The sequence below is a fragment of the Bombyx mandarina genome, chromosome 23 (genome assembly GCF_030267445.1).
Source record: "Bombyx mandarina strain Sakado chromosome 23, ASM3026744v2".
NCBI classification, from domain to species: domain Eukaryota; kingdom Metazoa; phylum Arthropoda; class Insecta; order Lepidoptera; family Bombycidae; genus Bombyx; species Bombyx mandarina.
The window spans coordinates 3,091,080-3,235,258 of record NC_143229.1 but is presented as its reverse complement, the minus strand read 5'-3'; the positions used below and the strand labels follow the sequence as shown (position 1 = coordinate 3,235,258).

Genomic DNA, 144,179 nt, shown 5'->3' with positions numbered 1-144,179 from the left:
AGTGATTATGCAGGAAGGAAAACTTATGGGAGTACGGAAAGCTTAATAATTGTAAAGCGAAAGGAATTTGGCTATGGAATGAGCTCCTCTCCACGGTGTTTCCCGAGCGCTATGACATGTCCTTCTTTAAAAGAGGCTTGTGGAGAGTATTAAGCGGTAGGCAGCGGCTTGGCTCTGCCCCTGGCATTGCTGAAGTCCATGGGCGACGGTAACCACTCACCATCAGGTGGGCCGTATGCTCGTCTGCCTACAAGGGCAATAAAAATAAAAATAAAAAACATTGATGACATGGCGATATAGTACGGCCGAATCACCATCATTAAAATTAACAAATTTGAGAGAGTACGCTGTATAAACACAACGTCACTGAAGAAATGTACGTTACATGTTCCCATTTTATCCGAAAAGATAACAGAACTAAATGCACGGCAATTATAGCAAAACTCACGGTAGCGCTAGATTTTGTGAGGCCATGAAAAAAAAAGACCTTTTAATTTTGGAACGTTAAATGTTCAAAGAGCTTAGAAGGGCGAACGAAATTGACGAAGGTTATATGAGTTCCGTTACGGTCCCTCTCGGTGGGCTCGCCGTGTTGCGGTAAGGGATTTAGTGACCTCGACTAATCCAACGGCGAACCCGGCTTCGTGTTGTCTCATTATGTTTCATTTTTAGATTCATAGATAATTTGCTTTGTTTTATTTACCTAGAAGGGTCGTCCCACAAAGACTTGGATGGGCTCTGTATAAGATGACTTATGCTATTCCTGAATTGAGAAAGAGGACATACTGCGTCAACGCCACAATGACATAGTGGGATAAAGGCAGGAATAATTAAAAGAAAATTTACCTTGTCCGTATATTAGAAGTGATTTTCCTCAATAATAAAATTATATCTGATTGCTAATCACTACATACGAACGACTAACTCGGACCATCTTAATAAATTTCCCTAGACTAATAGATAGTATGGCCCGTTGTCTCATATCGCGTGATGTGATTAATGCGGTAATTCAAAACTTTGAGAAAAACTTAAATCATGTTATTATAATCAAAATAAGATCTTTTTATTTTTTTTTGCATAGGTGTGTGGACGAGCTCACCGCCCACCTGGTGTTAAGTGGTCACCGGAGCGCATAGACATCATAATGTAAATGCCGCCACCCACCTTGAAATATGAGTTCTAAGGTCTCAGTATAGTTACAGCGGCTGCCCCACCCTTCAAACCGAAACGTATTACTGCTTCACGGCAGAAATAGGCAGGGTGGTGGTACCTACCCGTGCTGACTCATAAAAGGTCCTAGCACCAGTAAAACATTGACCCATTCTATTTGAATTCGCTTACTACTTCTGTATCTATGTTAATGGTTCGGGCATCGTAATCTACACGACTTTTCATTCATAACACAGAAGAATATATTAGCTTTAGAAAGAAGACATGGGTAGTTGAAGAATCATGTCATCAGTTGAAGAATCACTTTTTGAAGTTATACTTCTTTAGGCGCGTTATGAAAAATTGATGAGAGTGAAATTTTACGATGCGCGCGCACCGTGACACAAAATTAACAGAATGAAGTTGCCCACTAAATCGCTCATTACAATACAACCGACGTAACTTGGCGAGTCTGAATATAGCCGCAGATGAACTTTCGCGCATGTACACTCGTAAAAAAAAGTGTTATTAGCATTCATTTTTTAGTAATATAAATGCCAAAATTATTATTTAATATAATTCATACTAAATATTATTACATTATTTACGTTAAATATTTATTATTAACTATTTAATTTAAAAAAAAAAAATTATAATAAAAATAAAGTATAACTTCTTACGCGCGTACATAAGTACACGCACCCTTTTATTTTGTAGTACCTGTTGACTTTTTAGTAAAATATTTTTAAAAACGTTAATCGAATTCGTTTTAAATGACCGAAAATCACATCCAGGTGAGCTTAGCTCTAATGACCCAGTTGAGTTGTAAGCGAAGTTAGGTCACTAATTCCGTTCTCGGTTGCTTTGGTAAAGTTTAGAAGCTGGTCACCAGACATTTAGAGATTTTAGTTCAAGAAACGTTTACAATTTGATTCCAGGAGTCGACAAAAGATAATTCAGTTTGTCAGGGATTTGAACGCAACATTGGGACGATTTTGTTTCAAACGAAAATTAAATGAGTTTTACTGTTTTGTTTGGTATTAAATTTTGAGACTGCCTTTTTGTTTGCTAATCTTGCAGATAATCCAATTTCATATTCAGGTCCTGCGGAACTACCTGTCGGATGCGGTTACTTCAATTCAGATGATACTAGATAAGTTTATGTGAGTGAAATACAATTGTTACAATGTCTCGTGCTGGAGATGGAAATCACGTTGTGGTATCTAAACAATACCGTAACCAGTTAATACGACATTTCGACGGTCAAACTCGCAAATTTGTAATTTGCATAATTACTGGTGGTAGGATCTCTTGTGAGATTACCCGCACGGGCAAATACCACCGCCCTGCCTATTTCTGCCATGAAGCAGTTATGCGTTTCGATTTGAAGGGCGGGGTAGCTGTTGTAACTATACTGAGACCTTAGAACTTATGTCTCAAGTATTATAGTAGATGTCTATGGGCTCCAGTAACCACTTAACATCAGGTGGGCTGTGAGCTTGTCGACCCATTTAAGTAATAAAAAAAAATTCTAAATCCAAAAGAATTTTATTACAAAATTCTATTTCTGAATTCTATTTTCAAATGCAGTCGATCGTTGATTGATTAGTGTCTTGTTTTTAGTACATTACATTACCTTAAAACTTTGTATATTTTTCATCTAAAATGGATGAAACGAATTGGACGATAAAGTGACATGGACATGTCACTCGAAAACTAAAGTCGACTACGACTATAGTTTGTTTTTAATCGGACATTCGATCGCATTGTTTATTATACTCACTAAGCCAAACAACAATAAATCTAAATTTAGATCATCATTTAAATTCCTTATGTTTTAAATCACGTGACCCATTAATCTGTTTGAACTCATGCTCGGTGAAACCGCGAACCTTTCAACGTAATCTTGGTAATGTTAAGTAAATTACGTCTTGAAATGTTACTTAGTGAGATAAATTACTGTGAAATTACAGCGGTCTCCTTACTCTATTAGTTGGGCTGAAGAACAATCGTTGGAATTTTCTTACATTTAAATACTTTCCTGTTCTTTTGGGAGATGTTGCTGAGGGTTTTTTCAGTGCTAATTAGTTGCTAATTGGGTTCGAAATCTCAGTTATATTTAATAGTCTTTTGAATCCGACTTCAAGATTGTTTCGCAGCAGAAAAAGGTGGAATGGTCGTACCTACTCATGCGAGCTCACTTGCCCTACAAACAGTAAAAAATGTAGGTACTTATGTTGTATTTATAAAGAGTTCTAAAAATTTTTAGGCATTGTGAGATGTCAAACTTAGTATATTTGAGATTTTTGTGGATATTCGACAACACGCTTCAACATTCATAACCGAGAAAAATTTGCAAGCGAAATGGAGCTCTCGATAAATAATTTGACTTTCGATTTTACTGCAAACATCCAATGGATCAGAAAGTGCATGAAATAACTAAAACATACCGTTTTCTTATATCATTCAAATCCCATTATTTTTCATTTCAACTTGCAGATTTGTCGTCTCTAATCTCATAAGTTACATCTAGAATTTCCAAAAAACAATATACCTTAATGTCAAACAGTTCAATGTACAGACAGTTTTGTTCGTTAATTTTCTATTCACAGTAATTTTCTATTCATAAATGATTCACAGCTTAGTTCAGTTAGTTTATTGATGCGATGCGATTATATTTGATGGGATATCATAGCACCGAGATATTCCATCCATTAACAAGTCCAGTGTATATAACCTTTAAAATAATCACTCTGGTCACACAAGACCAGTATTTTTTTGCGATCTCTCAAATCTAATTTACCAGTTTTCGAAGCACTGTTGACTAATTTTGACTTCAGTTCGTAAAAAATTAACAAAAAATAGTTTACTAACTAGTATTTAAATGACCGTTTTTCTTTTTAATTCTTCATCATAGATTCTGTGTCTTTAGCCTTAGTTGACTTGAAACTTCGAGAAGTTGCTTTGGACTTTTTAGACGAAGTATTTATCGTGATGCATGCCACTATTAACGTTAGCTAGACGGCATTTGGATATTTTTCACAAACTTGTCGTTACTCATACATTAGACGATAGTCAAAGAACTTCGAGTGTCAATAGTCCTTAAATAAATATTTTTACTGCTTAGATAAGCTCTGTTTTACTGCCGGCTCAGTAAAGAAGACGAACTACTTGTCTATGATTGGTCAAGTTTCGTGGATATTCGGTAAAGGTCGTTAAATGTTATCGCGCTAATATAGTTCTTCAAAAATACAATTCGGTCTGTTTATTTTTAGACTGATGAGATGAGATTATTTTGAGAGTTTTGTTTACTAAATATCTCATGGTAACAAAGCTAGCCGTTTGCTTCGACCCTTCTGTGATGTGTTTTATTGCATCTCATTATAGCTTGTTTAGTATAGCTTGACAGGTGGGACCCTTGACAAAGAGAACCTAGGCTATAAATTCCTTTAAATATTGACAGCAAAAAAGGATCTAAGGTTATTATTGTTATAAGGCTGTTTGCTATTTTTTCATTGCACCTCCGAATCAGGGACTCGAGGAATTTTGCCAAAACTCTTGAAAGTGCTTCCACAGTCTCAGTTCCGGAAACGGCAAAGAGATCCATGAACATAGCAATTTTTTTTTTTTTCGCTTATATGGTTGGACGAGCTCACAGCCCACCTGGTGTTATGTGGTTACTGGAGCCCATAAACATCCACAACGTATGCGCCACCCACCTTGAGATATAAGTTCTAAGGTCTCAAGTATAGTTACAACAGCTGCCCCACGCTTCAAACCGAAAGGCATTACTGCTTCACGGCAGAAATAAGTAGGGTGATGGTACCTACCTGCGCAGACTCACAAGAGGTCCTACCACCAGTAATTACGCAAATTATAATTTTGCAGCTTTCATTTTTATTACACGACGTTATTCCTTCACCGTGGAAGTCAATCGTGAACATTTGTTAAGTACGTATTTCATTAGATTTTTTTTTATTACTTTAAGTATTATACTTTAATTAATATAAATTTAAAAAAATTATTACTTTAGGCGTCATAATTAAGATAAAATAACCGAGCGGCGGACGGATGCGTCCTCGACCTACGCTTACTGTGACCCATTTGCATTCTGACTCATGGGCATTCCGGGGATACATGTGGCTCAGTCTAATTGGGCTTGAAAGCGTCTACTAACCGAGAGCCGCCACTACAACGTCCCATGAGAGAGCGGAAGTATTTGCGCGAACCCATTACCCGCTCTATAAGTCATTTCGTATTTTTGTCTCGGCATGATAAGTAAATCGCCGAATGAAAAGCTACGTATAGATTGTTTCACTTGCAAATTACTAACAGCTCCAACACGCGGCTGACAGGCTATTGGAGGAAATCACAGTCGTATATTAATATCTTTAAGGGCATTAACTATAAGAGCTTCTGAAAGTTTTTTTTATTGCTTAGATGGGTGGACGAGCTCACAGCCCGCCTGATATTAAGTGGTTACTGGAGCCCATAGACATCTACAACGTAAATGCGCCACCCACCTTGAGATATAAGTTCTAAGGTCTCAGTATAGTTATAACGGTTACCTCACCCTTCAAACCGAAATGCATTACTGATTCACGGCAGAAGTAGGTAGGGCGGTGATACCTTCCCGTGCGGACTTAAAAAAGGTCCTACCATTAGTAAAAAGTCTCTCTCTCTTCTTCTCTTCTCAATAGGTTGTTCTACATCAAATAGATTACGTTCATCAATACTGACTTCAGGCTTTCTAATCTGACTTAGTAAGTGAAAAAGAGAAAAACCTTGAAAGGGTGCAGCATTAACATTTAACACTCGTTCTAGTAGAGTTGTGATGGATCGAGGGTATAGTTCTCGAGGGATGCGGCTCATTACTCTCCCGCAAGAGTAACGCGTATCTCAACTCTTTTTGATGGTACGCACTTAAGATAAAGAACCTTCCAGATCTTAGGTATAATTTACCTATTTCGTTTCACTTCGGTATGGTAAACGCGTTTTTTGATGACCTCAAATGCTTGTAATTCCGTTCATTAATCAAGTATGATAAATACGAGATAGCGTACTCAAGAGGGTAATTCTCAATTGAAGAGCCATATCAGATGGAAAACAGTATGTATATCTCTAAATGTGTCGGTGAATTCTTTTGTTTTTGAATTCAAATAATAAGTGATTGTACTTATTAGTGTACAGATAACGGATTCACTGTCCACTTGCTTTCGAAAAATTATTTACGAAAGACTCAAACAACAATACAACATAATCTGTTATTAGCCCTAGCATTAAAATATGTACATTTTAGCGCTATAAATCTAGTCCAAGATTTCTTATCTCCAAACACGTGTTGGGTATGGGCTTTTTGGAAATACGGAATAGGACAGAGAAATGAAACAATGAATTGTCAGGCTATTCTTCCTATAAATGAGGCAGCGGCTTGGCTCTGCCCCTGGCATTGCTGAAGTCCATGGGCGACGGTAACCACTCACCATCAGGTGGGCCGTATGCTCGTCTGCCTACAAGGGCAATAAAAAATAAATAAATAAAATGAATTATGGCGGTGTTTCTTTGTGTATAATAGTGAAGTTTTTATGTGTACAACACCTGCCCATCCTTGAAAGCGAAACGCATTACTGCTTCACGACTGAAATAGGCAGGGTAGCACCATTCAGTACCATGAGGGAGTAAATGCATTAATACTGGTCGTACTTAATTCAGTAATCACAGTGAATACATTTTTCAATGCACTTTCCGCGTGATATCGCTTTGATTAAGCCTTCTTTAGCACGTGATGAACAATCTGTATCTTCTAGGTCGAGATGATATTTTTAAATACTTGAACCACTTTTATCTCACAAAGATTTACGTCCGTGATAATTCTTCAAAAGATAATTTATTTCTCCGAATCCTTAATGGACCTTCACCAATACCCAAAGAGGTGGTGCTATTCTAGACCGACACTAAATTGTCCTATCTTAAAATCTTAAATTCTTTACTTAAACTTCAAGAATAAATTAATCAATGCCCAGCCTCCTCAATAAGTCGCTCCAGAGATTAGTTTCCAATTTGAACTCGCGTAATTGAGTTTTAAACATATTTTTTATTGCTTAGGTGGTTGGACGAGCTCACAGCCCACCTGGTGTTAAGTGGTTACTGGAGCCCATAGACAGCTACAACGTAAATGCGCCACCCACCTTGATATATAGGTTCTAAGGTCTCAAGTATAGTTACAACGGCTGCCCCGCCCTTCAAACCAAAACGCATTAGTGCTTCACGGCAGAACTACGCAAGGTGGTGGTACCTACCCGCGCGGACTCAACAGAGGTCCTACCACCAGTAACAAAAGCGAGATAAAAATATCAGCTGAGTGACGTATCGCCAGTCGCGCGCCGTGAGATAAATTACTTAATCTCGACTCCCTTGTGCCTTATCTAAAGATGAAATTAACACACAAGGCTCTAATTTCGGGTCGCGAAATTATAACTGCCTCATGATACTGGAAGCTATTATATGTGTAGCGGCAATAGATACGGCCGTCTGGTGTAGTGGTAAGTGACATGGTCACAACACAAGGGGGTCGCGGGTTCGAATCCCGCCAAGGGAAGATATTTGTATGGTAAATATAAATGTCTTTTCCAGGGTTATGGATGTATATTAAATATATGTATGTGTATAATAAAAAATCTTACATTTATTTCCGTTATCTGGTACCTGCAACACAAGTTCTTTGCGAACTTATCACAGGACCAGTTAACGTGGCGTGATTGAAAAAAAAAAAAAAAAGATATGCCGTACTTGACTTTTTGTTTTTCCTTTGGACTTGAGGACTGTATTCGGTTAAATCAAAAGTTTTTTTTTTAAGATACCAGTTGACGTGTGTATTCTGAATTAGCAACCGCGCACGTTTCTAACGTCACACACAGCTCGATTATAATTGGTCGCGAAAATTTATACAATAATACCAATATAATAATGGTAATACCAAAATACAGATACAATAATTTCACGGATCGACATCCTCATCATTGCAAATGCGTGAACAATATGTATGTCGTGGTTAACGACTTTTAGTAATATTAAAACGTTGTTTTGACTATGATTTTAAATGATGAAATGTTGTTTTGATCAATATCACAAAATGTAGGGTAGACTCCGTAACGCCACAGTATAAAATGGCGGTACGTGGACAGAGTCGTGGCATTCCGTGTCAGACAGTCATTCAGTCCGTATCAGACGGTCCGTCCGTCTCAGTCAGTGAGTCTCTGGCAGTCAGTCAGTCAGTCGGTCTGTCGGTTTACCCTGTCATTGTGAAAGTTGTGTGTGTTGAGTTTCAATAATTATTATTGAAAAGGTTTCATTGACTTTTTATAAACTGAGTTCAACCAAATACGAGTGATGACGGAAACTACCGCTTAGCCATCCCTGGCGCGCGCCGACATGTATATGTTAAAAACGAATTATTTTATGATTTTATCGCGTAAACTATGTACCCAACAGTAAATATGTAAAAAATATTAATTTGGCATGAAAATAATAAATGAGATTTCTTGTAAGGCTAAGACTAAGAACTAAGATTTTGCAGAAGACATAAACTAGTAAAAGTCCAAAATTAGTTTTCGTCCACAAAATATATATCTCTCTCTCTCTCTCTTCCTAGATAATCACGTTAATTAATTTAATTTTATCTGCGATTAGCGTAATCCGAATAAAATGTTTCAAAAAATGTATTCATTTTTTTTTATTGCCTTTGTAGGCAGACGGGCATACGGCCCACCTGATGGTGAGTGGTTACCGTCGCCCATGGACTTCAGCAATGCCAGGGGCAGAGCCAAGCCGCTGCCTACCGCAAATTTTGGCTTAAAAATTTGGCTGATCTTCCTCATTCCTTGCCAATTTATTTAGTGAAATGTAATTATTTAAGATACACTAATTAATCTAACGTTTATATTTTTTATTTAATAATTTTTAGTCGTCTTGGGTTGAATTATAATGTCTTTGCAAACACAAAAGTACACAAAGAAAGTTTTTATTTAAGACGAACACAACATATAGAAAGAAGGAGAAAGTAAACAAGAAATAGATAGTCCAAGCAACACAAGCAGGTACACGAAACAAAAAGCAAAAATTATAAAAGGCGTAGAACATAAAAGATAATACGGGATGCGCGCTCGCAAGTCAGATTTCGACTGGTGGCGGTGGATCGATAAAAATGCGACCGATGTACTAGCGAAATATATCGCCGCCGCTATACGGCAGTTATCGCCTGACTTTGCTTGTGAATTTTATTTTGTTTAGTGTAAATAATGTTTTGTATGATTGTGTGATAAATGAATGTGTTGATATAAAATAAAGTATGTATGTGTTGTTGTGTAGTGTAATTATAATAAAATATTATAAAATAAATAAATACATGTGAGTCACCCACAAATTTATTGTCAGCCATCAGTCGCTATGTTAATGTATCATTTAAAGAGATGTTATAAAACTTTTTTTAAAATAAATATTAAATCTACTTTTACGTTTTAATATCGCATTTTCATTCTCGTTATTATTATAAATAATAACACTTTACAGTTTTCGTGGTCGCAAACGACTAAGGTGTTGTAAGTCGAATTTTGAAGTAAGTGACCATTTCCCATAAAATATATTAATATAGCTAAAGTTCCGAAACAGGTATGTATTAAGGTAAGTATTTTATTTGATTTAATATTTAAATATCTGAATTCAAACAGAAGAAAACATGAGACTCGTAGAAAAAGTCAACAACAAACTAAATAATGTTAGTCTTTCAACAAAGATTTAGGCCGAAAACTATCTCGTACTTTGAGAATTTAATCAAGAAGTCTATATATATTATATACAGTAGTATTGAATTTGTAGCTAATATATAAATATGACTATACTGTCGTCGATGATCGTAAATTTTCTGAGACTAGACTACATATAATGCTAGATTTAGGCCTTCCTACTGGTTTGTTACTCACGAGCTGCCTGTAGTGGATTCCTACGACGTTCAGCTGATGTACCTTGTAATGGGGGATTACAATGCGCATTCCGATATGTCACCACTCCAGGATTATCTGACCACTTTGGTTCTACGGGTAATGTGCCATGTATATTGAAACCTCAGCTACTGAAGTAAAATTTCATCTCTTAAACAGTTTTCCCTGGCTTTACAGACACAAGTTTAGACAATATATTTTATCAAATAAATTGTACATCAAAGTCTCAGTATCCTTAGCTGCGTAATAAATAAGACGTTGTTTTCATAAAACTAACAGATTTACAACACAGCAGAGAGCTTCCTTAAAATCTATCCTCGTAAATAATAGGAAAACGTTTCTCATTTTCGCTGTCGGCAAAACACTAAACTAAAAGCTGGCAAAGTTATTCTCTGGCTTCCTGTGGCGAAGGAACTTTAATAAAATTCGCGTGAAATCGTTTTGCTGTTAAGCGTATTTCCGTAGAACTTTTAGATAGTGTAGAGAAGGCGAATCTTTGACTATTCGGACTTAAAATGTTCATAGACGTGATTGGTATGTAATTGGGATTGTAGATGTAGAAATTGTATTCAATAAGACTGTCCGAATCAGGTTCGATGCCAGCTCTACCAGCCAGGTCTTGTGATTAGAAAAACATCGCCACAGTTCATCATCACGCGGGTGTCTCAAGAAGCCACCGAGGAATTTCCAGTGCAATAAATAGCATTCTTTGCAGGTAGACTAATATTTAGTATACGACGGCCAACCGCAATTTACTTGTGGTTGTACAGAATGTGAACTCATTTAAGTAGTTACCGGAGCCCATAGACATCTACAACGTAAATGCCGCCACCCACCTTGAGACATGATTTGTTAGGTCTCACTTTTAACAGTACAACGGCTGCCCCACCCTTCAAACCGAAACGCATTACTGCTTCACGGCAGAAATAGGCAGGGTGGTGGTACCTACCCGAGTGGACTCACAAGACGTCCTACCATCAGTAAAAACGTCTCACGTCATTGACCACTTTTCATTCAAAATTTTCCGGTAGTGCAGGATATTATGAGCACACATGGGTAGGTAAAGCCTTCCTAGACTTCGCCATTAAGTATCGATTTGATTGCGACATTCACGGTGCAATGTATATGGGATCGGATAATCACTTTACATAAGATATGCCGTGATCTAATTCACCCGTCTACGTAATCTATATTCTTGAATTATTCGTGGAAGTCCAGGGAAGGTTTAAAAGGTGAGAAAATATAAAAAAGCTCGGAATTATATAAAAACAAACAATTTTGTTTTTCCTCTGATGTGTCCCCTTGATGTGTCTTTTATTAATCGATTGAGGCACTACGAAGTCTGCCGGGTCAGCTAGTTCGCAAATAAAAAATCAACTATAATAGTTGGTAATCAATTTAAATCGTTCGATATGCAATTTATAACAGAAATGCTGAGCTAATTAACGATCCTATCATTCCATTCGGAATAAGGTGGCTTTAATACCGTACATTTTATATGCTATGTCGTAGCATAGGCATTGCGTATTTAACTAACACTAAATTAGGAATACACGTAATCGTTCTTCAATTGAAATCCTGTTTATCATGTGCTCTTTGAATACAATATTTTAAATTCATAATTATTATAGTTACTGTTATATTTTTGATAAAAAAAATCTTCTTGTCCTATTTGTTAGTATGCACCTATTTAAATAGTTTATGATAAGAATTTTGGGCGGGAACGCGAGGAGTGAAGTTGTGTGATTTGTTTTATTTTGTCTATTTAGTGTTTCTTCAGGCTTAAATGTGTAATAACGGCGGTTTATTAACTATTTAGTATCTGTGAAAGTGCACAAATGTGGGAAAATGAAACAAAGCCGCTGAACGTAACTTCTCGGGATCCTCCAAAAAGTCTACTGAAAAAGTGGTGTGTTAGTAAATGACCACAATTTTACTGAGATTATATCACATATCATCTCATCCCATTTCATTTAATTTCATCCCAGTTGATTAATGTCTCAAATTAATCATCTTCATTTCATTTCACTCCATTTTTCATGAAAATAAGAATTAAAATTAAAATAAGACATGACTTAAAGGTCTTAGTTACCAGGTCATAAAATCCCTTAAAAATTTTTTTTATTAAATCTCTTTATATCTAAACTGTAACTACTTCTCATATATTTTCATAGATGTTCTTATCTCACTCGATTGTCTGGAATTTATCGATCACTCTTAGGAAAAAATAAATACCTATATATATAAAAAGCCCTTTTATGTCGAACGTTTTTAATGGTACGCAGCAATAAATGAATAAAGTTTTTATTTATTTAACTTGGTTCACAATAAAGCACACTCAATCGATCGATCCTTTGCATGTATAATAAATGAGCAACTTGCGTGATTAATTCAAAAAGCATTTACAGTTCATTACGATTATAAGACACCTGTGTATTCACAGTCAGAGGATTGTGCCGTGGACAATTCTGTTCCTATTTCGCATAGTCCGGTATCGTTTGAAATCTGCGAAGCAACCGTGCTTTAGAACATGGGTTGTAGTAATAAAATATATAGAATATTATAAAGCTGAACAGTTTGTTTGTTTGAACGCGCTAATCTCAGGAAGTACTGGTCCGATTTGAAAAAGTGTTTCAGTGTTAGATAGTCCATTTATTGAGGAAGGTTATAGGCTATATAACATTATGCTAAAAATAAGATAGAATAAGATATATATTTTTAAATAGATACCTCAATCTGACGTTTCAAGGCCACTCATTGGACCATGGCTGCTCATTTGCAAAAATGCAAACTAGTTCTGCCTGTTTCTGGTCTACGTAGGTTAGAGCCAGTTCCGTCGTAACGTCGGAGAACTCTTTGTACTGTTGACAGCGACACACTAACAGTCCTGGCTGTATCGTGCTGACCCCGGCCGGTTTCCAGCCCTGTGAAGATTCTGGTGCATTCTTCAGTTGTAAGCGACATGATTACAGGTTGAATAATAAACATTGAATACTATCAATCTTATACCTTTAAACGAGCAATTCTTGTATATTAATATATATGTATATAATCTGAATCTCGGAAACGGCTCCAACGATTTTCATAAAATTTAGTGTACAGGGGATTTCGGGGGCGATAAATCGATCTAGCTACGATTTATTTTCAGAAAATGTTGTTTTATTCGTGTTTTCAATAATCGATAATCAACTTTATGACTCTTCCCGACATCTATTGGCGAATAATAATACTATTTTTCTTAATTGAGGGCAACTAACCGCTTTAAAGACACAACAAGATGGCGTTATAAAAAAAAAAACCGAGCAAAGCTCGGTCATCATCTAATATATACCCATTTAAATGACAGATTAGAAACAAAAGCAAAATGACCAGTACTTTCGGAGTTCCATCTTCGAAAGTCTCCATTTTTCAAATTTGATTTTTTGTATGAGTTATGTCAAAAGTAACTAAGAAATTTTGCAGTAACTAAGAAGTTTTAATATCTTCATTTAAGGAATATTTAATTGTCTGCTAAACACAAGGTAACTATTTCATTAAGCTAGCATTCTTAGTTTCCGAGATTTATAGGTTTTTTTTAAATGACCCTGATTCATTGCTCTCGAGGTTATCTATACACTAGCAACCCGCCCTCGCTTCGCTTCGGAAACATTAAAACACACATGAAACCAAAAAAAATATATAAAAAAAAAATAAAAAAAAGTTGCATATGTTCATCAGTGATAATGTTTTTTTTTTTTTTTTATTGCTTAGATGGGTGGACGAGCTCACAGCCCACCTGGTGTTAAGTGGTTACTGGAGCCCATAGACATCCACAACGTAAATGCGGCACCCACCTTGAGATACAAGTTCTAAGGTCTCAAGTATAGTTACATGTCGGCTTCTAATGGAAAAATAATTTTTCAAATCGGTCCAGTAGTTTCGGAGCCTAATCGAAACAAACAAACAAACAAATCTTTCCTCTTTATAATATTAGTATAGATATAAAAATGAATTGCTGTTCGTTAGTCTCGCTAAAAGTCGAGAACGGCTGGACCAATTTGACTAATTTTGGTCTTGAATTATTTGTGGCAGTACAGAGAAGGTTTAAAAGGTAGATAAATATGAAAATGCTGGGAATTAAATAAAAATAACAATTTTGTTTTTCCTTTTTGTTTGTTTTAAGTATATTTTATATATATAACTTTAGGTCTTTTATTTATCGATTGAGGCACTACGAAGTCTGCCGGGTCAGCTAGTTAGCCAATCAAATTTTCTCAAGGTGTTTCGTCACATTCACGCTAAGAAATCTAAGACAATTTCACCCTTCTAGGGCACTAAAATTACAGCTATATAAATAGATTATTTTGAATTACAATTCATGTGTCCATGAACCAGGATTACGCGACCCTCCTTTACACGGATTTATTTAATTACCAACGTACAGGAACTTGCGGTTCGGGTCGAACCATTATTCCGCTGTATATTGTGCATTATTTAAGCCCAGCTTAGTCCTTAAGGCTTGGTCTATTCACAGAACGAACAAAACAGTCTTTTAGAGGGCCAACGTGATGAAATAACATTCTTTTTTATTTGCTTACTAATGATTAATATACACTATGGTCTACCAATGATAATGGCCGAAATATCGGAATCTAATTTAATGTGAACATCATGATATATCATTATCGTGCTCTTCTCTCAGTCACCTGGGGTCGGCGCAACATGTTTTCTCCTTCCATACTCCTGTCATATACCATTTCTTCGATCACTCCCCTCTTACACATATCGTCTTTCACGCAATCCATCCATTTTTTCTTAGGTCTTTCTCTTCTTCTAAAGCCTTCCACATTCATAGTTAAGACTGTCTTGATATCTTGATCTTGATGTGAAAATCATGATAATAATTAAATAATAGTGTTTGTAATGTACAAGGCCAAATTTTGAAAATCTTAAAAGCATACAAAAAATGCCGTGTGGGTACTAAGTCTTCGTGAGCATTAATCACTATTCACCTATCTACTTCTGTCGCAAAATGTTGAGTTCTGATTTCAAGGGTGTAGTTATAAAATACGTACATTTAATACTTCGGAGTCTTGTTTTAATGTAGGCAGCGATATTAACTTTAGGATATCTGTGTAGATTACGACGAGCGAACTAGCCCATAGACATGTAACTATAATGAGATCTTAGAACTTATATCTCAAGGTGAGTGGCGCATTTACGTTGTAGATGTCCATGGGCTCCAGTAACCACTTTACACCAGGTGGGCTGTGAGCTCGTCCACCGACCTAAGGAATAAAAAAAAAAAAGAAAAAAAAAAAGACAGTCCACTGAGTTCATGTCATTCAAAAAAATATTTTGCTCAAAATTTAAGTAATTTAACTTAGCCTTACATTTAAATATTAAATTTCATTCCTGAACTGTAATCAGTTTCATTCAGTTTAATTTATGCTTTAATAAACGAAAATGCGTTTTAACTTTCATAAAATAATATAATATCGAAACGAATATCAGATAATTGATCCAATTTACGAACTACAAACGAATGAAATGGAATTACATAAATCGAGAGATTGGTAAATTAATGAGAACTTACTTAACGAATATTGACGTTGAACATAATATGATTCACTTATCTTGAATATAATGAGATATAACATATTAAAGTGCTTATGTTGATAACGATTTTCATAAAGTCGGTTCTTGAGTTGCAACTTCAATTTAGTACAAAGACTTGAAAAATGCAAAAAAAACTATGGATTAAGATCATTAATACAAAGAGAGGGGGGGTATGTTTGAAATGTCTCTGCCACTTTCTGTTGGACTTTTTGACGGGAACGCGAGGAGTGAAGTTTGTTTTATTTTGTCTATTTAGTGTTTTGTTTCAGGTTTAAATGTGTAATAACGACGGCTTATTAACTGTTTAGTATCTGTGAAAGTGCACAAATGTGGGAAAATTAAACAAAGCCGCTGAACGTAACTTCTCGGTCCTGCAAAAAGTCCATTGAAAAAGTCTGTAAATGACCACCATTTTACTGAGATTATATTTCATACCATATCACCTCATATCATTTCATTTTATTTCACTTCATATTACCATTTTTCATAAAAATAAAAATTAAAATTAAAATAAGACTTGACCTAAAGGTCTTAGTTACCAGGTAATTAAATTTCTTAACAAAATTACTTTCTGTTTACACGAAACCACCCAATATCACAAAATATGCAAATATGCACAAAATATATAAGTTTTAAACTATACTATACTATATATTTATATACTAACTATACATAAAATATACTACAAAACATTTCATTTATAGTGTACCATACTAAAAATTATTTTTGTGTTCTACCGTCACTATCAGAAATGAACCCCCTTCAAGGTGTTTCCTAAATGTCACTTCCTTCTTCAAACGAGGCTCCAAATTAAACCTTATTAATCAACAGCCTTGGCTGTAAACCTGCTTTGGTCCCATTAATGAAACAGTTAAAATGTAACTATCAGGGGCGATTTAGGCTAGTCTGCTTTCGATCGCAATAGTATATGAATTTACATCTCGTCTAATTCTAGCTCTTAATAGTGTATTCACCGGCACAATCATTAGTCCAACCCTATAATTTAGAAATACGAGGGCGGCACTGAAAATTTCGGGAATTAACGAAGTGACACAACATTACTATTTAAAAATGTATTTATTGCTTTTCGAAGTATTCTCCGCGAAATTTGACACATTTTTCCATACGATGGAACCAATCATTGAAGCAATCATTCCATTCGGAAGTTGGGGTCTCCAAAATGGCCGTTTTGTAGGCGTCCACAGCTTCTTCAGGTGATGAAAATCTCTGTCCACGCAATTTATTCTTTATTTTAGGGAAAGTATAGAAATCATTAGAGCTTAGGTTGGGGCTGTACGGCGGATGGTCTAATAATTCTATGTTTTCTTGCTCTAAAAACTCTTTTGTTCTGTGCGCGGTGTGAGAACTCGCATTGTCGTGATGGAGGATGATGCGGCGGTTGCAGTTCTCTTTACGGAGTTCAGAAACGACCTGTGGCAAACAAATGCTAGCATACCATTCTGCATTAACCGTTCTTTGTCCCTCAAGAGGAATAGTCGTAACATGGCCGGTTTTGGAGACAAACGTGGCCACCATTTTTTTTGCAACACTCCGTGAACGAACAATTTTTGTTGGCTTTAACTCATTTTCGAACACCCAAACTCGTGACTGGTTTTTTGTTTCGGGTTCGTACGCGTATATCCAGGATTCGTCACCTGATACCATGTTGTATACAGCATTTGAGGATCCTGCGTGGAATCTTTCGAGAGTTCTGACGCACCAAGTAACGCGAGCCGCTTTTTGCTCTTCACAGAGCGAATGCGGTATCCATCGGGAAAACAACTTTTTTACACCTAATTGTTCATGCAAGATTATTTGTATTTGACTCATGCCAATGTCTAAAGTTGCCTGAATTTCGCGGTATGTCACATGTCGATCTTCCTCAATCAGCTTACGCACAGCATCAACGTTTTCTTGGGTGACTGCAGTTTTTGGACGACCTTGACGGGGATCATCACTGAGCTTGACACGCCCACATTGAAACTCAGCAAACCAGCGATAAATTGTGGTTTTGGATGGGGCTTCATCACCAAATGCAGAAATCATCCGGTCAACACACTGTTTTTGTGTTAAACCACTTCGAAAGTCATAATAAATCATCGCTCTTGAATTTTTTCGAGTCGATTCCATTTTCTCAACGACTAAACAAGTTTGACAAAACCTCGTGACAAGACCGAGAATCTTTTTTTAAATAAATAAATGGTATTCGATTTTTAAAACCAAGGAGTTTTCAATTAAAAAGATTTTAATATGACAGGAACAGTGGAAATATTCCATTCCCGATACTTTTAGTGGAGCCTAGTACTTTTACGGTTTTATGACGTATTTTTGATTATTTTTGGTTTTTGTGATCATTGTTAACCAAAATATCGGAAATAATTTAGTATAATGACAATAAAAAACGCTCAATCCAACCGTAAAAGTAGTTTTCAATTATGTCTACGACTTGCAAACATCGAATAAAGTACCTATTACATATCGTGAGTCTCCCACTCTAAACCTGATCAGGGTTTAGCTATCCACAGCATCCTAAAGAGAGTTAGTTTCTGATAAATCCCCGACGTTCGCCACAGAGTATTCTTTCGGATATTTTATTTACGTCCTTAAACATAATAAAAAACGATATTTAACGAAAACATTTTAGTCAAACATTGTAAACAGGCCAACTTCTAAAGCACAGAGAAATGAAACAAGCTCGAGCGAAATTAATTTACTCTGTGGTCAAACCAAAAACACGGCTCCAGAAACATTGTTTATGTTTGTTCTCGTGGTTGTAAACTGTATCTCATTCGATTGTACTGGGTAAACTTTGCTTTAGTGCGGAATGACGAAAAAGAAATATCAAAGTAACTACATAAAACCAAACTCATTATTTTTTTTAGTAGTCCTGGTGGTAGAACCTCTTGAGTCCGCAAGGCACCACTGCCACGCCTATTTCTGCCGTGAAGCAGTAATGCTTTTCGGTTTGAAGTGCGGAGCAGCCGTTGTAACTGTACTGAGACCTTAGAATTTATATCTCAAGGTGGGTGGCGCATTTACGTTGTAGATGTCTATGGGTTCCAGTAACCACTTAACACCAGGTGGGCTGTGAGCTCGTCCACACACCTAGGCAATAAAAATAAAATAAAAAAAAGATGTCTATTGGCTCTAGTGACCTCTTAACACCAGGTGGGCTACGAGCTCATCCACCCATTTAATCAAAAAAAAAAAAATACGACCGCTTTTAAGTGGTATTTAGGCGCCTGAGCAAAACGGTCAAACAGAATAATAATTTGTTCGGTAATAGCAAGTCCCAGAGATAATCAAATTACTTTTATGCTCAATCCTTCCGAAGTTTCAAATAGTTTACAATTTTCATGGCTACAGAGATAAAACAGTTAACATAGTTTTAATTAAATATAAATCTTGCGCTAAACTAAGCATTAGAAGAAATTAATTTCATTATAATAAGAAAAAGAACGTTGATAATCTATATATTAATACGTGAAGCAAAAACTTTGTATTCCTTTTTACGAAAATTGCGCGGACGGAGGAGTATGAAATTTTCCACACTTATAGAGAGTATAGAGAAGAAGTGCACAATGCCAATATTTTTTTAAAATAATGCATAAAAGATACATTAAATCAATAAAGAAAACATTACACACACTGCATACCGTGTATTTGACGCACACACGCATGCATACTATTTATTGTCAAACTTTTGTTCTTGACATCTGTTGTCAAATTGAGAATATAATATGGTTTGTCTTTGTTAATATTTTTTATAGTGTAGTCTTGGCGAAATTTGTGATTATAGAAGTATAAAATACAATCATAATAGTGTGTAAACTTACAATTCCAATTAATTATAGTCGAATTTCGACTAATGCGGGACCTCTAGTTCCATTTAACGTGTGATGTCGATAAATATATTTGATTACAAATTTCAAGTTCACTAAATAAGATTCAGTAATATCCGGTGCCACCACATCAGTTTCCTTCGAACGAACGACCTTCATGGTAATTAATCTAAAACAGAACGTTACCTAAACCCTTCAATATTACAACAGTTCATGTAAACTCGTGATAAGGGTTTTACATTACGAACTTGAATGGCAGTTTGAGGCACTAACATCTAAGACTCTTGAGCTAAATTAGTTTATGTAAGATCTAAGGTTGCTTGATTGTTATGAGGTTCAGCAATGCACTTAGCAAAAGTCACTGCCCAAAAACTGAAAAATTAAAGCCTTCAACCTAAGCACGAGTAGTGGCTGGTAACGATCGATAAGCGCTCAAGAGAAATTGAGTTCTGGGTATTTATCTAACAATAAAAATAAAAATGAATTGCTGTTCGTTACTCTCGCTAAAACTCGAGAACGGCTGGACTGATTAGGCTAATTTTGGTCTTGAATTATTTGTGGAAGTCCAGAAAAGGTTTAAAAGGTAGATAAATATGAAATTACTCGGAATTAAATAAAAATAACACTTTTGTTTTTACTTTGATGTGTCCCCCGTCGGACAGATTCCTTTTGTTTGTTTTAAGTTTATTTTATACAAAAGCTTAGGTCTTTTATTTATCGATTGAGGCTCTACGAAGTATGCCGGATCAGCTAGTCTAACAATAAAAACAATTCAAAATATATCTAGCTCTTCAATGGTTACGTTCGTCCTCTATTTCATTCTTTCGTATTAAAATTTTTGTCACGTCATTACTATCTGAAAGAGCACTTTATGAACAATTTAAAACGTTTAAAACTTCAACCAGAAACGCCTCAATGAGGAGGACACACTTACCGAACTTAAAAACTTGCCGTTCAGATAATAAAATGCACTGAGTTAGGACAAGTTTCGCGAGATACTGGAAGTTTCCTGTTAATAAAACCTCGATTTAACTGTCCGACCTCAGAGTAAAATTTCTTCAGCGATAAAACGGCCTTTGGGACTACAATATAAAAATGTTTATGCAATTTGAACAATCAGTAAGTATAATTCGTTCGTGTTAACATTTAAGTATAAGTTAACGCTAATTATTTAAAAAAACTAGTGATTGAATTATATTTGTCTTTGTTGGAACATTTATCGTAGCCAGATACCCTATCTGCATTTAACAGTGTTAACTTATTGGTCGCGTACTCGTACCTACTTATGACGTCACAAATACTATTTGAGCGGGACTTTAAAAATATATAAATAATTTAAAAAAATTAAATAATGCATTAAATGCGTTCATTTAAAGAGGACTTACCTTAGGAATACGGCGAGTACTTATTTTGTAATATTTACATTTTTTTATCAAAAAGATTCGAATTAAAATTCCATAAAACAGACGAGTATATATTTTAAAAAAGTAAACATATTTATAATTTGTTTACGGCTATTGGTTACTCGACCTATTAGCCAAATTATTTTTATTAAAATGTTCATTAATTATTTGGATTAAAAAACACAATTTACTGAAACTTCAACGAGAATTAAAACAAAACACTAATCATTGAATAGGTATCAATAATACATTGATAGAACCGAAAAAAAATAATGGCAAAAAATATAATTATACACTCTACACGTCAGCCAATAACTGGGCGAACATTGGTATAAATGAATGTTCTTATAAAATAATTTCGCAAGTCGCCGATGTAATGTTGGCTAGATGTGGAATTGGAATTTGAATAAAGTTGATACATTATGTCAGATGAGGATCGACGTACAAACGTCGAAAGCCAAGTATCCATGTCTCTGTAATTTCCTGAATTTACCCTTGGATATTAGTATTCATTCCTTGTACTCGCTCGGATATTAAGGGTTTTCCTCAAGGCGTAGCACTGAGTTAGAGACGTAAATTCTTTTCATTTTTTATATCTATAATGCTTCTGAGCCTCCTGACTGAGCCTCCATGGTTAGATCAGGATTTTGTCTTATTAAATCAGTTTCAAAGTTAGGGAAGCGATATTAATTCAAGTGACACTTCCATCTCACATATCAAGGCGAAAACGGCATTCAAGGCGTGATTTCAAGGAATTCAGTAAGCTCTAACATGAGAGGGAGAGAGAGACAGAATACACTTTATTGAACACCAAAACTCAATTTACATTCAAAAAAACAATCAAAAAAGCAGATACATTTGTACAATAGGCGGTCTTATCGCTAAAAGCGATCTCTTCCAGACAACCGTTTAATTTACAGAAATTCTGCAAAATATAACAATATTGCAGGTATGTTGCGGTGTACTATAAATAATACATTATTAGGAGATCGATCGCAAAGTCGTTCACTCATCTAGTTCAACAAAAAAATGCATAAAGTAAAATTGATCTTTATTCAAAATAGTACATAGTTTGCTGTTTCACAGTATATACCACTATCACGATGACTATGAATATTAATGTCATCAGAAAATAATTTTAATACATACGAATTCATTTATTATAAAATCCTTTTTTACGTTTAAATTTTCCAATAAAATTTCCCAATTTGCAAATTTTCATGATGGCAACTTTTTTTTTTTGCAATTCCGAACATTTTAAGGCTGCTATTTTAAATTGATGGGGTTCTATAAGTTAATTAACAGAAACTAGTAAGATAATATTATATTTTTCGATAGATAAGACTTTATTCAATGTTTTAATTTATTATTATTTTTTCGGTTTTCGCGTATCATAGACATAACTAAAATTAAATTTAATCACACGTTTCTTTATATAACTTACAGTTTTCCTGCCTAATAGCGGACAAATATCAGAACCACAAAACTGTAAAGTATTCCAAACGTCGGAAATAATATAATAAAAATAAAAAACGCGATATTAAACCGTAAAAGTGGCTTTATTTATGTTGGAATTCATTTCTTTATCTTCGATGCTTCATTAATGTCACTACCTGAATTTAGTTTGATTGGCGCTTAGTTTAACATCTTATATTATCTAATGTAATCTAATGTAGTTTTTACGGATGTGTAGTTAAAACTCAGAAGGGTATTTACGAACAACCTTCCTATTTCTGTTTCGAAACCATAATATGTTTCAATTTGAAGAGGAGGACAGCCCCTATACAATTCGATTGGGGCTTTGACTTTATATTATCCACAGAAGGCTACCGGATTCGCAATGTAATATAGTGAGTATGAACTCCGTTAGCATCTTCAAACTGACTAGTCGATGAGCTCATTGACCTTTTTTTTTTTCTTAGATGGGTGGACGAGCTCACAGCCCACCTGATGTTAAGTGGTTACTGGAGCCCATAGACATCTACAACGTAAATGCGCCACCCACCTTGAGATATAAGTTCTAAGGTCTCAAGTATAGTTACAACGGCTGCCCCACCCTTCAAACCGAAACGCGTTACTGCTTCACGGCAGAAATAGGCAGGGTGGTGGTACCCACCCGCGCGGACTCACAAGAGGTCCTACCACCAGTAATTACGCAAATTATAATTTTGCGGGTTTCATTTTTATTACACGATGTTATTCCTTCACCGTGGAAATCAATCGTAAACTTATTCCTTCAAACCTTATCTGAAAACAATAAAAAACAAAAAGGCAGTTTGTTCTAATGCTGGAGACTGGCCGATATTTAGTTTCTGGCCGTCGTCGTGGCCTAAAGGATAGGACGTCCCGTGCATTCGTATGCCGTGAAGCAGTAATGCGTTTCGGTTTGAAGGGTGGGGCAGCCGTTGTAACTATACTGAGAATTTAGAACTTATATCTCAAGGTGGATGACGTATTTACGTTGTAATGATGTCTATGGGCTCCAGTAACCACTTAACACCAGGTGGGCTGCGAACTCGTTCACACATATTCTAAGTAATAAAAAAAGTAGTCTATGAGCTCATTGACTCTTGTATGAAAATAATCTAAGACAAAAAGGCACTTTGTTCTAATGCTAAAGACGGGCTGATGTTCAGTTTCTGAACGTCAAAATGTCAGCGAGCGACGTCCGCCATGACACTTTTTCTCTTTCAAATCCAGCCGCCAAAAGCAACGCATTAATTTTATATTTATCTTAAATTAAGTCTTTAATTTGTTTGACATATAAGGACAAAATCTCAAAACAATAAATACAGTCCACGCTCAATTACCACAAAGCAACAACTGACGATCTCATAATCTATCTGGTAGTAAGTGGCTACCTGAGTCCACATCATCATCAGGTTGTTCCATATTTCAAATCGGAACGCTTATGAACTTACAATACCCTTAAAACCCAGTAAGGATGGCAGTCTGAGAAATAGTCTGCAGATAGAAGTCTCTAACGTCCTTTGGGATCAAGACGTACCTAATAAAAATAAATATTTAATTTTATATTCCGCTGTAAGTAGTTTTATTTTGTCGTGAAATACGTGCATCGGTTTACCGGCTCACCTCCGTGGTTTTCCATTAGGTTCCTTGCTGTTATTGTAGGCTTGCGGTTGAAACTAATCTAGGACGTGTTGTATATAGTTTATTTTTTTGTTTTTTATTACCTACATGTGTATTTTTATTTTTTTATTGCTTAGATGGGTGGACGAGCTCACAACCCATCGGCTGTTAAGTGGTTACTGGAGCCCATAGACATCTACATCGTAAATGCGCCACCCACCTTGAGATATAAGTTATAAGGTCTCAGTATAGTTACAGCGGCTGGCTCACCCTTCAAACCGAAACGCATTACTGTTTTACGGCAGAAATAGGAGGGGCGGTGGTATCTATCCTTGCGGACTCACAAGAGGTCCTACCACCAGTAGGATTTGAGGTACAAATGTCAATAAATTGTCGATAATCCTACTCACATGATCCATTTAGATTCTCTGGGTCAGCGGAGGGACTACGGTTCTCCTTGTATTTTATACCGTATGTTACATGAGGTTTCTAAAGAATTGTTCGAGATGATACCTCCCTTTTTACTATCGGACCACCCGCCACTGTTTATCCAAACTATGTGAAACTGTGTTCATAAGTTGCCAGAGATATTTTATGCCACATACCATCTGTTCTGGAATTAACTCTTTTCCACGGTGTTTTCTGAGCGCTATGACATATCCTTTCCCAAATGAGCGTAGTCAGCGGTAGGCAGCGATATGGCTATAACTCGGCATTGCTAACGTTCCTGAGCAACGGTGAGCACTCATCATCAGGTGAGCCCTAAGCTCAACCCTAAGTTCACCTTCAAAGGCAATAAAATATACGCCATAAACTCCGAAGTCTTCCCTAAAAAATATTGAAAATCTCAATTACAGCAGTGCAACTTCGGTTCGACCAATGAGGAACGCGTGGTTCATTTAAAACCTTAAACTTTTAATTCACTTTGCACTGGTCTTACAATTAATTATACCGAGAGTCAAATTAAACTGTTGCTGTCAAGTTTGCATCTCCACAGAAAACTGCTGCAAACAATGTTACAGTTTACATCTTTGTTTATCCTCGGGATCAAAGTTACAAACTAATTGCATATTTTCCTTAAGAATAAACGGTAAGTTTCTTGTAGCTCGGCGGCTAGTAGTGGCTTATAAGTTTATGCTAGACATCGAGCCAGTTTAAAATATGATTTCCAAATTTTAACAAAAAACATACAAAGGGGAAAAAATCATGAAAATTTATTATGTAAGTCAATCCTATGGAACAACAAGTCTATTACTTCGCTAGGAGTAAAAATTGTTTTCCCATTACGCAAGCGAATCGGTTACGCATCTTGAACGGTTTATTGTTCAAAATTTTCTGCAATGTCCCAAATTACTCTTATTTGAAAATCATAAACAACTACCCATCACCCTGTTCTTTTCTAGAGCCACAAAACAATTTCACTTTAAAAATAAAAAGGTACCTAAATTACGAACGTAAATTCAAACACAAACCCTATTTTCATCTTCCTAAGACCCTATAAACAGGTCCTAGGGACCAAAGAATAAGCCGAAAAAACCTTTTTTGTGTCCTCAGAAAAATAAAGCAGAACAGTGAGGCAGTTTAAGTTGTTTAGTGAGCTACGCTAAGACTTGCCTATTCAAAGAGTTATTCAATTACAGCCGAAGTGCGGAGAACTTTCCTTACTGTCAGTTTATTATACTTGGTTTATTATTTGTTGTCTGTTCCGTGTATAGCTCTGAGTTTTGTTTACTGTATTTGATTAGTTTATTTATTCAGTTATAAAGTTTGTGTGTATTTTTATAAGTTGAATAAGTACTTATGTAATATTGAATCAGAATTTCTCATGTTCTAGATTAATTCATTTCTGTTATAATATAAATTATTAAGAAATAATATATTATAAGCTAATCGTAACTTACTAGAATAGAATCTGCAAGCAAAACCAACTTTCATCATAGAATTTGATTTTAATGTAGCATTCCTATTTTTTTCGCGTTTTTAATGAAATCATACTAAACTATGTCCTCTTTGATATAAATTAAACTAAGAGATTTTCTCTGTCTTGACAGCTTAGAGCTTTTGCGCTCTATAATTGAATAAATACGAAAATAGTGTACAATACCGTAATCTGTGACAATACTTTTTAGCACTGAACGCCTAAAACGACTTCAATAAACATCACAAAACAGCACATAAATATAGAAACCCGACAATAAATATACAGCGAAATGACCATCTAATCTGGCTAATAAGATTTAGTTTCACTATCACAAACTACATCTTCACAATAACCTTTAAAGCCATCGAATAAGGTTTTGTATTCGTTAAATATTCGTAACGATAGAGCTGCTAGACTAATCGCGGCTAATAAAGAAGATAAGTTGACTGGTACGAAATTGCTAACTAGAACTAATGTCAAATTATCTTATGTACCACCATATTATAGGTACGCCATAATAACCAATTTATTTTTCTGAAAGATTGACTGTATATCAATGATGTTATAGATAACATCATTGCTGTATATTCTGATTTATAACAGTACTAGCCACCCAACCTGACTTCGCTTCAGGAACATGAAATTTATTATTAATCTTATTGTCCAAATGATGTAATATAAAGGACAATATTTTTTTATTGCTTAGATGGATGAACGAGCTTACAGCCCACCTGGTATTAATTGGTTACTGGCCCATAGACGTAAATGCGCCACCCACCTTGAGGTATAAGTTTTAAGGTCTCAAGTATAGTTAAAACGGCTGTCCTACCCTTCAAACCGAAACGCATTACTCACAAGAGACGGACTCACAAGAGGTCCTACCCACAAGAGGTATTGTAACGGTACGCAGCGGCTGGCTCTGCCCCTGGCATTGATGAAGTCCATGGGCGACGGTAACCACTCACAATCAGGTGGGCCGTATGATCGAAATGAACGATCGAAATGATGCCTTTGTAGTCAGATCCGAGGGCTGCTGCGGCTGTCGGTCAGTCGAAGTTCATGTCGATGTATGACGCCATGATCTCTCAGTACAATGTTAAAATTGCACAGGTAATATATGTCTGCTTACAAGGGCAGTAAAAAGAAAAAAGAAAAAAAAGGAGTATGGTCCATCAAAACTACAGAATACATACACAAAGACGACATTCCGGACGTGTAGCTGCGTAACGTAACGTAACTAAAATCAATCAAGGTTTCTAAAATACTTGTTTTTGTATATAAAAGTCATAGTGTGTATAGCTCCCTATAGACTCCAAAAAGTTGAACTGATATCGTTGATATTTCCACTGAATAATGTCTTCTTCAATTAAAAATCATATTTCTTTGTAAATAAATATATTCCCTATAACAAGAAATGTTAATCTTACATATTATCAAATTATTCGCATCTTCTTCTTTTCACGTCGAACAAAACATCCCAAAACATCCACATCTGTGTAATTTGTATGTGTTATACAAATTCTATTGAAAGGAAGTATGATAGTATGACATATTAACGTATAGCTAGCTAGCTAACTAGATTGTATTCAACAAAGTTTCGAATGATACAACACGCAACACGTGTACCATTTAGAAGCCACTGAGCGGATAAAACACAGAGTAACAAAACCGGCTCTTCTCTAATATTTTAAAAGGCATTTTTGTAAACCACGGATCTGTTGATCAACAAATAGCGTTACATAATCCGTCAATGATTCGCGCTAGAAATAGGTAGAAATATGTTACCGACACAGACAGACTCATGACTATTTTCAATTGAGAATTTGAATTTATCATGGTGTCGAGGTAAAGGTGTGGAGAGGAGAGGAGTCCATTCCAGAGCCTATGTAGCAAATTTATTTCTCCAAAAACATGTACGGATCTTCCCGTTGATTCCAAGTAGTAGGAATGTAGATGAACTATACCCTGGTGTTACAGTAAATGGAAACGGAACAACCTTCATGCTCCTCGGAGCAATCCCCTCTGAAAATAAGATACAAACGCAGGGATAATCAAAGTATACTTAATACGTGTCTATTAATCAAGAGTCTACGTGACATGAATCTACTAGGGACCAAAGGTTACAAACATTGCCAGACTTAATTCGAAAATAAAGCAATTCCGCTTATGCTTTTCATACCATAAATAACAAGTAAGCGAAAAACAAACGTTATTCTATAAAATTTTATCTCTGTTTTCTGAACTATAAAGCCATTATTGTTCCAAGTATTTGAAGTCTAAACTAGCAATGTAGATAGCAGTTACAGCTTACAACTTCCCCTGATACCATTTGTGTTAAATGAAACATATTTGCGCACGATAATTTGTTCTCGGTCTTTACACTTAAGGTCTAAATTAGCTCGACATTTTTTATGAGAATTGCTATAATAGTTTTATTTGAATAACTTTAAAATCCGTACTTAAAATAAACTTATCTGTGGTACTGTACAAATTGTAATGGAATTCATAATAAAAAAGCAAAAAGGTTAGTCGACATCACAGGTCACCGAAGAGTTGGCAGTTACCATGGACAAAGAATTAGTCTAGCTATTCAAAGGGGGCACGTTGCCAATGTTTTCGGAACCTTGCCTAAAGAGACTCCTTTTAATAATACTAGTGATCCCCGGGTAGTCGAAATTCGACTATAATTAATTGTATTTATAAGTTTGTACACTATTAAGATTCTATTTTCAAAGACTATTATACTTCTATAATCACAAATTTCGCCAAGACTACACTATAGAAAAATATTAATAAAGCCAAACAATATTTAATCTATTCTCAATTTGACAACAGACGTCAAGAACAAAAGTTTGACAATAAATAAATAGTATGCGTGCGTGTGTGCGTCAAATACATGGTAGTGTGTGTAATGTTTTTTTTTTATTGATTTAATGTATATTTTAGGCATAATTAAAAAAAAAATTAGCAATCTGCACTCCTTCTCTATATTCTCTAAAAGTGTGGGAACATGCTCCTCCGTCCGCGCAATTTTCGTAAAAAGGGATACAAAGTTTTTGCTTCGCGTATTAATATATAGATATTTTAGGTATTATAGTAATAATCTTTTTTAAAGATTTTTGGGTTTATGTATGTTGTTAGAGTTGATTGTCGCATATATAATTATAATATGCGTATTAATACTATATATTATGCAATTCATTGTCATTGATCATCATTACATCAATAGTGATGATGTAAGCAATAATAGTAATGTTGACATAAATTACTAATTCCGGAATGTTATAATATATGTTATCCTCACTAGTATTGATAGGCAAACGAACTTATCTGAAGTTAAATTGCCGAATGTTACGGATGCCATAATAATAACGGCACCATCAGACTTATAATTGAAGTTTCAGTTACATTGGAACGTGGTCGCTTTCGCCAGGATATAATAATATGTGAAGGATCCGCAGTATCAGAATAGGCATGATGACTAATTTTCAAAATCTATTCTATGATATTCAGAAGTATCTATTAAATCAAAAATATATCATATTTCTGCAGAAAATAAAGGTTTTCATGCAATAAAATGAAATTTAAATTTAAAGTTTCTATTTCGCGCAAAAACGCTGTTCAGTGTCATGGCGTAAAGAAATAAATAAAAAAAATAAAAATAAAAATAAAAAATAAAATAAAAATAATAATACAAAGAATAAATTAGATATTTTTGAATATTTTTTATGTTACGATGGACGGCAGCATTTACATTGTAGATGTCTATGGGCTCCGGTAACCACTTAACACCAGGTGAGCTGTGACCCGTCCACACATAAGCAATAAATAAAAATAAAGCTTACAGTGATGATAAGGGGTCACCGGAGCCTATAGACATCAAAGACACATTGAGACATGAGTTCTAAGATCTTAGTTTTTACACTACAACGGTTTCTCCAACCATCGAACCAAAACGCATTACTGTTACACGGCAGAAATAAGCAACGCGGAGTAACGTTTCCGTGCAGGCTCACAAGACGCCCTACCACCAGTAAAATGATAGATAGATCAATGAGAAATTGAGATAATGATACAAGGTAATCTGTAACTGGAATTCAGCATTTTTTATCAAATCAGAACCTGTCGACGCTAGATATGAAATTAAAAGGCAATTTGAGTCGGTTTCGATGTTGAAGAGTGTATTTTATTTCCAAATGGTTTATTATATTAGCTGTTTTTTTTTATAATAAACTATTTTTTTATATTATATTTATATATTTATATATTTATATATATTTTTTAACTATTATATTATTTTTTTTTTATAATAGACTTATTACTATTAAATGGTCTGATTAACATTTTTTTAATGCTTGCTATGGTTGGACGAGCTCATAGTCCACCTGGTGTTATGTGGTTACTGGAGCCCATAGACAAATACAACGTAAATGCGCCACTTACCTCGAGATATCAGTTCTAAGGCCTCAGTATAGTTACACCGGCTGCCCCATCTTTCAAACCGACACGCATTACTGCTTCACAGCAGAAATGGGTAAGGCGGTGATACCTGACCGTGCGGACTCACAAGAGGTCCTACCACCAGTAATTACGCAAATTAAAATTTTGCGGATTTGCTTTTTATTACACGACGTTATTCCTTCCCCAAGGAAGTCAATCATGAACATTTGTTAAGTACGTATTTCATTAGAAAAATTGGTACCCGCCTGCGGAATTTGAACACCGTTGCATCGATACGGTAGATAATGCACCGGACGTCTTATCCTTTAAGCCACGACGACTCTTACGAATAAGCTGACGTACAATCATTTCATCATTACGTCTCTTAAATATTGAATGTATTATCTACGATTACGTCTTTGGTAATTATTGATAATAATAAAAAAATAGCTACAATAATACCTGAAGCCACGCAAAAGTATTTAGTTGAACTATTTTAAGAATCACAGAACAAAGAAAGAATTTAATGCGTTTCAGAAATAAGATTTCAATCAAGCACTGCCAGTTTGTTTGCGAGAACAAAAAATAAACCTCAATAAATCAGTCCCCCTTTCGTCGAAATCTCATCAAACTTTGCAAAAGTGCTTTCGGAATTTACATAAAACAAAGCGAAGCTATGTCTTATCATGAATACTTAGAATCGTTCACATTGTTTAGAACAATATGCTAAAATTTATACAGTAGCTGTCTGAATTCTTGAATGTTCAAGTTTTTGTCGAATCAAAATATCTCGGTAGCAAAAAAATAAAGTTGGAGTTTTCAGTATAAAAGACGGCTAAAAATGCATAGTGATACAGTAGTAAAACTATAGTTTTATATCGGCGCACTGCGATCACCGACTGCATTTTCTGTTACGATATTTTAAACCATTTTATCTATTTCTGCCGCATGACCCCCCACAGATATACAACCAACAGAGTTTTTCGACGGGTTTTCTCAATACGTCGCCATTCCGATCCAGTGATAGACTCTGCGAAGCACTGCTCAGCTACGACTAGTGTTAGCAAATTCTCTCAGGTTGAGCCCGTGAACTCACCTGCCCCTCCGTGCGAAACTGGAATAACCGCTTAGGCTACCAGTGAATAGGTAGAAAAAAAAAGCCGCATGTTACCTTTAGATTTGAAAAGTGGGACATCTGTAATACAATACAGCTGTGACTTAGACTTTAATTCTTAGGGTTGACTCTTCTAACAGGTGCGCCGCAAACTCGCATCCATTTCTACATCATAAATGAAGCTAGGTTTTTTTTAAATTTGGAAGAAAGCCTATGGAGGTATTATAATTGCCTACATTTAGTATGTATCAATTGAAGCGTATATCTATGTGTTTTGTGCTCATATTTAGTGTCCTGTAATGTGTGTGAGTATCTGCGTTTTTTTTAAATTTATTACTTAGATAGTTGGACGAGCTCATGGCCCAGCTGGTGTTAAGTGGATACCGGGGCCCATAGACGTTTACAACGTAAATGCCACCACCAACCTTGAGACGTGAGTGTAAAGTCCTTCAAACCGAAGCGTATTACTGCTTCACGGCAGAAATAGGCAGTGTGGTGGTACCTACCCGTGCGGACTCACAAGGCGTCCTACCACCAGCACGACCTGCGTGTGTGTATTTGGATATGTGTTCAACTTATTTTGACTAGCTGTAACTTTTTGCCTGCCTTACCTTTAAATTTGACTATCATAGAGAATGCCTAAGTCTTCTAATGCACTAGAACAATTACATTAAAGACACATATCAGCACGAGGTGATTCCTCATCGAAAAACGAGTAATAAAATCAAATGAAAACACTATGTTTGAAAATTAACCGTTTTATTACATTTTTATTTCTTTTTTAAATATTTAGTTAACATAATACGTTTCTTTGATACCAATGATTTGGCACAACAATTGCTTTAACACAATGCATACGTAAATACTAAGGTTATCTTGCTTATTGTCATAAATCGTAACAAGGAACATAAGAATTGTACAGTACCAGGCAATAAATATTGCACATCGATATTTAGAAAGAGACAGTCGTCTAATTTTGTTTTTGTTGTAGGGCGTTACCTGTGTGCGACGAAACGGTATCTTAGGAGACTAAATGTCAATTAGGTAATGTGCGACAGGAATAACGCTCTACGAAGCAACAATTAACATTCTCTTTCGCACGGCCGATGTGCAATATTTATCGCCGGGTACTGTAGTTGATAGTTTAGATATAGGTAACAACTTGGCTGTGTCCTCGATATTACTGACATCTATGAGCGACTCTAACCACTCACTATTAGATAGGCCTCGTCTGGCAATACTGGTAGTAAAATATATAATTTACAAAAACCTTCCACTACTTGTTTTGAAAGAAACGCACATACTTATATTAAGTTAGTATATTGTCCCGTTCAGGCGTAGCTAGAATAGCCCCTTAGACTACTAGCAAATACGTAGGAAAAAAGTATATTGTGGGGCATTTAAAACCTTCCACTTTGACAACCACTGTCCAATACGACTGACGCTGTATCACGTCTGTAGAGCTGAGGCACTTTATGTCTCTGGTATCCAATAACCATATCTTAATTTCCCCTACGAATTTGTCACAATATATAATATCTAAAAGACACTATAATATATTAATTTGCTACCAGCAATACGTAGGAATAAAGTATATTGTGGGGCATTTAAAACCTTCCAGTTTGACAGCCACTGTCCAATATGACTGACGCTGTATCACGTCTGTAGAGCTGAGGCACTTTATGTCTCTGGTATCCAATAACCATATCTTAATTTCCCTTACGAATTTGTCACAATACATAATATTTAAAAGACACTATAATATAGTATTTTGGTCAATTGTCGCGAGTCGTAGATATCTGAGAATAACTGAGAAATCGCGTACGGTGATCCGGCCCCAAATTAGGATTCCCTGTGTTATAGGTATCAGAGACCAACATACATACTTTTATAGGTTTACATTTATATATATCTAGATAATTAACACCCAGACACAGAGCAACCAAACCTGTCCATCACACAAATGTTTTCCCAAAGCGGGACTCGAACCCACGACCCTCGGCACAAAACTCAGGACCCTTAACTATTGCACCACCGTGTCAGTAGAGTAGATATAATGGAAAATACTTTTACGACTTAATTTCGCTCTTATTATACTCATTTTCGTCGTCCGTGAGGGAACACGAAACAATATTATTTATTGAACAATATTATTATTAAAAATGAGAAATTAAATCGTAAAAGTACTTTTTAATTATATTACTTTACGTAATGCTCTTTCATTGTTATATATGAAGCGTTAGATATTGTCAGAGCTGGAGTACCATAATATACAAAGCTATAACAGTTGTGGCCCATTGAATCGTAGCTTGAAGGCATCAAGCTGAATCCACTTGAATTCACAAGAAGTGGGTAGTTTAGATCAATGTTGTCGTCACCTGCTCAATCGCTTGGCGGCTCAAGGTCAGATAGACAATTGTTCTTTTTGTTTTGTACCATATAGAGTGCTCTGAGAAGTTGAATTCACAGTTCATTTCTAAAAATCACTGCTCCACATACAGTCTGGCTATGAAATGAACTCGTATCCATTGTGTTTCCACACACTGACGCGATCTTCTTCGCACGAGGTTCAAAACGATACCTCAGTGGTGGACCTTGGTCTTTACCTGACCAGACCTGATGTTCTTAAGCGCCGATGATCACTTAAAATTAAACGGGCGGTCAGCTCGTCTTTTATTTGTTTATTTTGTAGATGGACGATCGAGATCAAGGTCGAAGCTCACAAAAATCACAATGTGAATGTCGCGTAGCTTGAGACAACAGGCTAAGTTCAATTATGTAGTGTAAATACTCGGGGTACGCATGAATGTTTCCCCATAGAAGTAGGCTGGATTATTTTATTTACTTATTGCATAGACGAGCTCACAGCCCGCCTGGTGTTAAGTGGTTACTGGAGCCCATAGACATCTACAACGTAAATGCGCCACCCATCTTGAGATATGAGTTCTAAGGTCTCAGTATAGTTACAGTGGCTGCCCCACCCTTCAAACCGAAACGCATTACTCCTTCACGGCAGAAATAGGCAGGGTGGTGGTACCTACCCGCGCGGACTCACTAGAGGTCTTACCACCAATAAACAGAACTAATAGTAGCAAGAGTATTGTAGATATACAATACACATAAAAAATTATTGGATTTGATTTTATTTACATGTCGTTCTTCAATATTCATTAAGTTCGTATTGCATTAGAACCATTGGTAGGTACTTCTACCTGCGAGATTGAAACATCGGCATAGTAGCATCTATACAAGTACATCGGGCCTCATATGCGTTAGGCCACGACTATTATTAGAGCTAGATTTCGAAAAGAGCAATAAAAAATCTCATACACAAAAAAAACAGTGTAATTTTACACAAAAAAAAAATTACAATGAAAATTGTACGCGAATCAAAATCTCAATCAAATCCCTAAGAGATCTATATGAAAAATAGTATTCCAAAATGCATAATTTAAAAAACGTTTTTTTTCTTCTATTATGCACTAAATACAAAAATAAATAATATCATCGAAACAAAACAAAAAAATATATAAACATACTAAATAATACCTACAAAAATGAGTTTCGTTTATAAAATACTCACTCATTCACTTCCGCACCTAATATCCATCTTTGGTTAGACTTAATCTAAATTATTCTAATTTCCATATTTCTCGACAATATTCTATTGAAGTAATACAGTTTCATCTAAACGTTGCTTCGGAAGGTTCATGCGACTGGCATTTTCTCGTGTATCCAGTTTCGTTTGCCCTCATTGAACTCGGCTGCGGTGTGATCAGTTCCCTCCAATATCCATTTCGTTGTTAACAGACCTTCTACACCGACTGGACCTGATCGGGCGTACGGTTTACCATTAGTTTTTGCTCACTTAGACCTTATGATTATCGATGTACTTATGACTTGAAGGGGTCTCATGATACCTTTAGAATTGAAGTGGCTTAGTCCAAAATTCTGTTTTTTTTTTTGGTAAACGGCAAAAATGTATATTTCGATTTTAATTTAATAATTTAAGCTGTTATGAGCCTTAAACAAATACGTTAACGTTTAAAGTATGCGCTTCATTTAAAAGAAACGGAAAGTGTACTTTGACTTTTCTAACTAAAATTTAAATTTATTTTATTTTTATGATTGAAGGATTACCGGTGACCCGGAGACCTTTCCAGCTTCACCAGGACAGGCGAACGGGCAAAGGCTCAGCCCGGAGGGGTCGGATTTGCTAACAGCTGCCCGAGCGCCTCCGAAGGCGACCTAACAACTCAAGAGCAGCTGCTTCGCGAATGAATCTACTGCCAGATAGGAATCGCAATCCGCTGAGAAAATCCGGCGAAAACTCAGCGGACTGATGTTTAGGTTAGGTCGTTTTTTTAATTTTATAAACTGATAGAACACATCTTTATAAGCCTTCAAAGTATAAAAGTATTTTATTAGTTAAGCCATTTCAATTCTAAACTTGTGATATTACCCGGTAATCATTGGAAGCATACATAGAATAAAATGATTTATTTTATACAGCCGTCCTATACAGCTGTTTTATACAGCAGCGACAAAGAAAATTGTATTTCAAACGTCAAAAACAATACAAAAGCGATAAAAAAGTCGAGATTAAGCCATGAAAGTTGTTTTAATTTCGTCTAACGCTTCATCAAATCTGCTCTCAAATACATATGAGGCCGAATGTGCAAAAGTGGCCTAAGCTTACTGTGGTTATTATGGAGCAATGAGGTTTAAGTTTTCATGAATCTGAATTTGAGTAGTTAAAAAAACAATACGCGCAAAAATAATGTTTACAAAGCCATCTGTTATTAATGGGTGAAATTATGGATAGGCCGGTTTTGCATCAAAATTTATTATATTTTAAATAAATTGCAATATACATAATTATAACCATGATTATGAACAAATATGGGTTAGGCCACTTTTGCGCTGACGGCCTCATAATATATGAAATTAAATCCGTTGTGTTCCTAGTGTCGACTTCAGCTAAGCCTCGTGAATAGTTGGTAGCGTTCAGTTTGTGACGTCTATAAGCTTCGGTTACAACTTAATAGCAGACGGGCCGTGAGCTCGACCATCCGAATACAGGAATAACAAAATGATAAACTAGGCTCAAGTGAAACCTTTCGATAATCATCTATTGTGCAAAATATATCTTTCGATATAAAGTTACATTCCAAAAGCTTAATGAAACGGCAAGTGATTGATTATTGTCTAGATAATCTAGATATTTCTCTTAATTCAAGAAATCGCCTACACAGCGTAAAACGCTAGTTTCTGAAGCCTCAACAAATGACACGTGAAAGGCAAAAGAAATCAGAAGTGTACTATTTTCAACGCGGTGACATTTCTATCGCCAAGCAACAATTAAACAAACAAGATTATCAATCTTAAGCATCCTGTTAAAACTTATTTTATTCCTGTTAATAGACAGACGAGCTCACGCCCCATCTGATTTAAAGTTGCTATCGGAACGCTTAAACATCACATTGTTAGCCACCACCAGTCTTGAGACATGAGTTTGAAGCTTCAATAATTTACAACAGCTGTCTCACCGTTCAAACTGTAACGTTAGATTGAAATACATATCCAGTAAATTCAATCGAACTATATCAGCAAAATATTCAGAGAACGCTGGTATCTATACTCCTGCTCAGAATCTCTCAGTTGGCTTTTACGACACGTGCGGATAGAGGGGGCAGTGTGGTTCTATGCCTATGTAAATATAAAAATGGTAATGTGTAATCTCTCACCTCTTGCATGTATCCTTGCAGTCGATATTCCGACTTCAGCCCCCAAACCAAATCTGAAGCCATCAGCGAATCTAGACGACACGTTGTGGAAAACACAAGCGCTATCCACTGCCGTCAAGAACCGTTTTGCTGCGTTTTCTAAAAATATATATAACATAAACATAAAAATGTATTTTACTGTAATTTTTTTGAGTAGCATCCCATGCTATATTCTGAATTATGGAAAGATTTTTTTGTATTAAATATATCGAAATTTATCTAATGAACGAGTCGAGACATCATGTCGATTATTCCATAATAAGTCCTATTGAAATAAACATTTTGTGAAATACTAATTTAGGTTGACTGATGTTCCAATTCGAAGTCTGTTATATAAAACCCTTCAGAAAACCTTTCAATTATTTTTACTCTTGCAAACTAAACGTGTCACACACGCCCTTGACTTAAAATGTACGTTGCTTAATGAATATAATTATCAACCTTTAGTTTTTCATCAACTTTACTAATGATTAAGATTAAAAACAATATCTTAGCTTAGATTTTTTTCTCGAACCGTAGTTATTCAGTTCTCTCAAGATTATTTACAAGTAGTTTTTTTTTCTCGGAAAACATTATTGATTCAGTTTCTCCAACCTAGGTTCAATAAGCTATCGGCTATATCACATGAACAACTCGATTAACAAAGCAAAAAGAAAAACCTAATTGTTTCCGCCTATTCAAATCACTAACAACGTCACAGACAACAAAAATAAATTATTTATCTCATTCATTTGTTTGTATCCGTATCGTTAGCTTATCTCAACTTCCTTGTTCGAAACATATCGAATTGTTATGAACACAAAATTATTCATAAATTTCTATTTTAATCAGTCATAGTTCAACACAGACGGTCAATATTGAAATAGTTTATTGGAACACAAAAGTATACATATTATTTTAGGTACTTTGTTTTTTTTAATTAACTATTGTTCTCTCATTAATAACCATTAACAATTGAAAATTGATGCCATTCCTCAAGGTGATGGCAATCATGTTTTTATGTTATGACTATGGATTCCGGTAATCATCTCATTAATCAGGCGCACTAGATTACCTATCTAAAATAAACCAAAAAATTTATCGCTCTGCGAATAAAATCTTCAAAACTTCATCAATCCATGAAACTCTATGTTAACGGCAAGCTATTTGGAATTTCTTACCGTTTTCCGTGACAATAACGTCAGTGTGCGAACTGCCAAATTTGTGGACATGATCAACAGCTTCATCCAGATCCTTGACGACTTCAATACAACACTCCAAGGCTCCGTACTCATGACGCATGGTCCTTGCCGGCGCAGGACCGAAGGTTAACTGTCTGGCTAGTTTCGGACCGGCGTGGATTATCACACCTTCGTTCTTCAACATATTACAAACGTCAGTGAACAATGATCCTGAGATATGGTCCTCGTGCACAAGTAAGGTTTCCATAGCATTACAAGCGGCCGGATAATCGCATTTCGCATCGCGTACTATCTTCAAAGCTTTAGTTGTGTCGGCGTCTTTATCTAAATACACGTGACATATTCCTTCAGCGTGTCCCAATACGGGAATGTGCTGCGACTGTTTCTGGATACTTTGAACAAGTTCCGACGATCCTCTCGGTATTATCAAATCAATGTGTTTGTCCATAGCTAACAAATCACTTATTTCTTCCCGTGTCGAAATCAAAGAAATAGCATCTTCGGCTCCGACCGTTTTAAGAGATTCCTTAACTAGCCCCATTAATGCTTTATTCGAGTACGCTGCTTCCTTTCCGCCTTTGAGTAAAAGACCGTTAGCTGATGCCATAGCCAAGGCTGCGACTTGTGGTAACGAATCAGGCCTAGATTCAAATATAACTAGCAATACGCCTATAGGTACAGTAACTTGTCTTAGAATGAGATTCTCAGCCAATTTGGTCTTCCTAAGCACCCTGCCGACGTTTTCGTAACTTGAATCAGCTATTTGTTTCAATCCCACCGATAAAGTTTTCAATTTACTTTGGCTGAGCGACAGTCTGTTTAGCAATGGTTTCGCTACACCATTTTTGGTAGCTTCCTCCAAATCTTTGTTGTTTGCTTCTAATATCTGATCTTGTCTGCTCAATAGTAAATCTGCTAACGAGTGAATAGCAGATGCTCTGTCTAGAGGAGTCAGTTGCTGAAGAGCTCGACCACCGGTACGAGCTACGAAAAGAAGTCATTGTTAATTCAATTAAAATAAAAATAAAAAAAATCTAGTGTTCTGTATAAGTCTTGGTAGTATCCAAATTATGATCAAAATTATTAAAGCCTAGTCAAAACTAAAAATAAAAATAAAAGTTATTCATTAATGATTTAATTGAAATAGTTATGCTGAATAATTTTGAAACTACAAACTTACCATTCTCAGCCAATTCATCGACAGAAGTGGTGGAGCTAGTAACATAGTCCGTGAAAAATGTTCCCACTTTTCTACCGCTAATAATGGTTTTTATCGCCTTCTCTTGCATACCGTTACAGATGACCACACTGACTCCACGTGCCATGGCCCAAGTGGCGGCATTGACTTTGGAATCCATACCACCTGTTCCCACCTGTATTCAAGCAATGTATTTCTGTTTTATTAATTGAGCAGGATAAAAAACTTCGAGAAAAATGCTTAAATAAAGTTATTGATAAAAAAAATTTCTTTGTTATTGATTGAGTTATTGATAAAAAAAATCTTCACTGGTGGTAGGACCTCTTGTGAGTCCGCACGGGTAGGTACCACCACCCCGCCTATTTCCGCCGTGAAGCAGTAATGCGTTTCGGTTCGAAGGGTGGGGTAGCCGTTGTAACTATACTGAGACCTTAGAACTTATATCTCGAGGTGGGTGGCGCATTTACGTTGTAGATGTCTATGGGCTCCAGTAACCACTTAACACCAGGTGGGCTGTAAGCTAGTCCATCCACTTAAGCAATAAAAAAAAAAAAAAAAGTGAGTAAATTTTCTATTAGTTTGGTGTAATTGAGCTATAGAGAAAATATTACATTATTGGTGGCGTATGGAGATGAAAACCATCGAAAACACTGATTTATAGACTTAATTTGATAAAGTGCATCGGGAAGTTTCATTGTTTCATCAACGTTCAAACGTATGCAGTATCGTGACCAATGAAAAAAAAATGCATGACCGAAAATATTTATAAAAAAAATCAATAAATCAAAATCAGTATGAGTATACTGAAGTATGAGGGTTCAATGGCTAGAGTTAGCCGTTGAACCCTCACCGCAGACGCGCTTACGGTAACCGAACAACAAATTTGAATATCAAATTTGATCACGAAAATACTTGAAATTTGAAATTTGAATACAATTGTCTTTTAATAGAAATGTCTTTCATTAAATTGAATATTTTCGTTTCGTCTAAATTACTTTTACACGAAGCTTTTTTATTTGAATAGGGCTGCCATCGCCTATTTGACGTGGAACTAAAAGTTCACGTGGAAACCAATTAAACAAATAACAGTACTAATTTTGTTAACTGGCAACTCACTGAAATTCGGAAAAATATGTAGTAGCTTTTCCGTCATCAAAGGGAACGTTTTGAGCATTGCTTTCTGCACGGAAAACTTTGACCGAGCTTAAAGCCAATTTAAGTTTACTTAAACGTGACTGCCTCCCGTGCTATTAACTATGATAATAGATTGTGTTAAAGAGCCTATTGTGAGTCCATTGTCATGTCCAATTTTGATACCTATTCTTACAATACAAATACAAAACAATCGTCCATGAGCGACGGTAACCACTTACCATCAGTTGGGCCGTATGCTATATGGCATACAAAGGCAATAAAAAAAAAATTAATGGACCTCTGAAAGTCAGCAGTAATCACTTAAGGCGGTGACCACATCTAAACATACACAGTAATAAAAATACAAAGATTGGTAATCTCAAAGCGAGTCGTGTTCAACCCTATTTTGAATAAATACAGATTACATTCGAGTCTTGATTTCGTTTCGTCTGCTATTTGTATAGTTTTATTAAATTTTATTATCTTGAAGCTATTTCTACAATTGATTTCGATCTGATAACAATGAAAATGTATTTCACAGCTTTTTGATACAATATTACCATCCTACTTGAATTACTTATTAAAATTCGAACTGTTTTTCTTTTTTCTAATTACCATATTAAAATGTTGTATAAAGTTTTTTTATAAAATAAATGCGGTGTAAACAAATAAATGTGCTTTAGAGAATTCAATTTATCAGCACGATTTGCTTAATAATCTACTAAGTACAACATACATTTTTTTATTACTTAGATGGATGGACGAGCTCACAGCCCACCTGGTGTTAAGTGGTTACTGAAACAACGTAAATGCGCCACCCACCTTGAGATATAAGTTCTAAGGTCTCAGTATAGTTACAACGGCTGCCCCACCCTTCAAACCGAAACGCATTACTGCTTCACGGCAGAAATAGGCAGGGTAGTGGTACCTATCTGCGCGTACTCACAAGAGGTCCTACCACCACAAATTTAATATTAAATTAAATCAAATTAATTTTTTACGGCTACTTACATTACACACACTAATAACATATAACAGATTCTTACCACGGCTTTCACATTTCATGAGATTACGATTTTTCGGCGCTTTTACAGGAGGGTAGTGTACCAGTGAAAATCGTAGTAATAACTCTTAACATTATAGTGTTTACATGTTGATGTAGTTTCCATTCGCATAGTAAAACATTCTACGGTTCAGACATTAGGTCATTTTTTTTATTGCCTTTGTAGGCAGACAAGCATACGACCCACCTGACGGTGAGTGGTTACAGTCGCCCATGGATAGCAATGCCAGGGGCAGAGCCAAGCCGCTACCTACCGCTTAATACGTTCCACAAGACTCGTTTGAAAAAGGACATATCATAGTGGTCGGGAAACACCGTGGAGGGGAGCTCATTCCATAGTCGCATGATAAGTGGCAAAAAACCTCTGGAAACGCACTGTGGATGACCGCAGTGGCTCCAAGTAGTATGGATGAACTCTACTCTGGTGGCGGGCGGTGGGTGGGATAGTGAAAACGAGATGATGGTATAATACTCTAACTGAAATGATTATGTCAATAATCGAAGTTCGATTTCATTAAATGGCTACCTTAGATTTCTTCCCAAACTGAACCTGGTCCATCTCATTGGAAGTGAATGTGTGCATCATCCGCGCGCCGTCTTCCCAGGGCGGTTTGTTGTAAATACCATCGACATCCGACATCATGATGAGAAGATCTGATTGGATTTCTGCAGCCAGAAGCGCCGAGAGGCTGTCGTTGTCTTTAATACCGATACCCTATTTACAACAGAAATTTATTAAAAACTAGCGACCCGCCCTCGCTTCGCTTCGGAAACTGTAATTCATTATTGATTTCTCCACTATTTAATGGACGTTATTACACATAAACCTTCTTCTTCAATCACTCTATCTATTAAAAAAAAACACATCAAAATCCGTTGCGTAGTTTTAAAGATTTAAGCATACATAGGGACAGACAGATATAGGGACAGAGAAAGCGACTTTGTTTTATACTATGTAGTGATGCCAAAGTTAATTTATAAGTTACATCGCGATAATAACAACAGGGCTCGGATTTCATTGCCAGTCAGAGTCAATATCCTTTCAAAATATATTTTGTATTCGAGATTTTATTCTTTACTCATAACAAAAGAGAAAATTCTAAGTGGCACGCGTAAAAAGACCGGCTCTATATTTAAACGTTTTAAATTTACGTATTTTATGTTAACTCAATAGTCCCGACTGTTGGATTACTTGCTTATCGACACACGATTATTTTCAAACATGTCGATGTCGGACGAAAATCACAGAAAATACTAGGTACTATAATTATCATTTATATGGCATTAATGTTTTCTGATTTAAATGGTGTATAGTTAAGACTTCCGCCTTATGAGAAAACCCAAAGGTTGAAAAGGTTTAAGAACCCAGTTTCCCTTCAGGATCAACTCAGGAATGAGAAGATTTGCAGAAGAATCCTGATAGCCCATATAACCCGATAATTACGAAGTTTACGCGACGGTGGTCAGGGTATATAGGATGAAGTACACATGGGCGATGGGGCCAAAAAGCTTTAAAGTAGCAATGCGGATAGCACAGGACCAGATGATGATAGTTGAGACCTAGACCTTATGCTTGGAGGTGATGGTGTATTCTTGAATGTCAATAGGCCTCGATAATCAATAAGGGAAGTCTCAGCTCCCGAAGCAAAATTAACAAATAAAGTTAAACATTTAAAATTACATACTGGAATTTAGCACTGTCACTTAATGGCGAAATTATACCGGATTATATCGAAGTTACTATTTATTTATTTATTTGGGAAACCAACAGTACAATACAAGCGTATAATATTTAAAAAAATTGCTTAAACAATAACCAAACCTGTTTCCATCAAAATCAGATATAAGTAGAAAGTGAACAAGGGAAGAAAGAAAAGAGAAATTTAGAAATTTAGATTAACACAAAAAAAAAACACAAGTAACACAATACGCACATATTATTATGTACATCAACATACACTATAAAACTAAATAATACTCATTGGAGTAAATCACCTTATAAATATTCAAAAATAGCATTTCATTCATATAAATAAATCATCATTCTAGACATACCTTTTTTCCAGTTCCAGGTACAACGGTGTCGTCGTGAATGTACATAGGAGGGCTGACGGCATCATTGGTATTCACGATCGGTACAATGTTGAGAGAGATCAGCTCTGATAGCGTGCAGAAGAGATTTTTCCTGGTCTCCTCATTGTAGAAGTCTGGTTTCGTCACTAATACCTTCAGGGATTTCGACAATTATCATTTTATTATTATTATTAAGAGGCGAGTTTATGTTTCGTTGAAATCCATTAGTTTTAATAAAATTTTAATTATTAATTTAAGTTTTAATTAAATTTTAAGTTTGAATATTTAAAAATAGAACAGATGACGAAATTCACTGAAAAATAGGCGGAATGATTGTATCGATCCGTGTGAGCTATTAAAATTCCCTATTTTCAAAACTACTTTCCTAAATTGCCTAATTAACTAATCCAAACTTTGATATCCGTCTCTAGCTAAATCAAAGCTAATTTAGGTAAACAAGCATTCATTCGCATAATTAATTACATGGGTCTATCACAAATTACGGAACTACATATACTTAAATATACATATCGACGCTTGAAAGGCAAACGTGACTAAGCGACAATGCGTGAACTTTACAGTAGACTAATTTAAAGTTGAAACACCTGAAAACAAAATTTATTTTAACGAATCCAGCTATAGTAGAATCTAGCTAGTAGCTGTAGGATTGAAATGATTTTAACAGACCTAGAAATATATATTTTTTGCGCATCGAATATGGTTATTGCCTATCATTTATGTACAAAGCAGTTATTGTCGCTTAGTCATGTTTGCCTTTCAAGCGTCGATATGTACGTTAATGCAAATCACGAACTTTATTGTAATTTTTAATATTAATATGGAATACAAAGTAAAAAACCCCATTTATTTCGACTGATTTCTGATGAAAGATATTTATCAACAATTATTATAGAGGAACTGTTGCTGTTAGGATTTCGATAAAAAAATTTATTGCTTATATGGATGGACGAGCTCACAGCCCATCAGATGTTAAATGGTTACTGGAGCCCATAGACATCCACAACATACATGTATCACCCACCTTGAGATATAAGTTCTAAGTTCTCAGTGTAGTTACAACGGCTGCCCCGCCCTTCAAACCAAAACGTATTACTGCTTCACGGCAGAAATAGGCGGGGTGGTGGTACCTACCCGTGCGGTCCCACAAGAGGTCCTACCACCAGTAATTACGCCAAATTATAATTTTGCAGGCTTTGAGCGAACCGAGAATGCTGCTGCCTATTCTACAATGAATCCTTTAGTCACAGCACCCACCGGAAGAAGACGCGGTGATACTATGCTATTTCAGACCACACAGTTACAATCGTGTAATTTTTTTTAAAGAAGAGTTTTAAGAATTTATATTGGCCCGGAGGCCTTTCCAGTTTCACCAGGATAGGTGAACGAATAGAGACTCTGCCAAGAGGGACGGAATTTGCTAACAGCTGCCCGAGCGCCTCCGACAGAGACCTAACAACTCAAGGGCAAATCAAATAATATTAACTGCTATTGTAGCGAAATTTAGACCGCATACTATACTCCTGCTGTAATTACAGAGAAAGGTTTTTTTTCCTGAATTCAATCTTTATACATAAATCGGTTGAGATTTAATGAACAGTTTTGGAAGTGAGGGAAATTTTCTGCAATACAGACACTTTTGTGTCATCAAAATAGAATGTAAGCTTCAATTCTATTGTTGTTATGCGATACGATTCACCACCTCTGGCGCCTGCTCCGATAATAATCTGAAAATGTCTTTGTGATTTCGGCTACAGTCTAATCCAAGCTCCCCACAACTTTAATTAACGAAAATTTCTTTGAAGACATTGTTCTAAAATTTAAGTTCGAATCACGAAACACCTTCTTCAGAAGTTTCAACTTATATTTTTTTTTAGGATAATGCTTGTCGAAATTTATTGTTTTACTTTTTGCAATAATGAAAATGAAATTCATGCTTAACGGGCAAAGCGTTGAAATTTTTTGAAACACTAATTTTAAATTTAAAGTTCAACCAAGTCATCTAATGAGAAAATTTCTCATTAAATGACTTTTACGTACTGAATTTTTTTTTAATTCAAATACTTATTCGACATGTGACTGTGTTTTATAACAAAGGTAACCTGAATCTTATGTTTAGTTCGATTAATCTTCCGAAACTAACATTGCTCACAAATGAAAGCTATGCGAAAATATAAACTATATTATCTGTGATTGGATGGATAAGTAACTATACGGGTCCGATATGCTGTTAGCTAGGGTAGTAAAGAACAGTGAACTGTTCGATACATATGACCCAGTAGTGAATTTAGGTTTTCACTTACTTTATATTCAACTTAGCTAAATTTGATAACAGATTCAGCTACAGATATAATTTGTAGAAAAGAACTAATTTGTTCTTGATTGATCAAGATATTTTGTCAAATTTAAATTCTTGATAAATTATTGCCAGAAATTTAACCGGTACAGTTCACTGCATTTTTTACTATAACAAATCCTGGTCATCTCGAACTAATTCGTCTCAACCCTATTTGGCAGCAGTGGTTATGCCAATTCAAAGCAAAGTTGACACAAGATAGATTCTCAATCAACATCATGAATATGTCATATGCTTTAAATTATTATATATAGGCATTTACAAAAATCATGCATATAAAATTTTTCCTCCCAAAAATACTATTACGTATTTTGTTGTTCATTTTATTTCAAAAATACAGACGGAATCAAATTAAATCTTGCGGAAAATTATGTCCACCGTGTTTCCTGAGCGCTATGACATGTCCTTCTTTAAAAGAAGCTTGTGGAGAGTATTAAGCGGTAGGCAGCGGCTTGGCTCTGCCCCTGGCATTGCTGAAGTCCATGGGCGACGGTAACCACTCACCATCAGGTGGGCCGTATACTCGTCTGCCTACAAGGGCAATAAAAAAATATCTGTAATAGATTAACAAAAAATATTTGAAATGGTTATACACGTATTTGTATCAAGCCAATTCACTTGTAAAAATACGTGGTCGAACGATGGTATAAAAATAATAATGATACAAAATTATAAATACACCGTATACCGTATAAAAATATGTGTATATGTACCCAACCATATGCACAGAGAAATTTATATAGAAATGAGAAAATTTTCACATCAAAATATGGTTAACTCATAAATTAAATTTGAAATGCAAATTTTTCATGGGATTAACATAACAGCGACGTGTTTTTAAATTAAACGTGTAACATTCTACATGCTATGCATATGTTTCGATTATGCAGATTACGATTTCGGAAAAGCCCTGTGATCTGTGTGCATAGTGCGAGTTTTTTAACGGTCTCGATAGCGTAAACGTTAACTCAAATTTGTATGGAGTTGGAACGGTTAACTACGTTTGCCGCAAAAAAAAATTATTGCTTAGATGGGTGGACGAGTTCACAGCCCATCTGGTGTTAAGTGGTTACTGGAGCCCATAGACATTTACAACATAAAAGCCGCCACCCACCGTGAGACATGAGTTCTTAGATCTCAGTATAGTTACAAAGGCTACCCCGTTCTTCAAACCGAAACGCATTACTGCTTGGCGGCAGAAATATGCAGTCGAACTGTTCCAACTGCATACAAATTTGAGTTAACTTTTACGGTATCGAGAACGTTAACTCTCTCGCACAAAGCATACTGAACGTGTTTCTGAATGATATGAAGAGAATATCTATGAAGGATATATTACCTGTGCAATTTTGACATTGTACTGAGAGAACATGGCATCATACATCGACATGAGCTCCGACTGACCGACCGCCGCAGCGGCCCTCGGATCCAAAATGCTGCCTGCGTCCTAAAAAAAAAAAACAAAAAATTCTAACTATTCCAAGATTAAATAAATAATAGTTTAAAAAAACTAACAAAATACGCTTTTATAGAAAATCCAACTAAAAAATAGAAAATAAATTTTAATTAATTTGATTTAAAAAATAGTGTAAGAAAAATGATTGTATTGTAAAAATGCGTGGGGTGCTTTTCAGGATATTATCAAAATAACCCTTCTACTCATATCTGTTCCTAAAATATTTATAACTATATATTTGTTCCTAAAATATTGGTACCATGCACCCCATTTATATTTATTTTTCATTTTTTAGTTGAATTTCAATTTTTTCAACTTTTTTTTTCAATTTTATTTTAATATTGAATTGTCATCCATCCTTAATAAGTATACACAAATTTCGAGTTAATCCGACGTTTTGAAGAGGGTCAAAATCATGTTCAAAGATTCCGTTACAAACATACGTCTGAAGCTAATAAAAGCGTATTAAAATATTAGTTGTGAATACTAAAGTCATGAGTTAGACGAACCTCTCTAGTGTGATCGCTTGGTGACAAAGTCTCCCGCATGGATAAAGACATGAGCAGCTCCTGCGTCAGTTTCTGCCGCCCGAACGCTACGGCGCCGCTCGTCACCATTATGCATTCGCGTCCTTCGTGATGACATTCGGCAACCTGAAAATTTCTCACTGTGATCACGTAATCGGAAAGCGTATAAAAATTTTACTTCCAACTTTCTCATTTATTAAATATATGTATGTTATATATATGTATTTATTAAATATATGTATGTGTATAATAAAAATCTTACATTTATTTCCGTTATCTGGTACCTGTAACACAAGTTCTTTACGAACTTATCACGGGATCAGTTACCGTGGCGTGATTTTTAGTAAATATTTATTTATTTATTTATTTCATAACAATTTTTTTTAAATTTATTGATGCACATAACAAATTACAATCATTGCAGTACATATTACCTAAATCGTAAAAGTAGTACCTAGATCTAATCTGGATTGTAATCTAAATAGTATGTGCACTCAGCAAAACCATATTAATGTGCATAGCTTTGGCTATTGAAAACGCAATTGAAATTACAAATATTGATAACTAGCCATTGTTAAATAGAATATCCTTCACACATCTGACAAATCCTCTGAGTCAAAGATATCAAGATTACCGTGACATTACATAATGCAAAAAACGTGACCTAATCCTATTAATAATTCTAATCTTATTGACTGACTCGGTGGTGCGGTGGTCAGCGTCTATTGCACGGAGGGTCGTGGGTTCGTATCCCACACCGGGCTAACATTCGTGTGATGAACTGGTATGTTTTGCTCTTGGTTTGGGTGTATGCTATCTATATACATAAACTTATATAAGTATATGAGTCTCTAGTACCCATAATCCTAAATTAACGGCGAATGACCGTGCGTGAGTTGTTAACAATTTATTTTATTTTTCAACGCGGTTACTTTGTATTGCTTACAAAAATTCAAGGTTTTGTAGATAATGGCAAAATCAGTGCTTCTATTAATACGGAATCGTGTACAGAGTCGGACGCTTCCCCAGAAAAATATATACTTGGTTTTTAGTTTAAATTACTTTAAAGATTCGCTTCTCGGAGGACAGAATCATTATTTATGAACTCAATTTTAAGCCTGCTACCGAAGTTTGTCATTTGAATTACGAATTATAAATTTAATAAGGTCCGATATAAGAATTTGGAATAAAGCCATAATGAAGTTTATTCGCTTATGTAATAAGGTTGTTTTGGTAGGGAAATGAATGCATTTTACGACCTTATGAGTTTAAGTGAACAGAATTATAAAGCCGCTAATCGCCAACCCCTGCGTTGAATTATTCTTAGATTAAAATAAGCAGGCTATCGTATACTTTTCTTTGTTATTTTTTAACAGACGCGAGCTGATAACAATTGAATATGCAATTTCGAAAAGGGCACATCTCTGAAAATATAAAATGTTCAGGAAATAAAAAAAAACTGATTATTTTCTAAAGCAGTGTAAAATTTAAAATATTAACTTTTGAGATATATTTTAGTGTTAATTAGCAATTGAAAATTACTAGAATTATTATAAAATGGGTGTAGGTAAGCCTCAAAACTACAGGTATATGAAAAAACGTATTTGACAAAATATGATACTGGTGGTAGGACCTCTTGTGAGTCCGCGTGGGTAGGTACCACCGCCCTGCCTATTTCTGCCGTGAAGCAGTAATGCGTTTCGGTTTGAAGGGTTGGGCAGCCGTTGTAACCATACTGAGATCTTAGAACTTATATCTCAAGGTGGGTGGCGCATTTACGTTGTAGATGTCCATGGGCTCCAGTAACCACTTAACACCAGGTGGGCTGTGAGCTCGTCCAACCATCTAAGCAATAAAAAAAAAAATGCGACATGTGCCCTTTCGAAATTGCATATTCAATTAGTTTTAAGGTACCCATTTTAAGTAGTTGTTCAATCTTCGTCATAATTGAAGAATTATACAAACGGTTTTCAAACGCCCTTTACAACAATACAGTACAAACGCAAATTGACATTAAAAAGATAGATTGCAAAGTAATCGAGCACCTAACACAATAACTATTAAAAAAGTCTCTCTCTTTTAAAGAACAAAGAACAGTTTTTGTCGTCCAGTTCGAACATTAAGCTGCGAACTAAGATAATTACAGACAGATGCGCTTTGAATATAAAACGAAACGCTTAACCCGTTTCCAGAGTTCATAGCTAACTTAAAAAGAGCATAGAGCTTTAAAAATTCCGGATTAATGGTACCAATTTTTATAGGCCGAGAGCCGAACTTTCTACGAGGTCCCCGCACCTAAAGGGCGCGCGGGGTATGTGGGACTGACCGGCCTACAGATGTTGGGAGCAGACTGCAGGCCCAGGGATGGTATTTAGAAACCTACCTACTAAACGACTCCCCTGTACCCTCGCCCAAGCGTCCGATGCCCCGGTCAGAACCCGGACGGAGTATGGGTGGTTACCGTAATCAACACTGTAACTAGACGCAGTGTCACTCCAAGGACGTCCATCTGACGGAGCCTCCGGGGCGCGACCAATCGGTATCGGTACCCCTTTTTTTAACGCAATATATTATTATGATCAGTTGAGCGAGTAAATTAAAGAGCGGATGGTTAGCGTGGTTGGACATGTGACGCGTAGAGAGAAAATGCATGTGACTAGAAGATGTATGGAAATGCTAGTGCAAGGTAAAGGGGGAAGAGGTCGACCGAAAAGGACATGGATGGAGAGTGTGAATGACGATATGAGAGAGAGAGAGAGGAGTGAGTGTTGAGATGACGGCTGATAGAAGAGAATCGAAGAGAAAAAGGCTGTGCCGACCCCACCTAATTGAATAAGATGGAGAAAAAGAAGAAGAGTTGAATAATTAAAATTTCTGATTGTTACAAACAAACTCATTTTCTTATTTATTAGTATTATAAATTAGAAATAGGATAATACGAAACACCGTAAAAGGATACCAATTATTTGAAGTCCGAGACAGCGTTTATCATTTCGAGGCTCTATTCAAGTTTTAGGGATATAACTTCAACATAAGTGTTTGATCTATTGTAATATTTTTTTTATTTGTTTCCACAGGAGAAAATCACCGGGTCCCGTGCGGCAGATGGGGTATGTGGGAGTTGAACCTCACTAAAAACTCCTGCCGCTCACAGCTGGCGCCCTACCCTGGACCGGGCGGGAACCCAGTCAGGGCTATTGAGATGGCGGGACAGGGTTGACGCAGAGCACATTACATCCATCTATTAGATAAAATTAGCTAATTTACCAATCGTGTATTGGTAAAATTATTATATAACTAGCAGACCCGGCCACACGTTATCGTGGCTAAGGTTTTTGTTTCTAAATAACACGTGGCCGGCTATACTAATACCAAATATTGACAAAGTAAGAACAATTGGATTTCACTGTATTGCGTTTATACGAAATAAATTTCACTGATACTTTAGCCTCAGCAGCACGTGGTGTTTATGCCATTAAATTGTAGCTTATGTGAAACGTTGGTATTTTAACACAGCGCCATCTATGAGATATTAATGTCAGACAGTATTACAATTGTCTGTAAGAACTGATTTAAAGTGCCATCTGTTTTAAACTTATGAAACTTACAATTAATAACAAAAATCAACATAAGAAATCATTTTATTGTTAATTAATAAATATTATGAACATTAATCGAAATAAAAACCATCCTATCTTTCAAGTTGGATCAAACTGCACACGGTGTGGAAATTTAATTTAAAATCGGTTAAGTAGTTTATGAGTCCATCGCGGACAAACAGCGTGACCCATGATTTACATATATTATGATAGTAATTTTACCTGTTCTATAATAGAAGCGAGTCGACCGAGAGCCAGTCCGTTTCCATCTTCTCTCGTAATCACAGCACTACCTAACTTCACAACCAATCTTCTGGCGTACTTTAGCTGCGATCTGTCAGTGAAGGTTCTCTGTTTCCTTTCAGCGCTAGCCAATGCTCTCTTGTCTACGCTCAAGCCCTGTGAACAATGAAACATCGTTAAGGTTTACACGGTTCCAAATAAAGTTCATTGGATCTTTATTTTTTAACGTTCCTCTCTAACCAGATCCGCACAACCCTAGATTCCACCGTCTACAATGCTCTCAGAGTACATACAGAGAGCCGAAAACAGGACGAATTGGCACAATCGCGATCACGAAAGTCATGACTATTGTTGATCACGACCCTAAAACATGAAATGCACGACTGGATGAGGAGAAAATCCTTCATCACTTGAACTTCAAACACATCTATGTGTTCGAAGCCCATGCACTTATGCAGCAGCCTGTACATATATTTGGATATTAACACCTGTCCTTGTGAAACTGGAAAGGCCTCCGGGCCACCAGTAAGCCCTCAATCATAAAAAAATAAAATAAAAAAACCTTCATAATTCAAAAAATATTTTTTATTTAATAAAATTTTAAAGTAAACGATGCGCATCTAAAACTTTAACATCCAGGTTATTCCGATAAAGTCACGTACTTACAACGCCGCAGCATAGTTAATCCCAGAGCTTAATTCCTGCAGCGCTTGCAGTATACGAAAACTGCTATGAGATATTTTCTAGTACACAATTTTGGCTTAATTAAAAACACAACTTAGCCAGTTGCAGTCGTAATAAATACACCGTTATTTAATTCTATCTGATGTGAGTTTTAAATATGAGCCGAATGAATAGGTTTTGAATGTTGCCGAATGAATAATTTTAAGGGATTTTTAACCTTTTCTGCTTAGGTAACAATCATTATCGTGATGCGTATGAGCTCAAGCTAAGCTTGATAAACAGAATATTGACCTCGTCGTCTGCGTGTAATTTCACAATTTGGACTTTGATTACTACTATGTTAGAAAAAACTCGAAATTTTCAAAAACAGTGTCAATCGAAAATCAAAATTGCATTTATTACTTTGATGAGTGGACCAGCTCAGCCCCACCTGGTGTTAAATGGTTACCGCAGCCTATAGACATAATCTACAATCTACAACGTAAATGCGCCTCCTTAAGATATGAGTTCTAAGGTCTCAGTATAGTTACAACGGCTGCCCCACCCTTCAACCTGAAACGCGTTACTGCTTCACGGCAGAAATAGGCGGGGTGGTGGTACCTACCCGTGCGGACTCACAAGAGGTTCTACCACCAGTAATTACGCAAATTATAGTATAATTTTTGCGGCTTTGACTTTTATTACACGATGTTCTTCCTTCACCGTGGAAGTCAATCGTGAACATTTGTTAAGTACGTATTTTATTAGAAAAATTGGTACCCGCCTGCGGGATTCGAACACCGGTGCATCGCTATATACGAATGCACCGGACATCTTATCCTTTAGGCCACGGCGACTTAAAACCAGCGTTCTCTTAGTAAATTTAAACGCAAGATTAAATCGCAAAAATATTTTCATATTTGCGACTTGCGAGCACTGAATACAACACTACCACAAAATTTTTGTTTTAGTAAATTTCACAGTCAAAAATAAATATCTCACCACGTGAGAAAAATATGACACCCGAACAAGCGTAACTCTAATATAAATATTAAAACTAGTTATATAATCTGACAAGAATCAAAATCCATTAAAAACATTATTCAGCATTAGACTTTCGGCCCGTCTAAAAATAAAACCCAGATTTGTCATTACAATAATTGACGTATCATTGAAGTCAATTTAAAGGGTAGACAATGAAACGTCGTCGCTCTATCATTATCATTATGACCTCGTTGCAATAAAACCGAGTTCAAATCAATTGCCTGCCTTTGATTTGTTGGACTTCAGCATCGCATTGTTGCCGAAGCTATCAACTATTTGGACACAAACACGCAGAGCATGTTATAAACATAACAATAACCTTATAAGATAGGACGCAATAGAGTGTATACTTTTTTCGTTGTTGTTGGACATTGGATATTATCAGTGGCTCTCTTAACTTATATCTATTGTAGTATTTCATTGCGCAGCTTACGTAATTTATGACGTTTTTGATAATCCACAAATTTAAAGTTTTCTTTGGTTTTCTATTTCGATTAATTAAAACCACATTTACGGTTTAATCGCGTATTTTCATTGTCATTGTATTATTTCTAACGTAAGCTGTAAGCTATACGAAAAGTCGAAAATATTATTTATAATGATAATGAAAAAAAAAAAGGGATATTGTTTCGAAGCTGAGATACTATATTTGCTGTGTAATTCCGACAAGTACTGTACAAGTGTTGTAAAATTAAACCAACCGCACCGTTTAAAAAACTATCAGTTCATTGTCAAAGAATAGAAAGCACAAACACAAAGAAGGAGAAGAGAGTGGAGGTATGTCAAACAATAACATGACGCGACAGTACCTACAATTTCAAACTATTTTATAATTACTATCGTAAGCCAGTTATTAAGTAAGCGCAAGCGTCTCGCATTAAATCGACCAGCTGACTGTCTTAGCGAGGACCGATACAAAGTGTGTCTAGATGTACATATTGCATTTATTTTATATTTCTACATTAAAAACAACTTTGTTCACTATATGAAAATTCGGATCGTTTGTCCGTTCAACACACAATTAATTATTAAACTTTTAAATCCATTTTTACATCTTACAATATATCTTACAATGTATAATAACAATATAATGTTACAAATAATTTTTGACATGCTACAATTCTTTCACGAAATTCGTTCCCAAGTCCCAACTTCAATTTCATCATTCGACTATGGGACCCTAAACTTTGAAAAGATTAATTGGTTTCAGTTGTTTACTGATTCTAGGGATTTGGAGAATAATAAATTGGACCACTATATTGCCTATTTCTGTCGTGGGTTCCATTCGACTTAGATTTTACATCGCCGTGAATCCCAACAAACTATTATAGCAGTCTAATAAAACTTCAGTAAGTACACTAATAATGAAGTCCAGAGTAAAGTAAAGTAAAAGATAAAAGAGCTATCGAACATAATCAAACATTTACATAATTAAATATCGAACAGCAACCGCGGGACACAGGACACCTGACGTTATCCTTAACTTGATAAAACTAATGCTTGCTACTAATATGTTACTATTTATTAGCATTACATGTACAACAAATATGTCCAGTAATTATAATCGAAGTGAATTTCTAAATCACATTTATTCAATTAAAGCTGTAACACAGGCTACGAGTATACTACTCTGGAGGTGATAATCAAAGGTTTTTAAATTTCAATTTGGAATATCGAATTTGATTATGTTGGCGCGATTTTGGCGGGAAACATAGATAGTTTTCTTCAATTTCGATTTGTTTGAAAACGACTTGTATTTTAGTTGTAAATAAATTTTGATTATTAATATTCTACAGCAGATTACAAAGAGTCATAGAAATAGCTACAAGTGATGCCTTCGCAATATTTGAGAGCGCAATTCTATTATAGGCCTACGTCTCAGACTAGAATAAGGATTGACAGAATAGAACAATTAACGAATTAAAAAAAAAACAGTTTGTTGTAAAGAAAATTATCCACCAACATAAAGCGATAACGTTAACAATTGTAACAAATAAAAAAAAAAGCCCAAAGAATGAAAATATATTATGTAAAATTACGCAAATTTCCACCCAATGCCCAAGAATTCAAAAATGGCATTTTAGATTTTGTAATTTTTTGCTTCTTTTTGTCTGTTTTCTCCAAAGATTACATAAAAACGAAGTAAATTAATACATGACACCATATTATTGCAAAGTGAAATTATCCAGTGGACGAGAAATTGTTCAGAAAGAACTAACATTGTAGAACTTTTAATTGAATGGTTCGCAAGTGCATTGCTTTTACTGAAGTGAAAAGAAAATACAAGGAACTTCCTTTGCTTTTAATGTTAAAGTTAAACTGATTCTATTTATTCTGAAATCGCAACGAATGTAAACTTTGTGTTTCTAAAATAATATCCAGAGCTACATGAATGGTATTAATGTTTTAGTTTAGTTTAAATACTTGGAACTATATATTTTTATAGAAATATCGTAATCATAAATGAGAACGTCCCTGTAAATAAAGAAAAATATGTCGCTTTTGATTGCTCGGGGTCATTAACCTATACGTAGGTCGGGAAGTTGCTAACGGCATGATCAAATCTGTAGAACGCCTCTGTATAAAACGCCTGATATCAAAACGCACTGTAACCTCACATTCTGGCTATTTCTGGCGTAAAATGTCGATTTGTTCTACATTGAAAGGCAAGGCAACAATTAAATTTAATCTAGGTTAACTATTACCTCACTACCTACCAGTTGAACCGTGGACTATACCAATGCAAAAACAAATGGTACGTGAAATCTTCCCTTTTTTGGGCCGAGGACCATGCCTGCAGGAGTTGCGGGTGCTGAGAGCGCTCGCAGGATATGAGACCCACGTTCTACCCGCCACCCACCTTGAGATATAAGTTCTAAAATCTCAAGTATAGTTACAACGGCTGCCCCACCCTTCAAACCGAAACGCATTACTGCTTCACGGCAGAAATAGGCAGGGTGGTGGTACCTACCCGTGCGGACTCACAAGAGGTCCTACCATCAGTAATTACGCAAATTATAATTTTGCGGGTTTGATTTATATTACACTTTATTATCCCTTCACCGTGGAAGTCAATTGTGAACATTTGTTGATTTCAAATACGTACATTTCATTAGAAAAATTGGTAACCGCGTGAGATTCGAACACCAGTGCATCGACACAAATGCACCGGACGTCTTATCCTTTAGGCCACGACGACTAGAATCATTACATAGAAAATTTAACACATACAAAATTCACAGTTTGTACTGTAAAAAAAACAAACAAAACCGAAACACTCAAAACTATATTGGATTTATCCATTTATGGACCCTTCCAAATAGCAGTGGATAGCTGTTGAAATTCAACTAATATATTATTAGCATCCATCACATGATGCATAATGTACAATCGTGTTTCAAGGATGGAGAGCTATGCAATTGTGTGTCAATTAAACATTTCATTATCATAATTAAAAGTACTTGTACGGTTTATATTCAGGGTTAATACTGTCATTATATCATTTCTGACGTTTCGTAGAGTTTTCGTGGACGACTAAGGTGTCATATAAGGTGTCATATCTATTTATTTATTTGGGAAACAAACAGTACAATACAAACATAACAGCTATATTTTAAAAAAATATAGCTAATACAATAACCAAATATGTTTCCACAATCAAAATCACATATAAATAGAAAGTAAATAAGAAGAGAAATTTAAAAATTTAAATTAAAAAAAAAAACAAAAGCAACACAATACGTACATATTATTTTATACATCAACTTACACTATAAAACTATAATACTTATCGGGCTAAATCACCTTATAAATATTTTAAAATAGCTTTTCTATTAGGTATCTACGTACAAAATCGCTGTTTAGTGTACGGAAAATTAAAGAAATTCGTTTATAACTGTTTCTTATTACTATCAATCACAATATGCACCAATGGTAAATAAGTAAATCTCTACCGGCTCATGGTAATTTTTCAAAGGCCTTCTTGAAGAAGCGAGTTGTGTGTGAGCCAACAAACTCTTCATAGGCATTCTGTACTGCCTCCCGAGTATTAAATTTTCAAAGAAGTCGTCTAAGTTTTGGTACAAGTATGGCGACGCAAGATCTGATGAGTACGGTGGATGACGCGAAACTTCGTTTGTAAGAGATTGATGGAAAACAGACACAGATTTAATGAAAACAAAAAACGAAATAAGTAAATAAATAAATGAAAATAGAATTTCATATTTTAAAATCCATCCCATCTTTCACTTTTCTACTGTTTGATTCCAATGTTATAGATTTAGGATCGCCTAGCTAAGATTTACTCACATGAGGTAAACACTCGTATTCGAGAGAATAATAACTACAATCAGACTTCAGACGCCAAACAGTGATAGTGACACTGACCGGGATTCATGGAACCCATAGTAGGTACAGCAGTACATTTTTGATTAGATGTAGTACAACCTCTTACGAGATAGTTAAAACAATCTCTTCTACTTCTACCACGGAGCAGTTATGCGTTCTAGTTTGTAGAGTGAGGCAGTCGTCGATTGACAATTGGAATTTAGACCTCATGTCTCAAGGGCAACCACCTAACAGAAAGTGGGTCGTGAGCTCGATTGTTATGTGCAAAGGAAAGGCTCGTGGAAAGTTTGGACACACGTTTTGTTGAAACCGATTTATAAAATATGATATTATATAGAATTTCTGGGATCATTTTATCTTCGAACTAGTTCGTTAAGCGGCTTCGCTTATGTGTAGAAAATTAAATCATACCCTCTCTTCAGAACGTGAATATAAAAATAACACGAAGATCGGATGAAAATTAAAATGTGAAAGCGTAACAAACCAAACAAGCTCACATTCGCATTACCAATATTAGCAACTATATAGTTACCATAGCAACCGTATACGGGAAAATAACAAATAATTACATTCAATTGACATTGTTGGGTACGCATACGACCATACGACGTATTGGAAGTATTTTCCTCATTGGTTAATATATTGTGATTCGTTCAATTGACACTCAAGGTGTTCATTTAAAATGTACAGAACTCGTTTTAGAAAAAGCGATTTTGTTCGATTTTACGAGTATTCGTGTGTGGGGAAAAATTACGATCTTCAAATCAACGCGTTTCATATAAGAATAATATTCATGAAAAACGAATGCAATAGGACTATTTTTCTAAATGTTTTTTTTTTATTGCTTAGATGAGTGGACGAGCTCACAGCCCACCTGGTGTTAAGTGGTTACTGGAGCCCATAGACATCTACAACGTAAATGCGCCATCCACCTTGAGATATAAGTTCTAAGGTCTCAAGTATAGTTACAACGGCTGCCCCATCCTTCAAACCGAAACGCATTACTGCTTCACGGCAGAAATAGGCAGGGTGGTGGTACCCACCCGCACGGACTCACAAGAGGTCCTACCACCAGTAATTACGCAAATTATAATTTTGCGTGTTTGATTTCAATAAAATGAAATTGTTGTTATTTTTTTTAAATTATTACATTGTTAAATACGCGTGATACTTTGTTAAATCAAATTATATAGTACTAGCCGTACTCACCCGCTTCGCTGGGCATTTAAAATTAACATTATTATTTATTCTCATTATTATTAGGGAGTCCAACGCTCATATAAATATTAGCTTATCCTTTTTTTTTTTTTAAGTACCTTAATTTTATTTTTTTAAGTACATTTTCCATTAAGTACCTTTATTTTCTACATGTATACCAAGTTTTAAGTCAATCGGATGCATGGTTCAATAGCTATAACGGAATATCCATAAAAAGCACTGTAGATTTATATATTAGTATCATCATCATCATCAACAGCCCACAGTCGTCCACTGCTGGACATAGGCCTCTCCCAATCCACACCACTGAGCCCGGTCTGCTATATTAGTATAGATGATTGTTTTGCGGCATAAATACGCATGTATGATTTATATAAAACGCGAACACCGAGAATCGAGAAACCGTATGCAATATTTCAGTCCTTTAATTCCTTACAGGAAGTACCATGCGAGGAAAATTATATCTGCAACGTTTACGTGTTGATAACGAAAGACTGCGGGCGACGCCGCAGGGTGGAAAGCTATTTAGAAATAAATTGAATTTTTTTTTCCTTCTATACACTCTGCTATTTAACAATCTTTGCGGCGAACACGTAAAGACTTGTGATGCTGTGAGATGTTCATACATATATATGTGCGGATCGTGTTATATAAACGAAATTCCGACGGATTTTGTACAAAATAATACGATTCACGTCTATTTTGAATGTCGAGTGATTTTTAAAATAACGTGTGCGGATAACAAAAAAAAATCATAATCGCCAGCCTACTTTTTACTAGTGCGAAGAAAGATTCCGTCTGCTTAAGAAGCTAGTGCTGCAGATATCGATTTTTTTTTTATTGCTTAGATGAGTGGACGTGCTCACAGCCCACCTGGTGTTAAGTGGTTACTGGAGCCCACGGACATCTACAACGTAAATGCGCCACCCACCTTGAGATATAAGTTCTAAGGTCTCAATTATAGTTACAACGGCTAAAGATATCGATTCAAACATCAAAACAAACGCATCATGTCACAGTATCGATTCCGATAACTGAAAAAGGTAGGACATAGCCTCGTCTCGGTTAACGTTAAGCTCCATATCAATAGCCACATAATACTATAACATGATCGTAACAAAATACCAAAACAGTAAATACATAGTTCTGTGATATCTCTCCTACACCTGCGTCATCGCTTCGCATCGTGAGAAGCGACTTAAAATGACTGTTTACAAACAAACCAAAAATACTTATTATCGCAAAAAACGTAATAATAAATTATTCGAAATCAAATATTTAATAACGTCTAACAACGTGAAATAAATACTGTCTTTTTTTCGAAAATTCAAAACAACAATTCACACTTTTACCACCAAATCAAGTTACACGTATTCGATATTCGCGTGTGAAAATGTGTTCCGAATTGAAATTTATTTGGTGAATAAATCTATGCTGTTAGGCGACGATTGTGAAGGGGAAGATCTTCCACCGAGCTGGCGTCCAATATTGTCCAAAGTTCAAATCATCAAATGCGTTAGCCGATTCGGTTCTTATGCATCAGCAAGCTTATCATGTAAGCATCGTTAGTGCATTTCGGATTTTTGTCAAATACGTATCTTCTATTACTAGAGGTCCCGCAGTAGTCGAAATTAGACTATAATCAATGGGAATTGTAAGTTTGTATACTATTATGATTGTATTTTATACTTCTATAATCACAAATTTCGCCAAGACTACACTATAAAAAATATTAACAAAGACAAACAATATTTAATCTCAATTTGACAACAGACGTCAAGAACAAAAGTTTGACAATAAATAGTATGCATGCGTGTGTGCGTCAAATATATGGTATGTAGTGTGTGTAATGTTTTTCTTTATTGATTTAACGTATCTTTTATGCATTATATAAAAAAAAATTAGCATTGTGCACTTCTTCTCTATATTCTCTATAAGTGTGTTTCTTACTCCTCCGTCCGCGCAATTTTCGTAAAAAGGGATACAAAGTTTTTGCTTCACGTATTAATATATAGATATTACAGCTACCGCTAAAATACGATTTTTAATGTACACAAAAAAAAACCCGATTCGTTTGAACGTAATTAACATTGTTACTCACTTCGCCGGGCGCATATCTTCCGGTCGTCGGCAGTTTATCCGATCCAATAACGCTGTAAAAACGTTTTCTGATAGCATTTCTAGAGAAACATAGCATTGTTTTGACACTATTCCAATACATACAACACTTTTTTTTTCTTCTCGCGTACACGACTCGCGCGCCCCGTAACTTGACGATTAATACACATGTAATGAGGACATTGTAAAAAGTATATAAATAAATTATTATCGCTATGCTTGACATCGCGCGGTTTTGTTTTGTTTTGAACTCTATAACTATTATTATTTATGATCGAACAAATACCTATATTGGCGTTTACTGCCTTTTTTAAAGATAGGCAACATTCGTGTCATCAATTTATTCAAAGAGGTTACCATTTTAATTTAATTTCAATATTTTCACGACATAGTTAAAATATAAATTGTTTTAAATTAGAAAGAGCACAAATTAATAATACTACTCACTACTTGACATCTGATAATGATAATTAATTATTTATTTCTTTCGTATTTTAGTCATAATCAAATAACAAAAAACACAAACTTCCCAAAGATTAGTTTTGCCGCTTCAGAGAACGGTAATATCAAAATTCCAAAATTAAAATTTTAAATAATTCTCCTGTTTTATTTTTAACGTAGTTTTTGAACGAATCACCTACGTGTAAAAAATGCAATTTAATATTCAATTTTCAAGATATTAATTAAATTCAATTTTTAAAAATATCAAATATGTGTTTTACGGTAACTGATAAACTATGTTCATTGTTAGTCGTTTATCAGTCGCTGTTGCCAGACGTATGTTCATTGCCCCTTGACCTTTGCCACATTCTTTTATGCAGAAGTCGATAAGGACTTTTTTCTGTATCAAAATACAAAAAAAAAAGTTTTTGAAAGTTTAATGATTCGTATACCTGAAGCGATAAATGTCAAATTGATGATCCAGTTAAAATTAGTTAATTTTAAATCATTCTTTATGCAATAATTAAGAATTATGGGGAAGAGTTTATTTATGGTAAAAAAAAAATTGTGTTTAAATTGAAAGAACCTTTCCAAAATTGCTTTTAAACTAGCTTAGCTTGCATCGACATTAGAAATTCCGAATTTTATAATAAAATACATTTTTCAAAAAAGAAATACTAATTTTTACACAATCTACATATTTAGAAAAATAGAATGCGTTTCATGCATCACTAAAAACCTTTCTATTGATATTGATTAATCGCCTATTTTAGTCCACTGTTGGACATAGGCCTCTCCTAAGGTACGCCACGCGAACTGTGTGCTGTGCAAAAATATACTCTAATGAGACCACTGATAGCTTTATCTATATAGGTAAAAAGAAATACGTGGCTTTATGTTGACACGCGATGAAATGGGAAATTATATCAGTTGGCCTTTTTGTTTTTCTTCAATTGTTACTATATAGAAAACAGCGCCCCTAGCAGCAAACGTAGGAAAACGTTCCAACTCCATACAAATTTGAATTAACTTTTACGCTACCTATCGAGAACCTTAAAAACCTTGCACTAAGCACACTGGTCCTAAGGCTTTCGTGTCCATCCACTGTAGAACAGCGGACAGTGGATGGATATATTAGTTTTCATTAATTACATTTAGTTATCATTAATTACACATGGATATATTAGTTTTCATTAATTACATTTAGTTATCATTAATTACACATGGATATATTAGTTTTCATTAATTACACTTTTCAAAGCATAATACGCAAATCAAATAGTCTTACTGACCTATTTAAATATGAAATATTTCCGATCTATATAGCAAAAATTGAAGAAAAACAAAAAAGCCATCTGAAATATGTCCCCATTACATCGCGTGTCAACATAAAACCACGTATTTCTTTTTACCTATATAGATAAAGCTATCAGTGGTCTCATTAGAGTATAATTTTGCAGAAAAAACTGGTAAATTAAATTTCGGATGATTTAAACCTAAGGTAGTGGTATACGTAAGCTTACTGGTGGTAGGACCTCTTGTGAGTTCGCGCAGTTAGGTACCACCGCCCTGCCTATTTCTGCCGTGAAGCAGTAATGAGTTTCGGTTTGAAGGGTGGGGCAGCCGTTGTAACTATACTGAGATCTTAGAACTTATATCTCAAGGTGGGTGGCGCATTTACGTCGTAAATGTCCATGGGCTCCAGTAACCACTTAAGACCATGTGGGCTGTGAGCTCGTCCACCCATCTAAGCAATAAAAAAAAAACAGTACTTACACAAAATGTTATTCTGTCAAGTCCTTATTCTAATCACATAGTATTTATTATTTGTTGTGTTAAAAATAAAGATTTGCCTAACTCATTAGCAAAGATAGGCCTTGTACTATTTATTTGTTGTGTTGTTCAATCAACACAACACAAATGTTTGCTCGTTATATTTAAATAATAAGGAGAAACGACATTCTCGACTGTGACGTACGTTAAGTTGACCGCTTATATTATTCAATCGAAGTGTCTATATTAGGTAGAAGACTGCAGTTCTTTGTGCGAAAAAAAAACTAAATATATAATAATAATAATAATAATAAGTTCTTTATTTCTTGCTTTACAAAGTTTAAAAAAAAATATAATAAATATAAATGTATGTATAAGTATTTAGGATGTAAAAGAGTTTTGTAATAAATCAGTAAAATTTAGTTAGCAAGAACCCCAGATCGGGTAAAGGCCTCCTCCAAAGATGCCCAAGCGTCTCTATCCTGTGCTACGTCTATCCAGTTTGGGCCAGCTGTTCGTCGTTAAGTTGACCGCTTATATTAATCATTCGAAGTGTCTATATTAAGAAGACTGCAGTTCTTTGTGCGAAAAATAACTAAATATATAATATGTATAAAGAAGTAATATAAAATTACGTTTCTAATTAAGCCTTTTTGTTTCAAGTCATTCACCTAATTTCGTCTGTATCGATAAAAACAATTTCACGGTATATTTTTACTTTTATCAATCACTAATGACATATTCTGAATTTCTATAATTTTACTGAGAGTCAATTTCATTTTTCCAATTCAACTATCACTATATTTAATTAAATAAACTGAAATCCAGGCTGTTTAAAAACAGATAAAAGTTCTTTTTAATTTTAGCTATTTTTATTCCAAAAAATGTTTATAATTTTGTTTTAAATTTATCTAGTTATACATTTTTCTACATTACAGATTTAATATTATCCTTTTTCAATAATTTAAACACAACGCAAAACTCATTTCAACATATATGTAGCCACTATATGACAACAGAATAAAAATATTACATTACAAATAACTTAGATATTAATTATGGCATTTTTACGTAAAAATATAAAATCTAAATACAGTTTATTATGACAATGACTCTAACTCCTTAACTCGAAATATACTGTGCCAAAGATTTTCACAAAAAAAAAACAGTAGTGCGTTTCGGTTTGAAGAGTAAGACTGCCGTTGTATTGTAAAAGTGAGATTTAAAGCTCATGTCTCAAGGTGGGTGGCGGTATTTACGTAGCCAAGTCTATGGGCTCCGGCACTTAGCACCAGGTGGGATATGAGTTCATCAACCAGTTAAAGCAATAAAAAAGATACTTCTTCCGTTCATCGCTCGTCTAACGTGTCTCATGTCCAATAGTGACTGATTGATTTTGTACTTATACGATCGTCGGCAAAGGCTTTGTCTCCAAGATAATGGTGTAACATGAACTAGTATACATCAGGATGAGGTCTTATTTTCAGCCTTTATCAATCTCGATTAATTATATATCTCTCTTTCGCTTCATCATACCACCTCTACAAATAAGAAGCAAAACTTTATCGACAAGCGTCTTTAAATCAAGCAAAAACGTTTGCTATTGACAATGTTATTGTCATTGGTGACGCTTGTACTCAAACTCAAAGCAGCAAAAGCTTATCAGTACATAGTATAAAACAAAGTCGCTTTCTCTGTCCCTGTATCTGTCCCTTTGTATTAAAAACTACGCAACGGATTTTGATGTGGCTTTTTTTAATAGATAGAGTGATTGAAGAGGAAGGTTTATATGTATAATAACATCCATTAAATAGTGGATAAATCAATAATAAATTACAGTTTCTGAAGCGAAGCGAAGGCGGGTCGCTAGTACAATATAACGAACGATCGTGTACCACACTGATGCCTTACAATTAGACGGGTCAATTGATTACACATGCACTGTTTTGTACAGTTAGTAAAACAAAAACAAACGAAATTAATAATAACATTACTAAAAATAAATTAATGTTTTTTTTAAACGCTTAGATGGGTAGACGAGCTCACGGTTCATCTGGTGTTAAGTGGTTAGCAGAGCTCATAGACATTTACAACGTAAAGGCCGCTACTCACCTTCGGACATGAGTTCCAAGATCTCAGTTTTTACAGTACAACGGATGTATTTCGTATTTTTATTTTGTAAAAATTGTGCTGTTATATTATTATATGCATATCACAGCATTTTATCTCTAACCACATAAAGATTATTCATTTATGTTCTTAAATAGCATTAAAAATTAAACACAAAAGGAAACATTGGTATATTGTTAATAACGTCCGTCATACTATTATTATTACTATTTGAATTCGTCGTAGCCTAAAGGATAAGACGTCCGGTGCATTCGTGTTGAGCCATGCACGTACGTACTCAACAAATGTTCACGATTGACTTCGACAGTGAAGAAATAACATCGTGTAATAAAAATTAAACCCGCATAATTATAATTTGCGTAATTACTTGAGGTAGGACCTCTTGCGTGTCCGCACGGGTAGGTACCACCGCCCTGCCTACTTCTGCTGTGAAGCAATAAAGCGTGAAGGTTGAAGTTGGTTGAAGAAGATTGAAGTTGGCTCCCCCAACCTTCAGTTTGAAGGTTGGGGGAGCCGTTGTAACTATACATACTTATATATTTAAGTTGGGTGGCGCATTTACGTTGTAAATGTCGATGGGCTCTAATAACCACTTGACACCAGGTGGGCTGTAAGCTCGTCCACCCATGCAATAAAAAATAAAAATAATATTATTCAAAATTATAAAAATACTCACATTCAAAGATATCCCGTGAACTGAGAAACTTCTCTTTTGAGAAACGAACGAATTCAATAAATTATTACAACGGACACCGGCTCTCAAATAAAACATGAATTTGTAACACATTCTCGATCGATTAATTCAAGAAGGCAAAAATAAGTAATAAAAATATATTTTGTTATTTTAATTTTAAATAACGTACATCGATCGTTCGGTCGGCGTCTAGGGTATAAATGCGATGCGACAGTACGAAGCGCTTTTGTTTCAATAAATGTATTCGTGACATCAGCGTTGTGATTGTGAAGCGTTGGTTTACATACGAGATACAAAAACGTAAAAGAAATTCCTTAGAAATTATTGATGCACTAGCCGACCCGGCAGACTTCATCATCATCATCATCAGCCTGCGGCAGTCCACTGCTGGACATAGGCCACCGCAAAGCTCGCCACCCGATCTTCGGTTCTACGCATCCAGTTACTGCCAGCTGCCTTGCGCAGGTCGTCGCTCCATTTAGCAGGAGGGCGTCCTACACTACGTTTGGCGGTTCGCGGTCTCCACTCCAGAACACGTCTACCCCAACGGTTATCGGTTCTGCGACATATGTGACCAGCCCACTGCCACTTCAGCTTACTAACTCTGCGAGTTATGTCGATCACTTTGGTTTTTGCCCGAATAACCTCATTGCGTATTCGGTCTCGCAATGAGAAACCAAGCATAGCTCGCTCCATAGCTCGCTGAGTAACTTTTTGTTGGTGGACTAGTCGCACAGTCAGTGTCCACGTTTCGGCTCCGTAGGTAAGCACGTATTAAGCATAGGAGTATTAAACGGTAGGCAGCGGCTTGGCTTGCCCCTGGCATTGCTGAAGTCCATGGGTGACGGTAATCACTCACTATCAGGTGGGCCGTATGCTCGTCTGCCTACCAAGCATTAAAAAAAAAACATAGATATCGCAACGTAAACACCACCATCCAGCTTAGAGCATGAGGTCGAATTCTCAATAGTGTGGTATAATGGCGGTATCAACTATCAAACCGGAACTGATGACATTACAGAAACAATTGCAATATTTAATGAAGCCGTCAGTAAAGCCTTTTGCTGAAGAAGACCTAATGAACAATTAGAGTCGATTCTTTAAAAACGAACCAGAAAAATTTACTTATCATTTTTCTACTTGAAAATACTTGAAATGGTACACCGCGCATAGTTTGTTTCCAAATGAGTCTTGTTCCAAATGATGGTTGTCTGGAAGAGATCGCTCTTAGCGATAAGACCGCCAATTGTACTTTTTTGTGTTTAATGTATCGCACTGTTTATTTGTTTTTTGGTGTACAATAAAGAATACTCTCTCTCTCTCTCTATCTCTCTACTTACTTCTAATAACGAGGGTTGATATTAGATCCACCGCAGGTGTAAGCGAGCTCACGTAGTTCAGCTTGGGAGACTTTGTTAACATCTGCCCTAACGATAGTAATGCTTCGCTGAATCTACCTCCCATCGGAAACGCGACCCACTGAGAAGATCCAACGAAAAAGTCATTGGGCTGTGTCCGTGGGGAATTATTTACGACATTCGAGTAAAACACCTGTGGTTTAATTTTAGGGCAGCTACTTAATCAGATGTTAATTACATCGTACATACATTATTACTAACAAAAAGCGTATTAAAAATAGACATTTTTATAAGTAATAATGTATTCTATCTATCTTTTTTTTAATGCTTACAAGAGGTCCTACCACCAGTAATTACGCAAATTATAATTTTGCGGGTTTGATTTTTATTACACGATGTTATTGCTTCACCGTGGAAGTCAATTGTGAACATTTGTCCAGTACGTATCTATTTAGAGTAATTGGTACCCGCCTACGGGATTCGAACACCGTTGCGTCGCTAGATACGAATGCACCGGACGTTTTATCCTTTAAGCCACGACTACTTCAATCTTACAGCCCACAGCGTCCACTGCTGGACTTAGGCGTAACCTAAGGTATTATAGACCTAACGTATTACTTAACAGCTATTTAAGGCAACACAATGAATTCACTATAGTAAGACAACATTATAACAATGCCGCGGCTTATATTGATTCGGATTCACAAGCCACATTCCGGTTCGTAGTCCGCATTGAAATGCCCACAAACGTTACTACGATGCAACTATAAACCGATAATGAAATCCGATCTCGTAATTACCAGTCGGTTATGGATGTGGTAAATGCGGTTGCAATTAATAGATTCTGTTGTTTCATTCGTTTAAGCGCGCAAGTATGAGCTCTCTGTTAGATTATGTATCTGGTAACTTCGAACGACTACTCACGTCATTACGGATCCTCCCGATCCATTAACGGTGCTTTTAGGTACCACAAGCACCGGTCACCGTCCTCGTCGAACCCGTCGCTTGCGACGAAGGGCTCGACGGCGAATTAACCCATAGACACAGCTCACTGAGTTTCTCGCCGGATCTTCTCAGTGGGTCGCGTTTCCGATCCGGTGGTAGACTCTGCGAAGCACTGCTCTTGCTAGGGCCAGTGTTAGCATCACTCCGGTTTGAGCCCCGTGAGTTCACCTACAAGTTAAGGTTACGCTGAAATAGCCTCTCAAGGTTATCAGCTTAGGTGAGAAAAAAAACGACTACTTATTAAGTGTCAGGGGCTTAATAGATTAATGACCCGATGTAGAGGTATCAAGTGATGCGACTATGCATCTAGTTCAGATGGGGAGGAAGATAGAAAAAAATCCAAGAGTGTTACAAAATCAAACCAGTCAACCTTGAACTTGCTTAATTACCGGGGACGTAGTTGAAACGGGTCAATATTTGTTACAGTTTTCGGAGAAAACATTATTCCAATTCAAAAATAATTCGTCTTGTTTCATTTAACCCCAAGCTCTGGTGGCCGGAGATATTTATATTGTACTAGCCATACTCGCCCGCTTCGCATTTAAAATTAACATTATTATTTATTGTCATTATTATTAAGGAGTCCAACACTCATATAAATATTAGCCTATCCATTAAGTACATGTATGTTCTACATGGATACCAAGTTTCAAGTCAATCGGATGCAAGGTTCAGTAGTTATAACGGAACATCCGTAAAAACCACTGTAGATTTATATATTAGTATAGATTCTTAACATGTTGAACTGATGAATATTAGATAAATCTTGAACAGGTCTACCCTACTAAGCGTATGAGAAAAAATGACAAAAATACATATATTCAGAACATCATGATTGCCAGTATCCATTCTATTTGATAAACAAATAACGCGAATTTCCTAAGCTCATCCGTTTTTTCGGTGCTCCTAAAGCGAACATTGGAATACCCGGCTTACTCGATCTATGTTGCAAATTAAATCGCCTCAAACAACAGTTTGCTCTCTCGGTGTCCTGAAACAAACCGACAAACCTAGTTTATCTAAACACCGACATGAATCCGGTATTGCTTCGTTTGCTATGGAAATGTTCAGGATTAGACTTGCATTTACAATGGGTATTATAGTTCGGTTTCGTTGGAAACTACGGCAAGTTGCAGATTTGTTGGATAAGCAGTTGCATGTATTTATAAGTTGGTACTCGGTGTTTCTAAGTAGTATATAGATACTACAATTAAACTCCGGTCTAACTTTGTTGGTGTTGCGTTGTACTAATTGAGCGTGGACTGTATTTATTGTTTTAAGATATTTATTGAACCTTCTTAATATAATTTAAAGACTCAGTATAAGAGAAATATAAAACTGATGCATAATGCATTGCTCTCGGATTTGAAAGAGTTGGTGTCATGGCGGACGTCGCTCGCTGACACTTTGACGTTCAGAAATTAAACAGTTGGTCATAGATAATATGTCCTGGTTATAGATAATGTGAAACCTAAATACACTTAATATTTAAGTTGTTGGTTATCACTACATAGTATAAAACAAAGTCGCTTTCTCTGTCCCTATATCACTATGTATGCTCAAATCTTTAAAACTACGCAACAGATTTTGATTCGGTTTTTTAATAGATAGAGTGATTGAAGAGGAAGGTTTATATACATAATAATATCCATTAAATAGTGGAGAAATACTGTTATTTTTGAGGTTTCTAATGTGATGTGGTAAATAATTACATTTTTTCCGGTTACATTGCAAACGCATGCTGAACTCTACGAGATATCTCTGGAACGGCTGGACCGATTTTGACGAGACTTTCACTGATAGGTAGCTGATGATATGGCTACTTTTAGGCTACTTTTTTTAGACTAGCTTCACCCCGCGGTGTCATCCGCGATATGACAATAACCGCGGGTAACATCGCCGGACTCGGCTATCAATAATAAAATTTAATGTTTCCAAAGCGAAGCGAGGGCGGGTCGCTAGTCATGAAATAAATGCATGGTAAGGTAATATTGGTCAAAATCATAAATTTGAAGATCACGCAATTATGATTAGTTTTTTTAATGTTGGATTTTTGGAGCTTGGGTGTCGAATCTACTACTACCCTTATTCTTGACGTGAATGCGTTTTCATAACATCTCAGCTTGGGAACGATAGGTAAATGCAGTATGTTGAACTTCTATTATCATCGTCCGTGACCATGCTATCATAAAACAGAAGACATTTGACAGCTTCCTGAATCGCCCTAACGAAATTTTCAAAAAAAGCTTACATAAATCAAGTTCTAAACAACAACATTAGGTGTGTCGGTCTGATAAATCTCATGATGCCAATCTTCCCTTTGAGGATTTTTAAAAATCGATCGATCAGTTGTATCACCTGTCTTCACATCGTGTCATCGTGGCCCAAAGGATAAGACGTCCGGTACATTCGTATGTAGCGATGCACCAGCGTTCGAATCCCACAGGCGGGTACCAATTTTTCTAATGAAATACGTACTTAACAAATGATCACGATTGAGTTCCACGGTGAAAGAATAACATCGTAACAACTTTTCGAATAGCTTACAGCTTACATTAGAAATAATACAATGACAATGAAAATACGCGATTAAACCGTAAATCTGGTTTTAATTAATCGAAATAAATTAATCGTTGTAACTATACTTGAGACCTTAGAACTTGTATCTCAAGGTGGGTGGCGCATTTACGTTGTAGATGTCCATGGACTCCAGTAACACCAGGTGGACTATGAGCTCGTCCAAACATCTAAGCAATTAAAAAAAAACGCATTAACGTGTCTTACACTGGAAATTGAGTTAATTAAAAGCATCCGTAAATTTAATTATGTATAAAACAACCATTGCGTCTAAAGTATCCACAAAACTAAATTTATCGTGCGATCAGCTAAGCGAAAAGCGATCAGTGGTACCAAACACTGCCTATCCAATTAATATCCTAAAATTTGGGACCATTAATTAAGTCCATGACAGGAAGTCCGTTGTGTAACTACGGAATTCACTAACGAAATCACCAGGCAGTTAATTTATTCATAATATTCTCCAGTTTGATCTAGCAGGACTGTTACCTCTAAGCTTCTAGACTTATGACTTTAGGAACGAGAATAGGATATTTTTGTTTCAAAATACATATTTCTTTATATGGCGACTAAAATTTGATGTAATAATTATGTATGTAGTTTAAAAACAAAAACACTATGAAAATAGGCAATCTAATAATTTCTTTTTTTTATGTTGATACGTATAGCTTGTTATTTTTTCTAAAATAATATAAATTATCCCTGTATATACATAAAATAGTAAAATGATTCTGTGATATTTTTTCAGTGTAATTCTTCCTCATGCCCGAAAAGTTATGATTCAATCCTTTATTGAATATAAAAATATTTATTTTATTGCGTAGGTACTAAGATTGTCAGAAAACACGAATGAAACCACTGAAGTATGAAACCTAAGGTCTATGCATGAAACTGATAGAAAAAATGACTTATTTATGACTGAATGTATGTGTCAAACGCGTACGATGACGGCAGGGATTTTATACCATTTTACTGCGAAATCTATTGTAAAAATCAACAGTCGTTATCATCAATGTAGGCTAAATGACACAACATTTGATCCAGAACAAAAAATTAATAACAATCTTATACAATATATCATATAAAAAATTGTTTTATCAAAATGAAATCTTCGAGGGGGAAAATACATTTGTTTGTAGTCCCTAAATACAAAAGGTCAGTTGGAATGTCCGTTTCTTGCGAAAGCCAGTAAGTAGGTACTCCACGTGATTTGATCAAACAGTATGTATACCGTAATGTTTTCTTACTACAAAAATATTTTTGCAAGCGCTGTCTACATAATATTATTAGTTAAATACAATTACAACACGTTTCTCACGTATCTACCTAATGAAATTTTCTGCGCAATACGGGATAGTAGGCTTTTGTCCTAGGATCCATCAACCTAGGATTTTTGCTTAGATGGGTGGACGAGCTCACAGCCCACCTGGTTTTAAGTGGTTACTGGAACCCATAGACAACTAAAACGTAAATGCGCCACCCACTTTGAGATACTGGTGGTAGGACCTCTTGTGAGTCCGCACGGGTAGGTACCACCGCCCCGCCTAATTCTGCCGTGAAGCAGTAATGCGTTTCGGTTTGAAGGGTGGGACAGCCGTTGTAACTATACTGAGACCTTAGAACTTATATCTCAAGGTGTGTGGCCCATTTACGTTGTAGATGTCTATGGGTTCCAGTTACCACTTAACACCAGGTGGGCTGTGAGCTCGTCCACACATCTAGGCAATAAAAAAAGGTTTCAGTATAATTACTACGGCTGCCCCACCCTTCAAACCGAAACGCATTACTGCTTCACGGCAAAAATAGGCAGGGCGGTGGTACCTACCCATACGGACTCAAAGAGGTCCTACCACCAATAAGTCGTTTGAAGAATAGCAACACCCCATTTCTTCCTGTGGTTATCATCAAAGGCCGCTAAAGGACTCACTAGAGGATGAACAACAACGTTCTCCGAGTAATTTACCAGCATAAAACGATCGCCAACTGGCATTTATCGGTATGAAGGCGTATTATAAGCCCGAACGACTAGATATCAACATGCTTATTTGTGCCGTGAAGCAGTCGTGGATTCAGGTTTGAAGGATACCGTTATACAAGAAAATAGGCACTTCAATCTCATGTTTCAAGGTGGGCGATGGCATGCACGTTGTGGTGTATGTGTTCCGATCACCAGTTTAAACCAAGTACGCCGCTGTTCCTTCACTAACATTGTAAGAAAATGTATTCGAAATACCGGAAATTGTATTTTGGAAAGAAGTTCCTTATGGGACGATGCGGAGGGGTACCCTAACCGGTAAAAAGCGTCCGTAACGTAAACGTTTTCTTTTTATCAATAAAAAAAATCATAATAAAAAATGTGTACTCGAATAATTATTTTCTTTATACCTCGAATAGAACTTAAAATTAATATTTTTAGAATAAGGAACTCCGTTCCTATGCGGTGCCCCGCGACACCACAAATCTTTTTTTTAGGATTTGCAACTTTTACCGCTTGCTTAAGTACGCGCGTGCTCAAAACATAAATTATTTTAAACACGCAGAATTTGATTCAAGGCTGTGCGAATATTTATTTCAATATGCAAATATTCTTGCCAATAAAAAGCCATAGAAAGCTATTACGGGTCACTTGACTTTAATAGGTCTTGGCATCTTCGATTTGAACAAGAGTCGATCGATGCCTTTGTGCCAATGGTAATTAAAAATCTATCCATATTTATTTTACAGACCACAAATTTTCATTGAACAACAAAGGAGAGGCTCTTTGCCGATGACTCTAAAGAACTATTCAGAGAAACCGACAGTAGTACAGGTATGCAATAGGCGTATGAGATTCAAAGATCCTGGAGCAATTCGGAATTTTGAAATGCGCAAACATAGATACAGGAAACCTTACAGAAAAGAACAATGCGATGAAAAATACATTACACGTAGCAAAAAAAGAGGTTATAAAAGAAAATATGTTTTGCAAAGAAAGTCGGAGTCATTACCACCTCCTCGATCAGAAAGGAAAATGAAATTAAAGGGACGCTCTGTAAGTGCCAAGCCGCGATACGAAACACGATATGTCAGCGTTAGCAAAAGGTAAGTTCATAAATGTGACACAAAAGATCGCATGGTTTGAAATGTACAATTGTTTGATCAGCCCCTTAAAATTAAGTAGGTAGTAACTTATATATTTTTAGGCACAAAATACTTAAGACACAAGGCGTATGTGAATTCCTTCATATACCTACTGGGCAAAATTTTGATGTATTTCCTAATATCAAGAGGATTACATTCAAACCGCTGCTAACTTCAACAAAACGTGTTTAGGCATATTACGATTCACGTTGTTTTAATAAAACGCATAAAAGCGTACAGCTTCCCTTTTTTTTCGCAAAAGCAAGTCAATAAATCCGCTACGCAGAATGAAGTGGTTGCATTGTGGCTATTTCTTTAATTCTCGTTTCTTTTATCGGATTAATCGACGTAAGCTCCGTTTTTTTGTACTGCTCTAAATTTAAAATCGCCATTATTATATTGATTACCGGAACCCATTGGCATCACAAAGTGAGCGCATGAATCGCTAGATTGGTTGATGATCAATTCCTACGTGTTGAAACTCACGCTACCAAGTGTTTTAAGCGCGGAGAGGCTGATAGAGACATTCGCGATGTCTATGGACTCCGAGTTAGTCCAAGGGAAGCCATGAGTGTTTAGTAAGCTGAAGTGGCAACGGGTTGCCCATATTAGCCGGAGAACCGATAACTGCTGGGGTAAACGTGACCGCGAATTGGTAAACGTAGTGCAAGACGCCATCAGACTCTTCTTTTTTTTATTCCCACCTAAGCCTCCTGGTCTTGAGAGACCATTTCAGCGTAGCCTTAACAAGTGAGCTCAAGGGTTCAAATATGACGTCGTTGCTAAAACTAGCCCTAGTAAGAGCACAGCTACGCAGAGTCTACCACCGGATTGAAAACGCGACCCACTGAGATCTGGTGGTGGAGTGACGATGCGGGGTGGCTGGTAAGAGCTGGATAAAAGCCAAGGGTCGTGCTCAGTGGCATGCAATTGGAGAGGCCTATGTTCAACAATCGACTGTTGTAGGCTAATGATGATGATTAGGATGAGGATCTGGCAGTGAACTCATCGATCCACCTATAAAAACAAAACAAATAAAATCTGTCTTACTAGCGGCCAGATTTATACTCGCAATCAATATCAATCAAATTTGTGAAACTCTGGAATGCACTAATATTAGATAGACACTGAGTTAGCTAGCCATGTTAGTTTATTCTTGAGACAGTAAGCCTTAAGGGAAATAAGCTTAGGTAATATTAAACCAAGAACATTTTAAGCATTAAATGAGAAAACATTTTTATATTTTTCAGCCCACCCAAAGAGCCACTAAGTCGGAGATGCGCCAACTGTTTCTATAGAGTTTGCTGTCAATTCTATTGCTATCTCACTTGTATAGGGATGTTCACGTTTTGCATTATTTATGTTTTGTAATATTCGAATAATAAAACTGGAATAGTGTGTTTAAAACGTATGTGCATACATAAAATTTACAAAAATAAATTACACCCCAATTTGTTTAAGGGTTTTCAACTGTTGTTTTTAATTCGTTTCCGCATCACGCGAAAACTACTGATCGGATTTTAGTGAAACTGCGCTTTATACCTCATAGAATAGATTTCAAAATCGTGTTAAGCTGGCTTTATCTCGCTATGACAACGGAAGCCTGAGAAGTTCAGCTTTCATTTGCGGGTAATGGGATCGAATTGCCTTATATAATTTAATGCAAATATATTATTACTGTACATATATGTAACGTATTAAAATAAAGCGTATTTTGTTTTCTTTTAATTTATTTATTTAAAAAATTCAAGACGAACCTAAACGAGACCCAATCGATTTATTAACTTCGAGCGATCCACGCTGATTTGCTAAAATCAAACGTATCGCCAATCGTAATACGGATCAAAATTGACGACACGCTTGGATTTTACAAATGTTCCAAATGATCTCGAGTCGATACGTTCGTCAATTATATTATAAATATCGTCGGATGTTGTCATAAGACAAAATACTGGAGCGTGCCTATTTGTGGTTGCTATAGACAAGGAGAGGTCCGGTGTTACGCAATAGACAATCTTAAGCCACTGTCAACAACAACCATTTTGAGACGCAAAAACATTTCAATCTATGTACATAATAGAAAAAAAATATTCTTTAACAAGTTTCTTCACAACCCTATTTTTTAGATGAATCTCAAAAATTTAATTTACTTTCTCATTTCTGTGCATTTCAATTTACAATGAAACTTTCTCGTGGAATAGTTTTTGCGTGGAAGTTGTACAAAGATACGATGATAATATATTATCGATAATTTTAATTTATTAAACAATATCAATAAAAATAATAACGGTTGGTTACGCGCAAAAATTAAACCCAAAGAAACGTTTAAAACAATACGATGGCTCTAACGATACCCTTAAAACGAAGAACAATTTTAACAGCTTAGAAAGAGATAGAAGATTGAAACGTAGTATATAGACAAGTAAGACAGAAATAACATTTTAATTACCTCAATATTTCTTCCATAATCATCGATAGTAACAAAAGTTACAAGTACTTTAATATTATAAAATATATAAACAGCATTTTGAACTTTATCATTATCGTATAGAGTTCAAATTGGATTATTAATAACAATAATATTTTAATACATACATTGAAAATAGTGATACATAAAGTATTCGTTTAGGCACTGGGGTACAATGATCAAGTAACAATTTTGGTTTAACAGCCAAGCAACGAACTATGAGTATCTGTGAGTATCTCTGAGTATAGTACACCTGACACTAAATTGTGATATGAGCAAGCGATTTTAATGCAACTATAGCCCATTGATTCTTTAATATAACCGATTTCAAACATCACTGTGTTACCACTTGGTAATAAGCGAATCATTATCTATTAATACTTATAATTCGGTCTCTCGTAAGCCGTGTGCTTTAATATTCTCTTTTTCGACATTCAACTTCTTAATACCTTTCTTTGCATCAGCAGAAGTATTAGAATCACAACGTTTCCTCTTCGGACTTATATCGATATTAGTATCGATATTCATCATAGGTAATCGATCATCTTTATCGACCGCCAAATTGCTAATGGACAGCGTGAGATCACTAGGAACGTTTCCGTCTAAGCAGTACATGAGCGAATCAGAGAGTTTCTCATCATTTTCATTCGATTTGTTTATTATCGATAAGTCAATAGGTGTGGCAGTTAGAACGGATCTACTGAGTAAATACTCTCTGAATGGATCGGTTAGTGATTTAGTGATGTGATCTGTTGTTATTTCGTGTGATATTTTGAACTTTGGTAGCGGGGCCACGTCGCTGCACAGTGTTGTGTCGAGAGATTTATCGATATGCCTCGTGGGTTCTTGGCTTATTACGAATCTTGAATTTTCGCATCTTAAAGGGCTTATGTCGCCCAGAGATATAGATCGGCTATCGTGATGAGTTTTCTTTCTTGGTCGTGTCCCGTTTATCGACTGCATTGACCTGGAACTAATTATAAAAACATTAGAATAAATTAATTCTTGAACACACTCTTAGTTTTGACTGTAGTCCAGTCGCGGAGCAGGAAGAATTTTGTACGTAAACCTATTACCTGTCTTTGTCACTCCCGCGTAAATATTAATGAGTCTCGCTCGCGCAGATGCAAAGACCGCCGTCGTCACGGAATGTAAACCTTTTACCTGAGACCGTAAGGTTTATTCTTGTTTGCATATTGGCCTTTTAGTAAGGGAAGCAGTAACTTTGATACAGAGGAATAGGATTCTGATTTTTGAATTTACATTTTTTTCTTCTGCCGAGTCAGTAATTGTAACTCGATTTTTTGTAACTGTTATAATGTAAAATCTAACTAAGTAATTGATTATAATAACAATAATTTATTTAATAAGTTAGTTTTTTTTTTCTACTTCAAACGTTTTACGTAAACCGTACTTAATACAAAAACGTTTCTGACCACTGTCAGAAGGTAAAGAGGTCAGTCAGGTGCAGACTCACAAGAGGTCCTACCACCAGTAAAACCATTACACACACGAATATTTAGAATTTATCGGTATATAACAATTAAAAAAATTTTTTTTGCCCTTGTTGGCAAACGAACATACGGCCTGCATGATGGTGAGTGGTTATCATCGCCCATGGACTTCAGCAATGGAGGGGCAGAGCCAAACCGCTGCCTGCCGCTTAAAGTACTTCCTTACCTACTTGCATACTTCCCTTTGCTTACGAAGTATTTATGCCAATTATTACTATATTATAGCTTTAATACTTAATAATACTTTCATATAAAAGACTCACCGCTCACAAGAAAAACTAGAACTAGACATTTCGTTGTCGTCGTCGGAAGAGACAAAATCACTATCGTTCTTGGGCGATATATCGTTTTCTATAGTACGATATATTTCAACGGATTTATCCGTGGGTTTGTTCTCGTTTGTATCGGGCATGTCACGTTGCTCCGACGTTATTATCAGCGGCTTGCGAGACCTCGGTGTCATTATCGATTCCTGCAACAATATTACCCTTAGGACTTTAATATCAACATTTCAAACAGACCTGTTAAAAAAATTGAACGAATATAATTACCTAATTTTAATTACAAACAAAATATGATGAAAATAGGCAGTAACAGACTTTGGAAATCAGCTTTCATGCCTATTGAGCTGATAAATAACAATTCTCTGATTATTTTTTTCCTACCTAAGCTGATCGTCTAGAGCAGTGATTCTCAACCTTTTTTTTGTTGCGGCACATATTTAAAGATATCAAAATTTGGCGGCACACAAAAAAAAAGAAAAATTATTTACTTACTACACACACACTCCATAAATAGTTTATCAAAAAATTTTAATATACGAAATAAACTAAAATATACTATAATTTTTTTTTTGTGGATTTAAATATATATTCATGTTTAAAATATTTTTCTTTTCGAATGATATAATTTAATAATATTAACATTATTATATATTCGCAAAATTTGGCGGCACACAAAAGTGCCGCGGTACAGTGGTTGAGAATCACTGGTCTAGAGAGACCATATCAGCGTAACCTTAGCTAGTAAGTGAGCTCACGGGGCTCAAACCTGACGACGTTGCTAACACGAACCCCAGCAAGAGCAGTGCTTCGCAGAATCTACCACCGGATCGGAAACGCGACCCACTGAGAAGATCCGGCGAGAAACTCAGTGGGCTGTGTCTATGGGTTAATTTACTCGTCGAGCCCTTCGTCGTAAGCGACGGGTTCGATGAGAACGATAACCGATGCTTGAAGTACCTAAAAGCACCGTTAGTGGATCGGAAGGATCGGAAATGACGTGTCTGAATTATAATGAAACTATTAATATAAAATCGATGATCGTTATTGACATTGACAATGACAAACAGGAAGCGAAAGATAAAAGAAGCGACACATGCAAAGAGTGAACCGACCTGCATGGCTTTAGACAATTTCTGGGTCGATTTAGTTATGGGCGACATTGAAGCCCTCCTAAAGTTTATCGTGTATGGAGTAGAACATTCTCCGTCGAACGCCGTCTCTGTCATCCCCGGGGTGCTAGTCAAATAGTGCTTTATCTCCTCGTCGCAGAGTCGTGACTTCTTTGGCGTGTCTGTGCACGATAAATCGGAGCCGGTATCTTGGTCGTCGAAGCAGGAGACGCAGGTGGGCGTGCCGCGGATGGGCCCATTCCGCTTCTGGTACTTCTTGTTCTGTGACGTCACGATTTTCGAACGGAACAATCGCTTTTTGGCGGTTTTCGGCGTCTCGTCCGCGTCGAGAACGCTCAGATTCGGTTCGGAAACGAATTTCGGACTGAGCTTTTTCGATTTGCTCAAAGCTCCCTCGGACAACGTGCTCTCGTTGCTCACGTCCGATTGGTAGTCGTCGTCCAATGACTCGGAACTAGCGATTTTATTGGCTAAATTCTTTAGAACGATGTTCTTGTGTGAGACGTCGACTTTGTCATCGGCGAATCGCATTTTTCCTTTCGCCGTTTTCTGTAATGCATGCGTTTGAGTTTTGAAAGGGTTACGGACAGAAGAGAGACACAATAGTAATAGCAGATGATATGATGATGGATGATTAATCAATGATTAGTTCCGAGCAAGCTTCTGTGTAGCAACTGGTGAGATGCAGTAATCTATCATTATACCAAGGAGAGCATTGACAAAGGTTATAAAAAGTTCAAGCCACTCATATAAATGTTTTCGTTGATAGTTTTTTTATTTTCTCTTATAAATATATAGTGTATAAATTACCTCAAATCAAAGCTCAAAGCTACAAATTTCTTATGTATACACACACACCTTTCTGTGCCTTGCAGTCTCTTCAAAGTGTAACAGGAAGAGAAACTATACACTTCGTAATGTCGTCACTTGTTACATTAGGAAGCAACACTATTTCGTACTTATTAACTTTGCTATTAACTTTCCATTCAAATAAATCCATCGAGACAAACATAATAGAAGAAAGGGGACAAAACAAATAGAATATTTTAAAGTTTTATCATCATTCACCTGCCCTTCTCCCAGTCACCTCGGGTTGGTACAACATGTTTTCTCTTTCCATACGATAATATTTTAAAGTTTTATAAACTAATAAAATATATTCTATTAAAAAACACTACCACATCTCTGACCTTGTTGCTACACAATTAGAGAGAACGCGTAACACAGAATGCACAAACAGAAAAGCATTAAAAACTTTAAGCATTATAAACGCACTGACCTCTTCTATGGTATCAATGTTGGCGGTGGAGCATTTCTTTGGCGTTTTATTCAGGAGACCCTTATTGAATATGTGTCTTTTGATTGAATCACCGAAACTTCTAGAGCCTGCCACTTTACCGGTGCGCTGTATTTGAATCGGTGTGCCTGCAAATTATGTTACCAATGCAACGTTATGCACTCACAGCCTGCCTAATGTTGATGTGACTATATGTCTGACTAGTGGTATATGATTCTGTTGATCAGACATAAGCCTCCACGGATAGGTACTAACATTCCTTCTATATCCAGAGGGTTATTATTACTATACAATTGAGACTTCTACGTGATATCTCACAGTGAACGTCATACATTCTGAGACTCGTCGACTTGAAGTCGTCGTGGCCTAAAGGACAAGACGTCCGGTGCATTCGTGTTGAGCGATGCACCGGTGTTCGAATCTCAGGCGGGTACCAATTTTTCTAATGAAATACGTACTCGACAAATGTTCACGATTGACTTCCACGGTGAAGGAATAACATCGTGTAATAAAAATCAAACCCGCAAAATTATAATTTGCGTAATTACTAGTGGTAGGACCTCTTGTGAAAACGCACGGATAGATATCACCGCCCTGCCTATTTCTGCCGTGAAACAGTAATGCGTTTCAGTTTGAAGGGTGGGGCAGCCGATGTGAATGATGCTATCTCGCGCGTGGTACATTGGTTTAGTGTTAATAATCTGTTATTAAATAACAAAAAAACAAAATGTATAAAATTTACCACACCTAATGTTAGACAAGTAGACACTAATATCATTGTAAGTGGAGAGACACTGGAGCTTGTTGATTCGACAGTTTTTCTTGGTATAACAGTTGATTCCAGGCTGCAGTGGGGTCCTCACATATGCAAGTTAGCGAATAGACTTAGTTCTGCAGCGTTTGCGGTAAAAAAAATACGAACGTATACTGATGAAGATACGGCACGTCTAGTTTATTTCAGTTATTTTCATAGTGTTATGTCCTATGGCATTTTGCTATGGGGCAATGCTGCCGATGTCGAAACGATTTTCATCCTGCAGAAGAGGGCTATTCGTGCTATTTATAATATGCACCCGAGGGAATCCTTGAGGGACAAGTTTAAGGAAATCAAAATTCTAACTTTAGCGTCCCAATACATTTTTGAAAATTTATTGTACGTGCGTAAAAACATTGTAGAATTCCCCAGAGTCTGCGATTTGCATAATGTGAACACTAGGAACAAACATAGGCTTGCGTTGCCGGCGGCTCGAATTAAGAAAATAAGCAACTCTTTCAGGGGGCTGGGTGTACAGCTTTTCAACAAGATCCCACAAAACGTTCAACTACTACCTGTTCATAGATTTAAGAAAACTGTCAAGGAACGTTTGTGCAACAAGGCATATTATAAAGTTAAGGATTTTTTACTAGATGGCACTACGTGGGAATGAGGCGTTCGCTCCTGGCCTTTTCATTTTTCATTATTATTATTATTTATTTGAATTGTATTTTTTGACTTGTTTTTTTGTATACTGTAAATATGTTTTCTTGTTTAAAAAAAAAGAAAATAGTTGAGAAAATACAAAAAAAAAAAAAAAAGCCCACTGAGTTTGTTTCGCCGGTTCTTCTCAGGACTGTGGCTTTTTTTGGAACCGGTGGTAGAGTTAACATTTTCTTTTACATTTTGACATTCAACAAGTGTGTTTTTGATGACATCCAAGTTGAAATAAATGATTTTGAATTTGAATTTGAATTTGAAAGTTGTAACTATACTTGAGACCTTAGAACTTATATCTCAAGGTGAGTGGCGCATTTACGTTGTAGATGTCTATGGGCTCCAGTAACCACTTAACACTAGGTGGGCTGTGAGCTCGTCCACCCATATAAGCAATAAAAAAAAATTCTTCATAGCTTCAAGAGACTGTAAGGACAGTAATAAGACATGATCAGATTCGATTGTGCCATTTCTTAATGGTCCCAACAAGAAGATAGCCAGTTGCATTTCCAAACGTACCGTATCCGTTTTGCCGGTTGAAATGCTTGATCAGTCGTCTCTTTTGATGCGAATCTGGCAATGCTTGTATGTGCGCATAAAGCTGAGCTAGGGCCGTGTCTGTCGGATTAGTTTCGTTTTCAGCTTTCGTTCTGTTCCTATCCACAAATGTGTACACTGTGTTTGCTGCTGTTCTGTCGACAGATGAAAGAAAACAAATCAATTTTCACTCAAAAAGGTTTTATTTTCGAAGTTGTTCATGATATTATTAAAAAAAAAAGGAAAAGGATAATTTACATTAGCTGTATCAACCGTTTAAATAATTATCACTTGAGACCCTCATCCGCGAGTGAGAATATCAGAAAATAACATTCTTATCTAATGTATCCATAAGTTATAAGTTATGCAGATCAATAAATTCGAATATAAATAATTATGTGACAGTTAAAAACGATAAACCTAGCATATCATTGTTTGATGATCTAGAAAAGCACCGTTCGTATTTGAAAGGATGGGATACCTATTAACGACTTGGACTTTGAGTCTCTTGACTCTCTCTTGAGGTGGTGTCTCGGAGGTGTTGTCAATCACTTTGTTATGTCTATGGGCTCTACAGAACCCTTAATAAAAAGGCAGGCTCTGATATTCTTTGCTCACCTAAAAACAAAACTTCAACAAATCATAAAATCTTATATTCCAAGACCTTCGCTTAAGCGTGGTAGGACCTCTTCTGAGTCCGCACGGGTAGGTACCACCACCCTGCCTATTTCTGCCGTGAAGCGTGAAGCAGTAATGCGTTCCGGTTTGAAGGGCGGGGCAGTCGTAACTATACTGAGACCTTAGACTTATATCTCAAGGTGGGTGGCGCATTTACGTTGTAGATGTCTATGGGCTCCAGTAACCACTTAACACCGGGTGGGCTGTGAGCTCGTCTACTAATCTAAGCAATAAAAAAAATCGGTTGTCTGTAAAGTCGGTTTACTGACGATAGTTGAACGTGACAACGTCATAAGAAAATACGACTCAGAGCGAGGTAACGCCGTATGAGTAATGTTTTTCATGCGTGCAGCCGGCTCCATCGAATTATAAGACGTAGTCACTTCAAAAAAAAATGATAATTTTGAAATGTGACTTTTATAAGTCTCTGCAACATACTTATCAGTGATGCTATCGTCTAAGTTGATATCGGGCGACATGGCACGTCGTCTCCGCAGCGTGAAGTAGGCGGCCGCATCCGTCGCCAGCCGCCGCGGCGCCTCAAACACCCGCCGGGATTCGCGGATCATGAAACTGATCACCGGAGACAGAGCTATCGCGTCTGCGTGAAAGTTCTCCGGCGAAAGCTAAAATCATCTATTTATTAATACGTGAAGTAAAACTTTGTACCCCGTTTTTACGAAAATTACGAGGATGGAGGAGTATCAAAATTTCCCACACTTATAGGCAATATCGAGGAGTGCAAAATGCTATTTTTTTTTTTTTATTATGCATCAGAAACAAATTAAACCATTAAAAAAATTACACACACTACCGTGTATTTGAGATTAATATTATTTGTCTATAGTATAGTCTTGGCGAAATCTGTGATTATAGTTTTTTTTCCTACCTATGCTGATAGCCTTGAAAAGCTATTTCAGCTTCTCCTTAACGTGTAAGTGAGCTCACGGGGGTCTAACCGGAGTGTCGCTAGCACTGGCCTTAGCAAGAGCAGTGCTTCACAGAATCTACCACTGGTGAGGGTCTAAAAACACTGTTAATGGATCGGGAGGATCCGTAATGACATGTTTAGGCCGACGTCAACTGTTTACCATTTCCACAGGATCGGAAATGAAAGTTAATTAGTCTTGGACAATAAAACCATAATAATGTTCAAACATATAATTTAAATTAATTATAGTTGAATTTCGACGACTGGGAGATCACTAGTTGATCTAGTTTACCTTTCTAGGACACAAAAGATGAGGTGTAAACATTGTGGCCAATGTGTCTGGGGACATCCGATTTGCTGCCTCGTTGTCAGCAACTAGACGTAGTAGCCTCAGTAGTCTTTGTAAGAAACTTCGGTGTGTAGGACTCAGTAGGAGAAGTAGTAACTGTAGAGCTGTCAATAGTTTCGTTTCCGATGTTTCAGCATTTGGGGGGTATTGTACTGTGAACGTAAAAAGTATTTTTATTTATATTTGTGACATATTTATCCTCTAATTATTTTCAATTAATCTAGCATTTTGCGGTTATCAGAAACAATACAGTAGATGGTAAAGAACAATTCTCTACAAATCAATTAACTAACAAGGTATGATGGTTTTTTTTTTATTGCTTAGATGGGTGGACGAGCTCACAGCCCATCTGGTGTTAAGTGGTTACTGGAGCCCATAGACATCTACAACGTAAATGCGCCACACACTTTGAGATATAGTTCTAAGGTCTCAGTATAGTCACAACAGCTGCCCCACCCTTCAAACCAACACGCATTACTGCTTCACGGCAGAAATAGGGGGGGCGGTGGTGCCTACACGTGCGGACTCACAAGAGGTCCTACCACCAGTAAGAATCTACAAGTACTGTCCCAAGGCCTTTGGGAAGTCAATTAAGCAGTGCAAGTTATTTATTGCCTCAAAAAGCTTGACCTGAGGTATAAAATAATACAGATGAGAAGCTGTCTTAAATGATTTCTATGCAGACCCAGCACAGAACAGGAGACTTCAACCAAAAAAAAAAGCTTTATGTATATATTTCTAACCACCTTTTAAAATAAGGTTGAGGTCATAATTGAACTGTTAATTATAACAACTCAATTCCTAAATAGTTATCAAAACAAATCAACATACAAAGCATTCAATGGGAGTCAAAAGCTTATTAGTTCTGCCCCTGACATTGCTTAAGTCCATAGGCGACTTAACCACTCACCATCAGGTGGGCCGATGCTCGTCTCCTACATGATCAATTAAAAAAAATTCAGTAGCTTGGTACGTTTCCTTAGTGACATAAAACAATGGAAATCAATCTGAGACACATATATTAATGTAATTCTTTATTGATTTTATTAGCCAGAATTTTTTGATATCTTAACCTACCTCTTACCTACATGGTAGGAAGTAGTTATCACTCATGCCAATACTAATACAAAAAGCGGAACACTAACCATAGCATTTAAAAACATGTTGATTATTACCTGCTAATGTACAGTAAGTTTGATAATACTGATCCATCAATAATGGTTGTGGAAGTTCAGCAAGGAATCCTTTGAGTACAGATGCACAATCATGTACTGAAAACTTTCCAGCATCAAGGCCAAGGTTGGAACCAGTTAGTAATAGCTGTTTGAGCTCCTGCTGACGGCTCAGGGACCCAGTTCTTCGAAATATTCCTTCTTGCTGGACATCTATAATTGAAACAATATCCTATTATTGATAAATATGATAAAATTTATTACTAAAATTATTATTGAAGATATTACTGAAAATTGGTAGTCACTACTTTAAACTAAAGTTAATTATACCAACTCGGATTAACTACATTTCATACAAATGTATAATAATTAACACATTTTCTCTAAATCTTAATATCTAAATAAATTACAAATAAAAAAATTAAAAAATTAAAACCACAACAATCCTGAAAATTTGTATTGATGCTGAATTCTTTTGTTTTCACAGCACTGGTAAATTGTAGCATAGAAGTTTAAGAAAGGCCATTAGTATCCATTTTTTGTCAAGTCTTAGTTTTTCAGTATTTTAAAGAGATTTTCATTTCTCGACTAAGCTTTGTAGATCAATCAATAAAATAAAAATACTTTGGTGCTTTTGAAAAAATGGTAAGTGGAAATGTTGAATTGGGAAAATAAGAAAAACTGTTTATAAGACCTACAATCTGCATCTGAGGCAATGTTAGTAATCTCTGAACTAAAAGAATGTATTTGTAATCAAATGGATAATGCAGGTGCATTAATTATTTTTGTTTAGTAACCTTCCCAACACAAAATTAACCACTGTCAACTTAAATGAAACGTTACCATTTTGTACAAAATTTAGACCTTCTCTAGGTATCAAGACAATAGATTGATTATATTATTCCATCTATTGAAGTATTATAACTACATTTCAACAATATTTGCTCTTTATTCATGTCTAACTGTATAAATATAACTTACTTTCTGGCTTCGATAGAAAATCTATCAGCTCATTCAGTCTTGCGATACCATCTTCTGTGATAGATTTAATTTCTGTACTACATTTTACATTATTTGTATTATTTTGACTAGAACTCGTAGTAGAGGATTTATTTTTCTTATGAAAATTCCATCGGAACTGCTTTGGTTTGTCTGTTGAACAATCAACACTGAAAATAAAGTTTTTTTTTTGTTATTTTATATCCTTCAAATAAGTCGCATACGATTTGAATTACTTACTCGTCAGTGTTTATATCTACAACAAAAGATAGATGCATCCGAACTAAAGTAAAATATTGTTCTAAATTCTCATTTCGGAGCCTTTCTATCAAGGTGATGTCGGAAGGAGACATTTTAATCGAACACGATAATGATCACAGAAAATTTATTAAAAATACTTTATTTATATTTGAACACATAATTACAGTTGGTAATATTATTCTTAATACATCTAGCTGATTACAGAATAACAGTTTTATTCTACATTTTTCTCAAAAATCATCCGTAATCTAAATAATTGAACATAAATATCTCACACACAGTTACACGACAGATTGTTTTTAAATGTTTTGTAAAATCAAACGTCACTTGCCCACAACGGTTAAACGCTTTCGTTCAGAAATCATTCGAACATTTTTACCGTTAACATTAAGTGTATGGCAACGGCAAACGGATATTTTTAAAATGAGGTGCAGTAAGCAGTAAAATACAGTGTACACCTACCGCAATCTTTCAGTTTTTTAAGATTCTGCAGTAAAATAACAAAAAAGGGAACTTTATAATACCAATAAATCATTGTTAATTTTCTTTAGAAAAATTATTAAAAAAGATTTATGATGGCAAATTCCGTATTAAATTATTTCTTCTGAATCCAACTCTATTTTTTTCTGCAAAGTAGTAGACACGCAAATTTCAAGTTTTGTCTGCCACGATTCGACGCTTTCGGCTATCGTACCCGCTTGGGTACTTAATTTGCCTTTGGGAGCAAACTGGTATGCCGTGTCCACGTCGCAATCATAGACCTCCAATTCCCTCATCGATTTCCCAAGCAATGGAGGCTGGTAAGCGTCAATTACGCCTTCCAAATTGCAATTTTAACATTGCGAAATCTTTTTAATTTTTTTGGAAACAAAACTTTTCAATCCAGTTATGACTTATGAGATCGGTACAAGTATAGGTGAAAGTACAATTCTTCTAACAGCTCAAAGTGGTTCAGCAAGCTTAGAAGAGACCCACGCTGGAATCTCGACAGAGCTAAAGCTATCGACGTATAGAGCTTAGAGTCGGCCAGCAGAAATGGCAGTCAGTTGGATATATCTTAGTAGGAGAGCTGGCACCAATTTTTGGGTAGGTATTTGATTGAGGCAAGCTGAAAACTTGTCACATACCTCTCCTATTATATTCCAACACGGAATTGCAGACCTGGCTGGTGAGTAGCTAAATCAACCCCTACATTTTTTTAAATATTATTTTTTTGCCCCAAAAATATATTTGAGGCAATACGCAATTTATATATGTTGCAGTGTAATACTTAATAAATACGAAAAAAAATAGGCCAGACAATATAATCGGGGTTGTAACATTACCAGACGCGTGCAAAAAATTTTTGCAAAAAATTATAAAAAATGTTTTTGAGGCAGCTTGAAATTTTAATGGAGTGTTATATATAGCTAAAAAATAAGATTCCCAAAAAGACAGATCATTTCGGTAGGGCTTTCTACCTACCAGGTGATCAAACAAATAATGGATGGGTACGGGCCTGTACTGCTATAGACAAGCTGTAGTGTGAGAGAGAGCGCATATCGACAGCTGTCTTCGTTCTTGCTTGCCGCGTTACTATTGGCTCTAGCGAGGCCACGTGACTTACAATAACCCATGAGGTTTCTAGTTAGAATTTCGGAGTAAAAAATATAAAATTTTCTGAATTTGTACTAAATACATTTTGCATAAAAGTGATTGTATTGATTTTGGGACATATTTTTGTGATTTCTTTTTTATCTTAAAAAATTAGTTATTTTGCCAATTTTAATGCGAATTTAAACGTACTGAATTGTTTAAATATTTGATATTTCCGTAAAAATATTTGTTTTTTGAAGAGAATTAAAAAAAAAAAAAAATTTTGTACAGAATTCATACTGTTGCCCCTACATTCAAAGCTGAAAATTGTTTTTTTTTTCTCTGACAGTATTCCAAGTCAAAATTTATACGGAAATTTAAAACTTTTTCATCTTAAAATTAATAAGGGTTACGTATTAAAAAAACCAATGATTAAAATATAAAATCGCAAAACTGGATTTATAAAGATATAATATTTCTTCAGTGGTACACTACAGCTTGTCTATAGCAGTACAGGCCCGTACCCATCCATTATTTGTTTGATCACCTGGCAGGTAGAAAGCCCTACCGAAATTATCTGTCTTTTTGGGAATCTTATTTTTTAGCTATAAATAACACTCCATTAAAATTTCAAGCTGCCTCAAAAACATTTTTTATAATTTTTTGCAAATTTTTTTGCACGCGTCTGGTAATGTTACAACCCCGATTAAATTGTCCGGCTTATTTTTTTTCGTATTTATTAAGTATTACACTGCAGCATATATAAATTGCGTATTGCCTCAAATATATTTTTGGCGAAAAAAAATTAATATTTAAAAAAATGTAGGGGTTGATTTAGCCCCGCTACTCACCAGCCAGGTCTGCAATTCCGTGTTGGAATATAATAGGAGAGGTATGTGACAAGTTTTCAGCTTGCCTCAAATACCTACCCAAAAATTGGTACCAGCTCTCGGACTATCTGCTGTAAATCCTTTGATTCGAATCTATTGAGTGAAGTCTGTCTCCCAGCAAAAGTAGTAGTGCACGCACTAGTCCGGTAGGGTGACAATAAAAAAGTAGATGAGAAAAGAAGGAAACCAGGGTTTGTGTCGTAAATTCAGAACATTCACTAGGGGACATGTTTCTACGAAAAAGCGGTAAGACACGATAGCCCTCTTATTGTGACCGCCTCTAACATACAAACCAATCCACTCCGTCCACTAAAATTATAGTGTGATTTTTGTGACATGATTGTATATTTTGGCAAGGAATCAGTCATGCTTTCCTGCCAGAGGGCATTATACAAAATAATTGACACTTCATTCTCAACATTCAACCAGGTAAAGCGCTATGTTACAAAAATTCCTATCTTTGCAAAATATCATTTAAATTCACTAAGAGATTTGCAGATTGTGTAACCAAAACAGAATTTTTTTTTTTTTTATATTAACCTAAAGGGGATTGCCCACTCTCCATAGTGTGCTAGGCCCAAGATGGACATCAAATATTACTATAAAAATGTACTGATTCAAATTCTTAAATGTATTGGATATCTAAAAAATATATTGAAATTGACGCCACTATTATAAAAAATATAATAAAAATAAAAACTCGTTTTGAGGTTAATTTTCTATATAAATAAGTGTCGGATTGTGAGATACTTCAAGAACTTTTCTTTTCTTAATGTTTAAGATGTTCCTAATTTATTTTTATCCAATAGGGTATAAAAACACACTTAATTCTTTAAATATCTATATTTTCTTCATCTTCATACACAATTAGTATCATCTAAAAATAGCAAAGGAGAGCATATACACGGTTTTAAATCTCGGTCAGGGTAAAACCACAATTCACACAATGTTTTTTAGTCGTAGTATGAAACGTTATTGATAAAAGTAAAATAAATCGAAGAAAAATCAAAACACATCCATTTTGTACGCAAGCACAACACCACAAGCAGCAAGCGAAGTGTCAGTCAGTCAGATTAAATTCAGTGTTGTCAGTATAAAGAAAAATAATTACATGAAATTCATATATCGATTATTTTTTAAATAACCGATAATTGATTTATATCTTAATCTTTTTTTTACGAGTACACATTATTTTTTATGTTTTTGTTTTAGTTGTACATATTTAAATAACAATACTAGTAAAGTTTTTTTTATTGCTTAGAAAGATCCTGGAGTGGCGACCACGTACTGACAAGCGCAGTGTGGGACGGCCACCTACTAGATGGACCGACGACCTAGTAAAAAGCGCTGGGTCTCGTTGGATACAGGTGGCAATGGACCGGTCGCACTGGAAATCTATTGGAGAGGCCTATGTTCAGCAGTGGACGGCGATAGGCTGAAATGATGATGATGATGATGAGATGGGTGGGCGAGCTCACAGCCACCCTGGTGTTGCTAAGTGATTACTCGAGCCCACATACATCTACAACGTAAATGCGCCACCCACCTTGAGATATAGGTTCTAAGGTCTCAAGTATAGTTACAAGTTAAAGTCTAATGGGTATGTCTTCGATGTTATTTTATGTGCATAAAATCCATTAAAATCGTTTGATTAATGATAATACTTAAAATGATTTATTTATATGTTTTATTTATATACTCAAAATATTTACTTCATACGTAAAAGGATTTGAAGCTGGCAATATTTTTCCCGCAAAAATAAAAATCCTTGTTTTTTCAATAGAGTTACTTTTTTTAAACTACTTATTGTAAACTATAGTGGCGCTTATTTGCAAGAAAGTAAATGCATATTTATTTATGACAAAATTAATGCACTAAGTATTTTTTCTATAATCTATTGTCCGCTTTGGGCCGAAAATGGGCCATCCCCTTTAATTTATGTAATTAGTAAAATTACAAATAAATAAAAGCCACAGAAAAGAAAAAAAATCAATATTATAATAATTTTAGTTCACATTATTACAGCCTTTTAACAAATATAAATTTTAATATATTTCCGAAAACTTAAAACATATCATCGTGTCCAAGATCTGCTAGTAAATTAAGCCCTCTTTCTTTTAAAGCTTTTGATAACAATTTTTGTTGATCAATCTTCGCATCTTGTTCTCTTCTTTGAGCATCTAGTATTTCATCTACTGAGACTTCCGTTAGAGGAAGTTTTTCTTCTTTGTCTTTGTCCTAAAAAAGAAATATGTTAATTCAATAGTATTTTTAATGTTATCTATTTTACTTTTGATATGCGATTAAAGTTCAAAATGAAACCATATTTTAATATTATGATTAATAAATTCTTAGACATTGGTTATCAACAAGTGGTTATGTCTTTATTGATTTTAAATTGTTCTATTATTGTTGTACTTATTTCTCAAAAACTTTACCAGTTTTACTTTAATACAGTAAATAGTAGCACTAACTTCATTGTTACCATCAATAAATATTACAAGTACTTATTGTTTCCATATCACCCTGTTCTTTTAGTATCTATAACTATTTCTATTTTTTATTGAAATGCAAATAAACTCAGCTCACTTCATGATAGGTAGTTACTATGTTACACAAATATCTCTATGACTGCCAGTTACTGGGCTTGAGACACGAGGTCACATATTGGTCTCATTGAAAAAACAACTGTAATTTAAAAACTAAACTAAAAACATGCTTATATTGCAAACCCAACTAACTATTTAGTCAGACTAAGTAAAAATTTAAGAGCAAAGTTATGAAATTATTGTATTCTTATCAGTCCATAATGCATGTGCAAATTTTTTAATTAATCAGACATCTTAAAGTCTGTGAAAATTATGTTCAAAGATTAAATTACATATTAACCAATATACATAGAACCCTAACATTGCAAGTTAATAAAAGTATGATAATAAGGTAATAACTCTATTGCATTGCAATTACAGTTATTGCTAAAACATAGTAACATTTCAAATATTCACACAACTCTGAGTTTAGAGCTAGCAATACAGAAATAAATATTTTGCCATAATAAATATTTTAGAATATATTTCAATGTTGTAGTTAAGTTTACAATTCACTTTAGCCTACATAAGCTGTCAGTTCATTGTGCTGATAAGGTTGGCAGCAAGACAGGTTAAAAAAAATGTTTGGACTAAATTGGATATAAGTAGAAGGTAAGACTGCTAAGGACAGAAAAAATGTAAGCTGTAGTAATAGTCCCAAATGGCTAGTCTTATGAATAATAGTATTACAACATAAGATTAATAACATTTTAATAATCAAAATAGCTATACATACTATTTCACCAAGTAGAACAACATTCTCTCCTCTAACAATGAAAATGCCTCTCGGAATATCACCGTATTCTTTGCCAACGTGTATTCGTTCTATTGTCTTGTGGAGCACTAGATTAGCGAATTGATCCACGCAGCGCAAATAGCCGATTAGCGTCCTTCCGTCACGCAGCAACACCATTAGTTTCTCTTTACAAAATAATAATCGGTTACATTGTATTGAAATAAACAGTCAAGGAAGCACAGGTTCGAATAGTGGGCACCTACTGTCTAATTCGTCGAGAAGATGCGCCGTCCCAGCTAAAGGGTTTGTATTACTAGACATTTTAATTGATGGTATTTATTCAATTTTATTCATAAAATAAAGTAAAATTTATAATTTTAGCGAAATTTCGAAAGTTTGCTAATTTTGATGTCAATTCTGTCAATCTTTTATTCGTCCATTAGACAAGCAGAGGGAACTATTTCATACAAGCATGTGCTTTAAAAGACAGACCCGAAGCAAATTATTCTATTGCTTTGCGCGAGAACTGAATAGAAATATATTTAAAAAAAGATGTTAATAACGACATGGAGTTGTATGAGAAGATATGAAATAAAGGAGATAATAAAATGAGTTAATAAAAATTGTTGGATATATGATAGAAGTAATTTAAAATCTCAATAAAATGGTAAAGAATTATTGATAGTTCTATAGAATTTATAATCGAAGTCATGCCCAACGTTTATATTCCATTTTCTCAGATTTGTTGCAGATACTAATTGTTTAAGCCTGAGGTCGCAAAAATAGGAAACGACTTGTCGTTGCCGAGTGTTGTGGCATCGATGCTCGGCGACGACGAGTCGTGGAAGGCGATGCTCGACTTCTGTGAGTGCACCATCTCGCAGAAGGAGGCGGCGGGGCACGTTAGAGACGCGCAAGCCCGCCGCCGCCGAGCGGGGGCCAGGGAGGCGGATCTCGCCCAAGCCCTGGCCCTCTAAGTGTTTCGGGTCCCCCTCATATGTCGGTCTGGGGACCGGCGAGGGGGACCTAAGAAGACGTCGTGCAAGCTGCTCTGCACGCGTTTTACGCAAGAGCATCCGGGTGATGGAAGGCCGGCTATCCTCGACCCACGCTGGTTCTGACCCAGCGGGGTATTCCGTAGGATAGCTCACTCTAACCGGCGCCATCTAGGCGGGCTCCGGATAGCCTGCCGACCGAGAGGGCTGGTGGTCGTGGCGCCGACGACCGCCAGTCCGGCGTCCCGAGGGGGAGGGTGATGGGAGAGATGTGCTTCGCACTAAACACTTCACTTTGCCTTTTCATGAGTTCTGTCTCATGTGAGGTTTGGACGTTGCTTGTTGAGCGACAGGAGGTTTTAGTCGGTTCGACTCCGACATGCTCCGCCCGCCGTCCCCAGTGGAGGGCGGAAGTCCGGCGATTTCCTCCTGACCAAAAAAAAAAAAAAAAGAGGTACAACTAAATCAACAAAATAAATCAATTCACACTACTTGACACTTAGCTTTATTGGCAAAAAGTTTCATAATTGCAACTGTTGGAGTTTGAATATAAATGTAATGGCAGGCAACACTTGACACATGATTACAGATTTCGAATATTAGAATTATTTTAAAAAACAGATGATTGTATTCTCCTAAGAAAATGTTAGAACTTCTCACGGAATAGATAAATAAGGTTGGAAAGGCCTTTGCTCTAATTTTGTATTAGAACCAGTGTCGCCGCTTCATCCCCACTATTTTAATTTCTACACATACACACACTGTGATTACAAGTATTTCGCACACAACAAAAACACCCACACATACATCTCAGGACTGATATTCGTTCGCAAACTAGCACAAAACACCCGTAGGCATACACACTCACACACGCAAAAAGGCAATAAAAATGTTCATACACGCTAGTGCTTGATAAAATCGATATTCTTTATCGATAAATTATCTGATGAATGAATGGAGAAAATGAAACATGAAATAGAAATTGAAAAAGAAAACTATTTTACTTTTATTAATTACAAATAGTCACTGTCGCTGGAATAAAACGTATTTGTTAAGCAGTTGGTGCTTGCTATTAATTGCGAATGAATTTTTCAAAACTAAGTCTATTCTGATTTTTTTATGGTAAAGTCATTTTCAGTAAAATGTTTAGAGCAAATAGTACTCGTCTTTGTCTCCAGTTTCCTCTACCTGTCACGTCAATCCATTGTTCCCTGGCGTTAGGTTCTTTAGGAAACCTAAAATTTTTAATTTACTGCATAAGTCAAATAGCATTTTACTTAGATTTTAATACGTCTTAGACAATATAGTAAATACCCGTAAATGAGAGGTTTACATGTCCCTTTATATTATACCTTCACATTAATTCAATGATAATAATTCAATAATAATAATACATATTTATTTTACTCAAAATACGTCTCACTAAGAATATATTAGGTATCATTAATTAAATATAAAATAATGCAAAAATTATCCATGTCAAATGTAAATATAGTCGAGAATTCTGTCGATGATTTTATTTCACCACATGGTCACCTCACTATCGACAAACTGCACCACGGTCAATCAGGGCAAAGGCCGAAATTTCAAAGATTGAAGTGTAGAGAACGCAATGCATGTAGTACATTGGAAGCTGACTTGGTCATTGCGTTCATTGGGCGAGTACACATCGCGTAATGTATGCTATTTATAACTTGCTGCAATAATATTGTTAATGTTTGGAATTTCATAATGCTCAGTATATTTTTATGTTTTAGACAAATAATATTGTAATTAAATGGTAATTTCGACTTACCGATCGAAAGATATACCTCCTCGCTCTATACTTGAGGTCTCATTTTTTGTTTTACAAGTTATAATTGCACAACACGGCACTATAAGGCGGAGATCTGTTCGCCCAAGTATTCCGAAGCGCACTAAACGCGGTGAATGAAAGAATCGGTCGAGTTATGTTTGTATAATCATAACTGTGGCACGCTTGCCCCGCCTACATTACCATTCCAACCTTATTTATCTATTCCGTGGAACTTCTCATCTAGACACGGCAAGAGAAACATGTAATAGTTTTATAAAAAATATAAAGATAATATATTTATAATGGTGTAAAAGTGTTCAAGCTATCTGCAATATAATTATAATGAAGCAGTGTGTTTTTAAATAGCCCCTCATCACCTACAGAACCCAATCCCTTCAAAATTTAACCGTCAACAGCAACTTTCATTGTGCTACACGCCACATTTATTCATGCCGCACAATGATATTTTATATGTAAAAAGAAGCAGATATGTTTCAAGCGCACGTCAAGTGAAAACTCGAAAACAGGCTAATTGGGACGTTTCGTCTTTAGTCGCGTCTAAACAAATCTATTAATAATATAACAAGTGCAATCGTTCCAATTATAGCTATCTTTTTTTACTCCCGCGCTTATCCCATCTTTTGTACTTTTCATTTAATGCTACTTCTCAACATGTGTGTGCACTATATCGGTAGGTATGTAGATATATATGGCGCGATCAGATTTGAAGAGTCAGTTACTATGAAGATAACATATCTGTTGTATAAAAAATAATTGATGCCGCACAAATATTTTAACTGTACTTATAATGGTGAAATTTATTTTCAATGGCCATCAATACCCTATTAAAGCTTTAATTTGACAGTTTATATGTTTTTGTTTCTAATGTCAAAATATGTAGGTAATTTAGAGAAGCTTTGCCATCAGAAACTTGTCACTGTCTTATTAGACTTTTTGGCGGGAACGCGAGGAGCGAAGTTGTGTGAATTGTTTTATTTTGTCTATGTCGTATTTCTTTAGGTTTAAATGTGTAATAACGGTTATTTATTAACTTTTTAATATCGGTGAAAGTGCACAAATGTTGTAAAATGAAACAAAGCCGCTGGACGTAGGTTCTCGGGAACCTCCAAAAAGTTTATTGAAAAAGTCTCAGTAAATAACCACCATTTTACTGAGATTATATTTCATCGCATATCATTTCATTGAAATTCATACCAATTGATTAATATTCGATGTTCCCAATTAATCAACTTCATTTCATTTCACTTTTAACATTTAAAAAAAAAAGAAAAAAAGAGTAGGCTGTATGGTATGATACATCTGCCTTTCCAGTTGGAAAAATAGTACTACCACTACTATTCTGTCACTGTCAATCAATCAAACTAACTCGAGCTTTCACGTACGATATTAATTTTATTTAATTTTTTTTGAAATATTATTTATTGCCGAGGATAAAATCAAGCGAAGTGATATGGTACGCTGACTGTTAGATTGTGTGTGGTATTTAAATGCTTTTTATATAGTTATTGTCTGTATTTGTAATAAGTCGTAAAATGGAACAAGACGATGAGATCAAATCCGGTTGTTTACTATTTCCCCCTGCAGGTGGAAATGTGTTTAGCAAATTTCCAAAAAAGGTAATACAATAATTGATTCATTAATAATCTTATTAACTTAACAATGTGAACTAAACACGTAATTTTTCATAGCACGCGGTCATAAAAACTGATTATGACTCACAATGAAAGTATTTGGCTTTTTTTTTCAAATACGAATCATTGTTTTTAATCCAAGATTTCTTTATGTAATAATGAATTTTATGTGGCTTACAGAAAACTTGGCAACAAAAATATTGCATACTTTTCAATGCCAGCAAACAGGGTATTGAAAGGCTCGAAATATACGATAGTAAGGACGAAGTCCCCACTGGTGCCATACCGAAAATAATAACGCTCGAGAATTGCATAAAAATAACTCATTCTAGTCCAAATACTATAACAATACTTACAAAATCTGCTACACAACAAGTATGTGCGCCATCTGAACCTGAAACATTGGAATGGGTTACAGCATTGCAATCGGTGGCTTTTAGAGGTAGAGATTCCAATCCTATAAGTTGTGATGAAGACAATGATCTCTACTGTTCATCCGGTGAGGGTATATTCTCAGTAAAAATGTGTACATCAGATGCATCAACAAGATGTGGTTTTGAGCCCATTAGATATCTACTTCTTCTTACATCCATTGCCATAGAGTTGAGAGACGTAAATGATAACAAGTTGTATGCTACATGGCCATACAGATATATAAGGAGATATGGATATAGACAGGGTAAATTTACTTTTGAAGCTGGAAGGAAATGTGATACTGGTGAGGGCATCTTCCACTTGGAGCATCCTAATCAATCAGAGATATATAAATGTTTATCATTAAAAATGAAAACGATGAAACAGATGATTGGTAGTGAAAATTTGAATAGCCCAGAACACAGTGAATTTAATATTCAATCCAGTGCAAATCTATTTCCTGGTTCGAGAAGTCCATTGGTGGCTGCAAGACCAGATGATTTAAATTTGAGTTCTCTGTCTTTTAAAACAACATCAGTATCAAGTCAGCAGAGTATTTGCACTGAGAGAGATATAGTGCCTTTATTAATGCCGAAACCAGCTCTTAAACCCAAACCACAGAAACCGCCGCGTAAGATTATCAACCTTCTTAAACCAGTAAATAAGGAAGTAAACAGTAATGATGAATGTACAGATTTTGGTAGATATAAGAAACTTGACAACTACGAGCCTATTGATCAAGTGAAACGAGATCTTAGCCCCACAGTGCCATATGACAAAGTAGAAGTACGCAGTGAAGCATGGAGAACATTTGGAATTGAAGATCCGGATCACCAAGAATTTGCACCTAATCTAAGTGATAGTTCACAATGCTTAAAACTAATATCAAGATCACAGGACAACTTGAACAGTACTGGAGCAGAATCTTCAAGAATCATTCTCCTACCTAGTCCTGCTGTAGATCCTGAAGATGAAAACTACGATAGATTGCAATACTTTGGTTCTACAAGTAAATTGAATAAGTCCTCAGGCTATAAAAAAATCGAAGCCCGTCCCACTACGTTGACTTTGAGTGAGGCCAAACATAAAGATACGTGGAATGATTATGATGAAGTTGAAAATGTGATGCAAACAGCAAGATTGGCTGATGATTCTCACTTAGGGTATGGCATGATCAGAAAGCCTAATACTCCTGGTCCGCAAGTGCCAACTGCAGCTCAGGTTCAAGTCTTACAGAACCAAGTAGGTTTGGATGAAGTAAACCACAACAATTGTAATGGAATAGACTATGCTATTGTGAGCCGTTCAAAACGAGTATGACACAGTTAAACAAGACTGATTTCTAGATGTTTATACATTTAATCACCTTTCTGTTAGAAAATTACTTTGATAAGTGACATAATTATTTAGGCCAATTGTAATCGAAATTATTGTGAGACTGTAATCCGTATTGCATTCCATTTATACATTCTATTAATTTAATTAAGGATCTGATATATTAATCGTGCAGTGTGTTTTAATTTTTAGATTTAAAGGCAACTAGGAGCTTGAAAGCTTACTGCAAATCTATGATTAAGAAGTGAGTTAACTGTTAATAAACTGAAAACGTACTGTATTCATAATGCAATTACGATTGCTTAAAGTACGGTTTTTTTAAAAGTCATGCTTGTTAATTCTGTCGGCATTTTATTATTACAGATTATTGTTAAGCAATTCTTGTGCCTTGTATATGTAGAATTTATACAATATTATGGGAAAGATATGTTTTTAGTAAAAGAACAATTATTAATTTTTTTAAATAATATAGTACATAAATTTTGAAGAAGAATGATGCAGGGTTATTGAAAGTGCTAACCGATTGTTAACCTTAATTTGGCCTGACCAAAAAAATACATAACCTTTTTCATTTCTCAACTCAAGAACCATCTTTTAAATTGTCAGAAAGGCTAATTATGATCTATGTAGTCTGTTTTAAAGTTACTGAAAGCACTTCTTTCTCTTAAATAAGTGATTACCATATGGTGCCAATATACATTTGAGAATTTTTTATCTATTTAAGGTAATATTAAAGTATTAAGTACATTCAGTAAGATTTTACTAAAATATTTTTTATAAATTTTCATGTATTAAAGGAATTTTTGAAATACATTTTCTATTTCTATTTTTAAGCCATATTTTTGTGATCTTCTAAACTTAAGAGACTAAGACAATAAAATAGATTTGTTAAAATTTGTTTATTTTTTTCAACAATGGAAGTTGTGATTATACAAGTTTTTTATTAATATTGTAGGACAGACTTTTCACCACTATGCTGGTATTAAGTCATTACAAGAGTCAAAGATATAATAATATCAATGCCAAAATTGAGACATGAGATGGGTTAAAAATGTATTTTTTATGGTTGACTATTCTCGAAACTTGTGTTCATAGCTATTTCATAGTAGAATGCATGCTAATAAACATGCCTTTTTTTTCAATTAATGTTACTTACAACTTATGATTAAAACAAATTAGGTTCATTAGAAGAAATAAAAAAGAAAAAAGTAACATAACAAATATTTAATTAAATATCACATCAAAATTACACAAGAAAAATACCAATTTCAAAAGATAATAGCAATGAAAAACAAAATGTTATTTTAGAAATAAGGCCTTTTCAGGAGTATCTGCTTCTTTGACTAATTCCGTAGCAATGAATTCTAGGTCTGTGGACATTATTTTCTGTACTGTTTCACCTTTTTCAGCCATGATGTCTTCAATGTTTTTTTTACCTTCCATATCCGAAAACCAATTAAGGTTATCTGCTATCAAATGTTTATTTTCGCATCCGTGACATATCACTATAACAACACCATTGTAATATGCCAGTTTCGTAATAATTTTACTATTTCTTGTGTTACATTTCTTACAAGTAAACATTAGTTGGAATTTTCCTTCAGTTTTCTTCTGTTCTGCTGATAAAACTTCATTTAACTTTGTTGTTGTCGTGCTGAAAAGCCTCGGAGACTGTATTTTTGGAGTTGAAGTTGATAGGGGAGCCGCTGATATTAATAAACGCCTTCCGAAGAATGAATTGCCACTGCTAGGGAAATAAACAATGTTGTTGAGTAAACGTGGTTTGTGGAATTTCACAACGAAATCTATTAAAGTTCTAGTAGTCATCTTAATTTTCCCTTTTAAACTCAAAGTAAAAATTATTACAAGTTTCACAATAATAATATTATAATGTAATTATTTAACATGCTTTTTAATAGTATTTGTTCGTTCAGCTGTTTTTTTTTTTTATAAATTTTTACTGGCTTGAAAACAAAGTCCTTTAAGCCAAATCAGTTTTTTCTGTTTCTTCATCACTTCATTTCACAATAATTATATTGTTATCACTGTGTTTTTAATGAATTTCCATAAAGTTTCGAAGCACTTTGGGTTGTTTAATAGTTCGTCCAAGCGGCGGGAGACATTAGATAAAATATCGCACATACCACTCGCGGAAACTAAGCGATGCATATTGAATTGGGAACTGGAACTGCTGGGAACTGGGATTACTGATGTAGAACTTTGTGAAATGTAAATATTACAAAGATGGATTTGTTAATATTTATTTGGCTTAGGCGTAGTATAACTACATATTTTATAACTTTTCTTTATTATTATTAAAGTAATAATTTTACGTATTTGGAGTAGGGCTTTAAGTAAGAACCCAATAGTCTGTTGCACTGAAGTATGAAACCGTCTGTCGGGAAAAATAAATCAAAAAGTTTAATATTGACGTATGTCAAGTGGAATATAACCTTAAATTTCATTCAAGAATCATCTGATTGGAAACATTTACACATTGACCTAGGAACGTCCCAATAAATTTGAAACTAAAATTTTAGTGTTCACTCTTCAATCTATACATAAGTCAAAAGATCACTGATGAAATTTTAGGTTGTATGACCAGTAAAAGCTATTTGAATGTAATTTTAAACTGATCCTATTTGTAAATCAACCATGAATTCGATTTGGTTCAAACCTGAACTTGCGGAGGAAATAATAAATAACAATGAAATATTTGATCAAACGCAAAATGTAGTTACTGGTATGTGAAATTTGTTTTCTTAAGATTTCTTTTCCATTTTATTAGTGAAACAGTCAAATTATACCTACATTTTAACCATTAAATCACAATGTATTTACAAAACAAATGATTATTTACACAGCTTTTCTTGTTCATTTCCTGTCTGCATAATTGTCACATAAGTCGAAAATAAGACTAATTTCATTGGAAAATCTTCTTTTGCTTTGCTTACTAATATAAATTGAAAATAAAATAAAATTTTATTATGTTGTTATAAAACCTTAACTTTGTAATTTATTCTAAAAAATGTATTAGAGCCATATATGTAACATCCACTTGCTTCTATAGCTCTACCACTTTTTATTAAAATAATGTTAAATAAAAAAGAAAAATACTTTTAAATGGAGTACATCATATCATGAATTATTTTTCAGATATAATATCCCAACATATAGACCTAATAACCTTAGTTGAAAACATGGAGGGTATTTTAACTAATAAAGAACCAGAAAGTCGTGAAAAAGGAATGAGATTCTTCACAAAAATCCTCACAGAGCTACCGAGAGACTATTTAACTGTGTCACAAGTTAAATTCATATCAAAATTTTATATTGACCGGTTAAAAGATAATCATAGAGTAATACCGGCAGTCTTACAAGGTTTTTCAGCTATTATTGAAATGAAGAATTATGATATGGAAACTAGTGGAGAGTTTTTTTCGTTGCTTTTCAGAGAGGTTAATTGTCAGTCCCAAACAAGACAGGATCGGTATAATATTTATTTTATTGTTAAGAAGTTGATGGAAAAAGATATAAAATGTAAGTAAGTTCTAAAATTACAGATATATACAATTGATGTTATGAAAGTGTTCATATTGAAATATCAATCATTTAATTATTGATGATGATGATGTATAGATAAATATATTATGGAACATAAGTTGCAGTAGTAAATTGTAATAGCCTTTGGCTCAGTCAAAATAGTGTAGCAGTATGCTTCATTTTTATGAGCTGCAATCTTATGTGTCTTCGGATTTGAAGAAGTTATCAAAGTGTAAAAATACAACAACTTTAATCATGCCACTTACATTGAGATATGAGTAGGATGTATTTCAGCTGTTTTATACTTGAAAATGAATGTAATTAATTACCTATAAAATATTTTTATCTAATGTTACAGATATGAAATCTTTTGGTCCAGATTTCGTATATGGTTTCATAGCATCAATGGATGGAGAGAGAGATCCGAGAAACCTGATCTTTCTCTTTAATTTCCTACCAGAATTCATACGTGAAATACCACTGGGGCATTTAGTCGAGGAAATGTTTGAAGTTATTTCCTGTTATTACCCTATTGATTTCCATCCCGCTCCTGATGACCCAGCACCAGTTACAAGGCAGGATTTGGCTACAGCTTTAAGTCCTTGTTTGTGTGCAATACCAGAATTTGCAGAACATTGCTTGGTCTTATTGGTTGAGAAGTTAGATTCAAGTTTAAGGTTGGCCAAACTTGATTCATTGAGACTATTGGTTAGTTTCACTCTAAATTGTGTTTTTAATGGTCTATTAGTCTAATATCATGCTTAGGACCAACTAAATTAGGAATGTCTAGATATTTTGTTTGATTGTATATAGAAGTAGTAGTAATGAGTAATTGACAGAGAACCAACACATCACCAAATTTCTTATTTTATCGTTTAGATTGGTGAACGAGCTCACGGCTCACCTGGGGCTAAGTAGTTACCGGAGCCCATAGACACGTAAATGCCGCCACCTACCTTGAAATTAACGTTCTAAGGTTCCAGTTTCTACAGTGTAACGGCTGCCCCACCCTTCAAACCAAAACGCGTTACTGTTTCACAGTAGAAATAGGCAAGGTGGTGGTACTTACCCATGCGACTCACAAGACGTCCTACCACCAGTAAACATCATGACAATCGCAGTGTATTGATGCCACAATTTAAATAATATATAATATGACTTTAGATAAGTGACTGTTTCCTTATAGTTTGTATTTAATAGATTTGGTTTCATTGAAATACCAGTTAACATATTATAGCTTTAAATAATAAATATTTAACAGCAATGAAATTTTGACGTTATTAAAATCATAATTTTTTTTTGCATTTATGTCTAATTAGTATTATATTTTTCAATTCCAGACGGATAGTTGTAAAATTTTCAAACCTGAATCATACACTCCATTTCTGAAAACATTATGGTCATCAATCCAAAGGGAAATATCACACAAAGCCGATGAAGAACTGAAATTTGCGGCACACGAGGCCTTATCCGCTTTAGTGTCAATACTATCAAGGACTGCTAACACAGACCAAGCATTCGAAAATTTCGTCAAAGGAATTCTTATATCCATGCAAACAGCAGTTGCGGAAGCCACCACTGTAGCCCAATTTGTACATGCAACCAAAGTTCTACTAACAGCTGCGAATGGTTCCAAAGAATCATGTGCTATAATAACCAAAAGCATGATACCGGCAATATTAGCTTATTACGATTTTAAAACGTCTCCAAAATTGCAGATCGCTAGTCTGGACTTTTTAGGGGATCTGTATGATTTGGCCAAACATTGGGATGTACTGGAACAAACAGCGGTTCAAATGAATGAATTACCCCAGTTGTGTTTGACGGTTGTCAGTCAACCGATTAAAGATTTCCAAGTTGCCGGCTTTAGAACATTAATTAGAGTGATTAATGTTTTACAAACAGACCTCGTAGTGCCTTTTGTTGAGGTTTTAATGTACAATGTTCAACATTCTCAAGATGATGAACTTTTGAAAGTCAGCATTGAGACTATTCACGCAATAGCGAAAAAATATCCAGAAATAATAATGCAGCTAGTTGTCACAGGAAGATGTGATATAGAAAATTTGACGCAAGACAAAACTGCTTTGATCAAAAGCCTGAATTTGCTCTCCAATTTAGCCAGTATCGATGAATTCACTAAAGTCATAATAGAGGAAATGTTAAAGGTAGTGTCAGCGCATGACGATGAGGCTCCTAAAGTGATTGAAGCTTTGAGCGAATCAATGTCAGATGTAAGTTTGTTTACAGAGAAAAAATTAACTGAAATTGATAGTGATCATGGCTTGGTGGACTCAGTCGTTGAATGGATATTAAGAGAGATAAATAATTCTGTCGATGTGTCAAATGGTTTTGTTTTAATTGCAAATACAATTGCAAGCTTACCAGCTGATAAACAAAGAAATTTACTAGCAAAACACACAGATAATATATTAGATAAATGTAAATATAATGATAAATATTATTTAATTTTAGAAAGTTTGTACATATCTGTTCATCAGACCGTATATGAATCGAGTTTTGATGATATAATGAAGCTATCTCTAAAGTTAGCTTTGAATAGTGAATTGGACAGCGTCAGAACGAAAGCCTGCATTTTAGTGGCACATTTTCTGAACAAAGCTGAATTTGGTCAAAAGTTTGAGCTTTTTTATGAATTATTAAAGAATTATTTGACGAATTGTAGTAAAGATGATGAGGAGTTGTGTCCTAAGTTGATTCTGTTATATGGATGGATTACAAAAGCTTTGATTTTAAGAGGCAGCGATACATTTCTGTTTTGGCTCCAAAAGGTAAGATTTTTTATTGCATAGATGGGTGGACGAGCTCACAGCCCACCTAGTGTTAAGTGGTTACTGGAGCCTATAGACATCTACAACGTAAATGCACCTCCAACCTTGAGATATAAGTTCTAAGGTCTCAGTATAGTTACAACGGCTGCCCCACCTTTCAAACTGAAACGCATGCTTCACAGCAGAAACAGGCAGGGTGGTGGTACCTACCCGTGCGGACTCACACGAGGTCCTACCACCAGAAAAATATATTTGTTTGAGTTGTAAGGTTGACCGAGTTATTAAGAAAAACTGACTATGTAACTTATTTTTATGGCAGATTTTGAGGTTACATTATTCCGAGAAGTAACCTGAGCTCTCATAATTTGACGTTGAACAAGACGTGTGTACTTTCATTTATGTTGAATAAAAAAATTATATATTTGATTGATTTGATTATGTTGAGTATGTATACCCTAAAAAATAGTAGGTACCACCCCCCAGCATAGTATATACACCACCTGTCTCATATTTTAAGCCACGACGACTTCCGGATATTGGAATAATGGCGAAATTTATATGATTTTTATTAATCTTCACCAATGACCAATTTTGCTAATTGAAACTATTGTGAAATCTTTATTTTTCAGATTGTAAATACATTATCTAATACACAATACAGTAAACAAGGATCTGAAGCTATCAAACTGATAATGTCTGACAGCCCTAATTATTTATCGAGCAGGCAACACTGCCGGACCAGTTTATTGTACAGGCAAAGAATGTTCCAGAATTTCGCGAAGCTAACCCACAAGTTGCCGCCTCTAGAAGGTGCAGCGAATGAATCGTATCTTCTTAGTTGGGCGTATGTATTTGAGAAGACTCCGAAAAGTGTACTTAATAATGAGACTACAAAGGTATGTTTTTATTATTACCTGCATAGCTACCTGACATTCGAAAGATGTGTAATAGTCACTTATAGTTATTATTTTGATAACATTGTAAACATCCTCCCGATCCACTAACGGCTTTTAGGTACCCCAAGCACTAGTCATAATAACTAAATTAAAAGTAAATTAACCCTCTGTTTGCCTGTTTCTCGCCGGATCTTCTCAGTGGGTCGCGTTTCCGATCCGGTGGTAGATTCTGCGAAGCACCGCTCTTGCTAGGGTTCGTGTTAGCAACGTCGTCAGGTTTGAGCCCCGTGAGCTCACCTGTGTACCAATTCGTCGAATCTAGTGTAACCCCTCAGGGTTACTAGAATAGGTAGGAAACAAAAAAAAATATTGTAGACAGACAGACAAAATGAAGTACTAAGTTGGGGGGTTGGTGCTTCCCGCTTCCGTAGGTTTAACCCGCGATTCCCTACAAGTGACCCCTGGGTGGTGCTAAACGGGAGCCGAAAACATAACCGGTGGTAGGACCTAGTCCGACTGGCTGGCGACCACCCTCCAACTAGAGTCCGCCGCCAAATAGCCTAGCTGTGTTCCGGCGTGTGGGTTGGAGAGCCAGTTCTATCCCTTCCCTTTCCCCTTCCTTGTTGGGGTTGAGTCTTGGTGACGCCTGGAACTTGCGGAGCAGACGTGCGTGCGAACTCACGGGGCGTGATTGTTTGACGGGGGTATAGGGAGACCCAGTGAAACGGTACCCGCTGCCGCCCGCCGGTCAGTAGGGGACCTGAACCCGGGTGTCTCTACTAAACTCCGCCCCGGGAAGCTGTCCCGCCAACCGGTGTAAAATCCTGCCGTGCGGTCGTCGTGCCGGAGTCGGAGACCGGAGTGGATCCCGGCGATCGCACGCAGAGTGGACTGGGGGCCCTTCCATGCCCTGCGTCAGTCTCTCACGCAACCCGTGGTCGAGCACGTACTATGTTCCGCGCTTCATTCAGGTGTTGCCTCGATCTCACCTCCAACATCCTACCTCTCCTAATCCTACTCTCCGAAAACTTAAACATCATGAAGACGACAAAAAAAAGAAAAGGGTTTCACAGGCGGTCCCCCATTCCACATTTAATGTGGATTTCAGCAATGTCAGGGGCTTACATAGCAACCTTGACGCCGTACACCACCACCTTGAGACGGCGCAGCCTGCCCTGCTTTTTTTAACGGAGACGCAGATATCTGCTCCGGATGATACCTCATACCTTGAATACCCCGGCTACGTATTGGAGCACAACTTCCTGCGTAAAGCCGGGGTGTGCGTATTCGTCCGGGCTGATGTCTGTTGTCGCCGTCTTCGGGGCCTCGAACAACGGGACCTGTCCCTCTTGTGGCTGCGCGTAGATCATGGGGGCCGTAGCCGAATCTACGCGTGCCTGTACAGGTCCCACAGCAGTGATGCAGGTTCAGCTCTGTTTGAGCATGTGCAAGAGGGGACTAACCGCGTGCTTGAGCAGTACCCATCTGCGGAGGTGGTGGTTCTTGGAGACTTTAACGCTCATCACCAAGAGTGGTTGGGATCCAGAACCACTGACCTCCCGGGTCGGACTGCCTACGATTTCGCCTTGGCCTACGGCTTCTCCCAGCTGGTGACACAGCCCACCCGTGTCCCAGATATCGAGGGGCACGAGCCTTCTTTGTTGGACCTTCTGCTGACCACAGATCCGGCCGGATACAGTGTGGTGGTCGACGCTCCGCTTGGATCGTCTGATCACTGCCTTATTCGTGCTGCCGTACCACTCTCTCGTCCTGATCGTCGAACGACGACCGGGTATCGAAGAGTTTGGCGGTATATGTCAGCAGACTGGGATGGATTGCGTGAATTTTACGCATCCTACCCATGGGGGCGGTTCTGCTTTTCCTCTGCTGATCCTGACGTCTGTGCGGACCGTCTTAAAGACGTGGTGCTCCAGGGGATGGAATTGTTTATTCCCTCCTCTGAAGTGCCCGTTGGGGGTCGCAGCAGACCCTGGTATAACAATGCCAGCAGGGATGCTGCACACCTCAAGCGGTCCGCATACGTGGCATGGGATAATGCCAGGAGACGTCGGGATCCTAACATCTCAGGGGAAAGGCGGAAATATAACGCCGCTTCCAGGTCCTACAAGAAGGTAATTGCCAAGGCGAAGTCGGAGCACGTCGCTAGAGTTGGCGAGCGATTGAAGAGCTATCCCTCCGGGAGCCGTGCTTTTTGGTTGCTCGCCAAAGCTGCAGAAGGAAACTTCTGCAGGTCTAGTCTCCCACCACTGCGCAAGTCCGATGACAATCTGGCCCACAGCGCGAAAGAGAAGGCTGACCTTCTGGTCAAACTCTTCGCCTCGAACTCGACTGTGGACGACGGGGGTGCCACACCACCGAACATCCCCCGGTGTGATAGCTCCCTGCCGGAAATCTGCTTCACACAGTGTGCAGTCAGGCGGGAGCTCAGACTCCTGGACGTCCATAAGTCGAGTGGGCCAGACGGCATCCCCGCAGTGGTTTTGAAAACGTGCGCCCCTGAGCTGACACCTGCGCTAACGCGTTTGTATCGCCTCTCTTATTGCACTAACAGGGTTCCGTCTTCATGGAAGACCGCCCACGTCCACCCTATCCCCAAGAAGGGTGACCGGTCGGACCCATCGAGCTACAGGCCTATCGCGATAACTTCCTTGCTTTCCAAGGTGATGGAGCGAATTATAAATACACAACTCCTGAAGTATCTTGAAGATCGCCAGCTGATCAGTGACCGACAGTACGGTTTCCGTCACGGTCGCTCAGCTGGCGATCTTCTTGTATACCTTACTCACAGGTGGGCTGAAGCCTTGGAGAGCAAGGGCGAGGCTCTTGCTGTGAGCCTTGATATCGCGAAGGCCTTCGACAGGGTCTGGCATAGGGCACTTCTATCGAAGTTACCATCTTACGGAATCCCCGAGGGTCTCTGCAAGTGGATCGCTAGCTTTTTGGATGGGCGGAGCATCACGGTCGTTGTAGACGGTGACTGTTCTGATACCATGACCATTAACGCTGGCGTTCCACAAGGTTCGGTGCTCTCCCCCACGCTTTTCATCCTGTATATCAATGACATGCTGTCTATTGATGGCATGCATTGCTATGCAGATGATAGCACGGGGGATGCGCGATATATCGGCCATCAGAGTCTCTCTCGGAGCGTGGTGCAAGAGAGACGATCAAAACTTGTGTCTGAAGTAGAGAACTCTCTGGGGCGAGTCTCCAAATGGGGTGAATCGAACTTAGTTCAATTCAACCCGTTGAAGACACAGGTTTGCGCGTTCACTGCGAAGAAGGACCCCTTTGTCATGGCGCCGCAATTCCAAGGAGTATCCCTGCAACCTTCCGAGAGTATCGGGATACTTGGGGTCGACATTTCGAGCGATGTCCAGTTTCGGAGTCATTTGGAAGGCAAAGCCAAGTTGGCGTCCAAAATGCTGGGAGTCCTCAACAGAGCGAAGCGGTACTTCACGCCTGGACAAAGACTTTTGCTTTATAAAGCACAAGTCCGGCCTCGCGTGGAGTACTGCTCCCATCTCTGGGCCGGGGCTCCCAAATACCAGCTTCTTCCATTTGACTCCATACAGAGGAGGGCCGTTCGGATTGTCGATAATCCCATTCTCTCGGATCGTTTGGAGCCTCTGGGTCTGCGGAGGGACTTCGGTTCCCTCTGTATTTTGTACCGTATGTTCCATGGGGAGTGCTCTGAGGAATTGTTCGAGATGATACCAGCATCTCGTTTTTACCATCGCACCGCCCGCCACCGGAGTAGAGTTCATCCATACTACCTGGAGCCACTGCGGTCATCCACAGTGCGTTTCCAGAGATCTTTTTTGCCACGTACCATCCGGCTATGGAATGAGCTCCCCTCCACGGTGTTTCCCGAGCGCTATGACATGTCCTTCTTCAAACGAGGCTTATGGAGAGTATTAAGCGGTAGGCAGCGGCTTGGCTCTGCCCCTGGCATTGCTGAAGTCCATGGGCGACGGTAACCACTCACCATCAGGTGGGCCGTATGCCCGTCTGCCTACAAAGGCAATAAAAAAAAAAAAAAAAAAAAAATACTCGATGCATATTTATGACTCAAGGATTATTTAAATTAAAAAATAGTATCGCCCACCTGATGGTGAGTGCTTAACGTCGCCCATGGACATCAATAATGCCAGGAGCACAACTAAGTTGCTGTCTATTAAATGATCATCGTAACATAATTTACCTAAGCATCGCGTATGAGAGAAGGATATGAAGGGTGTTTGTTGGTGAGCGTCCGACACCCTTTGCCCTTGAGCAAGGGTGACTACTTACCACCAGATGGACCGTATCATGAGCAATGTGAACATAACGGTAAGCCGCAGGTTGGCGCTGCCCTGGCATTGCTGACGTCCATGGGCGACGGTAACCACTCACAATCAGGTGGGCCGTATGATAGGCTACCTACAAGAGTAATAAAAAATATATAACAATACTCTTGTCACGGCTCGCCTCTACTGTAAATTTTATATTTATTACTTCCGCTTCATTGTAGGCATTAAACATAAAAACAAATTATTGTCTAGAATTTTGTGAGTATATTTATTTATTTATTAGGCACACAATACACATCGCAAGCTTAAAACATACATAAAAAACACAAGTAAAAAGGAACAAAATCTGGCTTGGAACATAATAATAGTAATATTTTTTTATTTCATTACAGATTACATCAATAGCGATAGATTCGTTAGACTATGAAAACAAAGACTTACTCCTTGTGATGATCGATGTTTTATGTTATTTCGTGCAAGCGAAAAACGCCGTTATCTCTGGCAGTTTACAGACCATTTTACCGAGACTAGTGAAATTGTCTAGATACGTCAAATCAATGGTGAGTTCGCTGAATTTTGTCTCCACTGCATCTTCTTATACCGCGGAAATTGAAAGGTTTTAAGGTTCAACAAACGTTTTTATTATAAATACTTATATAAACGTCCTTTAGGCTACCGAAGATTAGGTAGGGAAAAAAAGGTGGAAATAGTAAAATGAAAATTATAAAACCGTAAAAGTAGTTTTAATAATGCTGTCCATTGAGAACACGCATTGAAATTCTGATGATATTTTTTATTTTTTTATCAGGCACACAATATTAATTTTTTTTTTTTTTTTATTTATTTATTTATACTTTATGCACAAAACAAAACTTGTACACAGGCGGACTTAATGCCATGGGCATTCTCTTCCAGTCGACCATAATACACATTAGAGGCTAAAAAAAAGGTACAAAAAAATTTAACAACAATTTAAAAAAAATTCTGGCTTGCAACATACGCCATGTGCGTACGACTAAATAAACAAATGTGCTGAGTTTGTACACAATGTTATAAATAATGCAAAAACATCAAACAATTACAGTACTTAATTTACTAATAGTAAATTGGAGAATAGGAGGATTCCCTTGAACATTTTTATAAACGTTACTAACCTACAAGTACAAATATCCAACTCAGTTGACGACTTTGCCAGTTCGTTATAGATGCGAGACATTCGGGTAATTGCATTAAATGATATATTGTTTTTGTAAATTAATAATGATATGGATATAATGCGTCACTAGAGTTTCGTACTTCAAGCATCGGTCACCGTCCTCGTCGAACCCGTTGCTTGCGACGAAGGGCTCGACGAGTAAATTAACCCTCAGACACAGCCCACTGAGTTTCTCGCCGGATCTTCTCAGTGGGTCGCGTTTCCGATCCGGTGGTAGATTCTGCGAAGCACTGCTCTTGCTAGGGTCAGTGTTAGCAACTCTCCGGTTAGAGCCTCGTGAGCTCACCTACACACGTTAAGGTAAGCTGACATAGCCTCTCAAGGCTATCAGCATAGGTAGGTAAAAATTCATAATACTAGAAAAAAATACTACAATAATAATGTACATGTACACCTACATAGTACCATTACACTATTAATCTTGCTAGGGCCAGTGTTAGCATCACTCCCGGCTTGAGCCCCGTGAGCTCACCTACTAGTTCGGTGAATCTAGAATAACCCCTCGAGGTTATTCTCTCGCCTCGCTCGTCTGACTTCGAAGTTAAAAATAGGAACTGTTAACGTTATCCCCGTTTGCATCATCGTTAATTACCGAATTCATTTTCTTTTGCAGGATGTCAGAATAAAAAGTTTAGAATGCCTTTACGAGATTGCGAATTCGTATCGCACGTCAACGCTTTTGCCGCACAAACAGGACATTTTATTTGATTTAGCGCCATCTCTTGACGACAAAAAGAGGCTGGTACGCAACATGGCCGTCAAAGCAAGAACTCGCTGGTTCATGATTGGTGCGCCAGGCGAAGACAAACCTAATTAACCAATCAGGGTTGAGATAATGACAATAATTATTGTTGTTTTAAAATAATGTTATGACTATTTGTTTTAATATCTAAAATTTGTGTAGTTTGTGATACTAGAAGATTAACAAATTTGTTAAAATCATACATACATATATACATATATAATTTGTAAAATAAGCTATGATAATTTATGGAAGATTAGAAAATGGTTTTAAAAAAAAAAACCTGCAAGCAGATCTGAAAGAATATCTAAATAAATACAATATTTCTTGATAGTTCACAAGTTCTTCGAGAGACTGTGAATGTTGTTTTTATTTGAATAAATTTAGTATGGATAAATCAAAATAAGAAAAATCGACGATAGCCCAGAAGCTATAGGAAGTGTGGTCACCAAAAAAATATTAAAAATATACTTTTTTATTAAAATGCCTTTTTTTTTATTATTATCTTGAACTAATTAATACTCGCGTGAGACAATAACTATGTGTGTTTTTATTCAACTGTGAAATAAAATCTTTATTGCTAACTGCTATTCGTTTTATGCAGAGGATTTTAGTAATAGTCCGGTTATTTATTAATAGCGCGATATCTCTTAATTACCCTTATGAGCCCCCCATTATCCGTGTCATGAGTACATACAGTAGGAAGTATTGTGACCTCGCCAGACGGTAGTACGCATCCGGCAAAAACGATCGCAGAGAATCTCTTCTTCATCTTCAGCCTTTGTCCATCCAATGCTGAGTATAGGTGGCTACATATGCACTCAATTTTTTTCGATCGATTGCCTTTTGCATCCAGTCCTTATCACCTATTTTGAGCAGGTCGTCAATGTACCTCATTGGTTGTCTGCCCACGGTACGACGTCCAGTTCGAGGTCTCCGCTGAAGTACTTTTGTGTCCCACCGATTGTCACTACAAGGCTTATATGGCCGGCCCATTTCCACTTTCTCCGAGTAATCACTTTGGCTATGTCAGTCAAACCAGTTCTGCGAATTTCGGTATTACGCACCCCATCTCAAAGATAAATTCCTAACATAATCCTAACTCTCTTAACTTCTTATTAAAAGCCGAGCAGACTATACATAAGGTACTCTTAGCTTAGCTTAGCTGTTTCTTCAGAAATTATGCAAAAATTCAAGTTTGTTTTGTTAATCCGAGTCGGTATTTTTATTTTTGAAGATCGCGCTTAGTTTGATTGTGTTCTCAGACCACTCTTTCGCTACATGTCTCAAGAACTCCTAAGATACGTCTTAGGAGTTCTTTAGTGCTTCAGGTATAGGTATCCCGGACAGTGTTGCTAACACTTGGAGATCAACCACCTGGTCTTTTCCTGTCGATATAGTTACTATCAGATTTTCGAGGTTGTCCAGATTTTTGAAAGTAGTTTGACCAAAGTAGCAAAGTTTGCGCCGCGAACAGATTGCAGACAGCCTAGCTGTTGTCCAGAGCTCTTTGTCATTGGACAGGTTTCTTCAATGCGCGGTCCTTGCAATGCGTAACATATGTCGCCAATACCAGAACACCGAAAATGCCTCGATTTTCGATCTATCTGTCCTTAGTATTGTCTAGTTTTTAGTGTGTGGTTCATTAGAACCTTATTGTGCGCCATAATTCGATGACGAGCATCAACGGTGGGCAATGTATCAAGATCTGCCGTATCAGCAGTTAATTATTAACAGTTTGGTCTTGCTAGGTGATTTTAATGTAAACCTTTTGAACAATAATGACATTAAAACTGATAAAATGAAAGATTTTTTTCACATATGTAGTTTGGACCAACTTATTACAGAGCCAACACATTTTACTGATCATAGTGCAACACATTGATATTATCTGTACGCATAATTTGGCTAGTAAATGTGTCAGGTTGATCGAATTGTTGATCTGAATAGCCATGCTTTCCTGTCTTGTGAGATAAATTGCAGGAGACCGAAAGTGCCAGCAAACATAGTCACTGTTAGGCCGTTCAAGGACATTGATGACTCCCTTTTTGAAAGTGACCTTACTCGAATACGTTGGGATGCAATTTTTAATTCTGAAGACATTAATGTCTGTCTAAATAATTTTAACTCGGTTATATTGACTTTGTTTGATCTGCACGCACCCCTAAAAACAATTAAATGTAAAACATACTCTTATCCTTGGATTACTGACAACATTCGCTTGATGATGAAACTTAGGAATAAAGCTCACAAACGACATGCTGTTAGTAAGACTGAGAGTAGTCTGAATTATTATAAGGACCTTAAGTCGTTGGTGGAAAAAGCCCTAGAAAGTGAGAAAAAGGCTTATTTTAATTTTAACATTAACAATAAGATTCATAATCCCTCTATCCTATGGAAAAATTTGAAAACAAATATTTTACCTCCTGTAGATCATGAACTACCATTAATTTTTAACGATGCTAAACAAATTAATGATCATTTAAAAAAAAATCCTAATGTAATCAATTGTTCTTCTTGCAACAACTGAAGTCGGATGCTCTGGGTGTTGATGATATTTCCCTTAAAATGTTGTGTATGACATTGCCCTACAGTCTTACTTCTGTCACCAATCTTGTTAATATGTCAATTAATACATCGATATTTCCTTACACTTGGAAGACTGCTGTGGTTCGTCCTGTTCCTAAGAAGCCTAATGCCATGACACTCAGTGACCTCCGACCCATCAGTATATTGCCCTGCTTGTCTAAAATTCTAGAGAAAGTAGTATCTTCACAGCTGACGGACTATCTCGAGAAACATAACATATTGCCTGAGTATCAGTCAGGATTCCGGAGATCGCGTGGTACTGCAACTGCTCTCTTAGATGTGACGGATAATATCCTTGCTGCACAGGATCGGGGTATGTGTACGGTTCTGGTACTTCTGGACTTCTCTCGAGCATTCGACAGCTTGAATATTGACCTTCTTCTTGCCAAATTGAGTTTCTACGGCTTAAGTGCGGATACCATTCGTTGGTTCTCAAGTTATCTGACTGAACGATCGCAATTGGTGGAAATTCGTCGCGGTGAGGGTAATGTTCGATCCAACATGGCTAACGTCATTAATGGTGTACCACAGGGTTCGATCCTGGGCCCTTTGCTATTTATCCTTTACAGCGCAGATATTGTTGGTCATATGAATCATTGTCAGTACCATATATATGCTGATGACATTCAACTGTACATCTCTTTTAAGATGTCTGAGTTTACAATGGCCATTGAGAAACTTACAGGGGACCTAAATAGAGTGGCGAATTGGTCGGAACAGAACTCACTCTTCTTAAATCCCAGCAAGACTAAATATATTGTGTTTGGAAATGAATCTCGATTGTCTAAGCTTCCATCACAACCTTTCAATGGGTTAAATATTCGAAATGACCCCATTGAGAGAGTATATGAGGTGCGTAACTTGGGCCTACTGATGGACGCAGGTCTCCGGTTTAAGAAGCATGTCACTGAGATGGTCCGCCACTGCTTCTATCGCTTGAAGGTCCTGTACCGCATCTGCAATTATCTCAGTGAAAAACTTCGGATTGAACTCGTTGAGACACTGATTCTCTCGAAACTGAATTATGCGGACGTGGTATACGGACCAAGATTACTTAATTCAACTGAGCGCATATTACAGAGAGTACAGAATGCATGCATGAGATTTTGCTTTAGCATCCCACCACGATCCCATGTTACGCCGATAATTAATCAAAGCAAAATGTTGAATTTAAAGTTGAGAAGGAAGTTGCATTTTGCTTGTTTATTATTTGGAGTCGTAAAATTGCAAACGCCGAATTATTTGTATCTTAAGTTGACTTATTTAGAAGACGGCGGTAGGCAATCGCGACAACGCTCCCAAGTGTTTGCGACTCCTCGACACTGCTCTGCTGCTTTTAGAGGCAGCTTCCGCTACTTGGCCTCTAAATGTTGGAACAATATTCCTCCACCTATCCGGCACCAGAGAACGCTAAGGTCCTTTAAAACAAATTTAAAAGTATATCTATTGAATATACAAGAAAAATTCGAAAATATCAAATATAATTACTCCGTACTATAATTAATTGTGCTTTGCAAATGCAATTTTTATTTAATTAATTTAATAATGTCTTTTTGTTGTCCTTTTCATAACTGTTTTTTATTTTTATTATTCATGTTCTTTTTATTTTTTAATATATTTTACAATGTTGTGTATTTGTCGGTCTGATGCTGGTGTGCGCGTCACTCCGCAGGTGCCGGCGGACGATCAGCGCCGCAGTACCGATTGTTTCTTTACTGTTAGGCATCGCTGAGCCGGTAACCGTTTCCAAGCCTCGTTATTTTTGTTATCTTTTTATTTATTTTTTGTACTTAATTTGTGTTTGGAATAAATGTTTATTATTATTATTATTATTAATTGTTTGAATATGAATCCAATAAATCCTCAGCTATGCCGCTAATGCGAAACTACGGGATTAGTCCGACAAATCTCTGGCCACTAACAATTTGATTCAATTTGCATAATCTCTTATCGCGTTCGAAGCGTTTGGCGCACTTAAAATGGTAATGAAGGCGAGCCCTTCGCACCGGCTTTTTATGCCCAATGTAGGGCGGAGAATGGAAGAGTTAAGATAAATGTTTTGACAGGTTATAAATTAAATGCGATTGAAATGGAAGATTATGCAAATCGCCCGACGGTTCGTTAAATGGAATTTATAGTTTGAATTCTGTTTGGGTATATGCATCGTCTTTTACGTTTAATAAGGACTATTCGACTGTCGTTTTGACTATCGAAGTTGTAGTGGTGTTAAGCATAAGACGCCTGCTGTATTCGTGTAGAGCTATGCCGACTTTCAAATCCCGCTGGTAGATAGGTACTATTTTTTCTAATTAAATACGCACATAATTCTTTGAGTGCGAACCGACGATAGATGGATTCTCTATTGATGCATATAAAGTGCGGAACGTCGAAATACCGACTATAGTCTGGTTATATGTATTTAGGTATCGACCTGTACGGACGTACGTAAAATATATAAAAAACCATTTAATATGATTTTCCTGTGAATTTAGCTTTGATTTTTGTATTTCTTTTAAGTTTTTTTATAAGGTCCTTTTTTTTTTCAAAAAATCTTTCGCAAGTTCTACAGAATATATGAAAATAGGCTCAGCACTAAAAGAGTTAGCATTTGTTCACGAACTACTTCCATGCTGAGGGAATAACATCGCCTAATTATAAAAATCCAATCCGCAATATTTATAAAGGGGAATGCCCATTTCAGGCCCAAAGCGGACAATAGATTAGAGAAAAATACTTAATGCATTAATTTTGTCATAAATAAATATGGATTTACTTTCTTCCAAATGAGCGCCACTACAGATTACAATAAGTAGTTTATAAAAAGTAACTCTATTGAAAAAACAAGGATTTTAATTTTTGCGGGAAATATATTGCCAGCATCAAAAACTTTTACGTATTAAGCAAACATTTTCAGTATTTGAGAATACTTAAAATGTTTTATATTATATTGATGAGTAAATAAATCGATTATAAGTACATAAAATAACATTAAAGACATACCCATTGGACTTTAACTTGTAACTATACTTGAGACCTTAGAACTCATATCTCAAGGTGGGTGGCGCATTTACGTTGTAGATGTCTATGGGCTCCAGCAACCACTTAACACCAGGTTGGCTGTGAGCTCGTCCACCTATTTAAGCAATAAAAATAAATAAATAAAAACACGCGTCCCAGTTTGCGCTTTGGAACAGCCGATGCATTAATGCAATCAATCATGTGTAGATCTGTCGTTCAAACTGGGTAGTTTCCACGTTGTTATGTCACATGTTTTTGATAGTCTTATCATAGGCTTCTAAATCAATAACTAATTTTGTATAAGACCGTATTCAAACAACGTCTAATGAAGGTACGTTATGATGTTTATGATATGATACATCAGTTAATATGTAGCAATAAACAGTCGTCGCTCGTGACGTTGGGACATGAATTTAAATTGAATCATCAACGGGCGGATTCGCCCGTTTAATCCTGCGTGGTCCGAGGGGCGTTCGACGCGTAATTTTCACGATTATCCGACCGGGACCCATCCTCGGACCGACGTTAGGATACGCATTCAAACGGAGATCTCGTTTGGTTTCGCAAGTGGGCCGAATTTAGAAACGAATTCGTTTTATTTTCACATTCGTGTTTCGGAGAATAGGATTTTTTAACACTAAAAGTCCGACTGGCGGGCTTTTGTGAGTTTTTGTGTGTTCGTTGTTCCGGGCTGTTGGCGAAGAAGATATTGAAATGATGTTAACATTGATTTGTGTGAGGTTTTTTTTCTTTTTTTATTGCCCTTGTAGGCAGACGAGCATACGGCCCACCTGATGATGAGTGGTTACCGTCGCCCATGGACTTCAGCAATGCCAGGGGCAGAGCCAAGCCGCTGCCTATCGCTTAATACTCTCCACAAGCCTCTTTTAAAGAAGGACATGTCATAGCGCTCGGGAAACACCGGGTTTTAATATAAAAGCGACACAATAACTAAAATAAAATACAAAATGAGCTGAGAACCGTACAGTTGAACTAAGACTCGGAATATTTTATTGGTCGTCGTCGTGCGCGCTGAGGGCGTGTGTTTTCGCGCTCCGAGAGCTCTGTCTCAGCGGGGGGGTAAGGCGGCGGCGGGGCGGGTTTCGTTCCGTTATAATTTGGCATTGTTTTTCACACGTGATCATGGTTCCGTTGTTAAGTGATCATCTTGCTGAGCTAATGCACGTGAATGCCACAAACCAGTCTGTAGTTGAAAAGTCTGATATGATGATTGAACGAAATAACGTTTTTAACGTAAACATGACCTGAATCGATATTCAGGATTAGCTCCAGATATGAAAACTTTAAGAGTGTCAACAGCACGAATCCAAATGCGAATCTTGTGAACGCATTTTATTTTACGATGATTTTAAATTTTGCCTGTTAAAGTTTAGCCTGTTTACTGTTATCTGATTAAGCTCCGGATTCGAGAATTATTCGATGGTCAATAGCACAAATGTGAAGTATTGTTGAAAACAGTTATGAACGCATTCAATTATGTCTACCCATTCTAAGTATTAGGAACCATTAAAAGGGTGATTTTTAAAAAGTTCCGGATATATTTTTTTTTAACAACCTATGTCTGTTTCGTGACTAAACAATAATATTATGTACTGTCTGTTGTTTTTTCTGATAGCCTGTTATTAATATATATAAACTTGATAGCATGCATTAAATACACCTCATGGGATGGACAGAGTTGCGTTAAAAAAGTTCGCGAAATAATCGCATTGTTTAAGATAACAGGTAATAATATAACAGGTAGTAATAAGATAAATGTTAGACTTACTTATCTAATATTAGAAGGCAATCAAACATATGAACATCCTGATGGTTAATGTTAAGTGTATTTTACGAATATCCATATCCATTGAAGACGCAGTCATAGCACGTTGTAGTTGGAGATGCATCTTCTATTAACTAGCATGATAGAAAGGCTTCGATCGTGCACAAATAAGTCTGAAGTTAGCATTCTAGGACGAACATATAAACGATGCCAAAAGAATATATGGCATTAAAATATCCCCCCCCCCCCTAACCTCAAATAACAAATATTAAAAAAAAAAAAACTAATTACGGCGCTGCTGAACTGGATTGTTCTGAAAGAAATTAGGCTATCTCTGTGTGCAGATTAAGAGATTAGCGTCGGAATTGGATTTGTCTAGAAACGGCCGCTACAATGTTCTTTTGTTTCAGCTTTTAACTTGCAAAGAGAATTAAACACAATTATGTTGTAGTACGTTTGTGTGTGTGCTTGTGTGCGTTATTTAATAAGTACTAACAAATTGAACAAGTCGTGGCCTAATAGATAAGAGGGCCGCTGTAACCGTATCAAGGTATGCAACAATGTCGGTGTTCAAATTACCTAGTCAGACTACAGAGAAATAAAAGCGTGTAATAAAAATAGAACCCGTACAAAATTTAAGGCGTAATTACCACACAATTGAGACATATTTTTTTTATTTTACTGCTCTAGTGGGTGGCCGAGCTCACAGCCCACATGTCATTAAGTGATTACTGGAGCCCACAGACATCTACAACTTAAATGCGCTACCCACCTTGAGATATAAGTTCTAAGGTCTCAAGTATAGTTACAACGGCTGCTCCACCCTTCAAACGGAAACACATTACGGCTTCACGGCAGAAATAGGCGGGGTGGTGGTACCTACCCGTGCAGACTCACAAGAGGTCGTAACCAGTAAAAAAGGATAGGATTCAGTTCTTAAGGAGGGAGGCAGCATTCACGCTGTGACGTCATTGGACCCTGGTAATCACTTTACACCAAGTGGGCTGTCGTTCACATGCCTACACAATAACAAAAACAAAATCCGATTCTCTACGTCATCGGCCGCGGAAAATAACTCAATTAATATTATGTTCAGAAACGATTATATTGGTAACATGATGTCTCAATTAACCAGGATCCTTTTTAGAATATTTATGATGATGAAATTAGAATAGTGTAATCATCTATACATATGCATAGAAAAACCTTCATAGTCTAAAACTCTTTAGTTTTCTAAAAAGGATTTTTCTTATATGTCACTAGCGACCCGCCCTCGCTTCGCTTCGGAAACATTAATACATGATACACACATGAAACCAAAAAATAAAACTTTAAAAAAATAATAAAAAAAGTAGCCTATGTTCATCAGGGACAATGTCGGCTTCTAATGGAAAAAGAATTTTTCAAATCGGTCCAGTAGTTTCGGAGCCTATTCGAAACAAACAAACAAACAAATCTTTCCTCTTTATAATATTAAGTATAGATGCAGTGAAGTTTGACATTCAGTAAAAAGAAAGTTTAGTTTGGTTAAAAATATAATTTTTATTAGATTAAGGGCTTTAAATGTTATTTTCTCATTATACATATAACAGAAAACGCAATTAAGCCTTTTATTGCTTATTTAATCTGGAGTACCCAATATCATTATACATATAAATAAAATTGGAGGGTCTGTTTGTAATATTTAAATAACCGCTTTTTACTACATGCATATGAATATATAATATACGGTACACCAAATACACCAAAATAATATTTTTTACAATTTTTGTCTTTGTTCTTCTGTCTGTTTGTTCCGGCTAATCTCTGGAAGGACTGGACCGATTTTAACGAGACTTTCATTGATAGGTAGCTGATGATATAAGGAGTAACTTAGGCTACTTTTTAGACTAGCATTGCCCCACGGCGTCACCCGATATACGATACGATACGACTCCGCTAGTATGACAATAAAATTAAAAAATTACTTTATTAATTGGCTTGTTTTTTAATTTATGGCCTGTTAAGGAGACTTTTAAGCGAAGTCTTTTATTTTGTTATTTTATTTTGTTTTGTGAAAAATGATATAAAGCGAAATGAGATGAAGTTGATTAATTTGAGACTTTGATCAATTGAGATGAAATAAAATGAAACGAGGTTTCCAGATTTTCACGATTTCAAATTTCCACGTTTAATTTTTCCACATTTGTGCACTTTCACAGGTGCTAAACAGTTAATAAGCCACCGTTATTAGACTTTTAAACCTAATAAAACACTAAATAAACAAAATAAAATAATACACATCACTTTGCTCCACAATTTCCGCCCAAAAAGTCCTCATTATTCGGCTAACAGAATGCATCAATCACATCAGACAACATCAGAACGTAAAATATGGCGATTAATGAAAAAACGCTCAATATTTTGACTTACGTAAGTACTTTAAGATAGGCGGAACAAAATTATCAATTACCTATAAGCACGATTAGAACACAAAAGTAGGTACAGTAGCGAAGTTTTCGCCAAAAGCAATGTTCTTCCGATATTTCAGCGAATTTAAAATTATTAAAGTTAAATTCAAAATTTACTGAGAAACGTTCAATGGTATTAATTTAATTTATTTATGGTAGGCGATTTAAACTTTAATTTTTCAACGAATTTCAGATTAAACCTCGATAAAATCCCAAAACAACGAAGCCATACTTTGCAAAATTAATTAAGCAAAGATCATACAGCCTCATGCTCTCGCTTAATTGCACTTTAATTAAGCAATCCACGTTGTAATCGAGCGTGTAATATTATTAATAACACGACAGCGTGAAGCCATGTTAGATCTCATTCGTCGCTAATTATTGTTTCGATGTAAATAACTTTATGACATCATTAGATCGCAAAATGTTTCCATTGACTCGGTGGTGCAGTAGCCAGCGCCCCTGATTGTTACGTCGAGGGTCGTGGGTTCGATTCCCACATCGGGCAAACATTCGTCTGATGAACAGGTTTGCTTCTTGATGTTTATTATCTATATATCTAGCGGTAGGCAGCGACTTGGCTCTGCTCCTAGCATTGCTGAAGTCCATGGGTGACGGTAACCACTCACGATCAGGTGGGCCATATGCTCGTCTGCCTACAAGGGCAATAAAATATATATATGTCGTGGACAACGACTTTTAGTTGTCGTGGATAACGACTTTTAGTAATATTAAGACGGTGGTTTTAATTATTATTTTAAATGATGAAATGTTGTTTTGATAAATATCACAAAATGAAGGGTAGACTCCGTAACGCCACAGTATAAACTGGCGGTACGTGGACAGAGTCGTGGCATTCCGTGTCAGACAGTCATTCCGTCCGTCTCAGTCAGTGAGTCGGTCTGTCGGTATGTGGAACGAAACTGTCGGTTTACCCTGTCATTGTGAAAGTTGTGTGTGTTGAGTTTCAATAATTATTATTCAAAAGGTTTTATTGACTTTTTATAAACTGAATTCAACCAAATACGAGTGATGACGGAACCTACCGCTCAGCCATCCCTGACGTGTGCCAACATATATACCTAAATTACTTTAGTCATATCTTTTGATAAACGGAAGTGCTCTTCCAATAATTTTTAATATTACGGGCTAGGATAATAAAGCGACAAAAGAACATATTATGTACACAGCTGCGCAGTTTTTATTAATTTTGGCAACTTAAAAAGAAATTTTTATTGGTTAGTTGTTGAGGTTATTTAGAGTGGGTGTAATTGCTATGTAGACTTGTATGGAAGACAAGTAAAACCAACCAAAGCCAAGTGTTTTCGACGCTTTAGGGAGGTTGTCGTTAAATTGAGTGATGATACATCATGGAGTAGATAAGTTTCGTGTAAAACATGCACTGAAATATGGCGCGAAATGGGCCAATATCTTTTTTTTTTGACACAGTCGGCATTTGGGGTTAGCTGTACAAACGCAGCACGAAACAATATGACGTATCCGAGACGTCTTCACTCTTCCTAAGTCAGGCAACGAATGTGCTTCGATTTAATCCGTGCGATGACACATGTGTATTATCTATGGATGACACCTCGACTCTGCCGAAACACACCACCCGAAGGGAGTCGATGTTTGACGAGTAGTTGCGGCTGGCATCCACTAGGTGGCGCGCTTTCGCTTTGTTTGCCCGAATGCGATATGTATATATTTAAACACTTACGTATGTATGTCAGTCTCTGGTACCTATAGCACAGGGAATCCTATTTGAGGGCTGGATGAACGTGCGTAATTAGTTCCCAGTTATTTATTTGTTATTATTTATTTTATATAATGTAACAAGATTATATATATATTATTGTAATTTTAGTTAAATCAGCTTAAAACACAATCAATAAAAAAGTAAAAGAAAATGTAGGCCTTATGCACGTTTGCTTATTACGGCAATTAAAAAAAACCTGAACAGTAGATGGAAAAAAAACACAAAGCCAATAATAACTATGTTTTCATACATAACCATACATATTAGATAAAGAAAATTGAACACAGTCTGCGAAGCTTGCCTTTTGCAACAATGGAAGAACATTCTTGGAAGAGTTCATTACGTAGGTACTACAAATTTACACAGTGCAGTATTTTTGTTTTATTTTTAGTTCCGTTAACGACGGACTTTTCTGGAATGAATTCGTAATTGTATAGTTGGGAGTTAAGAGAGCGGCAGTATTCACAGTTTGTTAAACTTACGATAACCAAGCCACTGACCCGGCGAATTGGAGCTGGACCTTAATAAATACAGCTGTGCTTTAGCTATACGGTAGGCAGCGGCTTGGCTCTGCCCCTGGCATTGCTGAAGTCCATGGGCGACGGTAACAACTCACCATCAGGTGGGCCGTATGCTCGTCTGGCTACAAGGGCAATAAAAAAAAAAAAAAATAATTAAAGTACGTTTTATTTGAAACTGCTGTCAAAGACGTGTTACCGATATTCTGAAGCGACAGTGACTACTTGAGATCAGGTGGACTTATAGTCATCGGTCTACGATGGCAATAACAAAAAAAACTTCAAATCTACCAGTGCCCCTTTGGAGGTTAAGGAAAACGGGAAGGTCTTCCGTAGAGCAGGTGACATTGCTTCGTAGATCAACTCTTCGATTTTTTTCTTTGGATAGAAGGATTTCTGATGTCAGATGCATTTCCAGTTTTGCCAGGACTATACTGTACTGACTGGACCGAAATTCAGGCAATCCTGTGTTCGATGGTAGCTACCCGCTACGCCGGAAAATAGTAATATTGTTATGTTATCAATAATTGTGGCCGTGCGCAAAATGTGCGCGAAAGACACTGCACCCGGCCCGGACGGCGTGCATGGCCGGGTTTGGGCCTTGGCTCTTGTTGCCCTAGGGGACCGACTCTTGAGGCTTTACAACTCCTGCCTCGAGTCAGGACGGTTTCCTTCATCGTGGAGGACGGGCAGACTCGTGCTGTTGAGAAAGGAGGGGCGCCCGGCGGATACTGCCGCCGGGTACCGTCCCATCGTGTTGCTGGATGAGGTGGGCAAGCTGCTGGAACGCATTCTGGCGGCCCGCATCATCCAGCATCTGGTCAGGGTGGGACCCGATCTGTCGGCGGAGCAGTATGGCTTCCGAGAGGGCCGCTCAACGGTAGACGCGATCCTTCGCGTGCGGGCCCTCTCGGAGGAGGCCGTCTCCAGGGGTGGGGTGGCTTTGGCGGTGTCTCTCGACATCGCCAATGCGTTTAACACCCTGCCCTGGTCCGTGATAGGGGGGGCGCTGGAACGGCACGGAGTGCCCCCCTACCTTCGCCGGCTGGTGGGTTCCTACTTGGAGGACAGATAGGTCACGTGTACCGGACACGGTGGGATCGTGCACCGGTTCCCGGTCGTGCGCGGTGTTCCACAGGGGTCGGTGCTCGGCCCCCTTTTGTGGAATATCGGGTATGACTGGGTACTGAGGGGTGCCCTCCTCCCGGGCCTAAGCGTAATCTGTTACGCAGACGACACGTTGGTCGTGGCCCGGGGGGGGAGTTTTGCTGAGTCTGCCCGTCTTGCTACCGCTGGGGTGGCGCATGTCGTCGGCAAAATCAGGAGATTGGGCCTCGACGTGGCACTCAGTAAATCCGAGGCCATGTGGTTCCACAGGCCCCGGAGAGTGCCACCTGTCGATGCCCATATCGTGGTTGGAGGCGTCCGGATTGGGGTCGGGGTGCAGTTGAAGTACCTCGGCCTCATTCTGGACAGTCGTTGGACCTTCCGTGCTCACTTTCAGCACCTGGTCCCTCGTTTGTTGGGGGTGGCCGGCGCGTTAAGCCGGCTTCTGCCCAACGTCGGGGGGCCTGACCAGGTGACGCGCCGTCTCTATACGGGGGTGGTGCGATCAATGGCCCTATACGGGGCGCCTGTGTGGGGCCAGTCCCTGGCCGCGGGGGTGGCGAAGCTGCTGCAACGGCCGCAACGCACCATCGCGGTCAGGGTCATCCGTGGTTATCGCACCATCTCCTTTGAGGCGGCGTGTGTACTGGCTGGGACGCCGCCTTGGGCTCTGGAAGCGGAGGCGCTCGCCGCTGACTATCAGTGGCGGGCTGACCTTCGCGCCCGGGGCGTGGCGCGTCCCAGCCACAGTGTGGTCAGAGCGCGGAGGGCCCAATCTCGGCGGTCCGTGCTGGAGTCATGGTCCAGACGGCTGGCTGATCCTTCGGCCGGTCGTAGGACCGTCGAGGCGATTCGCCCGGTCCTTGTGGATTGGGTGAATCGTGACAGAGGACGCCTCACTTTCCGGCTCACGCAGGTGCTCACTGGGCATGGTTGCTTCGGTGAGTTCCTGCACCGGATAAGAGCCGAGCCGACGGCAGAGTGCCACCATTGTGATTGCGACTTGGACACGGCAGAGCATACGCTCGTCGCACGCCCCGCATGGGAGGGGTGGCGCCGTGTCCTCGTCGCAAAAGTAGGAAACGACTTGTCGTTGCCGAGTGTTGTGGCATCGATGCTCGGCGACGACGAGTCGTGGAAGGCGATGCTCGACTTCTGCGAGTGCACCATCTCGCAGAAGGAGGCGGCGGGGCGCGTGAGAGACGCACAATCCCGTCGCCGTCGAGCGGGGGCCAGGGAGGCGGATCTCGCCCAAGCCCTGGCCCTCTAAGTGTTTCGGGTCCCCCCCTCACATGTCGGTCTGGGGACCGGCGAGGGGGGCCTAAGAAGACGACGTGCAAGCTGCTCTGCACGCGTTTTACGCAAGAGCATCCGGGTGATGGAAGGCCGGCTATCCTCGACCCACGCTGGTTCTGGTCCAGCGGGGTATTCCGTAGGATAGCTCACTCTAACCGGCGCCATCTAGGCGGGCTTCGGATAGCCTGCCGACCGAGAGGGCTGGTGGTCGTGGCGCCGACGACCGCCGGTCCGGCGTCCCGAGGGGGAGGGTGATGGGAGAGATGTGCTCCGCACTAAACGCTTCACTTTCCCCCCTTTGCCTCTTCATGAGTTCTGTCTCATGCGAGGTTTGGACGTTGGTTGTTGAGCGACAGGAGGTTTTAGTCAGTTCGACTCTGACATGCTCCGCCCTCTATCCCCAGTGGAGGGCGGAAGTCCGGCGATTTCCTCCTGACCAAAAAAAAAAAAAAAATGTTATCAATAATAACTGGGGACAAGTCACATACGGTCATCAGTGTGCTTAATGCGAGTTTTTTGACGTTCTCGATAGCGTAAAAGTTAACTCACATTTGTATGCAGTTGGAACAGCGCCCCTAGCGACAAAGGTAGGCAAACGTTGCAACTCCGTACAAATTTGAGTTAATTTTACGCGAATGTTTGCCTGATGGGGGAATCGAAACCACGACTTTCAGCCAGGGGTACTGGTACTGCACACCCCAGACAGTCGTTAAGTAGTATGTGACATTGTGGTGAAATTGTGGTTTAAATCAGTGCCGGCTTGCGAATAATTGAAATCTATACATAATATTATCTACACGTACGAAAACGCATGTGGAAACTTAAAGTTATTTCCCTTCACATGTAATACAATCCTTGCCATTTAAATTTAAAACATACTTCATTTCAAACATTATTTAAACAGTAACCCGGGGAAGGAAGTAAATAAACCTCGGACATCCCTAAGCCCTTTACACGTTGGCTTAGCAGAATTAAGTGAAAATGGAATAACTTTTGTTTTAATTACCTATTATGTTAAAATCAGGCATTTTACGTCGGGCTTTTCAAGGAAATCCTAAATATTGTAACACATTTTTTTTTATTACATTTTTCTTGCCTTTAATACTGTATTCATCAATTAATATGATGCCATGTCACACTCTAGTGGTATGTATCTTTTTACCTAATCATTGGTAGCCTAAGGGGCTATAAACATGCGCGGACGGGCAGGTAAGCTCACGGGGCTCAATTTGTTTTTTTTTTTTCCTATCTAAGCTGAGAGCCTTGAGAGGCTATTTCAGCCTAACCTTAACTATTAGGTAAGCTCACGGGGCTAAAACCTGACGACGTTACTAACACGAACCCTAGCAAGAGCCGTGCTTCGCAGAATCTACCACCGGATCGGAAACGCGACCCACTGAGAAGACCCGGCGAGAAACTCAGTGGGCTGTGTCTGAGGGGCACAACCTGAGAGAACTTGCCAACACTAGCGAAACCTTTTCATGGTATTTATTCTGTTCTCTATTTTAGACGCAAATGCTTTGCGAACTTATGTGTCCTATTCAAAGCTTAGCGATTTTAACATTATTTGTTTTATTCATGAAGTGATTTTAGTTTTGAAATTACTTTTAAAATTTCATGTCGCTATTTTTATTGTCATTATAATATTTACGAGTTTTCGATTACTTTACAGTTTTCGACAAAATTATTATTCGTCAACATTTGAATATTGTAATAACTACAAGCCTAGAACAGGTCAAGTTGATTTTTGAACCAGTTTGTTTTTGGTGCTTCTTTATTTAGTCACCAAAGGTTTTATGAGACTTTGATCTTATGTTTTAAGAAACGCAATAGATTTCAGTAAGTACTAGAAAGCTCGAGACTTCGGGTTCTTCTACCTAAATGCAATTAAAAAGTTCTTAAAATCTAAAGTTATTTAGACATTTGACAACCCTACCTGTAGTCTTCTGTGACAACGTTATCAAACGCCTTTGTCCACTGTCGATATTGTTTGAGATAATTATATGTGCTGGCTGTGTATATTATGTATACATTTGGCTTAAGATATCTAGATACAGTTTCATAAATGGCTCTGAGATGCTATTCATGGGTATACAGACAGAATAATGTTTAAAGTAAATAAAGGGTTGCTATTGATACCTTAAAAGTTATTTGATGAAGTTTTATCTTGGTTTTTAATTTGCGACATGAAATAACGTAGCATAGACTATAAATTTTATGTCTGTGCTTCTGAAAATTCAAATTCTTAATAGTAGTTTGTGATTATGAATTGCATTTTGAGCTCTAGGTTTTTTCCCTACCTATTCGCTAGTAGCCTAAGGGGTATTCTAGCTATGTCCGGATGTGTAGGTGAGCTCATGGGCTCAACCTGAGAGAATTTGCTAACACTAGACCTAGCAAGAGCAGTGCTTCGCAACATCTACCACCGGATCGGAATTGCGACCCACTGAGAACTTTTTTTTTATTGCTTAGATGGGTGGACGAGCTCACAGCCCATCTGGTGTTAAGTGGTTACTGGAGCCCATAGACATCCACAGCGTAAATGCGCCACCCACCTTTAGATATAAGTTCTAAGGTCTCAAGTATAGTTACAACGGCTGCCCCACCCTTCAAACCGAAACGCATTACTGCTTCACGGCAGAAATAGGCAAGGTGGTGGTACCCGCCCACGCGGACTCATAAGAGGTCTTACCACCAGTGATTACGCAAATTATAATTTTGCGGGTTTCATTTTTATTACACGACGTTATTCCTTCACCATGGAAGTCAATCGTGAACATATTTTGTTGAGTACGTACATCCGGCGAGGAACTCAGTAGGCCAAGCTATTGGTTTTCTTAAGATCTGAATTAACCAATTTATTGTTTAACGAGAGTTTTAAGAAAATTTAATAAATCGTGAATTTTAATATGTTTAATTTTGTAGACCCGTACAGCTGTTTCAATATAATGGAAATATTTACAAGCGTGAACTTGGATATGGGTGACGGAATTTATGTTATAATATCTCTTATTAGACTTCTTTTATCTAGCTAGCACTAGGAAGCGCCTTGTCATTGCAGGTATGTTAATAAAAAAAACACCACGGAGCCATAACTATGGAAAGTTTTCCTATGCTGTAAACAATCAAAGCTAAGGGCACCACCTAATGTCGATATACTAATAATATACCCATTTCCAAATATACTAATAATCTATACTAATAAATACCAAATATACCCTTACTTGTATTGTATTAGCGTGTTAAAGTTATACATTATACACTGACACTATAGTCATTTCAAATAAGGTCTATGTTTCAAATAAGCCTCAAATAGGCAGTCACGATGCCAATACTATACTTAATCTTCTTTTTTCAATTATGTTAAACAAATCGCCTAACAGATACGCGTAGCACAGAGTATAAATCATTTAGCAGTAACAATGTGCGCACATTCGGTTGAGCATTGCACGCAACACTGCTGTACATCATTGTACTGTGAATCTTTACGCGATGTCTGTTACCGAAACGATATAGAAGAAAATTATCTATACTAATATTATAAAGAGGAAAGATTTGTTTGTTTGTTTGTTTCGAATAGGCTCCGAAACTACTGGACCGATTTGAAAAATTCTTTTTCCATTAGAAGCCGACATTGTCCCTGATGAACATAGGCTACTTTTTTTTCATTTTTTTTTATTTTATTTTTTTGGTTTCATGTGTGTTTTAATGTTTCCGAAGCGAAGCGAGGGCGGGTCGCTAGTTACAAATACACAGAAATATTTCAATTCGTTTTTTTTTTGTTTTTTTTTTTGTAATTTGGTGAACGATTGTACAGCCCACTTAATGTTAAAAGGGTCTTAAAGTTTAGAAATAACAACACACCTACCCGTACGGTTTCACAATATGCAGCTTCAACAGTAAATTTCGGGTAAATTTATCCGGTGACTTAATATACGAAATTCACATGAAGATGTACACAAAGTGTTGTTATTCAAGGTTAGCGCCACACAGTTTTCAAATCTTATAAACCACACATTAAAATTATCAACATAAAGAAGACCTACGAAAAAATAAGAGGCTTAATATTGGGTTCGTACTGAAAAAAACTTAAAAAAATGCATAATTGATACTGATAAGTAATTTTTTTTGGTTTAATTCAGACTTGTCTTTTTATTTTCGAGTACATTCAAATCTAGATTAAAAAAAATAGTAACGGAGCCAGTAGCCTTGTAAAATAGAAAACATTAACCGTATTGCGTGCCGGCAGACGCATAAAGAACAATGAAAAGGGGATTTTCTTTATTACCCGAGACCCTGCCGCCATTTTGTCGAGAACCCTTGTTTAGTGACCTCCCCGATCTTTGACCCTTAACTTAGTTTGGAAACATCGCGGTTAGTTCAGTACCGTCTTTAATTCTCGACGATTGTGCTTTTGAGTTACATTACGTGCAAAGTTGTAATATGTCAGACTCTCTCTACCACCACTCCGGTTGTATTTTTAGTACTGTCGTGATAAAAATTCTAATACAAAACTATTAGTTCTCATCAAACGTCATTTTTTGAGCAATGTACATATATGTGTAAAGAGAAACCTTTTTTATTTAATTTCTAGATAAAACCATTAGTTCAGCTTAGTTTTTAAATTGGGTTTTCTTATACTCGTATAGATTGACTGAACTCTCTGTCATTGAGAAAAAAGACGTGTTCAGCTTTATTTAATTCAAGAATACTGTGTAAAATAATTTGTGGAAAATAAAGGCTTTAAAAGTTATTTTCTTAATATTATTCATAAAACGCAATTAAGTATTTTATGATTGTTTAACCACTTTTAGTATATTCCATATCATTATAACATATATGGGGTTTTCTTTACATATGTATTTACTTAAGGGTATTTCGAGACCAACTCTTCAAGTAAGATGGGGGGCAAACTTTTTTTTCGTACCTATTCGCTGGTAGCCTGAGGGGCTATTTCAACAACTATTTGGCTGGTAGGTAAACCCACGGGCTTAGCCCGAGAGGGTTTTCTAACACCAGCCTTAGCAAAAGCAGCTTTCCGTAGAATCTTCATCGGATCGAAATCACTCACTGAGAAGATCCAACGAAAAACTCAGTGGGCGTGGTGTGCGAGCAAAATGGTTTATTTTTATTTTTTTATTGCTTAATAAATGTTTAGACGAGCTCACAGCCCACCTGGTGTTAAGTGGTTACTGGAGTCCATAGACATCTACAACGCAAATGCGCCACCCATCTTGAGATATAAGTTCTAAGATCTCAGTATAGTTACAACGGCTGACCTATCCTTCAAACCGAAACGCATTACTGCTTCACGGCAGAAATAGGCGGGGCGGTGGTACCTACCCGCGCGGACTGACAACAGGTCCTACTACCAGTAATTACGCAAATTATATATGTATTCTCCGTTCGATGTTTTCCGGTAACAAGAATGCAGGCATCTTGAGATGTTTCACGCAAAGTATAATTTCACAATAAAAATTGAAATCCAGAAACGGAACCCTAAATTTATTTACCTTAATTTCGTTAACTCGCACTATAACAGTGACGTATTTAATTGTAATTACATTGTATCAAATACCCATGTTAGTATCTTCTCTGTACAATCAAAACTAAAGTACTCTATTAAGCTTACACTGTATTTTATCGTCTAAGCTCAACATAAAGTTTTCAGTGTTCTCTAATTAAACTAAAAACCCTTTGCGATTTCATTCGTTGCCATAAGGGACCTGTAATTCCAAATTATTTCGAACGAAATTAGTAATTTTATTTGTAACGAGATCAGTGTGATCATGCCTCGAGAGGAATGTGTCTCCAATTTTAGATCAAAAGCAGTAATTTTTTTAAAACTCTTTATTGTTTTTTTTTTATTTATATATTTAAAGTAGTTACTGTTAGTGCTCGCTCAATCATTGAATATCGACTATAATTACGGATATATGAAGATTTATAATAGACTAGCTGACCCGGCAGACTTCGTTGTGCCTCAATCGATAAATAAAAGACCTAAACTTTTGTATACAATAGTTCCGAGCATTTTCATATTTATCTACCTTTTAAACCTTCTCTGGATTAACACAAATAATTCAATACCAAAATTAGCCAAATCGCTCCAGTCGTTCTCGAGTTTTAGCGAGACTAACGAACAGCAATTCATTTTTATATAAGTATATAGATAATATTATTTTTATTTCGTTTTCTTTTCCTTTTATTATTGACATTTTGCATTAATTTTGTATTATAATTTATTAGCGGTTGTCTTAATGTTTGTATTTGAACGAATAACTTTTGTTGGAAAAGTATTAAAAAAATTGAAACTTAAATCTTACATAAAAACTTTGCCTGTTCTACCTGTATTGAAATAAGAATTTATAGGTTAATAAAATTATTTATTCCCCTACTATGTATCTAGTTTATATCTACAAGTTTCACGAGCTTTTAACGCACTCGTAATAATGAAAAACAAACTAATCTCATAAAACGTGAGCAACGTCAAAAGCACAGCTGAAATAATTCGTAGCATTCGTAGCAAATCTCTACGAGCCGTTTCCTCGTAGCGGCCTCGTAGTAAATTCATTGTTCCGTTGTTCCTTTATGAGCACGGAGAAGAAAGGAACATTTCGTGAGTTTTAACTTATTTCATTCGTTTTTGTTATTGTGTTTAAAGTATTTTCTTGAATGGCGCACGAGAGGAAAGCTTTGTAGCGATTTTGCTTTGTGCTTTGTGCTTGCAACGTTTTAGGAGGTCAGCAAATGTGTGATTCTCTCTTGTCAATATTAAGTCTTTCGTTTTTAATTCTTTACAATGTCTAACGACAGTACAGTACAATGGACTAAAATATTTCGAATATTATTGTAAATAAATTACACATTCACACATACTTAATTTTATAGCCAATAACTATTTCTCCTTACATGTGCAAACTTTTGGCATCGTTATAATTCGAAATTTAATTGTTTTCTTTAATTTATTGCCAAAGCTGGCCACCCGCCTGGTTTTAAGTAGTGACTGGCGACGAACTTAGAAACTTGTCGCATTGATTTTTTTTGTATACATTCAAGAATACTCCTCTCTCTCTCTCTCCTTAGAACTCAGATCTCATGGTACTCATCAGTTTCCGAAACCCATAATACAGAGAATTCTAAGTTGGGGTCGGATGACCGTGTGTCATTCGTTCCCTTATAACTGGGATTATTACAATAATCCATGTATGTTAGAGGTGATAATATTTCGCTATCTTAAGTTGTTCATTTAAAATATTTCGTCATAATAAACACAATGCGGTAACGTGTTATACTACACGTACACAATAAAACGCAACGGCAGCGCGTCGCTAGTAATTGCGGGGAGTTGGCAAGCGCAGCGGACCCCTAAAATACGAGTACAAATTGTGTGGCTTTTAACGTTATCTCGGCGAGTTTGTCTCTACAAACTGCTGATACTTCACACGGATTTAAGTGTTTCATACAAAATATTAATTTGTTTTAAATACTTTTTAAGAACGCTACTTTAAAGCTACATTGTTATATATTAGACACAGTTCATTAGGCCACTAATGAGCTGATGTTCATCATAGGAGCATAGCGGTTGTAACGTCATCTTATTTCCTGCTACACCACTCTTCTTCTCAATTTTTTAAATTTCTTTTTCTTTTTCTCCAATGGCTGGACAAGCTGGTTACGGGATCTACAAAGTAAATGCCGCCACCTACCTTGAGACATGAATTGTAAGGTCTCAGTTATACAGAACAACGGCTGCCCCACCCTTCGAACCGAAACGCATTACTGGTTCACGGCAGAAATTGGCAGGGTGGTGACGCATACCCCTGCGGACTTACAACACGTCCTACCAGTAGTATCTACCAGGTATTAAATAAACTGACATATAGGTATAATATCACAGCGTAATGCACACAGCCTGCTTATATCCGGCTTGGGGGCTGGAGGCATTTATGTTGGTGGTATCTGTGGGCTTTTGTTACCATTTAACACTAGGTGGATCATGGACTAGTTCACCCGTCTAATTAATATAAAAGGATAAAAAAAAGAATAACCACGATCTAGTATCATAATAATAATAAGCCCTTTTATTTTATTTTTTTCTTATAGTCGTATCTTTTCGTATCTTACAATAGGACGTGCCTCTTGGCGTAGACCTCCTCCAGATCTCCTTTGAACTCGGTCTCCTGCAACTCTGGTCCACAAGTGCGACCGAATCCGAAATTTGGAAATAGGAATGAAGTTTTTTTTTTTTTTTTTTTTTTTTTTTTTTTTTTTTTTTTTTTTTTTTTTTTTTTTTTTTTTTTTTTTTTTTTTTTCCTACCTAAGCTGAGAGCCTTGAGAGGCTATGTCAGCGTAACCCTAACTTTTGTAGGTGAGCTCACGGGGCTCAAACCTGATGACGTTGCTAACACGAACCCTAGCAAGAGTCGTGCTTCGCAGAATCTACCACCGGATCGGAAACGCGACCCACTGAGAAGATCCGGCGAGAAACTCAGTGGGCTGTGTCTGAGAGTTAATTTACTCGTCGAGCCCTTCGTCGCAAGCGACGGGTTCGACGAGAACGGTGACCGGTGCTTGAATTACCTAAAAGCACCGTTAGTGGATCGGGCGGATCCGAGATGACGTGTTTTGGGCGACGTCGACTGCTTTCCATTCTGTCCGCAGGATCGGGAATGTAGTTACCGGCGGCCACGATGAGAGGGTTCTCGTGTCGTGCCGCTTTATCGAAGTGGCGCATGGACGCCGATTGCAGATACTTACTGATGGACTCTAAGTCCAGGTCGTCATGGAGGTCGACGTTCCTGACGAACCACGGGGCTCCGACGGCTATCCTGCAAAAACGGGATTGAATAATTTGGAATGATTTCAAGTGTATGCGGGCCGCGTGAGCGAACACTACACTTGCATAGGTCATGACGGGGCGTATGCAAGTTTTGTAGAGTGTCACCTTATTTCTAAGGGACATTTTACTTCGCCTACATATCATCGGGTAGAGACGTCCTAGAATGAAGGCGGCACGATCGCGTACCGTCTTGATGTGGGGGCGGAATGTCATCCTACTGTCGAGGGTGACGCCTAAATATTTGACCTTCGGGGCCCACGTATGGGCTGGTCGAACATCGTGATCGGGCGAACGGCGGGGGCGGGGGTATTGACGCGCCTAGTCGGGAGGGGGATGCTCAGCGTGGTGTTCGGAGGGCGACCCCTTTTGAAGAGCACCGCTGTGCTTTTCGTGGGGTTAATGTCGATGCGCCACTTCCGGAACCACTGTCCCATGGTGGTAGCTGCGGTCTGAAGTCGTCGATGAAGCAACGCCTTCTTCCTACACGAGTAGTAGATGGCGGTGTCATCGGCGAAGAGCGCCAGATGGGTCTCCGGAGACCGGGGTATATCGTTGATATACAAACTGAATAGTAACGGGGAGAGGGCGGAGCCTTGCGGGACTCCGGCTGTGACGTGACGGGGCCGGGAACGCGTTCCCTCGACTCGATATCGGAACGAACGGTTCGACAAGTAGTCTCGTATGATGAGCACGAGTCTGTCTGGCACTCCCATGTTATACAGTTTGAATATCAAACCGTTGTGCCAGACTTTGTCGAACGCCTTCGCTATATCGAAGAAGAGGGCTCCTGTCGGAATGGGTTTCCGCCTGTTCAGCCCTAGTAAGATGTGCTCCGTGAGGCGGTGCACTTGATGGACGCACGAGTGTCTGGCGCGGAATCCAAACTGCTCGTCTATAGGAATTTTATTCGCGGATACGAAATCCAGAGGCGTTTACGAAGGAGCCGTTCGTATAATTTGCCTATCGCCGGGAGGAGACTGATGGGCGGTAACTCGCGGTTTCGTTATTCGGTTTGCCCGGCTTGTGTATGCCGATAACGTCCGCTTCTTTCCACGCCGCGGGAAAGATGCAGTTCGTCATAGCAGCATTTAATATCGTGGCCAACATCGTTATCAGTTGGGCTGGTAACAGTTTTAGCGCGCGGTTGCGGATGCCGTCGGAGCCGAGGAATGAAGACAAAAGTATCGGATATTTATAACTTCTATCGAAAATCTAAAATGGAGTTGGACAGGACTCTTTTTCTTCATCGTTCCCTTACTGCTGAGGATCGCGACCACATCTAAATTTCCTCCATAGTGCTCGGTCATGGGTGGCAAGGACCGCATGGTATAGACTACAACCAGCCACTTTCTTAAACAGATCTGACCATCTGGCTGGTATTCTGCCTACAGCGCCTTGTACGCGACCAAAAATTATGGGCTTCTCTAATTCATGACTGGGAGACCGCGTGATGTGTCCGAAGAAGCTCATAACACGTTCTTGGCAGATGGCAGAGAGCCTTACTTGGATGTTTTGCTCTTTTAAAATGGACTCTTTACTTCTCATGGCAGTCTATGGCAAGACAATCTAGTACAATTCTCACTAACTCTTATCATTATAACACACATAGACCCAGTACAAATATTCGCCGTGTCGCTCAAAGCTCCTCGGCGCGAGTGTTTGTCTTTATCGGTCCTTTTGTTAATGCAGTTCTCAAGAATAGACCGCCGCTGTTCCTTTTTTGTACAAACAACGCTATATATAGTCACGTAGGAAGTTATATTCTATGTGATTAGCGTGTTTCGATCATCGGCTGACTTGGTGGTGATTAGCGCTCCTAACAGCTGAGCCGAGAGTCGTGGGTTAGTGTGATGGACACGTTTGTTTGTTTACTTAAAATTTGTATTTATTTAAATTTACCTAAGCACGTATGTACTGTACACGTACATCTATATATTAATACGTGAAGCAAAAACTCCCTTTTTACGAAAATTGCGCGGACGGAGGAGTATGAAATTTTCCACACTTATAGAGAATATAGAGAAGAAGTGCATGCTAATATATTTTTAAATAATGCATAAAAGATACATTAAATCAATAAAGAAAACATAGCACACACTACATACCATGTATTTGACGCACACACGCATGTATACCATTTATTGTCAAACTTTTGTTTGTTGTCAAATTGAGAATACATTAATTATCTTTGTTAATATTTTTTATAGTGTAATCTTGGCGAAATTTGTGATTATAGAAGTATAAAATACAATCATAATAGTGTACAAACTTACAATTCCAATTAATTATAGTCGAATTTCGACTACTGCGGGACTTCTAGTTTATAGAAATAACATTCTCATAACTAATGAAGTGTCATCATAAAATAAGTTCAACTGCTAATAACCAATTTGTTATGAGAGTTATGAGACATTCAAATTAATGTAACATTCTAGATTCTATTTTTTTTTAAATTATGGCCTAGTAACGAGACCTTTAAGACAAGTCTTATTTCAATTTTGTTTACTTTTTAATTAATTTTATTTAAGTATTGAAGTGGCCCTCAATGTATTTTTAATGTATTTATTTAATTTAGCGTATTACATAAATACATTTTGTTTTTTAGAAAAATTGTGTGTGGTGGCGGAAGGTATCACCAACCAACTTCTATTGACAACACTAGTCTATGAAAAATTTGGTTTGGTTTGGACACTTGAAGAAAATAGGGTTCATTTAGATTCTAATAGAAATGTCAATTATGTGATTTGAGTGAACTTATACAATCTGTTTTAATGTGCATACACATAAATAAACACGAATTTGTAAAAGATGAAACCATTTGGATACAATAGTATAAGGCTTTGGTGTCCCGAAATATGGGCTGGATGCGTCGCAACAATGAGAATGGATGAGCTTAGTCGAATATATGGCATTTCGTAATGTGCTTAAACGTTTTGTTGAGTACATCTAACCGATTGGTTGAGAAGGGATTGGGTTTCGTTTGCAGACCGATGCGGGCTCGGCTATTTGCACTCGCCTACTGAGTTTCTCACCGGATCTTCTCAGTGGGTCGCGTTTCCGATCCGGTGGTAGATTCTGCGAAGGACTGCTCTTGCCAGGGCCAGTGCTAGCAACATTTCGGTTTAAGCTCCGTGAGCTCACCTACTAGTTAAGGTTACGCTGAAATAGCCTCTCAAGGCTATCAGCTTAGGTAAGAAAAAGAAATATTTGAACTTCGCGTAGCCGGTCGGTGTACTGGTATCGAGCGATGCGATTATAATGACATTTAAATCCCGCAGACGCTATAACTTTTGTTTTGAATGATTTCCTGACGTCTTTTCATGAACGACTTCCATGGTTTTTGTTGGAACCGTTATCATCATCATCATCATCATCAACAGCCCACAGTCGTTCACTACTGGACATAGACCTCTCCCAATCCACACCACTGAGCCCGGTCTACGGCTCTCCTTATCCACTTTTGCCAGCCACCGTTCGGAGGTCATCGCACCACCTAGCCAAGGGGCGTCTCACGTTACTTTTTCCGCTGCGCGGTCTCCACTGGAATCGTTATGTGAGAGTTGAACCTCACCAACAACTTCTGCCGCTCACAGCCGGCGTTTGACTACCGATCGGGCCGGAGCCCAGTCGGGGCCATTGAAACGGCGGGACAGGGTTGACGCAGAGCATATTACATCCATCCCACCGTCCCCAGAAGCCGGACCGGCTACTACTTCCATGATAGACGAATTGTGAGCGGTCAATGAAGTATTCTGCTGAAGAAGTGTCATGAGAGAGTCACAAAATAGAATTTCAGAATTAGTAAATGAATATCTTTGTTGCAGGTATATTTATTTCATGGTTATACCAAGTCTATGTGCTGTAGTTTTGAATTTGCGAACGAGGATGTTTTAAAACAATAGCAGTACTTTAATACTGAACAGAGATATTTGTTGAGACTTTGTTAATGAAGACTGCACGCACACACATGGCGCGATCAAATAAAATGACGCTGAAATATTTTACAGTGAACGTTTGTAAGTTGATTTCGATCGTAACATTTTATTTAAAAAAAATGGTGTGCGTGCAACTTGGTGAAACTTGGTTGATTCATTGATTTTGCGAACCGTTTATGATTTCACAATAACAACCCGTTGTTATTTATGTAGCGTTTATTTTTTTATATGGAGGGTACAGTTATAGAGCACCATGTTAGTGTATTAAAACGTGTCCGCTAAAAGAGAGCAAATTAAGGTGGCGCCATAGCAGCAAGCGGAAAGATTTAAAAAACAGCGCCATTAACAAACACATTTTACTTCGATCTAGCATACGTCACTCTGTTTAAAATTGCTATTTTCCTGTAGTTTCCACTTCGTACACTAGCGCTATTTTGGTAAGTCTTCTAATAATAATTTTCTATTTACAGGCGGACACTCTTTACATCTAACCTCTATAATATTTAACATATCATAGTCATAGGTGACAGCTGTCAAATTTGAGAGCTATCATTCGCACAAAAATATATTGACAATATTTAAAATAGTGTTCTCTCGTTGACATGTATGTCAAATACACAAGAGGCACTAGCCTTTATTATTAGAAAAATCGACCAAGGTACATCGTCTGTTTTTGACTGCAAAGCGCCATTTTAGCGGCCAATGCCTTCACACGTGGCGTAGACAACGTCAGCGTGCATCGTAAATTATAGCTTCACTTTGTTCCGAAGTAATATCTTCAGAATGAACCTTCGTGCAACTAACGACGTGTGCATCTATTGTACGTATTAAGTGAGAATTGTGCGGGAGAATGCTTAGATTTGTGGTGTATTCTTGATTGAATACAAACACTATTGTTTGCGTAAAACCATTGAGACGTGCGTTCCGATTTCGGGGATAACGTACGCTACGTTAAGTTTGTTTACACTTTAATTTATTGTAGGTTTTTTAAACGATTAGGGACGTGATCAAGTGTGAATTGGTATATATTCGTAGTATTTAAATATTTTATGAACTGATATGAGTAGAAGGGTTATTTTGATAATATCCTGAAAAGCACCCCACGCTTTTTTTTACAGTAAAATCATTTTTTCTGACTAAATTTGCTCTTGTATATGTGACACACATGTCAATGAGAGAAAACTATTTAAAATTCAAATTAATAAAAAAAAAAACTATTTTTTAGTTGGATTTTTTATAAAACCGCATTTTGTTAGGTTTTTTAAACTATTATTTATTATTTTATGATTCAAACTTTGTATTATGCAAATTTTAACAGAAACTATTTGATTTTTTTGTTTATCGCTGCCACCGATAGCAGACGTACATACGACCCAGCTGATGAAAATAATTTCGGGATCCTACGAACGCCAGTGATAGAGACAAACGGCTGGCAACTAAGAAGGATTATATCTGACAAATTCATATATGAAGTAAATACAGGTTAATCGGATTCTCCTGATAAATCATACAGGATATTTCCATAGAACGTTTCTGCTTCAAAGATATCGCACGATCTAGTTCGAAGAATTGCCGATTTAAAAAGAAAAACTACCCTCCCTCTGTAGGTACATCAATTGTAAATCAAATAAACATTAAAACGATGAATCAGGCCTCAAAGCTGCGATTAATCTTTACTCAGTTGCGCTATACATCGTGGGGTGTCTGATAACAGTCCCCTAATACCTGAGGCGTTAACCAAAGCGTCTGTGACGGTGCGCTCCTGAATATATTAGCATAAGCGGAAACTGTGGCCGTTGCGAGCGATTTCCGAACTACATTAGTTTTTAACTATTGGATTTTTATTGCTTAGACGGGTGGACGAGCTCACAGCCCACCTGGTGTTAAGTGATTAGTGTAGCCCATGGAAATCTACAACGTAAATGCGCCACCCAGCTTGAGTTATAAGTTCTAAAGTCTCAAGTCTACCCCACCCCTCAAACCGAAAAGCATTACTGCTTCACGGCAGAAATAGGCAGGATGCGGACTCACAGGACGTCCATCAGCAGTAGCGTTCCTACCACCAGTAATTACACAAATTATAATTTTACGGGTTTCATTTTTATTACACGATGTTATTCCTTCACCGTGGAAGTCAATCGTGAAGATTTGTTGAGTACGTATTTCATTAGAAAAATTGGTACCCGCCTGAAGTTCGAGCACGGGTGCATCGCTCAACACGTATGCACCGGACGTCTTATCCTTTAGGCCACGACGACTTTATTTACTGTATACATTGTATGTGTAACGTCTTATTAATCGTTTGATTGCCACGTAGGTCTGACGGTACCCTACGTAGTGCACTGAGGTCCAATGCTGATATAAAAATATTACCGAACAGAATTGAGAACCTCCTCCACTCTTGATTACGGCTAAAAATAACTTTAATAATACAGATCGTGTCTGAAATACTTTCAATCGTTACAGAAAAATTGAATGATATGTCAAATACTAATAAACTAAGTTTCAAGGTCATCGGAATGTTTTAGTATGCATTAGTATTTACGTCGGTAAGAGTAACGCCATCTATCGCCGAATAGTCGAACGAACATAGAAGGATCTAGAAGCGCCTAGAACGCTCGAGAAGTACAACGCCATCTATTGACAGATAACGGAAACGACTACTAGAGATATGTGGAATATTCCTGATAATTCTAGGGATGAGGTATCGGCTATAAAAGCGTTGTAGAGATGGCACGCAGTCAATCAGTAATCGAAAGTACTCGAAGCGAAACAGCGAACGGATCACCTGAAGTGAAGCGGAACAAGCGAAATGAGAGTTTTAAAGTGTTTGTTGAGTGTTTTAAAGTGTTTAAGTGTTCTAAGTGTTGAATACAGTTTTTAGTTGTACTTTGGTGGAATTTTATTTATCGTGAACCCCAGCGTGTAACAGTATATATGAGCTCGTCAGCGCAAAAGTGGTCTAACCCTAAATTTTTCAAATTCGTGCATATTTAACGCATTATATTTAAAACATAATAAATTTTGATGCCAAATCGGCCCCTGGCCTATTCCTAATTTCACTCATAGATAACAGATGGCCCTGTTAACATTATTTGCGCGTATTGTTTTTGCCTACGAAGCAGTGTAAAAGTAAATTCAAACCTCGTTATCTCCATACTAACTGTGGCAAGCTTAGGACACTTTTGCGCTGACGGCTTTATATATACCTAGGATTTTAAATGGCAATGTTACCATTTTCACTGGTGGTAGGACCTCTTGTGAGTCCGCACGAGTAGGTACCACCACCCTGCCTATTTTTGCCGTGAAACAGTAATGCGTTTCGGCTTGAAGGGTGGGGCAGCCGTTTTAACTATACTGAGACCTTAGAACTTATCTCAAGGTGGGTGGCGTAATAATAATAATGGTTGGTTCGAAGTCAGTATCGGTTGAATGGAATATTTTAAATGTATTCAACTGATAATTATTTTTAATAAATGTATCTTTTTTATTTGATTGGTTTTTTAAATTTTAAGTATGTTTCAATGATACTATGTGCACATATGGACTTGTTGTTGTTGTTGTTGTCTGAAATAAAATAAATCATTCATTCATTCCTTACAAAAGATATATTTAATCGGAGCGACTCGATT

General features: G+C 37.0%; 7 protein-coding genes across 9 annotated transcripts; 3 read left to right on the top strand and 4 right to left on the bottom strand.

The window, feature by feature from the left end:
- Positions 1–32,295: 32,295 nt before the first annotated feature.
- P5CS (Delta[1]-pyrroline-5-carboxylate synthase) lies at positions 32,296–66,757 on the bottom strand. 2 transcript variants are annotated; one of them, XM_028171969.2, is made up of 10 exons: positions 66,598–66,757; positions 52,167–52,343; positions 48,328–48,471; positions 47,702–47,809; positions 43,971–44,141; positions 42,442–42,630; positions 39,701–39,893; positions 38,500–39,504; positions 37,301–37,438; positions 32,296–35,383 (listed from the first exon to the last, which is right to left on the bottom strand). In XM_028171969.2, exons 1-10 carry the CDS (start codon positions 66,706–66,708, stop codon positions 35,262–35,264), a joined length of 2,358 nt encoding a protein of 785 aa, XP_028027770.1. In that variant the 5' UTR covers positions 66,709–66,757; the 3' UTR covers positions 32,296–35,261. The 2 variants fall into 2 exon arrangements, with proteins under 2 accessions (XP_028027770.1, XP_028027771.2); XM_028171970.2 differs by lacking the exon at positions 66,598–66,757 and adding an exon at positions 61,561–61,721.
- A 5,752-nt stretch (positions 66,758–72,509) lies between these two features.
- Positions 72,510–76,305, top strand: LOC114241160 (uncharacterized). Its single transcript, XM_028171939.2, has 3 exons — positions 72,510–72,710; positions 74,280–74,636; positions 75,926–76,305. The coding sequence occupies exons 1-3, from the start codon at positions 72,658–72,660 to the stop codon at positions 76,044–76,046; spliced, it is 531 nt and encodes a 176-aa protein (XP_028027740.2). The 5' UTR covers positions 72,510–72,657; the 3' UTR covers positions 76,047–76,305.
- An 82-nt stretch (positions 76,306–76,387) lies between these two features.
- RhoGAP54D (Rho GTPase activating protein at 54D) lies at positions 76,388–88,217 on the bottom strand. 2 transcript variants are annotated; one of them, XM_089737733.1, is made up of 10 exons: positions 87,745–88,217; positions 87,487–87,674; positions 86,509–86,718; positions 85,277–85,485; positions 84,492–84,679; positions 83,358–83,530; positions 81,350–81,495; positions 80,053–80,619; positions 78,920–79,128; positions 76,388–78,109 (listed from the first exon to the last, which is right to left on the bottom strand). In XM_089737733.1, exons 1-10 carry the CDS (start codon positions 87,855–87,857, stop codon positions 77,524–77,526), a joined length of 2,589 nt encoding a protein of 862 aa, XP_089593859.1. In that variant the 5' UTR covers positions 87,858–88,217; the 3' UTR covers positions 76,388–77,523. The 2 variants fall into 2 exon arrangements, with proteins under 2 accessions (XP_089593859.1, XP_028027783.2); XM_028171982.2 differs by having other exon boundaries at positions 76,388–78,115; positions 87,745–88,215.
- A 3,990-nt stretch (positions 88,218–92,207) lies between these two features.
- Positions 92,208–93,995, bottom strand: LSm1 (U6 snRNA-associated Sm-like protein LSm1). Its single transcript, XM_028172008.2, has 3 exons — positions 93,818–93,995; positions 93,555–93,739; positions 92,208–92,468 (listed from the first exon to the last, which is right to left on the bottom strand). Exons 1-3 carry the CDS (start codon positions 93,873–93,875, stop codon positions 92,295–92,297), a joined length of 417 nt encoding a protein of 138 aa, XP_028027809.2. The 5' UTR covers positions 93,876–93,995; the 3' UTR covers positions 92,208–92,294.
- A 3,706-nt stretch (positions 93,996–97,701) lies between these two features.
- Dok (docking protein homolog) lies at positions 97,702–100,639 on the top strand. Its single transcript, XM_028172026.2, has 2 exons — positions 97,702–97,981; positions 98,177–100,639. Exons 1-2 carry the CDS (start codon positions 97,898–97,900, stop codon positions 99,728–99,730), a joined length of 1,638 nt encoding a protein of 545 aa, XP_028027827.2. The 5' UTR covers positions 97,702–97,897; the 3' UTR covers positions 99,731–100,639.
- Positions 100,640–100,954: 315 nt separating this feature from the next.
- LOC114241212 (uncharacterized) lies at positions 100,955–101,864 on the bottom strand. The gene has a single exon (XM_028171995.2). The coding sequence runs from the start codon at positions 101,570–101,572 to the stop codon at positions 101,045–101,047; it is 528 nt and encodes a 175-aa protein (XP_028027796.2). The 5' UTR covers positions 101,573–101,864; the 3' UTR covers positions 100,955–101,044.
- Positions 101,865–102,170: 306 nt separating this feature from the next.
- Positions 102,171–113,659, top strand: Mms19 (MMS19 nucleotide excision repair protein). The gene is made up of 7 exons (XM_028172027.2): positions 102,171–102,488; positions 102,902–103,285; positions 103,647–103,996; positions 104,629–106,080; positions 106,710–106,976; positions 111,682–111,849; positions 113,119–113,659. Exons 1-7 carry the CDS (start codon positions 102,401–102,403, stop codon positions 113,320–113,322), a joined length of 2,913 nt encoding a protein of 970 aa, XP_028027828.2. The 5' UTR covers positions 102,171–102,400; the 3' UTR covers positions 113,323–113,659.
- Positions 113,660–144,179: the final 30,520 nt, after the last annotated feature.

Bases quoted from the DNA above. Each gene is read 5' to 3' on its own strand.
- Mms19 (XM_028172027.2), top strand. From the start codon at position 102,401: ATGAATTCGATTTGGTTCAAACCTGAACTTGCGGAGGAAATAATAAAT. The intron at 102,489-102,901 runs GTATGTGAAATT...ATTATTTTTCAG, and splicing joins AACGCAAAATGTAGTTACTG to ATATAATATCCCAACATATA. The intron at 111,850-113,118 runs GTGAGTTCGCTG...TTTCTTTTGCAG, and splicing joins CTAGATACGTCAAATCAATG to GATGTCAGAATAAAAAGTTT.
- LOC114241160 (XM_028171939.2), top strand. From the start codon at position 72,658: ATGAAATCTTCGAGGGGGAAAATACATTTGTTTGTAGTCCCTAAATAC. The intron at 72,711-74,279 runs GTCAGTTGGAAT...TTTATTTTACAG, and splicing joins GTAGTCCCTAAATACAAAAG to ACCACAAATTTTCATTGAAC. The intron at 74,637-75,925 runs GTAAGTTCATAA...TATATTTTTCAG, and splicing joins TATGTCAGCGTTAGCAAAAG to CCCACCCAAAGAGCCACTAA.
- RhoGAP54D (XM_028171982.2), bottom strand. From the start codon at position 87,857: ATGTCTCCTTCCGACATCACCTTGATAGAAAGGCTCCGAAATGAGAAT. The intron at 85,486-86,508 runs GTAATAATCAAC...TTACGTTCACAG, and splicing joins AACTTACTGTACATTAGCAG to TACAATACCCCCCAAATGCT. The intron at 83,531-84,491 runs GTATGTTGCAGA...ATCTGTCGACAG, and splicing joins GACGATAGCATCACTGATAA to AACAGCAGCAAACACAGTGT.
- Dok (XM_028172026.2), top strand. From the start codon at position 97,898: ATGGAACAAGACGATGAGATCAAATCCGGTTGTTTACTATTTCCCCCT. The intron at 97,982-98,176 runs GTAATACAATAA...TGTGGCTTACAG, and splicing joins TTAGCAAATTTCCAAAAAAG to AAAACTTGGCAACAAAAATA.
- P5CS (XM_028171970.2), bottom strand. From the start codon at position 61,680: ATGTATTGGAATAGTGTCAAAACAATGCTATGTTTCTCTAGAAATGCT. The intron at 52,344-61,560 runs GTGAGTAACAAT...CATTGTTCACAG, and splicing joins GAAGATATGCGCCCGGCGAA to GGCTTGAGCGTAGACAAGAG. The intron at 44,142-47,701 runs GTAATATATCCT...AAATCCCTGAAG, and splicing joins ACAATGTCAAAATTGCACAG to GTATTAGTGACGAAACCAGA.
- LSm1 (XM_028172008.2), bottom strand. From the start codon at position 93,875: ATGTCTAGTAATACAAACCCTTTAGCTGGGACGGCGCATCTTCTCGAC. The intron at 93,740-93,817 runs GTAGGTGCCCAC...TATTTTGTAAAG, and splicing joins TCTTCTCGACGAATTAGACA to AGAAACTAATGGTGTTGCTG. The intron at 92,469-93,554 runs GTATGTATAGCT...TTTCTTTTTTAG, and splicing joins TTGTTCTACTTGGTGAAATA to GACAAAGACAAAGAAGAAAA.
- LOC114241212 (XM_028171995.2), bottom strand. From the start codon at position 101,572: ATGACTACTAGAACTTTAATAGATTTCGTTGTGAAATTCCACAAACCA.